Here is a 144,179-nt window from a genome sequence, read left to right as displayed (position 1 = left end):
CACATATTCAGTCACAGTTGACATGTGTGGAAAAGCAAAGGGCAGAATTCTATATCTTTTCACCTGAGTAAATCTACCTTTTTAGAATATGGAGAGTAATTACTGTAGCTCCTCTGATGGTTTACAATCATCTGATGATTACAACAATAACTTGAATTTTGTTCAATTCTACTCTTTCTGTTTGCCACCACTGAAGTGGGGGTCCTCTGCCTTACCTGTGGTAGAAATGAATAATGTCAGTGGCCACTATAGAAATGCTGAGTGGTAGATTTTTAAATGGCATAAATTAATACTAAGCTTCTATTTGTTAATCTGATTTAGAAAACTCTCAAATCCAGAAGTGCTGTTTTTCCCTATTGTTTTACAAGTCTGTACCCAGGTGTTTGGAAGAGATCATGATGACATCACTCAAGAGAACTGACTGGCACTGCCATCTGGCTGCTCCTGGATTAGTCATGTCTCACCAAGCAGGCCACAATTTCATTTGTTTTATAACTGAAATAAATGTCATTAACACTTGAGAAGAACATGTATATATGTATATATATTTCTGCATTTTATATATAAGTATATATACTTACATATATAAGTATATATCTTATATATTTTATATATATACATTTATAAATATAAGTGTATATACTTATAAATATAAGTATATAACATATACTTATATATAAGTATATAAGAATATATACTATATATAAATACTTATAAATATGTAGTTACATTTATAAGTATATATACTTATATATAAATACTTACAAATATATACGTATATAAGTATACTTATATATAAATATAAGTATACATATATAAGTACATATGTATATATACTTATATATTAAAATGCAGAAATATATGTACATAATGTCTATATATGTATATATACATAAACTGCAGAATATATAGGTATATATGTAGCCTGTAACATATCCATCAGAACCCAAGGAAAGCTTTCATTGAGAAAAAGATATGGAAGATACTTAATTAGTTACAATTGGACACACTTCAATTATTTCTCTTAGAAATATGTATTCCTTGTTATTTTTTAAATCTTACTTCCAATGTGTTTTACTCTCCTAAAAATCTAATTATCTAACATGTTTCACTTTCACAGAAAAAAAGCAAATATTCTGACCCCCCCATCTCAGGAAACAAGAGCAGGGGCTGGTGGTTTCAGGCTTTTTTACTCCCTTGAGTTTACAAGAAGGGATAATGAAGACATAATGCACGTAAGGCAGGCCTCAGGGAGGCTCTGCAATAACACCGAACTTGCCACTGAAATCTTTAAAAGTTTGTGGCCAGTATCAGATACTCAAGACGATATTAACAAAGAGTATTTTATTCCCTTCCATCCTGTAAAATTTATTAAGCATCTAGATCTAATATGTGCCAGGCACTCTGCCAGGCTCTGTCACATAAAATAGCTCATTTAATCTTCACAACATATTATGAGTGGTTGTTATTAACGTTACAAGGTGAGCAAAGTGATTCTTCAAGGTTAGGAGACTTGCCCAAAATCACACAGTAATGGTTCAGGCATTTACCTCAAGGCTACTCTTACGAAAGCCAGTGTTCTTTCCTTTCTTTTAGAATTGATCGCCGGGCGCGGTGGCTCAAGCCTGTAATCCCAGCACTTTGGGAGGCCGAGACGGGCGGATCACGAGGTCAGGAGATCGAGACCATCCTGGCTAACATGGTGAAACCCCGTCTCTACTAAAAAATACAAAAAAAACTAACCTGGCGAGGTGGCGGGCGCCTGTAGTCCCAGCTACTGGAAAGGCTGAGGTAGGAGAATGGCATAAACCCGGGAGGCGGAGCTAGCAGTGAGCTGAGATCCGGCCACTGCACTCCAGCCTGGGCGACAGAGCCAGACTCCGTCTCAAACAAACAAACAAACAAAAAGACTCTGTCTCAGAATTGATTGACCATAGAATAATCTAACAGCATCAGGGTTGATACAAAAAGAATGGCCTATCCATGGACTGGAAGAAGATATTTGCAATAAGCATATCTAGCAAAGAACTCATATGGAGAATATATAAAGAGTCTCTATAAATCAATTAACTCATATGGAGAATATATAAAGACCGTCTACAAATCAATAAGACAAAGATACACAAGAAAATAGAAGAATGGATAAAAGATTTGAACAAGTACTTCAAATGTTTAATAAGCATACATAAAAGCATTCATTCACTAGTCATCATAGAAATGCAAATGAAGACTATGATGAAATAATATACATACACCAGAGTAGCTAATATAAAGAAGACTAAGTGGGTGAGGGTACACAGCAGTAACTCACTGCTGGTAGAGTGTAAATTGGTATAACACCTATGGAAAACCATTTGGCAGTAGCTACTAAAAGTGAACATGTAAAAGGCCTATGACTTAGCAAATCTATGCCTAAGTATAAAACCAAATGTGTAGATATGTGTACCAAAAGATATGTTCAAGTGCATTCACAGCAGCACTATTTGTAATAGCCAAAAAATTAAAAACTATCTAAAAGCCCAGAACGTTTGGTCCATTGAATTAAGTGATGTGCTTTACTGAATATTACTTACACATACATTAACTAAAACATTTCTTTAGTTGATATATCCTGAATAATTAATCTGCCTACAATTTATTTTCAAATGATATAAAATTCACTTCCCTAAAACAGAGGTTTGTTGTGTCTAAGTTTTAATATTTGTGTGTATAATGCATACATGTATATGCATATATTCAATTACACACACTCATGTACACACATGTATTATACATACACATGTATATGTAAACATATATACATACATGCCCCACAAATATTACATTGAACATACACACATATATACACATATGTATTATACACAGAGACAGGTGTGTGTGTGCATGTGTGTATGTAATTGAACATAAGTATGTATATACACACAACTCAGGAAATAAGAAGAAAATATAATTTAATTTTGTGCAGCAAAATTTTGTGCAAGATTTTGTGCAAAAAAATTAATTCAAAAACTCACATTTTATATAATAAAGATCTAAAAAGAAATCACAGTGCTTATATTTTTAAACCAAGGGGGCTACTGACTTGATGTTTTTAAAATAAAGGAGCAGTTGTACCAGATTGGAATTTTCATAGTTAATATGTAGGCAGTTAATATGTAGGCTGAAAAAAAAATCTTTTTAGAAATCCCATTCCTGTTGATTCCACTAAGACAAAAGAAGAAACTGTTTTCTATCATTTCTTTTTGAAAAAAATGAAAAGAACAGTTTGATTATTTTCTTCTGTAATCTCTAGAGAAGGCTTGCATAGAACAGGCATTAATTAAACCATGATAGTGTGGTTCAAACCAAAATGCTTGCTATTTAATGGTAAGAGCTGTTTTCACAATTACATATGTGGACTAGTTTACCTATATCCTCATTACCTCACAGTTAGTTCATTTTAGCTTGATTGGAGTGTCAGGTAAGGTGGTTCACAGTTCTGAATACTAAAGAAGTACCAGAACACATTATTTTCCCATCATCACAGTGAGCATCAGACATTACAATTTTAATACTACTTTCAAGTAACCAAAAAGACTAAGATTTGTGAATAAATAATTCCTGATTGATCTGTCTAGTGTGGGTCTGTGGTATATCACACCAGAAAGAATATTGATCTAAAAGTCAGGTGGGGCGAGGTGACTCATGCCTGTAATCCCAGAACTTTGGGAGGCCAAGTTGGTCGACTCACCTGAGGTCAGGAGTTCGAGACCACGTGACCAACATGGCGGAACCCCCTAACTCTGCTAAAAATACAAAAACTAGCCACGTGTGGTGGTGCACGCCTGTAGTCCCAGCTACTCAGGGGGCTGAGGCAGGAGAATCACTCAGGAGGCAGAGGTTGAAGTGATCCCAGATGGCGCCACTGCACTCCAGCCTGGGTGAGAGTGGGACTTTGTCTTAAAAAAAAAAAAAAAAAAAAAGCAGAAACCTGATTTCAACACTGGCTGTAGCCAAGACAATTTATCTGAGTCTCCATTTCCTTACCTATCAATAAAGGACTTGGAAGACATTGGGTCTCTGGAAGCAACACAATTATGTTTAGATTTTCTGACCAGTTCAGCACTGGTCAAACAAGAATAAAGCCTTAGGTACCGTTAGGTACCCTTGATTTCTTTCATCTGCATAGATCTAGCAGCCCTGAGTCCTCTACTTATCTAGCTCAGTGGATTAAGCTTTTTATGTTGTCAAACACAGTGATGTCTGCAGCTGCTAAATGATTGCCCCTTGTAGGCTACTACACACCTGGAGACTTCCACTCATCCGGTGGGTTTACACTTACTTGTGTTTGTTCCCAAACTTAATTGGGAACAAACTATATGCAAGTTTTATATATAATTGTAATTATGTCATTGAATTAAATAGTATGTAAACAAATAATATGAGCATGTAAGGAAAATAATTGTTACTAGGACTAAGTTGAATGATCTGAGGGAAATTAGTAAAAGTGAGTCTCTAACTAAAATTGCTCTTTAATTAGATGTGGCAACACAAGTGTAAAATAGTGTTTAAAATCAGAAAACACTCTGCACTCAGCCTCACATTCTATCTTCAGGTTCTTAATCTATTTGAAGAAACTCAAGAATCTCAAGGTTTGAGAGGTTGTGCAGTACTCAATGGGCATACACATTCCAATTAATACAACTGTAGAATATATTTAATAATTGAACAATTGTATTAATAAAAATATTTTTCTTTCCATGTATGTGTATGATTTTTTTCTCAAGAAGGTACTCAGTTGCTAGAACATATATCTTTATTAAGTTTGGGAATCAAACTACCTAATCAACAGTGCTGTTAGCTATTTCTTTTGGCTTAGGAGCACTGTGAAAAAAAATACTAGGGGTGACAAGGATTCTGTGAACTGAGGAAGTTTGGGAACTTCTCCACTGCAGGATGGCAGAGGTACAAGACAGAAGGAACCCATCTAACACCTGTATTAGTGGTTTTGGAAATTTTTTGTTATAGCAGCTAATGTTATCTTAGCAGCTAATGTTGCCTACAGCAGCTAATGTTACCTGTAGCAGCTAATGTCACTAATATGATGATTTAAATTAATACAATAAATTGAATTTCTATTCGCAGGCAATCCTTGGGATGGTGCTGTGATTAAAGATGATCAATTAGGAATTATAATTTATTCACAAATCTTAGTCTTTTTGGTTACTTGAAAGTAGTATTAAAATTGTAATTTCTGATGCTTGCTAGGATATTTGGAAAATAATGTGTGACATAGTGCAGAACAAGAGGACGGGGAGCTCAGGATTAGGAAGCAGATGCTCCAAAGATGTGAGTTAGTCTCAAGCCTGTCTCTCACTAGCTCTAAAATCCATACAGATAATTTTGCACTACTGAGCACTGATTTACATACCTGCAAAAGAGGGCATTCATCTATTGCTAGAGTATCTTCCAGGCCTAACACTCTATGTATCTAAACATAAATTGAGCCTGCACACTGCTTCCCAAGGCTCTCACATGACTTCTTCCTAATCTAGCTCCCAATTTTTTCCCTCTCACTTCTTCACAAGAGTGAGCTTGCTTTTCTTTTCCTCACAACTGGTACAACTACTGTATTTCTTAAGTTTCTGTCCAACCAAAACTAGGTATAGAATGGGAAGCCACCCCTAGTACTCTACTTTTATGTGATCCAGGAAACTAAGTATACATTTTGAAAGATTTTGTACTAACATTATTGGAATTTAAATCAGGGATAACCAAAAGCAACAAAGAAAATTCACGTTTTCTTTTTTTTTTTTTTTTTTTTGAGACGGAGTCTTGCTCTGCCACCCAGGCTGGAGTGCAGTGGCCGGATCTCAGCTCACTGCAAGCTCCACCTCCCGGGTTTACGCCATTCTCCTGCCTCAGCCTCCCGAGTAGCTGGGAATACAGGCGTCCGCCTCGTCGCCCGGCTAGTTTTTTGTATTTTTTTTTTTAAGTAGAGACAGGGTTTCACCGTATTAGCCAGGATGGTCTCGATCTCCTGACCTCGTGATCCGCCCGTCTCGGCCTCCCAAAGTGCTGGGATTACAGGCCTGAGCCACCGCGCCCGGCCGAAAATTCACGTTTTCAAACACTATATTACAAATTGTAAAACAATATGTTTTTTGTTACTTTGGCATAAATCCCATTCCTTGCTGGTCATTCTTCACTATTACCTTGGAGAAGGGAACAGTGAGAAAAGTAGATGTCGCATCTGGAGAAAAGAAGACATAATGTGGAAAAGTTCTTGAGGAAAGTTATCTGAAGAAGAAAGTCCATACTTCTGGCCCCCAGAGAAGCATAGAGGGGAGGAGAAAAGTCAGAGGAAGGCAAAGGTGAGCAGATGTGTGTGTTTCAACCTTCCCTCTCTGGGCTAAGGACGGAGTGAAAGGAGAGAGCATACGGGATAGGGACAAAACAGAAATAGGAGGAGATTTTGCTCTACTTTACGGGGCTCTGAAAGGAGACTGCATTATGTATTGACATCAACCAGGGTGGCTGTAGCAGAGCACCGTGGGTGAAGTGGCAAGGGTGGACAAAGGCCGATCTTACAGCCTTCATTGGTGCTCAAGCATCCTGAAAGAGATGCAAAACATCCTACATATCTCTTGAACAATGTGGAAAGGAGTTGATAGGACTAGCTTTCCAGATGTTCTCCAGGTGAGAAGATGCTGTAACCCCAGGCTGATGGGAAGCATTAAAGCCAGGCCTCAGAGCTGACGTGGGCTTAGTTAGTGGTGGTGAAGCCTCGGCTCTGATGCCTAAAGAGCAACAAATGAGTTCACCAGTCACAGACGTGAACACCAGAAAAAGATTATCTCTACAGAGGCCAGAGAAGTCAGAGGACATTACAAAATAATAGCTCCTTTCCCTACTACCTGAAGTCTTACAAGCCGTTCGCTCCCAGTAAGATGTTCCCTTGGAAAAATGCAAAGGGAGGAGAAAATCCTTTTAAAATGAGGTTTTATTTAAAAAGTGACAGAAAGAGAAATATTTAACAAGATTATTTAAGTAAACAAATCAGATTCGATGTATTGGATTTGACCAATACTTTTTCTCCCTTACTCCGTTACTACCTCCATAAGTAACATTAGACCAGTTATGAAAAATAAAGATGGTGGTTTTTTTTGCACATCTGAATATAGCATACAATATTTTGGCTATTCTACACTGACACTAATCAACATGTATGCTGTGCCAGATACTATGCTAAGTACTTTGAGTATAGTCCTTTTCTTTTCTTTCTCTTTTTTTTTTTTTTTTTTTTGAGACAGAGTCTCACTCTGTCACCCAGGCTGCAGTCCAATGGTGCAATCTTGGCTCGCTGCAACCTCTGCCTCCCAGGTTCAAGCAATTCTTCTGCCTTAGCCTCCCAAGTAGCTGGGACTACAGGCGCATGCCACCACTCCCGGCTAATTTTTGTATTTTTACTAGAGACGGGGTTTCACCATATTGGCCAGGCAGGTCTCAAACTCCTGACCTCGTGATCCACCCACCTCAGTCTCCCAAAGTGCTGGGATTACAGGTGTGAGCCACCTCGCCCAGCCTATTAGGGTCCTTTTCTTAATCAATGGAAGTCCAATGGCCTTTAATCTCCTCTTCCTTGAAATCAAGCCTCCTCTCTCCCCATCTTCTGGTTCTGCACTATGTCATACAGGAACCTCTTCCATGGAGGTTCCATTCTCTAATACAATGTTTTCCCAACTTCACTGGTGATAAAAAGTCTTCTCTGACGCTTCTGAAAACTAGGACTTCTGAGACCACTCAGTGAGAAACTCTGGCTCAGAGTACTGGAATGGGGTCCAGGTATTTTTAACAAGTACCCCAAGTGACCCATCACCAGAGAAATTTAGAAAAACCTTGCTGTATCATCTCATCCATAAATTGCAATCTGCCCTTACAGTCACCTACATTTCAGTAAGATGGTGCCACCATTGATCCTGATGCATAGGCCAAAGTCTTAGAAATGCTGCATTATCCCTGGCTCCTGTATACAATGCACTACCCACACCTTTGATCCCATCATCAATTTATATCTCAAATAATCAATTTCTTTCCTTCTACTCTGTTAACACCATCATCTTCTAGCCAACATTTGTGTATGCTTCTACTCTTCCGCTCTTTCACTATATTCCATATTAAGTAGCCAGAGTCATCTTCTTAAAACATAAATCAAATTTTGTCAAGCTCATGTTACACTTCTGATTAAATCTTTTAAGGGATTATACTTAAGGTAGAACTCAAACTTCTTTCTCGTGTTTTGGCCTTGACTGCCTCACCAGTTTCCCTCAAGCCCTTTATCTTCCCCACTCATCATCCCATTCACACTGGTTTTCTTTGAGGTTTGCCAACACAACAGGCTCTTGCTTGACTCGTGGCTTTTTGTACAAACTCCTTTTTCCCCTACATATGGCATTGTTTGGATGACTAGCTCCTGCTCATCCTTTAGCTTTCATCTTTAATTTCACTTCCTGGGGGAAGACTGCCCTGCCACCCTATAAAAAGTAAACTGTTCTCTATCACCCTATAAATAGTAGAATTGTCTTCTCTTCTTAATCTCAGGGTATTGCTCTTGTTTTTCATAACTCTTATCACAATTTGTAAATATTTATGATTGTTTAGTCTTATGTGCATTCATTTATTCACTTTTTGCTTTCCAACTAAAATGGGAACTCCATGAGTATAAAGCATGCATCATTTGTGCTCAATATAGCACGTGGCTCTTAGCAAATATCTGATGAATGAATAAATAAATAAAACCTGGAATCATTAGATCTTTGAGCTGTCTTTCTGTTTGTGAGAAATGGAATCCCTTTCAAACTTCTGCCTGGAAAACACAATTTGTAGAATTTTCTCACAGACATGATAGAAAAAAATATGCATACACCAGTTTTCCAAAGTGAATAAAATCAGAATAAAGGGGAGGTAGGCAGAACAAAAGGAATCTAGGTAACTTTCTAGAGAAAGCATTATTCTGGCTTCTTAAAAGCTTGCAAGATAATCCACATTCTGTTCTCAAATTCTAATTACCACCATACATGAAGATTCTAATCCATAGAATTATGTCTATAGGTCTATTTCATAACAATTGAGTTAAAATACACAAACAACAATTAGCATGTAGACAGCCAATGCAGTAGCAAAAAAGTTGGTAGACTTTTACCACCATTTGCTATTCTTTTCCTCTGTTCTTTGAGAGACACACCATAAAAGGAATTGTTTTATGTTCATATCTATGTATCAATAATTTTATGGTAAGTTGCTTCATCTGGAATTTTGAAAAGTCATGTCTATTGCCCTCTTAGGTAAAGTGTCATAACTGAACATCACTCTCAGGAGTCTGTGACCATCCATGATCTTTATACTCAGACTTGATTTTTACTGTTTCTGAGCACATATCAAGGTTGGTCTTCTCAGTTCCAAAAGATTTTTTTTTTCTGCCACCATTTAAATTCACTACCATAAGGCTTTTTATTAATTTTTTGTGGCTTTGTCTTTTTCATGCTTCTTAAAATTAAATTGTTTAGTACCATGTTATATGCAACTTGAAAGCTCAAGTGAATTACTTTCAAAGAGTTCATGGACTTTTTGAAACACTTGGACTATACAAGGAACAATCCTATTTCACACATTTAAAGGATCATATTCAAGACACAGTAAATTACATCCTCTCTTAGTGTCAACAGATAATTGGAAAAATCTCTTCATTTCCATTTTTTGATCATGAATTTTCTCTTTCTCTGCCAATGAAGAATTCTGAAATGGTCCTATCACCACAATGGTTGGTTGATGGCTATTTCCAAATTCCTTATTTGACATTACTGAATGTGCCATAGTTCTTCAAAATGCTGTTATTTATAGTTTATCATGTGGTGTTAAATCCTTTCTAACCTGACACTTCTAGGGTATATATTATTCCTCCAGCTGTATTTACTTTCTAAAATGAGATTTGGGATGAGTTACTGATCTTCACAATCCAATGAAATGACTTCATCTACTGAAATTTTATTCACGCGAACTCACAAAGGAGTCAGGCTTTCACTGACTAAAGAGTGGTCTTTAAATGACACTAGTATCTAATGGCACTAGTGGTTTCTACTGACAATTGACATTCAAAAGAGAATCATTTCAATAGCCTATACAATTTACAAATTTGAGGATATGATTCATTTCATAAAATGTACACTTGAGAAAAATAAAACCTCATTAAGGAGTAAATACTGGTCAATTAGCCTTACTACCTAGATTTTTCCCCATACCTAGATTCAAAGACCTGCAAGTCAGGAAAAGTGGAAAATAGTCATTTTTGTATATTTATAGAAGCCAAAGTAAAATATTTAAATACATTTGGTGACTTTTTTGATAACAGGTATCAAAAATGATATATTTGTGCTTACTCTTCACACCAACAATTCCAAAGATGTCCAAGTGGACTTTTAAGAAAAGATTTCACTACGTGAATGTTTACTCCCACTTAAAATAGTGAAAAATCAGTAACCTCTTTGCTAAGCAAAAAACAGGAATTTAGCTAAATAAATCACAAGACATCCATGGGATGGAAAACTGTGAAGTCATCAAAAAGATGCAGTGGAATATGCAATGATACAGAAAGATCTTAACATAGTTATTCAGGAAGTATCTTATGTTCTAGACACTGTGCTTAGTATGGTCTAGACACTGTGCTGTGCTGGGTCCTAGATTCTCAATGATGATGAAGACAGAACTCCTGACCTGGAGAGAAAAAAAATACAAGAAATACAAGAAAAAGGCAACTGTTTAGTAAATTTTAATTTTTTATATCATTTTATATAAATACACACTGTTAACAATGGGAGGCCATTGTTTTGGACAGAGGTCCTACACTAGGCCCTTACAGATCAGACCAAACCAAAATGGAATACTCATGCTAAATGCCACATAATCAAACTGAAACTTTAAGAAAGCAGATAGATTCCCAAACAGCACAGGTTTTCTGGATAAACAGGAGATTCCAGTCTACCTGGGTCAGTGTAATAAGAAAGTCCTCTCTGCTTTAACCCTTATATATATAAAAAAAAAAGCAACTGAAGTAATCCAACATTAACCAATTACCTTTTTTTCTACTGCTGCTTCCTTGCTTCCACATTACAAAACCCACGGTTCTGCATTGCCCAGTCAGAACTCTCATTCAATTTTGTAGAATGAAGTTTGCTCCAATTCATGAATCACAAACAGAAGCTAATTAGATTTAAAACTAAATTTGTTGTAATTTTGTCTTCTGACAACACATAAAAACACATTACTCTTGATAATAGAACTGCAAAACTTTTTCTTCCTTTTGCTACATTTGCTAAAATAATGATGCTTGACATTTATTTATTTATTTATTTATTTACTTATTTATTTATTTATTCTGAAATGGAGTTTCATTCTTGTTGCCCAGGCTGGAGTGCAATGGCACGATCTTAGCTCACCGCAACCTCCACCTCCCAGATTCAAACGATTCTCCTGCCTCAGCCTCCCAAGTAGCTGGGATTACTGGCATGCCCCACCACACCCGGCTAATTTTGTATTTTCAGTAGAGACAGGGTTTATCCATGTTGGTCAGCCTGGTCTTGAACTCCCGACCTCAGATGATTCACCCACCATGGTCTCCCAAAGTGCTGGGGATTACAGGCGTGAGCCACCGTGCCTGGCCACTTTATTTTTATTAAAAAGACACAATTTTCAGCAAAATGTAACAAGTCTATATATCATGGTCATTGTATCACTTGAGAATGTTGAAACTATAAATGCTAAATAAGTAGATGCCAAGATATTCACAGCATCTAAGGTATAATGTGATTAAAAACACTAAGTGTTCACTTCTCTTCAGCCAGTCATCCACCTTCATTGAGTGCTTGTATGCAAAGCATCAAATAAAATACAATCGTTTACTTTCTAGCTTATTTTCCCTTTTATAAAATGCTTTGAATGTGAAGCAAAAATTGGGAGATGGTGCATGACCATAACTTAAGCTGAAGGGCATATACAAGCAGTAGTTTTAATTATTATCTTCTAATGATGAGTACACTTGCTCACACCCCATCAAAATATTTGACCACCAACCGATGTGACTTCAGAGTAAGTTAATGTTCACTTGACTCCCACATGGATTTTATTAAGATTCATTAAGGTATCTTGTTAACTACACCTTTTCATTTATTGTGAGATCTTTTTTTCCTTTCATAAATCTGACGTGAATTCAAATGAACAAAATAATGTAAATTAAAGAGCTTGGGTGTTTAGTAAAACCTAAGGGAGATTATATTTATTGTGTGGCATAACGCTGAGTAAAATGAAGACAAGACTTTCTCCCTAGTGTTCATTTTGTGTGTTAAATGCTTTAATCATTTTGAGCATAAGGGTTTTCCTTCATTATTATCGCAATGCAGGGAAGGTTTAAGGTTGCGTTTCTTATATAATCGATGATAAGAGCAACCAACATTTAGAAAATGATTTGTATTCAGATGTTTCCAAAGCTCTTTGTATGCAATTTTTGGTTGCTCTTGCCTGTTTATTATAAGCTTCTTCCTCCTGACAATTTAAATAAAGGTCACAGTTTTATGAACTTCACTGGCTGGCTGTATTAGATTTTTAAATATCAGGACTCAGTGTGTAGGTTGGGATGGGGCTGGGAGGTTGGGAAAAGTATGCTTAAGTTGTAGTTTAATGTTGCATTTTTTGTTTTTATTCTTTTGTGTTACAAGAAATATTTATGAAGTTTTTTACTTCAGTAAAGATTACTGTTTAAAACTTTTTAATTCTTCATTTATTTGTTTAAATCCACTCTAACTTTGGGGGCACAGTAGTTTTAAAAAGCCTGAAGGCAAACTGAGTTTGGTTTAAATCCTAACTCTCTGATCTTGAGCAAGTTATTTAATCTGGGTCTAGATCTTTCATGGCTAACAGAGGAACTGAATACCTACTTCATAGGCTTGTCATTTGGAACAAATGAGATGATGCATGAAAAGTGTCTGGTGTTTAATAAATGATAGTTATTGGAAGCATCACCCATTGCTTAGAGTGAAATCATGCTATTATAGAAATAAACAAAGACAATGGCAAACAGTATTAATCTATTTTCAATGATTATTTGATTACATCACTGAATCTGAATTTCACCCTAAAACTTAAAAAAATACATTCTCCAGAGAGAAATAATAAACTTAGTAATTCCAGCCTGTGCTTGCTTTGGGGACAACCAATAATGCAGGAGCAATCAAGTGATTCCTGGTGATTATTCCTTATGAAACTTCATGCCAACTGAAAATGATATGCTAGGCAAGGAAGTCTAGCCAGCCTGTACCATCTCACCCAGTGTGACTCCCACTCTGCCTAGGGATGGAGGATTAGAAAATACAAAACAGAATATTCTGAGATTTCTTCCAGTGATGAACATATATTGCTCTTGAAATAAGAAAACAATGGTTTTTAAAAACTAAGATAATCTTCCAAAACAAAAGTAGATAACTAGAGTCCCAGCTATGCAAGCTCTTTTCCAAGCAGAAAATTAACTATGAATCAAAATAGCAAAACAATAATAGCTGTCAATTTAATAGAACACTAACTGTGTGTCAGGTATGTTTGATGTGCTCAATTCCTGACCTAGATTATCTCAACTGACCTTCACTATAAGTGTGAGTTAGAGACCATACTTATACCCATGTTACAGATGGAAAAACAGAATTTGAGAAGTAAAGAAAGTACCCAAGTCTTCTTATTACAGAACCCCTGTCTCTTTCACATAGACCCTCAGCTGTCTTGGCAGAGCCAATGTGTTGAGGATAAAGCACTCAACTTGACAAATGCCCCAGTACCAGATCCCGAGGAGCACAGTGAAGCCCATGCTCTTCTTATCCCATCTGGAAGGATAGGGATTCTAATGTGAAGTCCTGTCTAGGACCATCTGCTGACCCATAACGAGTAGCACCTCCAGAAAAAGGAATTCAGTATTTATGACCTAGCTGAATATTCATTCTCTTAAGTAGTTTACTTGCCTTATGTCCTGTATTTCTCAAAACACATCTATAAAACATGAATTATTATTATTATCCTCACTGGAGGAAACTAAGATTTAGAAACATTAAGTAACTCGCCTAAGGTGACATAGCTAATGAGAGATACGATGGAGCTGGCTCTCAAATCCAACCCCTCATGCCAAAGCCAGTGCTTCAGAACAGCACATCCTGCAAATATCTGTATATTGGTGACACTTAAGTGCAAGACCTGTTTTGTTTTGTTTTGTTTTGTTTTGTTTTGAGATGGAGTCTCGCTCTGTTGCCAGGCTGGAGTGGAGTGGCGCGATCTCGGCTCACTGCCATCTCCGCCTCTCAGGTTCAAGCGATTCTCCTGCCTCAACCTCCCGAGTAGCTACAGGTGCGCACCACCAAGCCCAGTTAATTTTTGTATTTTTAGTAGAGACAGAGTTTCACCATGTTGGCCAGGATGGTCTCGATCTCTTGACCTCGTGATCCTTCAGCCTCCCAAGGGACCTGTGTTTTTAATGTTTGTATCCCTAGCTCCTATAACAGGGCCAGACATAGAGTCAGTATCAATAATAATTGTAGACACCTAAAAAGTGCTTACTTTGGGCCAGGCACTCAAAGCACTTCGTATATATGTAAAGTGTTGTCAACTTACTTAATCCAGGCAATAACCCTATAAGGAAGATATTGTTATTATCTCTCACTTTCAGATGAAAAAACCTGATACATGAGTGAGAAATGGAAGAAGTGAAGGGAGAAAGGGAAGGAGGGAGGGGAGAGAGAAGGAGGAAAGAAAGAATATTTCAGAATATGGAAGTTGGCCTCTCTGAAAAGATTCCTTTTATGACCCTTCTTGTCTGTGAAGCCCAAACATGTGCCATACAAAATAGATCCCACTGCTTCAGCTCTGCCTGGTGCAGAGACAATTAAATTAATGATTTTGTATGATTCAGAGTTTACATCCCACTTGCATCATTAGTCACTGTTCTGATTTAAAATGTCACCAAAACTCGATGGCTTCTCTGGGCATAGAGGCACAGCTGTGCCATTCGGTTTCTGTGATTTTTGAGGTTGTTTATGTGACATGCTGCACAATCACTCTGTAGGTAAAATTTCAACAAAGCTGTCTGAATGTCATCTCTAACAAAGACCAAAGTTGGCAGCTGTAATGACACAAGGGACAGCATCCTAGAGACAAGCAGGCAACAAGTATTGGAAGCAAAAGAGCAGAGACAACCAGGGAGCAGAATCCATCCAGGTGGAAGCTTGGGTTCCAGCAGGTCAGAGAACCTTGAAAAGGGATTAGAAAGGAAGGTTGAACTAAAAGTTTGCCAAGCAGGCTGTGGTTCCCCAGTCATAGAGCTGCTGTTGAGGGTTAGATCTGCAGTCTCTGGGAGTCAGGAAAAACTGGAAGGCAAAGTGAGAAGTTGGCCCCAAGTACAGGCAGGAACCCAGCTCCTCATTTTGGAGTACAAAATCAAGCCAAAATTGTCCATAATCTCCATTTGATCTTAGACACCTAAACTAATGAGCTAAGTGGGGCTCCTCAAATTCTTCTAACTGTGAGATTAGTCCCAGGAGGTAGTATAGGCTGGATTTTTTATGTGCATGCTTATTTTGGGTTCAGGTATCTCATTTATGTCTACTTGCTTTTCAGTTGATTCTCATGGCTTTTTCAGTTAGCATATGGCATCATTTGCAAATGGTAATCATGCTGTCTCCACTTTCCCAATTATTATAACTTCCTTTCCTCATCTTCTTTGCATTGAATAGGGCTTCAAAACAGACAGAGCCACATTCCCGCATTCAAAACTCTTGGGACCAGATATGTTTTTAGAATTTAGAATTTTAAAAATTTTAAATGTAGTAATACTATTCTCATATAAGGTATAAAGCAGGGCTCCTTAACCAAACATATTAACATTTCTTTAATAAAAATAAAATGAATATTCTAGGGATGAATAAACACTCTATACGACCTCATACTAATTTAGGGCAGGTTTTGCTGCCAAATCAGCTATTAAAAAAAAAAAAAAAACTTCTGGTTTTCAGACCACTGAGATTTCATAATTGCAGATAGGCAACTGTGAATACAACAAAGGAAGAAACAGAGGCTATATAATGGCCATCGTTTTTGAAAAGAGAAAAATAGATGACACTGGAGACTGTTTACACGTAGAGGAGGGAAACGCTAAAAGAGAATGAAATTGTATGGACAAGGGAGAAGGGAAGACTGAGGCAGCATTCCCCAAAAGGGTGAAAACACACAGACCCCCAGAGCCCACACATTCTGGACAAATGAAAGAGGAGTAATAGCTTTTTGTTTAAAAGACAAATTATAGGCATATATATGTATGAGGTACATGTTATGATTTTTTATTACAATCTTCAATGGTTAAATCAAGCTAATGAATATATTCTCCACCTCAAATACTTCACATTTGTATACCAACATTGAAATTATTCTTTTAGTGAAATTTAAATGTACAGTGCTTAATTGTTAACTATATTCATCATGCTGTGTGTTAATCTCAAAAAAGGAAAAATGTAAAACTCAAACTTATTTTGAACCTGAGGCTTTGTACACTTTCGCCATCATGCCCCCATTTTCCCCACCCCCAGCCTCTGGTAATAACCTTTCTATTCCCTGTTTTTGTGAATACCATTGTTTTAGATTCCACATATAAATGAGAACACAAGGTGTTTGTCATTGTGTGTTTGGCTTATTTCACTTCGTGTGATGTTTGCCAATTCCATCCATGTTGTCACACATGACAGAATTTCATCATTTTTAAAGATGGAATAGATTTCATTGTGTATATCTATATTTTCTTTATTCATTCATCCCTTTATGGATACTTACGTTACTTTTATATCTTGGCTATTGTGAATGGTGCTGCAATGAACATGGGCATGCAGACATCTGTTTGACATACTGATTTCAAACCTTTTGGGTAAATACTCAGAAGTAGGATTGCTGGGCCATATAGTAATTCTATTTTTAGTTTTCTGGGAAACCTCCATACTGTTTTCCATAATGACTGTACAAATTTACATTCCCACTATAGTCTTTTCTTACATCCAAGCCAACTTTTGTTTTCTTTTGTATTTTTGATAACTATTCTAAAATATATGAGGTGATCTCTCACAGTGGTTTTAATTTGCATCACCCTAATCATTAGTAGTGTTTAATATTTTTTTCACATTTGTATGTCTTCTTTTGAGAAATGTCTATTCAGGTTCCTTGCCCATTTCCTATTTTTGTATTTCTTTTATTTTAGATCCAAGAGGTATATTTTTAGTTTTGTTACATGGGTATATTGCATGACACTGAGGTTTGGGCTTCTAACGATCCCATAGGCCAAGTAGTGAAAATAGCACCCAATAGGTAGTTTTTCAACCCTTCCCCCCTCATTCTCCCCTTTTGGAGTCCCCAGTGTCTATTTTCCCCATATTTTTGTCTGTGTGTACTCATTGTTTAGCTCCCACTTATAACCGAGAACATGCAGTATTTGGTTTTCTATTTTGGTGTTAATTGACCTAGGATACTGTCTTGCCCATCTCTTAATCAGGTTGTTTTCTTTCTATAGAGTTGTTTGAGTTCTATATATGTTTGGATATTAGTCTCTTACATTAATTGGGAAGTATGAGTTGCAAACATTTTCTCCCAATTGGTAGGTTGTCTCTCCACTCCGTTAATTGTTTTTTTTTTTTTTTTTTTGATGTAGAGAAGCATTTTATTTTGATGTAATCTCATTTGTCTAGCTTTGCTTTTGTTGCTTACATTTTTGTGGCTGAAGCTAAAAAATCATTGCCCAAACCAATGTTGTGTAAGTTTTTCCTTGTTTTCTCCTAGTAGGTTTACAGTTTCAGGTGTTATGTTGAAGTTTTTTACTCATTTTGAACTGACGTTTATACGTGTAGTGTGAGATAAGAATGCACTTTCATTCTTTTGCATATGGATATTGAGTTGTCCCAACACCATTCATTCAAGAGACTGTCCTTTTTCCATTATATATTCTTTGCCCCTTTGATCAATTGACTGTAGACATTTGGGTTCTTTTCTGAGCTTTCTATTCTGTCCCACTGGTTGATGTGTCCATTTTTATGTCAGTACCATGCTGTTTTAATCAATTCTTCACAAACTATTCCAAAATATCTAAGAGAGTGAAACACTTCCAAACTTTTTATCAGGCCACAATTACCAAAGCCAGATAAGAACGTCACAAAAAAATAAAACTATGGACCAATATCCTTAATGAACATAGATGCAAACATTCTCAACAAAATACTAGTGAACGGAATTTAACAATACATTAAAAGGATCATTTACCATGGTCAAGTGGAATTTACCCCTAGGATACAAGGCTGGTTCAACATTTGTAAATCAATAAACATGATATTCTATATTAACACAATGAAGGACAAAAATTATATTATTATACTATTAGATGCAGAAAAATCATTTGACAGAATATTAAAAGTAGATGGCAAAAACAGCAATTACTTTTGCACCAACCTAATATAATACACTTTCATGATAAACACTCTCTCAACAAATTATAGAATAAATGTACCTCAAACAATAAAGGCTATTTATGACAAATCCACAGCCAACATCATACTCAACAGGGAAAAGTTGAAAGCTTTTCCCCTAAGATCTGGAACAAGACAACAATGCCCACTCTCACCACTCCTATTCAAGACTGCACTACAGGTCCTAGCCAGAGCATTAGGCAGGAGACAGAAACAAGAGTCATTCCAACAGAAAAGGTATAAGTTAAATGTCCCTGTTTGCTGATGACATGAGCTTATATATATAAAACCCTAAAGATTCCACCAAAAGACTGTTAGAACTGATAAATTCAGTAAAGTTGCAGGATACAAAATCAACACACAAAAATCAATCAATGTTTTTCTAAACTAACAATGAACTTTCTAAAAAGAAATCAAGAGAACAATTCCATTTGTAATAGCTACAAAAAAATACTTGGGAATAAATTTAACCAAGGAGGTGAAAGACCTGTACACTGAAAACTATAAAACATTTATGAAAGAAATTGAAGAAGGCACAAATAAATGAAATGATATTTTATGTTCATAGATTGGAAGAAGTAATATTATTAACATGTCCATTCTACCCAAAGAAATCTACAGATTCAATGCAATCCCTGTCAAAATTTCAATGTCATTTTTCACAGAGATCAGAAAAAAAATCATAAAATTCATATAGAACCTTAAAAAACTTGAATACCTAGGAAAATTAGCAAAAGGAACATGAGATGGAGGCATCACACTATCTGATTTCAACTATACTACAAAGAGCCCTGTCATTAGATGTATTTGTAAGCCTTTAATTCCTATGACCAGAGAACGCTGAGGTAAACCATACTGTAGTACTTATTACACCTATCTGATTTTCATCCTAGGCATAAACTCCACCAGGCCTATATTATAGCTTTATTATATTTACATCCATGAAAACCCCTAGCATATGATCTATATTTACACCTGTTTAATAAATCAACTTTCGTGGAATTTTTTTGCATATACAAAAGATATTGAGCAGAGAAAGGAGAAAATATTTTCCAGAAGGCAGCAACTTTGTTCATATCATATGCAGCATGGATCAACAATTTCTACGATAGCATTAGCTAACGGAGATATCTGAAGAGTCAAGGCAGCCTGGGAAGAGTCTATAAAAGATGGAGTGTGCCTCTGTTAATCAACCTAACTGCTGAAAGAGAATAAACACTCGATCTCACTGGTTTATAGGGCCGCCACAGAGAAGACTGCCCCTGAAGTAAGCGGGCTTTCCCGTAAAATAGCACCAACAACTGAATTCCGTGTTTAAACACCATTGTAAAATCACTCCTGGGTAACCTGCTCAACAGCAATCCCATAACAACACTTAGCCCTTTATTCTTCTCCAGGTTTCCCTCTCCAGCTTAACAATATGCTCACAATTATCCATTTCTTCTTCTCCTTTTATTTTACCAATCCTCACTCCTGCTCAGATTCCACTGCTAGTATCCTTGTATCTTCACAGGCAACTTCTCTCCTGCTGGATATACACATCTATACACAGCTTATGTCTAATTAATCCTCACGTTCAATGAGCCCCAAACCAAACTCACGGCATTATTCCAATCCCATTCCTCTTCCTGACTTCTAATGTTTATAGACTATATCACTATTTTTCCAGGGACAAACATAAAAATTATCATATTTTCAAACAAACTCAGATTATAAATACCTCTTCATTTCCATTTATGTTCTCCGAATCCTCTACCTAGACTATTTTAATAGTTTCTGCACGATTGCCTTTTCTCCAGTTCATCTATCACATCAATAACCATCTTAATCAGTTAGGAATTACAATCAGCTGTAAGTAATAAACCTCTGAAAAACTGTGGTTGAAATGAGATTGGTGTTTATTTTTCTCTCTCTTTGGCTCAGGTTCCTTCTAACTTTGTTCTCCACCATATTTATACAGGGGCTCATCTCCTTAAACTTTAAAGATGTCTTCTGGAATTCAAACCATTATGTTCATTTCTAGGAAGTAAGAAGGAAGATCTAAGGAAAACAGGGACAAAGAGCGCTCTTTTTAGGGAGCTTCCCTAGAAAACCCTAAAGTTACTTCTGTTTAGAATATAGTCTCATGACCCCTTCACCCACAAGGAAAACGAGAAAATATAGTTTTTAGCTATCATTTGCATTCCCCTACAATTAAGATTGAGGTAGTAAGAAAGGTGAGAAGAATGTTAAGTAGGCAATAGTAGATGACCAGTCCAGTATTTCTGAAATCAATTTGTGATGGAAACAAAATATTCAATACAGCCTCATTTCCTACCAAATTAACTTCAAATGTGTAGCAAAATGTTCAAATCTTTCTAGAATCTAACCCCAACTAAAATTACAAGCCCTTTCTACTACTGTTCCTCAGAGTAACAGTTCTCAGATTTTAACATGCATGTGAGTCCCTAGAGTAGCAAGGTTCTTGAGCAGTGGTTCTAAAATAGGGCCCATTTTGCCCCCCAGGATACATTTAATAATGTCTGGAGAATTTTTATCTATTATAACACGGGCAGTAGGGGAGCTGGAAGGGAGGTGCTTCTGGCATCTAGTGGGTAGAGGCCCACGATGCTACTTAATGTCCTACAATGTACAGAATAGCCTCCTACATCAAAGAAATATCCAATTCAAAATATCAGTATGACTGAGGTGGAGAAATCTTGTTCAAGAGGTAGCCTATGCTCCAGAAAAATTGGATTACATGTTATTCCAGTATGCCCTTCATTTTCCTATCTTTGCTATGGTACAATTAGTTCTGATCCTCCCTCTTTGGTCAGCTCTATCGACTGGCTTCTCAGTCATGTATCAACGCCCTGATAATGCACCAGCTGCCATGAATGCAGCCTAGATCCCCTTCCCATAGGCTCTATCCCTCCTCCAAATTGCCCTATATGCACTTCTCTTCCCATACACCCTGCCTCCATTTATATTCCAGAAATAGACTGTTAACTGACCAAGGTGGATACCATTACTTCATCACCTTAGTCATCTCCATGGTAGCTAACATAGTTCCTGCACACTATTGAATGGGCTCTCTTTTCTATTTCTATAGCATATATAGATATTTAAAATAACTATTGAAAACATATATATAATATGATAACATATATAATTCATACTGGGCCTTTTAAAAGTTGCCCTAGTGCAATTAACCGTGGCTCCCTCTTTCCTAGTCTCTTCCTTATACCAAACTCCAAAGCAGATGATAACACCTTCCAGTCCTCATTAAACCCAAATGTGATTTCCACAGACAGATTTTAAATGCAGAAAAAAAGAAAGCTTGAAACCTCTCATTTAGGGCCACTGTCTGGCTTTCATTAAGACTTCTCTCCTTATTTTCATAGCTGGGGTTCATGGACCAGTGCCGATCTACCTGGTTGGCTGAGATTAAAATGAGTAATAGATGCCCCTTGCCATCAGGACGGCTCCTAATGCATTTTTCATTAAATTGAACTCCCACTTGGGTCCTCTTTCTGAGGTTCAGACAGAGGTAAGAGAGGTATGTGCTTGCTTGTTTACTAGCATTTAAACAGGGTTGCTCTTTTCTCATAAACTACAACAATTTTGTGCTTAAGATGATTTCTGGGAAGGTAGAAACACTGTGTTTATTTGACCATCTGTTACAAGAGTACTGGTTCATTACAATAGACTCGCAACTGATTATTTCAGAACCGTAATAAAATATTTTAGGTAAAGGTCAGAAAGATAACTTTCCATAAAAAATACACATATACGTACATACCCATCGCCCATTCACATACATATATACATGCATATACTTACACATATGCATATTTATATACCAACACATACCCATAATGCAGAAACACATGCACGTATATACATGTATATATACACATCCATACCCCACACACACATGCATATACACATGCATATATATACACACATGCATATATACATACCCATGGCCCACACGCGTGCACATACACTCATCACACATATGCACATACACACCTACACTCGCACATTTACATACACTCACACATGCATACAAACACCTACCAATTACACATATACCCATACATACTCACCTATGTACACATCCATATGCCCACATACATACATATGCACATACACATAGACACCTACAGTGGGCTGATAAATGCACCCCGCCCCCAAAATATCAGGTCCTAACCCCTGGTACCTGTTACCTTACTTGGAAAAGGGGTCTTTGCTAACATTACTAATAATCTAATGATGGGGAAATTATCCTGGATTATCCAGATGGGCCCTAAATGGCATCACAAGCCAACTGTCTTCTGAAGAGAGAAACAGGAAGAGATTTCACACATACACACAGAAAAGACAAGGTCATGTGAAGACAGAGGCAGAAATAGGAGTGATGTGGCCACAACTCAAGGACTGCCCACAGTCCCTGGAAGCTGGAAGAGGCAAGGATTAGATTCTGCCCTGGAGCTTCTACATGGAGTGCTGCCCTGCCAACACCTTCATTGCAACCCAGTGACACTGATCTCAGGTTTCAGCCTCCAGCCATGTGAGAGAACAAATTTCTGCTGTTTTAAGCCACCAACTTTGTGGTAATTTGTTACAGCAGCCTCAGGAAACTTATACAACATCTATCAATATATACACACAGGTTCATACACTCACAGATTTACACACTCATCCAACAATGCACACACACACAGAGCCATCACTCATTTACACAATTATGAACATGCAGTCACACTTACACACACAAGACTCCATTTATGCACTAGCAGTTAAGTTGGTTATCACCAAAGTGTCTTTAAGGAAACAAAAATCTTGAATCACACCCTTCTCAAATAAATATATAAGAAAATAAGCTGTCAACATATTAATAATAATTGGAAGAGAAGAGTATAAGTGAATTTTCTCCCTATTTAGTTTCACACATAAATAATTATAACTAACATTAGATGAAAGTCTTTTTTGTGCCAACCCACTGTGCCAATTGTTTTCTAGGTATAATCACACCACTAGTATACACATGAGAAACTGAGGAGCAGTGAGGATGCATAACATGCCCAAGGTCAGAGTGATAAAGCTGAGATGTGAACTTGGGCATTGAGTGGGATTCTGGAGGCTATATTTTAATCAATAAGGAAGAAAGGCTTTTGGAAAAGCCTCACACCATTGGGACAAGCCTTAAAAGCCTTTTTAAAAGTCTTTTAAAATCACAACATTTTTCTTTAATAAAAACCTATGTATTTCATTATGCAACATTTCACCAGCGCCACTTCCTACTTTATTTCAGTCATAGCATCTGTGCACATGCTGGAATCAAGGCTAATTGGGTCATCTTCATCTAAAATCCACGCTCCATCTGGTAAGAGCCTTTTCTTTACCCTGTGGAGCTCCCCCTGCTCCCTGTGTGCCCCCCACACAGTATGAGGTCTTCCGCCTCTGGAGGCAAGACATGGCCATGTGCACTGTGCACACAAGGCGTGAGCCCACACCAACAGCATCGTGACTCGGCTTTCCAAGTGCCACATTGAGTCTTGAAGCTCTTTTTTGAGAGTGTGATTCTGGAAATACTATTATTATCTTTTATGCTCCATATATAGGTCACATATTCTGATGCACCAAATCAAAAACCATGCTAGATAAACATGTTTTCTTTTTTGGAACAGAATATTACAAATTGAGGCTTCCTGAAAATAAGAAATGGTCATTATACCTACATCCCATCTCACAATGTAGCCATGAATAGCAAACTATTTTCAGGCCAGATACTCTGATTATAGCACAAATTGTTTTGCCAGAGGCATGGAGAAAATATAGCATATTCTTATACAAAAATAGGCCATTCTAAGAGAGTAATTAAAATACTGCTTTATTCATCAGAGTCCTCACTTAGGGACTCCTTATTTTAGGTCACACTGGACAATCATCTGATTCAGTCTGTTTCTACAGTAGTTCTGTGAGTCCCCAAATCATCTCTTTTCAGCTATCAGTCCTGGCTGAGTGTCCACTCAATAATCTTGGCATTCACAATATAATTTGCCCAGATTCCCTCTCCCACCTTCTCCCAAGTTGAACTGCTTCCTTCCTTGCCTAGGGAACCCTGTGAGCTGTTTTTGTCCTGGTTTGTGTGTGTACACTCCATTCTGTAGGGGTACATGGATAACTATTTTAAGGCAGCCTTTTATACTCACCAAAATACCTGGATCCTGCCTTTTCCCCACTGTTGTTCTTACAATCATGTTTCTTCCTTGAGCCTGTGAGTTTATCCTCACCATGAAGACACTTGCTTGTAAGGCGCCTCTCTTCACACCCCACGCAGGAGGGCAGGAAGGTGGCTTCTTTCTCTAACTTCCCTGACAAGAGAAGAACTGGCCAGCATGGGCCAGGAGGCTTGCGACAGGTAGGGCACTGAAACAGATGGGACACCTGAGAGGAGGCAGAAGCCCATCACTTGAGGAGTCACAAGTGAGGTGAGAAAAGTCCAGCCTCGCTTGTGACTAAGAGGAAGGACTAGAGCAGCCTCAGGAGCAGTGAACCAATTTCCTCTGTCTTTTCTGGGCATCAAGAGACCAACAAAGACAACATCCATGCTCAGAGGCAGTAAGTAGCTCTGGCACAGGGCTTCAGAGCAGTTATATTAGCGGAGACAATCAAAGGTTTAATTTTTTTAAATATCATATAAATAAATGAGGAATCTGGCCTTCTCCTCCAACATCTTCCTCGGTGTCCCCCCTTACATGCTCTCATTTGTTCTGGGAAGGACATCAAGCACAGGTGATAACCCTTATCAGGGACAGGGTAGGAGTCATATCAGCAAATCGAAATGCCACATTTACCCAGACCTTAGAGGAGAAAATACAATTGCTGCCTCTCACAGGAGGAAAGTACCAGTTCCCTGAGACAGAAGCAAAAAGTCTTCCCTGTCTTAGAATCCCTATGAATCCTCCTGAATTTCTCCATTCCCAGAGGGCAATATAATGACAGTAAAATTAAAAGAAGAGAAAATGGAGAAGGGATTGGCTAAGGGGGTGATAGTGTCCTGTGTGGGGAGGAGATGTGGCTCTCATCTTCACAGATGCACATTAATATCCAGTGTCAGGCTTCCGTATATGGACAATTGGAAAATATTGACATTCTGTTGTGGCTATAATCATGGCATGTGCTTCTGTACGCTTTTCCCCTTTTCCTAAAGCAGAATGATGTATAGCACTTGGATGAAACTTCCCTGTAGATAAAATGACACCCAGTGGTCCTGTTGGAATGCTATCTGCTATCTCTCAGATTTAAAGCAGGGTTCTCTGCTCTCTATGCTTTTTGCTTCCCTTGATTTAAAATAGTTACAGTGCTGGGCTGCAGGTGTTTGATCTCATGATATTTTGACTCTGTAAACACTTCTTGAATTTGAAGGGAAAAAATCTGCACAATATCTACCTAATATTTAAAATGAGAAGTGAATAAAAATTAAAATAATTTGAGGTGGGAGCCCAGTAGAAAGCTTTCCTTTGTTTTATGTCTATTCTTTCTCCCTCCTTCCTTCCTTTGTTCCTTCCTTACTTTACTTCTTCCTTAATTGTTTATTAGCTGAACAACAACAATTTGTGGACTGGAGTTGTTCCTCCTGTTTTAGAAGAGTCCTCAAGACGAGCCTCTTGGCTCAAATGAAAGACAAATTATCACCCTTTGGACTCAGAGAAAACTAAACACAGGGGCCACAGACTGAGATACTAAGGTGAATCATTTTGTCTTTTGCCAGACTGTCCCCTAGAGGAAGCAGAAATGTTTTTTCTAAATGTGAATGTGGACTGTAATGCTGACAACAGTTAAAAAACGCTGAATAATTGATACTGTGGGATATTAACCACTTACCATTAGGATTGTCCTATCTGGATTATTGGGGTGAATCTTCACTGTATCCTTCCATTGCATTGTATTGCTTTATTTTTTACTTCTCTCTGCAGTTTCTGTCAAGAATCACTTCGTGTCAGCCTACAGAACTCCTGCTAATATTATTTGTACTGTAGACATGCTGGTGCAAAATTATTTAATATTTTATTTGCCTGAAAAAGTTTTTTTTTCCACCTTCAGTTTTGAAGGATATTTTCACAACATTTATAATTCCAGGTTGGCAGTTCTGTCCTCTCAGCTCTTTCAAGATGACAATTCATTGTCTTCTGGATTGTTGTTGTTGTTGTTGTTGTTGTTGTTTTTGAGACGGAGTCTCTCCCAGGCTGGAGTGCAATGTCGTAATCTTGGCTCACTGCAACCTCTGCCTCCCAGGTTCAAGCAATTCTCCTGCCTCAGCCTCCTGAGTAGCTAGGATTACAGGCCCCTGCCACCACACCCAGCTAATTATTGTATTTTTAGTAGAGACGGGGTTTCACCATGTTGGTCAGGCTGGTCTCGAACTCCTGACCTTGTGATCCGCCTGCCTCGGCCTCCCAAAGTGCTGGGATTATAGGCGTGAGCCACTGCACCTGGCCTGCCTTCTGGATTTTATAGTTTCTGTTGAAAAGCTGACCATCAGGTTTATTATTGCCGCTTTTTAGGAAATGTGTCTTTTTTTTTTCCTGCCTACTTTTAAGATTTGTCTTTGGTCTTCAGCAGTTTTACTAATTTTGCTTTTATAACAGCTCTTTAAACAGAGATGTTTAAAGCCTTTCTTATAAAGGTTTATATAATTGTAATACCTGTAATCCTCACTGTTCCCAAGAGCTAAAGAAATGGAAAATTGTAGACTTCAAACCCAGTTAATACCATTAACCTTTTTCAGCAAGAGAATTCTTAGCCATTAGAACAACAATCCTTAATCTCATCTTTAAAAGATGCTCTAAAAGCATTGCAACTTTCGAGAAATAATCACCTTGAGAAAATACTAGAGATTTCTAAATCCTGTCAGTTATCAATGTCATCTTGAAGTCTATCCTCAACTGATACCATACAAAAAATTTGCAATTCTTGGATTTTAATCAAATACAAAGGCAAGTATATATAGTTGGTCCTCGTTATTCACAGATTTTGTATTTGGGGATTTACCTACTTGCTAAAATTTATTTATAACCCAAAAAGCAACACTCGTGGCTCTTTCATGGTCATTAGTGGACATGCACAAATAGCCAAAAACTTGAGTTACCCAATGAGCAGCACATTTTCAGCTGAAGTCCAACAAAGTGAAACTTTGCCTTCTTGTTTTAGTTCTCATACTGTAAACAAGTATCATTTTTCACAACCTATTTACTGCTAGATAGTTTTCATTTTTGTGCATTTTCTTGTGATTTTACTGTTTTAAATGGCCCTCAAGTCTAATGCTAAGGTGCTGTCTAGTTCCCCTAAGCCCAAGAAGGCTATAATGTGCCTCATGGAAGAAATATGTGCATTAGACAAGCTTCATTCAGGCATGAGTTACAGTGCTACTGACAGTGAGGTCAATGCTAATGAATCACTATACATTAAATAAGGTGTCTTTAAACAGCAATGCACATAAAAGAAGGTTTCATGTTAATTGTTTGGCAAAAATATCATGCCCAGAGACCAACAGGAACCTAACCCTATTTTCCCCTTGGAGCAAAGCTTCAGTATTCACTAATTCAGTGTTGGTGACAACTTTATAGAACATAACTTCCAGAAATAATGAGAATTGACTATAAATGGATACGTATTAAAATCAAACATCAAGCAGAATACCGATATTTTCAGATTTAAAACTCTAGCTATGAAGTGGTAATTGTATTAAGTACAATGTAAATTAGATGGAAACCATCATTCTTAGCAAACTATCACAAGAACAGAAAACCAAACACCACATGTTCTCACTCATAGGTGGGAACTGAACAATGAGATCACTTGGACTCGGGAAGGGGAACATCACACACTGGGGCGTATCATGGGGAGGGGGGAGGAGGAAGGGATTGCATTGGGGAGTTATACATGATATAAATGATGAATTGATGGGTGCTGACAAGTTGATGGGTGCAGCACACCAACATGGCATAAGTATACATATGTAACAAACCTGCACGTTATGCACATGTACCCTAGAACTTAAAGTATAATAAAAAAAAATAAAAGAATAAAAAAATGCTTCTGCACAAAAAAAAAAAAAACAGCTTCAACTGTTTTTAAGACAGACAACTCTGAGTTGCTGAAACAGAACAGACAACTCTGAGTTTACTGAAAAAAGAAAAGCAAATTAAATCCCACTTTTAATTTGTTTTTGGTAAAAGAAGAACTTTCTTTACCTATTTAATATGTTTCTTAATTGAAACATATTTACTCTCAAAACAGCAGCAAGCTATCCAGGTTACTACTCTAGACTTGCTATTTCTATCTTTCAGTCGTTATTCCCATGTAATGAGGTTGCTCACAAGTAATATAAACATCTATGACAACAGGCCATGAAGTAGGGGTTACTTTCTACGAGATTAAGTTAGATGACATTTATTCTACATTGTCCTAGCTCTACTGAAATAGCATAATGAAGAAGTTCAGAACAGACACACTGGAGTCAAACCTCTGAGCTGCAGTGCAGCTCTGCCACTTACTAGTTGTAAGATGTTGAACACCTTATTTAAGTTCTCTGCTCCTGACATTGTCATTTTAAAATGATGATGAAAATAATACTATCTCAAAGAGTGAAGGAGCAAATCAATTAACATTGATAGAGTGTGTAGAAGAGTGTCCACCATTTTTATCATTTACGATGTGCAATCAGTCATTGTTTTTATTAGCAGCCCTATGTACAAGACAAAGATACACGAGGTGAGAGTGAGTGGATGATCATACTTTTATTAAGAAGGTTTAAGTGACTTGGAAGGGAGAGCTTGGTGGACCATGCAGGACTCTATCTTCCTCCTGTTCCTGCTCAACAAGTGTATATAATATGTCATAGATGTAAGACATTGATTGCTTATTGATCAAACCTATAAACAATATAAAAGTAGAATAAGTTCAGTCCAAAATTGTTATTTTTCCTTTGTAATATAGATATTTTACTGCTACCAAAGTTTATTTTCTAACAGATGCACCTGATTTTATAATTTCTTACTAAAACCTCTCATGATTCCCATCACATGTAAAATTTGAAACTCTTTATTATAGTTTGTCTCCAACCAGCGATTTCCTGATTCAATCTTCCCCATATCAAGAAACAACTTCAAAAACTATGAGAGTCACAAGTTCTACCATATTTCATACAAGGACACACTTAGAGTATTGGTTTTGGTTTTGGTTTTGGTTCTAGATCACTTATTACCAAAACGTCATCACCAATTTAAGTTTAACCAAAAGAAAGCAGAAGAAAGAATGCAACGCCATGTCCTTATGAACAATTCAAAGATCAGCCTTTAAAAAGATTGTTTAAATGGGAAAGGAGGGCTGAGGCAGTCATGCATCTGTGCCTGCTTTCAAGGAAGGAATAAAGAGAATTGTTCTAGATTGCCTCTGTGTGAAGATGGAAGAGACTGAGAACTACAAAGGGTGAATTTCTATTCAATAGAAAATAACTTTATCATGATTATGCCTGTCTTAAAATACAATAGGCTACCTCAACAGAAAGTCTGTAATTCTTAAAATGTTTTCACCTCTGAATAGTTCTGATGACTAACGTAGCAGCTGGGAGTATATGTGAAGTAGGGGCAATCGTTTAAAACCAAATTCTGAATAATATCCATTATGGATAATCAATAATATGCAGTGTTCATGGGCATAGTCTCCAAATGCTTTCTAGATAGTAAAAAGGAAATTGAAGTACATAAAGAATTTTATATATTTTATACACCTTACTTTCATAAACTAAAAACATTTCTTCTAAGCTTTCCAAGTAACACAAGTGAGTTGTTAACATCTAAATTTAAAACTCATGCGAACATAGTAATAGTCTTTCATCAAGAACTGAAGGTCAATTTTAACCCCATTCTTTACAAAAGACCAAATTTTTAAAATTCCAATAGATGGAATAGTATAGCCTTTATAATTCCATTTTTTCATGTAAACTTCCTGATTGATTTTTAGGCTGGTGCTTTTTAAGAGGCCAAGTGCAAACAGCTAATTATCAAAGTAAACCAGGAATTTGCAATAGGGCATCACTGCTGTAATTAAATAGTTCTGACTCCTTGGGGCTTGTGGCTAACAGCCATGGAGCAAGACAAAAATCCAACCTAGACCCCAAGTGAATATGTGCATATTAGAAACAGCATGTTCTCCCAGATATAAAGATGATTATTCAAGCACTTATGTTCCTTCATTGTGAGTTTGGATACAGCTACCTGCCAACTAGTGTTGTGGGAAGTCAGGGACCCTGAATGGATGGACCTGCTGGAGCCACAGCAAAGGAACATATATTGTGAAGATTTCATTTTAATGTGGACATATATCAGTTCCCAAATAATACTTTTATAATTTCTTACTCCTGTCTTTACTTCAATCTCTAAACATAAATTGTGAAGATTTCATTTTAATATGCACATTTATCAGTTCCCAAAACTAATACTTTTATAATTTCTTATGCCTGTCTTTAATCTCTTAATCCTGTTATCTTCATAAGCTGAGAATGTATGTCACCTCAGGACCACAATTGGGTTAACTGTACAAATTGATTGTAAAACTTGTGTGTTTGAACAATATGAAATCAGTGCAGCTTGAAAAAGAACATAATAACAGCAATTTTCAGGAAACAAGGGAAGACAACCATAAGGCCTGACTGCCTGTGGCATTGGGCAGAATACAGCCATATTTTTCTTCTTGCAGAGAGCCTATAAACAGATTTGCAAGTAGGGAAGATATCGCTAAATTCTTTTCCTAGCAAGGAATATTAACAATTAAGACCCTGGGAAAGGAATGCATTCCTGTGGGGAGGTCTATAAATGACCGCTCTGGGAGTGTCTGTCTTACACGGTTGAGATAAGGACTGAAATATGCCCTGGTCTCCTGCAGTACCCTCAGGCTTATTAGGGTGGGGAAAAAACCCTGCCCTGGTAAATTTGAGGTTAGACTGGTTCTCTGCTCTCAAACTCTGTTTTCTGCTGTTTAAGATGTTTATCAAGACAATATATGCACAGCTGAACATAGACCCTTAGCAGTAGTTCTGAATTTGCCCTTGTCCTGTTTCCTCAGAAGCATGTGATCTTTGTTCTTCTTTTTGCCCTTTGAAGCATGTGATCTTGTGACACACTCCCTGTTCTTGCACCCCCTTCCCTTTTGAAATCTTTAATAACACTTGCTGACTTTAAGGCTCAGGTGGGCATCACAGTCCTACTGATATGTGATGCCACTCCCGGAGGCCCAGCTGTAAAATTCCTCTCTTTGTACTCTTTCTATTTATTTCTCAGCTGGCCAACACTTATGGAAAATAGAAAAAACCTATGTTGAAATATTGGGGGCAGGTTCCCCCGACAAACTAGTAATTCATTATTGGGACCCACTTTCAATTGCAGGGCCCACCAGCAATGAAAATACCTGCCACTCTCTACCTGGGAGTTTTCTGCAACTGTGGGAATGTATTCTGCCTATGTGCAGGTAAAGCTGGAGATATTAGGGAGGTTACACCATGGGGAACAGCTTCCAAAGAATGTGGAAGTTGGTGGATAAATGTCTCAGCTTCCTCGTCCTTTGGGTGGAGCAATTCTGGGTGATTTGTAAACCAACTGCCAAATCTGTAGCAGAATTGAGCTCCAGCTGCCAAAAGCAGAAGTCAGATCAGTAATCACCCCATATTCCCTTCCTAGTCTCTTTTCTATACTTTCCTGTTGCTGTTTCCTGGGATCATCTCCAAAATAAACCACCTGTTCTCACATCCTAGTCTTAGGCATCAACTTTGGGAAAATCAACCTGAGATTATGTTTATCAAAATTATTATTATATACGTATCTGGATATTAACAGGGATTTTTAAACCTCTATTTTCCCAATTTTTGTTAATATGATAATTTTTCTTTTAAAATATAAAAATAATTGTACACATCTATGAACATACATGAACTACTATATTCAACAAGGATGAATTTCACAAACATAGTGATGAGCAAAAGAAGGCAAAACTAAAGAATATTCACTATATGACAAATTAATGTACATCTTCAAGAGCAGGCAAAACAAATCTACAATGTTATAGGTCAAAGCAGATGACACTTAAGGAAAAGTGACAACAAGGAGAACATCTGGGTGCTGTTTCTGTTCTTGTTCTGCATTGTGGTTATACAGGTGTATCCACTTTGTGCTAATTCTTCAAGCTCTACACTTAGTTTCTTGTCCTCTTTTAGGTTCCTATATTATTTTTCAACAAATTTGATTTTAAAAATCAGGGTTAACAGGATGATACAATCTTATGCCACTCAGAATGTCTGTTATTAAAAAGTCAAAAAACAACAGATGTTGGTGCAGATGTAGAGAAAAGGGAACATTTATACACTGTTGGTGGGAATGTAAATTAATACAACCTTTGCAGAAAACAGTATGGAGAGTTCTCAAAGAACTAAAAGTAGAACTACCGTTCTATCTGGCAATCTCACTACTGGGTATATGCTAGAAGGGAAAGAAATCATTGTACCAAAAAGACATCTGCACTCATATGTTTATTGCAGCACTATTCCCAATAGCAATTACATGGAATCAATCTAAGTGTGCCCATCAATGGAGGATTGAATAAAGAAAATGGTGTGTGTGTGTGTGTGTGTGTGTGTGTGCAGGCACACACTATGGAATACTACTCAGCCATAGAAAACAATGAAATCATGTCTGTTGCAGCAACATGAATGGAACTGGAGGCCATTATCCTAAGTGAAATAATTCAGACACAGAAAGTCAAATACTCAATGTTCTCACTTACACCCGGGAACTAAACAATGGGTACACAGGGACGGATGGAGAGGACTAATAGATATCCGAGACCACAAAAGGTGGGTAGGCAGGACGGTGGAAGGGAAGTGAGGGTTGAGAAATTTGCTATTGGGTACAGTGTTCACTATTTGGGTGATAGGTACACTAAAAGCCCAGATGTCACCACTATACAATGGGTCCAAGTAACACAATACACTTGTACCCCCTAAATATATATTTAAAAAAATTTAAGTAGGGTTATAGTTAGGTAGTTATAGGTACTTATCAACCCTCAAAGAATTGTTTTCTTATCAAGCTTGATTTTATCTCAGATAGCACAAAAAATGATACGAACTTATTTTTAACCCATTGCAATATGCTCTAATTTATTCTCTCCCCTGAAATTCTTAAATGGAATATGTCAGCCACAATTATTCCTGAATATATTGGCTTTAGTGCTCACAAACTGGTGATCCTTTAACATTTTAGAAAAGGCAAATCCTGACTGATGTTCAATTAAATCTCCAGACTCAAATGTGTTCAGTATTTACATATGGCCTTTGCAAGGATAACACACCAACTTTTGTATCTTCTAATCTGAGAAAAGCCTTAAGAAGGTAACAGCTGTATTGGGGACAAAAAGCACTACTCTCTCACAGTTTACAAAGGAATCTCTAAAAACAAAACAAAACAAACAAATAGAAAAAGAATCTTTTGCCCCACATTGCTGAGAAAATGTTTGCTACAGGAAGGGAGGGGAAAGAAGCTTTTAGATATCCTCTTATTAGCACCATTCACAAGTTTTCTTTAATTATACTATAACAAAATATATTAAAACCCCATCGCTGATATAATTTCATGTTTTCCGTACCCTTAGGTTTGAAAGAAGGCATTTTCTTAGCAAAAACATTCTCTCGTGCTTCTTCTCACAAAGATTCCTCTCAGTCACCTCTCATGAATGCATTTTCTTTGCAGAATTGCTTACATTAATATCCTGCAATCTCCATCTCTAGGGACTCTCTTTCATAGTTAGTGATGTATTGAAACAGGAATGAGCACATGCTACATCTTAAGTCAATATTGCTCAAACTTTGTATGTCTCACCATTGCATGGAGATCTTGTTAAAACACAGACTGCTGGGCCCCCTCCCAGAGCTTTTGATTCAGTAGGTCTGAGGAGGGGCCAGACAATTTGCATATTTAACAAATTCCTGGGCACTGATGAGCATGCTGGTCCGGGGACCACACTTTGAGAACCGAGGCCATATTAAAATTACACTTCTGTGTAATTTACCAAGCGCCTTAGAGCTTCGTCTCCCTTTGTACTCAAACCTTTAAGATAAGTATTTACTGCCAAGAGTCGTGTGCCTGTCTGAGCCTACGAGACAGGCTCTCCAGCCTCCATCCCACAGCAGATCCCAAGGGAGCCCAATCTCAGCTCTGGCCGCTCTCACTGCAATTGGGGAGCCATCCGCCTGTGCAGAGATCTGCTGGGAGGCACACCTGTCTGAACGACCAGGGCAGTCTTCTAGACTCACAACCTTGGTCAGTGTTGCCGTACAGCTCCAGTATCCTCTTTGCATCTTCCCCAGATCCACCTGAGCAGAAAGTCACATCAACCCCAGAGCCTTCTCAAGGCTCTCAGCAAGCCTGGGCAAGGGGTATCCTCTAGTGCTGTGATGACTGAAGTGATCTTGGCCTCAGGAAACACAGATCTGTCTGATTAGAATCCGTGGAGGCCCTCTGAACAAGGACAGGCATAAAGACAAACCATGAAGACTCAAATAAATTCCTAATCCTTCAATGTGTAGACATTGTCACATGTCCACAAGGCTCAAGAATATTCAGGGAAATGTGACCTCACCAAATGGGCAATAAGGCACTAAAGCTCTACCCTACAATAATGGAGATGTGTGAGCGCTCAAATAATTGAAGGCAACTATTTTAAGAAACTTCAGCAAACCTCAAGAAAACCATTTACTGTGGGGCCTTTTCCTGACTTTCTTAGAAAGAAAAGAGCCTAGTCACTGTGGTGTTGCTGCAAGATGCTCATTTTTCCATCCTATTCTCTTTCTCTGAAGTAACTCAGTTACCCATTTTGTTCAATACTACTTCTAAATAATTTCCCAAATTCTACTATCTATCTCTCTTTGTCTCCCTCTCTCTTTCTGTCTCATAGGATGACACATTTGGTTTTCTAAATAACATCTCGACTCTAATGTCTTGCCCATTTCTTTTGTTATCAGGTACAAAGGTATGGTCAGGACCCAGCCCAATGTCCCCATAAGCATCATGATTAGATCATAAACATAAAACTTCATTACATTGTTATTCTTCTTCATGGTCATGTACTATGTCACATACTTACATTTCTTTCTTTCTTTCTTTCTTTTTTTTTTTTTTTATGGGGTCTTGCTCTATTGCCAGCCTTGAGTTCAATGGCACGATCTTGGCTCACTGCAACCTCCGCCTCCCGGATTCAAGCGATTCTCCTCCCTCAGCTTCCTGAGTAGCTGGGATTACAGGGCACGCCACCACACACAGCTAATTTTTGTATTTTTAGTAGAGACAGGGTTTCACCATGTTGGCCAGGATGGTCTCGATCTCTTGACCTCTTGGTCCACTTGCCTCAGCCTCCCAAAGTGCTGGGATTACAGGTGTGAGCCACCATATCCAGCCTATTTCTTTTCCTTTTCAGTCTTATATACATAATTGCATTTCAAGACTCAAATTTTCTGCCTGTCAGTGTTTACTCATTTTCAGCACTTTTCTCTCAGCTAAGAAATGATCGAGAATTCCGTCTTTACCGATAATAACTGGCAACATCAAAACTGTCTACCAGCTTGCTCACTTTCATTGTGAGCTAACATACTTTTCTTTCTATCCTAAAGTCCTTTCCCTCCTTCAAAGTCAGGCCCTCTTTCTCTTGAATAAAGATGCAAGCACTTAACACGATTTAAAATTGACCTCTTCCATAGAGCCTTTCCTGATAAATTGCATCTCACTCAAGATCTCATAATAACTTCAACAATTGTTTGGTGGAGGACACAATCCCCAAATTATTGTGTGTACATTTTTCTGGTGATATGCTTATGTATATGTTCCTATTAGAAAAATATCTCCAGATAAGGAACTTCTTTATTTATTTTGCTATTGGTACCACACACAATGTTCTCTTTGATTTTATTTTTTGAGAAAGGGTCTCACTTTGTGGCCCAGGCTGGAGGGCAGTGGTGTAGTCATAACTTACTGCACCCAAGGCACACCTCCAGGGCACAAGCAATCCTCTTGCCTCAGCCTCCCAAGGAGCTGTGACTATAGCTATGCACCCACCATGCCCAATTTTTTAATTTTTTGTATAGATGAGGTCTTCCTATGTTGCCTGGTGTAGTCTTGAACTCCTGGGCTTAAGCAATCCTCCCACCTGAGCCTCCCAAATTTCTGGGATTACACTGCACCCAGCCCCCTAAAACTGCTAAAAGAAGATTAGCAGTATCCTCTTTTTACAGATGAAATAATGTGACACAAACACTTTGTGCAGGAGTAGCAAGTGGTTACTATGTTCTGTCCAACCTCCTCAGCCACTTTGGCCTATGTGATGCTGGTGCTCTATTCCTGTATTAATGGGAACACTATCTTAATGAGAAAGTACCATTTACCTGCATCTGTAGTACAAATTACCTTGGGTTGAGAATCATCAGAGTATACAATTATTAAGACAATTTATGTAAACTTGATAAAAATTCATGGTTTAAATAAACATGGATGTATAATCTATCATTTTTAGATGATAGATACATGACAGGAAGGAAAGTATGTGAGTATATACAGACAGAAAGATACACAGATAGATAGAGGGGCAGACAATCCTACTGAATTTTAAGAAAAAGAAAGTAAAATATAGACATATAAAATGACCCTAGAAAAAGGTATATTGCATTTCTGTCACCATCTAAGCCAAGGAAATATAAATTTAGTTTTCTAAGCTTAAGTGAAGAATGAATAAGTCTTCATCATACAATGTTTGTTGATTTTCTTAAGTACACATTTTGTGCCAGATACTACGTATGCTAAGAGACAGTCTTCCCTCTAAGGCACACACTGTCTAGCAGGGGATAAAATAAACTATAATACAATGTGTCAAGTACTTTAAGTCATAGAGTCAGAAACTTGAGTGCAGGAGGTTAATGGCTGATTGGGAAGAGACAAAGTGAGTCTAGACTATTTTTTTCAATGTGTTTGGTGAAGACTAAAAGGTGTCAAATGAAGTAGTAGAATAGAGAGAAAGGAATGTTATTTTTTTCTTGATTTTCAAGTGAGGTAAATGAGATGGTTTGTAGGCTGCCTGGGAGGAGGTAGTGAAAGAAGGGATGGAAAAGTTATAGGAGTGGGAAAATGGGTGGAGTGTGATACAGTTGTTGCAGAAAGGAACGAACAAAGGAATGAGCTAACTGAATGGAGAGGGGAAGGAAAATGCATCTAATCTGTATCTCTGAATATCAGCAAGAACAAAACACAAATCAACATTTCAAAACATTATTCTGCTTTACATGGAAGCAGAAGACCTCATTTCTTCTTGCTATTTGCTTCTTAATTCATATTCACAAAACACCAAACTGCTATAACTGCCAAGACACATCCTGCTACCTCTTGCTTTTGTGCCTTTCTCACCACTACTCTCCTTGCCTGAATATTCTCCCATCTACTCTTCAAGCATGCATGCACACTTCTCAGGTAATCTTCACAAAAGCAGAAGAAATGAGCATGGGTATCTAATCACCACACCGTCTCCAAGAGAACCAAACATATAAAATAAAGAAAAACTTCTATCAAGCCTTCAGACTACACTGTTTTAGTTGTAAGTAACAAAATTTTATCTCAAGAAATTACGTCAAGAAAATAAATGAACAAATGTGTAAGTAAAGTAAATAAATTAAAAATAAATGTTTATATTAAGCATTTTCATAGTGTTGGACTTTAATGACACCAGTAACTGAGACACTATTAACCTTACCTTACTTGTTCTACCTTCTACACAGGCGGCAAGTTCTCTCTCCTGCAGTATGACCCTTAGTTACCAGCTGGCGTCCTCTACTTACTCTTAGATTATGTTCCCTCTTTACTTAGTCTGTAAGGTACCACATCAAAAGTGATAGGGCTTTGATTCTTCTTTATGAATTTTTCAACCAACAATTGCAAGGCTATCTGGATTATTTACTTAGATTTTCTTAGTTCAGAATTGCAAAAGAGATAAATTGGCTCAACTCATTTTATTTTTCATGCCACCACATAGACTGGTATTCAGTCTGTAACTTTATAAGTTAGTTTCAGATACCTCTAGTCCAAACAGTTATGGCAATGGGACCAAAGTCATATGATAAAAAATACAATCACATGTAGATTGCTTAAAAAAAAAAAAATCAACGCTATTCCCATTGAGCTACCATTGAATTTCTTCACAGAACTAGAAAAAACTACTTTAAATTTCATATGGAACCAAAAAAGAGCCCATATAGCCAAGAAAATCCTAAGCAGAAAGAACAAAGCTAGATGCATCACACTACCTGACTTCATACTATAATACAAGGCTACAGGAACCAAAACAGCATGGTACTGGTACCAAAACAGATATATAGACCAATGGAACAGAACAGAGGCCTCAAAAATAACACTACACATCTGCAACCATCTGATCTTTGACAAACCTGACAAAAACAAGCAAGAATTCCCTATTTAACAAATGGTGCTGGGAAAACTGACTAGCCATATGCAGAAAACTGAAACTGGACTCCTTCTTTACACCTTATACAAAAATTAACTCAAGGTAGATTAAAGACTTAAACATAAAACCTAAAACCATAAAAACCCTAGAAGAAAACTTAGGAAATACCATTCAGAAAATAGGCATGGGGAAAACTTCATGACTAAAACACCAAAAGCAATTGCAACCAAAGCCAAAATTGACAAATGGGATCTAATTAAACTAAAGCACTTCTCCACAGCAAAAGAAACTATCATCAGAGTGAACAGGCAACCTACAGAATGGGAGAAAATTCTTTCAATCTATTCATCTGACAAAGGGCTAATATCCAGAATCTACAAGAAACTTAAACAAATTTATGAGAAAAAAACAACCCCATCAAAAAGTGGGCGAAGCATATGAACAGATATTTCTCAAAGGAAAACATTTATGTGGCCAACAAACATATGAAAAAAAGCTCATCATCACTGGTCATCAGAGAAATGCAAATCAAAACCACAACGGGATACCATCTCACACCAGTCAGAATGGCAATTGTTAAAAAGTCAGTAAGCAACAGATGCTGGAGAGGATGTGGAGAAATAGGAATACTTTTACACTATTGGTGGGAGTGTAATTAGTTCAACCATTGTGGAAGACAGTGTGGTCATTCCCAATGATCTAGAACCAGAAATAGCATTGACCCAGCAATCCCATTCCTGGGTCTACATCCAAAGGATTATAAATCATTCTACTATAAAGACACATGCACATGTATGTTTATTGCAGCACTGTTCACAATAGCAAAGACTTGGAACCAACCCAAATGCCCATCAATGACAGACTGGATAAAGATAATGTGGCACATATACACTATGGAGCACTATGCAGCCATAAAAAAGGATGAGTTCATGTCCTTTTCAGGGACATGGATGCAGCTGGAAACCATCATTCTCAGCAAACTAACACAGGAACAGAAAACCAAACACCTCATGTTCTCACAAATAAGTGGGAGTTGAACAATGACAATACATAGACACAGGGAAGGGAACATCATACACCAGGGCCTGTTGGGGGGTAGGGGGCAAGAGGAGGGAGAGCATTAGAACAAATACCTAATGCATGTGGGGTTTAAAACTTAGATGACAGGTTGATGGGTGCAGCAAACTACCATGGCACATGTATATCTATGTAACAAACCTGCACGTTCTGCACATGTATCCCAGAACTTAAAGTTTAATAATTTTTTTTTTTTTTGAGACGGAGTCTGGCTCTGTCGCCCAGGCTGGAGTGCAGTGGCCGGATCTCAGCTCACTGCAAGCTGCGCCTCCCGGGCTTACGCCATTCTCCTGCCTCAGCCTCCCGAGTAGCTGGGACTACAGGCGCCTGCCACCTCGCCCAGCTAGTTTTTTGTATTTTTTAGTAGAGACGGGGTTTCACCATGTTAGCCAGAACGGTTTCGATCTCCTGACCTCGTGATCCGCCCGTCTCGGCCTCCCAAAGTGCTGGGATTACAGGCTTGAGCCACCGCACCCGGCCAATAATTTTTTTAAAAAAAGAAAAACTTTTAAAGTATAAATTTTGAAACCCTATCAAAAATTTTAGAAAACAAAACCACACTGTACTAAATAATTCCTAGGGCAAAGAAGAAAACAAAACTAAAATTCCAAACAAGTTAGAAAAATAAGGATAATGGGTAACCTCTGGTTCCCAACAGGTAAAGAACTAGCTTGGACTGTTGAATTCCTAGGAAAATGTTATAATTATGAAGCAAATAGTAATGAAAGGAGAAACCTTGAATCCAAAGTACTAATCTATTAAAATCTCTTAAAGGAAAACAAAAGAGTAATCTTCTGGAAACTTCCACCTGTACAAAAAGAAAGAGTGTATCTCTGGGTTTTCTTTGCCTTAAACTCACCAAAAGATGCACAAGCTAGCACTTAGGTTCACCACGCCTCCTCATATATTACAGAAAGTATAGTTACAGCCTCAGGGGAAGCTCAGCTCATAGGCAAAAATAGCTAGACAATAAGGAATATGTGAACAATCGTGTTTTACAAAGATGCCCACACCTATATATTTATGCATTCCCACATGCTCATCTTACAATGTAATTGACATTCCTCCCACCAAGATATGTGGTCTATGTTCTTTCCTCTTGAATTGGGCAGAGACTCCTGCCTACATCAAACAATGGAGTAGAACAAAAGTGATGTTATGTAACTTCCAAGGCTAGGTCAAGAAAAGAATACAGGTACATGTCTATAGACTACAATCCCAGCTACTTGGGGGTAGGGGGGATATAATGGGAGGATCGGTTGAGGACAGTAGTTCCAGACCAGTCTGGGCAACATAGCATAGCAATAGCCTGCTTCTTTAAAAAAAAAAAATTAAAGAAAAAAAAAAAGAAAGAAATACAATTCTGCCAGGTTCTCTCTCTCTCTCTCTCTCTTTCTCTCTCTCTCTCTCCCCCTGCCCCCTACAAATCGCACCATATGCCCATCCATGGAGTTCAGCTATCATGTTGTGAGGAATCTCAAGCCACATAGAGAAGTCACATGTGGATTCTTGTAAATAGCCCCAGTTAGTCCTCCAGGTAACACCTGTGCCAACCACCAGAAATGCAAGTGAGTGTAATTCACATGATTTTAGTCCCCAAGCTTCAAGCCTTCCAGCTGGGGTCTCCAACAAGGTGGAGTAGAAACAAGTCATATCCCTGTACAGTGTCTGAATTCCTAACCCACAGAAATCATGAAAGGCAAAAAAAAAAAAAAAAAAAAAAAATTACTGTTTCTTAAACCCACTAAATTTTAAGATAATTTGTCATTAAGTTTTTTGTAGCAATGTATAACTAGTTCCAAGTGCATTTACTACAACGAAGAGCTTTATTACACAATGTAAGATTACGAATTACATTCTCAAACTAATAGGACAGGTTAGTGCTCGTATGAAACAGGAACTCAAAGCCAAAAAGAAAAGCCAAGTAGAAATACTGAATATTGAATATTCATCTCTTATCCCTTCTTAGACTCAATATGATAGTTGAAAACAGAATGTAATAAATGAATAAACTGCAGAATCTATAAACTCTAAGAAGGAATAAGAGATGAAAATTAAGAGATACGACGAACAGAATTTGATGCCAACATATACATAATGAAAGTCCCAGAAATGACAAAGAAATAGACGAGAGAAATACTTGAAGGTAATTATGACATATTTCCCTGAATTACAGAGTGATTAAAGATCTTAAATTCAAAAATCTATACAATTAAAAATGGAATAGTTAAGAAAAGAAAATTTACTCTATATATGTAATAGCAAAATTTAAGAATATCAAAACTATAAATAATGGATGACTTTTACTTCTCGTGTTCTTCACTGGTTTACTGCATTAGGTTTGTGATTAGAAAAAATATTTGGAAAGGTTAGGAGTCACCTTCCCCAGAATCCATCCTTACTCAGCTCCCTCTGAGGACACATGAAATGCCCCTACTTGGCTTTCCCTAATATCCTGTCCACATCTCAGAAATTGTTTTTACCATGCTGTGTCTGTCCCCACCTATTAGTGATGATGATTGGTGATTATTAACCAGAGTGACACATCAAAATCTCAGGGAAGCTGTTTCTATTATGAGTGATGTGTTTCTTACTCTACTTTCCCAGTTTGCACTGCAGGCTACTGAATCTGAATCCTAGAAGTATATACAATTTTTTAAACACACTCCATGATTTACCTTGGTTAAAACCAACAAAGTAGAGGGACGGTACTATGTATTCCTCTGTATCCCTAGGACTTAACACGGTGCTGGCCATATAGAACGTGATCAGAAAAATATTTGTTGAATGAAAGCATGGTATATAGATGCACAGTATTTCTAACACATACAAGCTAATAACATTTGTGTCTCCAAAAATCACAGCAATTTGTTTTGCAGTCTGATAATTCAACACCATTTATTAATCCTAACATAGACATCTGTGTGTTCTAACACTGTTATACATTATTCAGTTAAGAATCAAGCTTTATATTTTTAGTAGAAAATAGCTGGATGTGATGGCATGTGCCTGTAGTCCCAGCTACTTGGGAGGCTGAGGCAGGAGAGTCGCTTGAACCTGGGAGGCAGAGGTTGCAATGAGCCAAGATCGCACCACTGCACTCCAGCCTGGGTAACAGAGTGAGACTCTGTCTCAAAAAAAAAAAAAAAAAGAATCAAGCTTTATTCATTATTAACATACCATCTAGGAATTTGTTCTAAATTTTTACTTTCTAATGCTAGGTATTGGGCAATTGAAACTACAATGTCTCCTGTACATTTGTATTCAGAGTTAGCTAAAATTACAACTGTTTTAAATCTATGAACTAGATTTCTCACTTTTCCCAGTAATATGGTAGAAGTTTCTGGTTTAAAAGGTCACTAAAGTTGGGATCTCATAAAGTGAAAACAGATTAAAATTGCTTAATGTATCAATAAACTAATAACTTGTTTTGTAAAATTTCAAATGACAGTAGTGAATAATGTCATCATATGTGGAAGATTCCCTAAAACAACCACTTACTTTTGACTATGTTTTTTAAGAAGAATCTACTTATGAGTCTCCACCCACAGTGATGCTTTTACTTTTAAAATGGTTAGAGTTTCCAGAGAACTTTGCCATATATTATCTCATTGGGACATTACAGCAACCTCATGAGGTTTATACAGCAAGTATTATCATTTTTTCTAACTTACAGATAAAGAGCTTCAAATTCTAACCTGATAAGTGTTTGTCTCAGAGACTCCCTGATGAGCTGGGATGGAGAGCAGGTCATCTGACTCCCCAGATGGTGTTTTCTCCATCACGCCATAGTGTTTCCCAAGGATTCTGCTCAAAGTAGCAATGGAACATGGGCAGTTACATATCTCATTGTCCTATACTCTCAAGTTCACTACACACTCCTTTCAATTGAAATTTTTGGGAAGTCACTGATCATGTGAAATGGTGAAAGACAATAGACAAACAGTATAATATAATATTAAGAAAAGAGGCCGGGCGCAGTGGCTCAAGCCTGTAATCCCAGCACTTTGGGAGGCCGAGACGGGCGGATCATGAGGTCAGGAGATTGAGACCATCCTGGCTAACACGGTGAAACCCCGTCTCTACTAAAAAAAAAAAAAAAACTACAAAAAACTAGCCGGGCGAGGTGGCAGCGCCTGTAGTCCCAGCTACCCGGGAGGCTGAGGCAGGAGAATGGCGTGAACCCGGGAGGCGGAGCTTGCAGTGAGCTGAGATCCGGCCACAGCACTCCAGCCTGGGTGACAGAGCGAGACTCCGTCTCAAAAAAAAAAAAAAAAAAAGAAAAGAAAAGAGATGGCCAGGCACGGTGACTCACACTCGTAATCCCAGAGCACTTTGGGAGGCTGAGGCAGGTGGATCACAAGGTCAGGTGTTCCAGACCAACCTTGCCAATATGGTGAAACCCCATCTCTACTAAAAATACAAAAATTAGCCATGCGTGGTGGTGCACACCTGTAGTCCTAGCTACTCCGGAGGCTGAGGCAGAAGAATTGCTTGAACCCGGGAGTTGGAGGTTGCAGTGAGCCAAGATTGCACCACTGCACTCCAGCCTGGGCAACAGAGTGAGACTCCATCTCAAAAAAAAAAAAAAAAAGAGACTATTCATATTCTATTGCAATGTGCTTTCTATGTATTATATTCAAATGAAGAAATTTATTCTTTTCACATGAACTGGATATGTCCCTTCAAAATACACATATTGAAATCCAAATCTTCAATGTGATGGTAATTTGGAGGTGGGGACTTTAGTGGGTACACAGGTCATGAGGGTAGAACTCTCATGAATGGGACTAGTGCCCCTAGAAAAAGATACTTGAGAGCTTGCTCTAGCTCTCTACTCTCTACTCTGTAAGGATACAAGAAATCAGCCATCTGCACACCAGGATACCAGATTTTCTGGCACCTTGATCTTGGACTTCCCAGCCTTCAGAACCATGAAAAATAAATTTCTGTTGCTGAAACCATCCAGTCCATGGTATTGGGTTATAGCAGCCTGAACTAAGACATTATAATTTTAAAAATACTTAAAACTTTAAAACCCAATTAACATCTTTAGAAAGTACAGCCAGCTCTAGACCATTAGTATCGGGATTTCTGGTGAACATTCATATGAAACACTTAGCGTGTGCCAGGAACTTTGATGTTTTCTATAAATCCCACTTAATCTTCATATCAGTCTTATGATTATATGTCATTTACATTATTCCACCTTTTGCAAGAGGTAAATGCAGTGCACATGTCTAACCATCATGCTCTGTGCCGGCAACAATCATGCAAATATGTTAATCATGATCCCATGCCAAAACCAGTTTTTCATAAAAAGTGAACCGTCCCTGATTCAGGTAGAGAGATGAAGAGGGAGGTGGAGTGCACAGCTAATGGATACTTAGCTTCTACGCCCAGTGGGTGAATGTGGAAATTCACAGAGGAGTTCACCATAGGACTTTGTGTTGTACAAGTGGAAGGAAAACATTTTCCACTTACCTAACTCACAGGATGTAACAGAGATTAATGAGTGTCAATGAAACATTGAACTGTTTAGATGAGAACAATAGATCTCTTCAAAAAAGAACAACTGTAAATTAAAGATTCATCTATATTCCAAATTATTTCATAAAATCTATGTAACTAACTAGATATGCAAGAGGGACAGATTAACGATCCTTTAAAAGCTTTTCTATTTCTTGCTTTGAGTTTTTAAATTATATGCATTCAGGTTTAATTTCCATTTTTAAGATAAATTCCAATAAAGGAGGAATGAACAGCTGATTCATTCTGCTTCAGTGGGTTACTTTTCCATTAGATTTTATATTTTTCTGGCAGCCATTAGGAGTGTTCCAGGACTGTGATGTCAGATAACATATGCCACACAGATTCAATACCACATCAGTGGGCCAGCAATTCTTACTGTTCCCTATTCTCATACAGCTGAGCCCAAAATGTAGCTCCCATCAACCTCAAAACCTTCCACTGGCTCATTCTTGGATTTTCTCTATGAAACTACACAGTAGAACAAGAAATGCCTGGGGCTCAGAAATCTGCACACTCATTTCAAACCAACTCAAACACCCGGGTCTCCATAGACTCTAGGCCTATGCACAGAAGAGAAAAGCTCCTGTGAGAATCAGCAGAACTCCCACATTAAACTACTTTCCCCTCCTTATATATCCAAGATGAATCCAATAACAATATCAAGGGTTTCTGCCCTAGCCTGCTGCTTTGACTTCACTTAGAGCTCTTTGACAAATACACTAGGAAGATCCTGATTGAAAATGCTTCTCCCCACCCTAACCTCCAGAGCAGTGAGTCTCAGTGGAATTTATATGCAATTTCAATATTGGAAACAGAATTAAAGAAGTAAGGCACATTCACTGAATATTCATTTCTTGAGTACATACCATGGGCCAGGCACTTGGCTCATGTTAAGTGTTTTATAGATTTTCATCAATAACTTGAAGGTTAAATTGCTTCAACCGCAGGAGATACATTAAATCATGCATGTGTAGTTGAGGTGCAACAAGAGTGAGTCAGCATACTTAAAACATGGCCATTCTAGGCCACATGCAGTGACTTACGCCTGTAATACCAGCACTTTGGGAGGCCGAGGCAAGAGGATTGCTTAAGCTCAGGAGTCCAAGACTGGCCTGGGAAACATGATGAAACCCCATATCTACTACATATATATACACACACACAAAAAAAATTAGCCAGGCATGGTGGTGGCAGCCTGTAGTACCAGCTAGTAGGAAGGCTGAGGCGGGAGGATAACTTGAGCCTAGGAGTTCAAGGCTGCAGCGTGTCATGATCAAGCCACCACACTCCAACCTTAGTGACAGAGACTATGTCTCAAAAAAAAAAACCAAAAACATTGCCATTTTGAAAATGACCATCTAATTGTAAATGGTATGGCTGTTATATCATGAAATAGAGGGAAGAAAGCAAGAGGAAGCATGCTCTTTGCTGCCACTGTTAATTCATTCAAATTCTCTGTCATCAAAGGGTAATCATTCACAATTTGATATTTCAAACAAGTTAAAACTTTATAAAGTAATAGACAATCTCTAAATGCTGAGACATTAAATTCCTCATTCCAAGACTTACACAAACTTATTTTTTTCCCAACATGCTGCCAGATGGTAAATTAACAGAAGCCATGACTCCTAACCATGGAAAAGTTAAGGTAATATATTTTTGTTTGTTAAAACCGGGCTGACTTAAAAGAAGATAGGACTTCCACAGTTAAACCAAAAAAAGGATAAACTGGAAAATACAGTTATGAAAAAATATAGAGATTAAGAAGTGAGCAAGTCTAAGATCTTCATCTATCATACATCTTCCTCTAGCATGAGTGATTTCATTTGCTCCTTAAACAGATAAATACAAAAACAGCATTTCCCTTGGCAAGAAAGTAACTGTTTTGTATTATTTACCTACAATGCATCTGTGTTTCTAAAAAGAACAGTAAATACATTTCTGGAGCAAGACATGTTTCTGTGATAATGTGAGTAATGCTTCTTAAACACTTTGGAGATTATTAGAATGCTTTCCAGAAGCTGATATTGAACTCAGTCAGTTTAGCAAGAACACAAGATAAAGATAAAGAGACACTCTCGGCATTTTTCACTAAACTATTTGTAGAGTGCTGCAATTGGATGTCTTTCAGAACAGTAACCACCAGAAGGAGAAGGGCCAGGACTCGTTCCAATCCAGTCTGAAAGATATCCAGGCCAGACTGCTTTCTTCAGGAGGACCCTTTAAATAAACAACCCAGTTTGAGTGACATCTGCCACCCCAAATACTGGGTTAATTTTCAGACCGCCCTGAGAAATTCACAATATGGCTGTTGCAGCATCTTCTAATTGGTGTTTAAACCTTAACTGGGCAAGCACTTCACAACAATGACAGAAATAAAATAGCTAATGATTAGGTCTTGTACATACCTTCTTCTAAGCCAAGCCAGATCTGAGAGAATCATGGCTTAAAGCAACAGTCTTCTCAGGTCTCTCAGATCACCTAGAAGGAGACTATGTGGGGTGGTGGTAGCATATATGTATTTATCTTTCTAAATCATGATTCATTCATTCATTCATTCATTCAACAAATATTTGTTAAGCTACCATGGCATGCTTTCATGGAACTGATATTCTTATGTAGGGAGGTAAGGGAAACAGTCCGATAAGTGACAAATTAATTAACAATCAAATATAGTAATTTGGTTGATTTAATATAAGTGCTATAAATGTTATGAAGAGAATAAGAGAGTGGCGCTAATTTGAATGTGGTGGTCAGAGATCTTGCTAAACAAGCACCACCCAAGAGGAGACCTGCATAAACAGAAAGAATAACACATAGCAAAGAACAGTGGGGAGAAGAGAGAATGAGCTTGACATTTTCAAAAAGTAGAAAGCAGGTGGTATGTTAGCTTAGCATGCTATAACGAAATACCAGAAAATGGTATGGCTTAAATAACAGGAATTTATTCCTCACCATTCTGTAGGCTGGAAAGTCCAATATCAAGGTACCAGCCAGCCTTTTGGTTCCCCCTTGAGGGGGAACTTCTTGGCTTGCTCATGGTTGCCTTCTTGTTGTGTACCCACTGGACAGAGAGAAAGAGAGGAAGTAAGCTTTCTGGTGTCCCTTCTTATAAGGGCACTAATCCCATCATGAGCACCCCATCCTGGTAACTTCATCCAAGTCTAATCCTTCCCAATGGCCGCATCTCCAAGTACCATCATATTAAAGGTTAGGGCTTCTACATGTAAATTTTGAGGGTGACACAGTTGAGTTTATAGCAGTGAGTATGTCTAGAACCTGGGAATCCAGGGAGATAGTGGCAGGAGATGAAGCTAAGAAGTAGGGGGAAAACTGTATGTTCCCTGGAAAGAGTTTTGTTGAGCTTTGTTTTTTGTTTTTGTTTGTTTTGTTTTGAGACAGTCTTACTCTGTCACCCAGACTGCAATTCAGTGTGCTACAACCTCTACCTCCCAGATTCAAGCGATTCTCATGCCTCAGCTTCCCAAGTAGCGGGGACTACAGGCATGTCCCATCACCCCAGCTAATTTTTGTACTTTTAGTAGAGACAGGTATTTGCCATGTTGGCCAGGCAGGTCTCAACCTTCTGACTGTAATTGATCCACTAGCCTTGGCCTCCCAAAGTGTTGGGATTCCAGGTGTGAGCCACTGCACCCAGCAAAGTTTTGACTTTTTTTCTAAGTGCCATAGAAAGCTGTTATATTTTGAATTTTCTAGGAAGTAGATTCCAAGATAAAGTTCAATATATAAGAGGATTATTAGGGAATGTCCTTGGGATTAATACTGGTGGGAAGTAGGGAGGGAGGCAAAATTGGGCTAAGTGAGAAGTTGGACTGCAAGATCCAACATCTTCAGCCAACCCCACAGGGAGCTAACATGGCCAATAACAGTGGTCACATGCTGAACAGATATAGCTAGGCCTTTATACTCCTATCTCCATCGGTCAGTGGATGTGGGCCACTCTGAAAGGGGAATTATCTTGGCACATGGGGTCTCTTTGCAACTATGAAGTCCCCAGATGGATGGACAGCTGCAGACTGTCCTCTGAGCACTCCCACGAGCTGGGCAGCAAAGACTTCCTTTATAGAAGATCGAACTGGGAAATCACAGTGCTCAGCACATAATCAACTGGGGAGATGATTTGATTTGGCTGTGTCCCCACCAAAATCTCATCTTGAATTCCCATCTGTTGCGGGAGGGATCCAGTGAGAGATAATTGAATCATGGGGGCAGGTCTTTCCCATTCTGTTCTCATGATAGTAAATAAGTCTCATGAGATCTGATGGTTTTTAAAATGGGAGTTCCTCTTCACAAGTTCTCTCTCTCTTTGCCTGCTGCCATCCATGTAAGACGTGACTTGTTCCTCCTAGCCTTCTACCATGATTGTGAGGCCTCCCCAGCCACATGGAACTATAAGTCCATTAAACCTCTTTCTTTTGTAAATTGCCCAGTCTTAGGTATGTCTTTATCAGCAGCCTGAAAACAGACTAATAGAGTAAATTGGTAACAACAGAGTGAGGCACTGCTGAAAAGATATCCAAAAATGTGGAAGCAACTTTGGAACTGGGTATCAGGCCGAGGTTGGAACAGTTTGGAGGGCTCAGAAGAAGAAACGAAAATGTGGGAAAGTTTGGAACTCCCTAGAGACTTGTTGAATGGCTTCAACCAAAATGCTGGTAATGATATGGACAATTAAATCCAGTTTGATACGGTCTCAGATGGAGATGAAGAACTTGTTGAGAAATGGAGCAAAGGTAACTCTTGTTATGTTTTAGCAAACAGACTGGTGGCATTTTGCCCCTACTAGAGAGATTTGTGGAACTTTGACCTTGAGAGAGATGATTTAGGGTATATTGCAGAAGAAATTTCTAAGCAGCAAAGCATTCAAGAGGTGACTTGGGTGCTGTTAAAGGAATTAAGTTTTAAAAGGGAAATAGAGCATGTGTGGAAAATTTGCAGCTTGACAATGAAATAGAAAATAAAATCCCATTTTCTGAGGAGAAATTCAAGCTGGCTGCAAAAATTTGCATAAGTAATGAGAAGCCAAATGTTAATCACCAAGACAAGGATCAAAATGTCTTCAGGGCATGTCAGAGGTCTTCACAGCAGCCCCTCCCATTACAGGCCTGGAGGCCTAGGAGGAAAAGATGGTTTTGTGGGCCAGGCCCAGGGTCCCTCTGCTGTGTGCAGCCTAGGGACTTGGTACCCTTTGTCCCAGTCACTCCAGCCATGACTAAAAGGGGCCAAGGTATCGCCCAGGGTGCAGCTTCAGAGGGTGCAAGCCCCAAGCTTTGGCAGCTCCCACATGGTATTGAGCTTGCACATGCAGAGAAATCAAGAATTGAGGTTTGGGAACCTCCACCTAGGTTTCAGAGGATGTATGGAAATGCCTAGATGTCCAAGTAGAAGTTTACTGTAGGTGGGGGGCACTCATGGAGAACCTCTGCTAGGGCAGTGCAGAAGAGAAATGTGGGGTTGGAGCTGCCACACAGAGTCCCCACTGAGGTGCTACCTAGTGGAGCTGCAAGAGAAGAAGGCTGCCATCCCGCAGACCCCAGAATGGTAGATCCATGAACAGCTTGCACTGTGTGCCTGGAAAAGCTGAAGACACTCAATGCCAGCTTGTGAGAGCAGCTAGGAGTGGGGCTGTACCCTGCAAAGTCATGGGGGTGGAGCTGCCCAAGACCATAGGAATCCACTTTTTGCATCAGTGTGACCTGGATGTGACATGGAGTCAAAGGAGATTACTTTGGAGCTTTAACATTTGATTGCCCCGCTGGATTTTGGACTTGCATGGGACCTGCATCCCCTTTGTTTTGGACAATGTTTCCCCTTCGGAATGGCTATATTTACCCAATGCCTGTACCCTCATTGTATCTAGGAAGTAACTAACTTGTTTTTTATTTTACAGGCTCAAACATGGAAGGAATTTGCCTTGTCTCAGATGAGACTTTGGACTGTGCATTTGAATTAATGCCCAAATAATTTAAGACTTTGTTGGACTGTGGGAAGGCATGATTGGTTTTTAAATATGAGGACATGAGATTTGGGAGAGGACAGGGGCAGAATGATACGGTTTGGCTGTGTCACCACCAAAATCTCATCTTGAATTCCCAGGTGTTGTGGGAGGGACCAGTTGGGGGTAATTGAATCATGGGGACCGATCTTTCCCATGCTGTTCTCATGATAGTAAATAAGTCTCAAGAGATCTGATGGTTTTATAAGGAGGGGTTTCCCTGCACAAGCTCTCTCTTTGCCTGCTGTCATCCATGTACAATATTACTTGCTCCTCCTTGCCTTCCACCATGATTGTGAGGCATCTCCAGCCACATGGAACTGTAAGTCCATTAAACTCTTTCTTTTGTAAATTGCCCAGTCTTGAGTATCTCTTTATCAGCAGCATGAAAAAAGATTAATACAGGAAGTTTAAGCGCAAGAGTCATCCAAATAATTTACTTTGTTTCATCAATTCTGCAATGAACTCTTTTTTCTAAATTTTAATATTTCTAAAATTAGAATGTATCTTACAATTATTGGTATCATGTGAGGATCAAGCAGTCATCATTGCCTCTGTATGTGCAAATATTAATAGTGCATGAATTAAAACTTATAGAATAGGTTTCAGCAGTATAAAAGCAAAACCTGGGCACAATAAGAGCACCACTCCTTTTATACCCAAGAACCAAATGGATGTGGGAAGGAGTTAGAAGGTGGTGCATCAGACAAATTCAGCAGCATTCCAGAATTCCTAAAGGAAGAGTCCAAGGTACATTAACTACATATAGTAATTCCAAAGCCATGTTAAATGCCAGCACAATTTGGTTTTTGGTTCTATGACTTCCTTTAAGATACATTGCATCACCATGTTATTGATAACTGGAAGGACCAAACTGTTTGTATAAGAGACTGAATTGAAAAGTGATCGGGGACTTGGCCTTGAATATGAAGAAGGTGTAGAAATACCTTATTTTGCCTTTTTTAAAACAATAGATAATTGATATTACACAGATTATAAAATAATTTTCACAATCGAAGTCTCTTTTCAAATACCACTATACTGCTTCATGGGTAGTAAGAGTACCTTATAATAAAGTATTCCCAGTTCTCCCTCCCATCCCTTAGAACATTGGTGTCATTCATTTCACTTATCCATAAGCTATATATTGTTGTTATTGTTTTAAACAAATGTTATTGGTTAGATCAATTCTAAAAAATACAAGATTCTATTTCACTTTAATTTATTCCTTTTATAACACTCTTTCTTTATGCAGATAAAATATTCTGATCTGTGTTATTTTCCTTTCTCTAAAAAAACTAATATATCTTGTAAGGCACGTCTATTAGTAAAAATTTCCCCAATTTTGGTTTGATTGAGAAAATCTTTATTTTACCTTTACCTTTGCTGAAGTCAGAATTCTAGGTTGTCTTTTTTCCTTTCAACACTTTAAATATTTCACTCTACTCTCTTCTTGCTTAAATGGTTTCTGAAGAGAAGTCTGATAAAAGTTTTATCCTTGTTCCTCTCTAGGTAAAATGTTTTCTGCTTTTTATCAGATTTTCTTCAGTTTGAATACAATGTGTCTATTATCTTAGGTTTACTTCAGTTTGAATATGATATGCCTAATATCCTAGATTTTCTTCAGTTTGAATATTATATGCCTAAATATAGGGTTTTGTTTTTTTTTTTTTTTTGTATTTATGCTGCTTGATGTTCATGATTTGAGCTTCATGAGTTTAAATTTCATGGATCTGTGGTTTGCTGTCTGTCATTAAGTTTGGAAAATTCTCGGTCATTACTATTTCAAATATTTATTCTTCTTTCTCTTTCTTCCTTCTCCTCTGGTAATGCCATTACTCATATGTTACACCTCTTGTAGTTGTCTCACACTTATTGAATGTTCTCTTCCATCATTTTCCTTATTTTTTTCTCACTGCATTTCAGTTATGAAAATTTCTACGTACATATTTTCAAGTTCACTGGTTATTCTTCCATATAAATGTGAATTTCTACTCATGAGCCCATTAAAGGCATTCTTCATTTCTGCTAGTGTTGCTTATTGCTAGCATTTTCTTTCTATTATTTCTTAGAGTTTCCATTTTTCAGCTTATGTTACCCATCTGTTCCGACATGTTGTCCATATTTTCCATTTTGATTTCCCAGTATAATTCCAAAATCTCCACCATATCTAAATTGGGTTCTGTTGTTTGGTTTGTCTGTTTGGACTGTGTTTTGTTTGTTGTTGTTTTTGTTTTGCTTTGTTTTTGCCTTTTAGTATACCTTGTAATTATTTTTAACAGCTAGACATTTTATCAGATTGAAGGAACTGAGGCATACGGCCTTTTAGAGTGAGGTTTTATGTTTATCTGTATAGGAATTAGACTGTGTTTACTATTTGCTGTACCTATAGGTATCAGAGACTAACATTTCCTCTAGTGTCTTTGTTTCTCTCTTCCTTGTTGTCTTTGGGCTTCTCTAGAGACTCCTTCTTAAATAGAGTTTGTGCTCTGAAATTTCTCTCAGCTACAATCTCAGGTTATACAGGAGCCCTATTGATATGGTGGGGGTGGAGGGAAGGAAGTACTCTACAATCTTATTACCATGTCTTAGTCTTTTATTGAGACTATGCCCCTAGACTGTGATCTTTGCACATACTTTCTAGCTTTTTCTGCCTCACATGAGAAAGAAGACTAGAGGGTGCAGGAGTTGGGTATTTACTTTCCCTCATAGGTTTATTAAGCTCTGGTAAAACTCACATTGATTAGAAGCTGATAAAATAGTTTCCTTTGAGGGCACAGAACACTCTAGGTATATTTCAAAATAGTTACCCTTCTCTTCTTGGTATTAGAAGCATGAGGTAATTTTCCTCTGACCTTCACCCTGAGAGCTTGATGAAGCTCCTGGAGGTAAAACTCATAAAAGTATGGGTATTGCCCTCCAAAACCTGGGCTCCCAGGGTTTTTAATCTTTCAGCCTTCAGCAATTATTTAATCATCTTTTAAGTGTTTAAATTTAAGTCTCCAGACATGGCTTCTGTTCCCAGTAAGCTCTCTGATCTCTGTATCTGCCAATCTCTCTAGTTTTTAGAGTAGCAGTTTGACCTGTGTCAATAATTTCATGAGGGATTTAAAAACAGTTGTTGATTTTCAGTTTGTTGAGCTTTTTCTTTTTTTTCTTTTCTTTCTTTTTTTATTTTTCATTTTTTATTTTTTTGTTCAAGAAAGAGTCTCACTCTGTTGCCCAAGCTGGAGTGCAGTGGCACAATCTTGGCTCACTGCCAAGATTCCTCCACTTCCTGAGTTCAAGCGATTCTCTTGCCTTAGCCTCCCAAGTAGCTGGGATTACAGGCATGCACCACCATGCCTCACCAATTTTTTGTATTTAGTAGATATGGGGTTTCACCATGTTGGTCAAGCTGGTCTTGAACTCCTGACCTCAGGTGACCCACCCACCTTAGCATCCCAAAGTGCTGGGATTACAGGTATGAGCCACTGTGCCCAGCCTGTTCAAATTTTTCTTGTTAGAATATGACTAACAACTTCCAAACTGTTTACATGTCAGACCAGAAACCTTCCAAACTGTTTACATGTCAGACCAGAAACCAAACTTTAATCTTATGACTCTGTAGTGATATATGATGTAACCCTATGTCTCATTAAATTTAAAAGACATTTTCATAGAAAATAGAAATTTCAGTGCTAAAAATTGAGTCATTATTTTAATGGCTAAACTTCTTTCTTAGTAGTGAATAAAATAATTGTACCACCTAAAAATCAACCCTGTCTCTGATTTGTATAAATACAATAGGACAATTAAATCACTGTTATTAAAAATAATCTTGTCTACAGAGACAAGACTGGAAACAGGCAAACCAATCAGGTGCTTGCTTTGATATTTTAGAAATGAAAGGGTAATGAGTAGAGTCAGTGCAGTTAAGTTTAGGAGCCTTGATTCACAATTGAAATTAGTTGAATAAAGCTTTTCTCAGCCTGCCGACCATGTTCCTACAAGGAAAACATCTTGGATAAGATCTTAGAAGGTAAGACCTGCATGTTTGTGGCTAGAATGGTCAGCCTGTGGAGCCATCAAGAGGTCCAGAATGAGGCATCCTGAGACTCAAAAAGATACTTAAGAGAATTTAGAATTCATGACTGAAGAAAAGTTTATTAAGACTGAAAGTATAAGAATGCAAAGTTGATTCAACATACTCTAATCGATAAATCTGATTTATTACATAAACAGAACTAAAGACAAAAATCACATGATTATTTCAATAGGTGCAGAAAAACTTTTTAATAAAATTCAACATCCACTCATGTTAAAAATTCAATAAACTAGGTATTTAAGGAACATACCCCAAAATAATAAGAGCCACAAATGACAAACTCACAGCCAACATCATACTAAATAGGCAAAAGCTGGAAGCATTCCCCTTGAAAACTTACACAAAACAAGGATGCCCTCTTTCACCAGTCCTATTCAACATAGTATTGGAAGTTCTGGCCAGAGCAATTAAGAAAGAGAAACAAATAAAGCATAGCCAAATAAGAGAGGAAGTCGAACTATCCCTGTTTTCAGACTATACCATCCTGTATCTAGAAAACCCGATAGTCTCAGCCCAAAAGCTTCTTAAACTGATAAACAACTTCAGCAAAGTCTCAGGATACAAAATCAATGTGCAGTAATCATTAGCATTCCTATACACCAACGACTAGCAAGCAGAGAGCTAAATCATGAACAAACTCCCATTTGCAATTGCTACAAAAAAAGAATAAGATACTTAGGAATACAGCTAACAAGGGAAGTGAAGGACCTCTTCAAGGAGAACTACAAACCACTGCTCAAATAAATCAGAGATGACACAAACAAACGGAAAAACACTCCATGCTCATGGATAGGAGAATCAATATTGTTAAAATGGCCATACTGCTCAAAGCAATTTATAGATTCAATGCTGTTTCTAACATGCTATCATTGACCTTCTACTCAGAACTAGAGAGAACTATTTTAAAATTCACATGGAACCAAAAAGAGCCTGAATAGCCAAGGCAATCCTAAGCAAAATAACAATGCTGGCAGCATCATACTACCTGACTTCAAATTATACTACAGGACTACAGTAACCAAAACAGCATGGTACTGGTACAAAAACAGACACATAGACCAATGGAACAGAATAGAGAACCCAGAAGTAAGACCACACCCCTACAACAACCATCTGATCTTCAACAAACCTGACAAAGACAAGCAATGAGGAAAGAATTCTCTATTGAATAAATGGTGCTGGGATAACTGGCAAGCCATATGCAGAAGATTGAAATTAAAACACTTCCTTACACTATACACAAAAATTAACTCAAGATGGATTAAAGACTTAAATGTACAACCCCAAACTATAAAAACCCTAGAAAAAAATCTAGGCAATACCATTCAGGACATAGGCACAGTCAAAGATTTCGTGACAAAGATGCCAAAAGTAATTGCGACAAAAGCAAAAATTGACAAATGGGATCTAATTAAACTAAAGAGCTTCTGCACAGCAAAAGAAACCATCGACAGAGTAAACAGACAACCTACAGATGGGAGAAAATGTTTGCAAACTACACATCTGAAAAGCTCTAATATCCAGCATCTATATGAAACACTTAAAAATTTGCAAGAAAAAAGCAAACAACCCCATAAAAAAGTGGGCAAAGGACATGAACAGACAGTTTTCAAAAGAAGACATACATGCAGTCAACAATCATAGGAAAAAAACACTCAACATTGCTGATCACTGGAGAAATACAAATCAAAAACACAAGATACCATCTAACACTGGTCAAATGGCTATTAATAAAAAGTCAAAAATAGTACATACTGGCAAGTTTATGGAGAAAAAGAAATGCTTATACACTGTTGGTGGCAGTGTAAATTAGTTCAGCCATTGTGGAAAACAGTGTGGCAATTCCTCAAAGACCGAAAGACAGAAATATCACTCTGCCAGCAATCTCATTACAGGTTATATACCCAAACGAATATAAATCATTCTGTTATAAAGACACATGCACACATAAGCTTATTGCAGCACTATTCACAACAGAAAAGGCATGAAATCAACTTAAATACCAATCAATGATAGACTGGATAAAAAGAATGTGGTACATATATACCATGGAATACTATGCAGCCATGAAGAAAAATGAGATTATGTCCTTTGCAGGGACATGTTTGGAGCTGGAGGCCATTATCCTTAGCAAACTAATGCAGGAACAGAAAACTAAAAACTGCATGTTCTCACTTATAAGTGGGAGCTAACTGATGAGAACACATGGACTCATAGAGAGGAATAACACTCACTGGGTATTGGAGGGTGGAGGGTGGGAGGAGGGAGAGGATCAGGAAAAATAACTAACGGGTACTAGGCTTAATACATGAGTGATGAAATAATCTATACAATGACCCCTCATGACACAAGTTTCCCTATGTAACAAACCTGCACATGTACCCATGAACTTAAAAGTTAAAAAATTAAAAATAAATAAATAATCAAAAAAAGAGACAAAGATGCAAACATAAAATAAAAGATTTTAGGAGGAAAACCCTATAACATTAAATTTAAACTTAAAATGGAAATATCAACATAAATTCATAATTTTTAAGATTATATTTTCTAATTCATTAATAATAAGGCCTAGAAATACCTAGAGCTTAGATTTTAATTTCTAAATACTAATTTCCATTCAAGGAACCAAGACTCTTTGAAGAAAACTTTTTATTTATTTTATGTTTTTTAATAAATAAAAATCAGGGAGCCTACAGTGACATAAAAAAGAAAATTTTAAGAGAGGAAAACAAGAGGGTCCTTTTTATAGAAGAATGAATGTCAACTAAAAATGCAGAAGCAATAATTTTAAAATTTCATCATAGAAAAAAATTGATAGTGAGTATAATTGCAGTCAAGAACTGTGAAGTACCTGAGATATCATGCTGCTTGTAGGCTGTTAACCTGCCAATTTAGTGGGTACTGGAAAAGACACAACACTCCTAGGTCAGAGTAAAATGACTATTATTCAGCACAGCAGGAAACATTAGCTTACTGTTTGCATTTATTTTCCTTTGTTCCTTATGGTGTTCAGATTAATCCAGGTGCATGCTATACATACAGTGGGTTTGATTCTTGGGCTAGGAAAAAGGGACTCCTAGCAAACCTACTCAACTTTTGCCTTAGAAGGAGATTTTATCTTTATTATCTTGGACAGGAAATAAATCTGCCTTTTGTTCCAGAAGGGGATATTGTCACAATCTTCCAAGGCAGTTTGCTATACAAATATATTTGAAAAGACAGCCCAGAGTGAAAACAATCAATCCTCTGCTTGCATAAGGGGCAGAAAGAGAAGAGTCCTATGAAGAATAGTCTCCTAACATGTATCACTCCACAGATTGCTTAATGATTGCTGAAAGAAAATACCAGCTTTACAATGGAATGGCCTAATGCTTGGCCCCTTAACTGAGTGACAGAATTTCGCATCATGAATAGAGAGACAACTTGATACTATATCCCTCCAGATGTGTTATGCAATATGAAGTATTCTACATCAACTATGAAGTGTCATAATTTTTAACCTGAACCTCATCAATCTTCTAGACTCAGTGAGCTACCTTCCAGTTTGTTAGCAGTCAATATAGAGATAGAGGAACTAATTAAAGGACATCATGAAGAAAGCATCAGAAAAATTCTGAAAAATTCTACAAGTTTTAAATTACTCAAAAAAGATTAAGACCATTGAAACAACAAAGCAACTGAAAGAATTGCTCCAGACTGAAAGTTGTGAAAAAGCACAAAAAAATGTAATATATAAAATTAAATTGAGTCCTTGCTTTAGAAAAGAAAATATTCCTGGGACAAATGGGAAGATTTAGGTACAAACTGTGTATGAGATGACACTATGCATCTCAATTTTCTACTCTTATTCATACTCTTCTTCATACTCTTCCTAGGAAATCCCCTGCAAACATTTTTAAATTTCAAAACTCAATACTGCATGCTGCCCATACCCACCTCCAAATCTCTTCATTCACTCATTTGTCAAAAGAAAGGACTATGAAATAGAGGTTTTCAAATGTTTGGAATGTTAGCATTTGTGAGTTCCAGTAATTGACGTCTTCAAATAATTTTTTACAAGTCACCACATCATAAGAGATATATCTTAACTTTGACATTGCACACACTTAGGAATTTCATTCTTGTTTTTCTTCAGTTGTTGTTAAAAGAACTGTTAAAATGTTAAAAATGAGCCCTTCCACTCATTGAGCCCTTCCACAATCCCATCCAGATTGTCTACTGAAAGACTTTTCTAAGAACCTTTTTTTAGTCCACTTTACATGTCAATTTGACTGGGCTATGGAATATCTCAATATCTGATTAAACATTGTCTCTGGGTGTGTCTGCGAGGGTGTTTCTGGAAGATATTAGCACTTACATTGGTGGGCTGAGTAAAGCGGATGGCCCTCCTCAGCATGAAGGCCTGCATAAAACAAAACAGCAGAGGAAAGTTGGATTCCCTCTTCCTCTACCTGACTGCATACGCTGAACATCAATCTGCTACTGTGCTCACCATTCCTGGACCTCAGGCCTTAAGACTACAACTGCAGTCTACACCAACATTTCTCTCAGGCCTTCAAATTACACCACTGGCTTTCCTGGGTCTCCAGTTTGCAAATGGCACATCATGGGACTGAGCCTCCACAATCACTTGAGCCAATTCCTTATTTTATACACACACACACACACACACACACACACACACACACATATATATTTCCTATGGTGTTCTGTTTCTCTGGAGAGCAGTAATAGAAAACTCTATGTATATTTGACAAAATTTGCCTGCCTTGCTTTATTTTATTTAAATATTTTTTCTAAGGAAACCTTTATAGATTCTCTTTGACGCTGTTACCCGTTGGTTATTGGTAAATTTCCTCCATACCAAATACTCCTGCTTTATTTTACTATCTATTAAGGGTATCACCATTATCTCTTTTATTTAAATTTAGAACTTCAGTATCATCTTTGAGAAAATGGTTTTTTGCTTTGTTTGGTTTTTTTAAAGTTATCCCATTAAAAACACATTAATATTTACTTGTAAAGATTTATGCTTAGAGGAATGCTTTTAAGTAACATTCAAACATTAAAAGAATTTTCAGATCTCATCTATCAGTTGCATAGTTCTAACTAGATAAGCAAAATTATATTCAGCAAGTCAATTTTCAAAAGGTGGCTGAGCAAATTCAGCCTCCTATGACAAACACAGCTTACTCCTCTAAGACAGCAAACACAATTCTCTAGAATAAACATTCTAGAAAATGTAGTTGTTTGGGTTTCTTTTTTTAAAAATCCATCTTAAGTTTATAAAACATCAGTCCTTAAACCTAGTAAAACAAACCTTAGACTATTATAGGAAAGCCTTATATCCTTTTCAGTAAACAGATTAACAGGAAGTCAACATTAAGATGACAAGATACAAAACAATTAAATTTAGCTTAAAATTTGAGGTGCATATTTAGCTTCTAACATCATTTGGGTACATGTGGATATTAACTATTCAGTTATTAGTTAAAAAAAAACTGATTTTGATAATTTCACTACTTGTTCAAATGACTTAGTAGAAACTTGATCAAATTGCTACATTGACCATGGACCTTTCCGTCATAGATTTGCTGACTAATGAAAAAGCTGCATTCAAGCTAACTAAATTCAAGATGGAAACATAGATGCTTGAAAGTGTTTCTATTCCTTCCTTTTGCACCCAGGTGTCACTTCTCCCACCCACATCCACATGGCTATGATCTAAATGTTGTCCTCTCAAACAACGTAGGCGTCAATGGAGGATTTAAATGTCCTTTTGGTTTTTTTCCTTTCAACTTAACTTGTTTTTTAACCACCCAGGAAATTTCCCAATTCTCTTTGACACACACACACACACACATTTCCAGTAAAAACTAATTTCAGAGAAGTTACATGTTAAATCTTTCTCTTGGAGATTGTTAAGGGAGTTCTCAACCTGGAAATGAAAGAATGATACCTAATACCAAAAAAGGAACAGACCCGCTAAAGGAACTACACAATAGAAACTACAAAGCAACCTCACAATAGGATCAACAAGTAACCTCACAATAGGATCAACACATCACATATCAATATTGACCTTGAATGTAAACTGCCTCAGTGCACCCCTGTAAAAGGCACAAATGGCAAGTTGGATAAAAAGATAGGAGCCATCTGTCTGCTGTCTTTAAGAGACCCATGTCACATGTAATTACTCAGAGAATATTATAAACAACTCTATGCAATCAAACTGGAAAATCTAGAATAAATGTAAAATTTCTGGAAACAATCTCCCAAGATTGAATCAGGAAGAAATTGAAATCCTGAACAGAACAATATCAAATTCCAAAATTCAATCAGTAATCAAAAACCTACCAACCACAAAAAGTCCCAGACCTCATGGATTCACAGCCAAATTCTACAAGATATATGAATAAGAGCTTATATTAGTTCTGAAACTATTCCAAAAAAATTGAGAAGGAGGGATTCCTCCCCAATTTATTCTACAGCCAGCATTGCCCTCACACAAAAACCTGGCAAAGACACAATGAAAAAAGAAAATTACAGACAAATATCCCTGATGAACACAGGCATAAGCGTCTTCCAAAAAAGAAATACTAGCAAACTGAATCCAGCAGCACATGAGAAAGTTAATTCACCATGATCAAGTAGGCTTCATTCCTGACATGCAAGTTTGGTTCAACACAGGCAAATCAATGAATGTGATTTACCACATAAACAGAATGAAAAACAAAAACCATATCATTATATCAATACAGGAAGAAAAATATTACTGTAAAATCCAATATTCTTTCATGATAAAAACCCTCAACAAACTAGGCATTGAAGCAACATGCCTCAAAATAATAAGAGACATCTATGACAAACCTACAGCCAGCATCATTCTGAACAGGCAAAAGCTAGAACCATTCCCTCTGAGAACTGAAACAAGACATGAATGCCCACTTTCACCACTCTTATTCAACATAATACTGGAATTCTTAGTGATATGGTTTGGATCTGTGTCCCCACCCAAATTTCATGTCAAATTCTAAGCCCCAGTGAGATTCTGCACAGCAAAAGATACTATCAACAGAGTAAACAGACAATCTACAGAACGGGAGAACATATTCACAAACTATGCATCTAACAAAGGTCTAATGTTCAGAATCTACAGGGAACTTAAACAATTCAACAAGCAAAAAACAAATAACCCCATCAAAAACTGTGCAAAAGACATGAACAGAGACTTCTCAAAAGAAGGCATTTAATGGTTAACATGCATATGAACATCCCTAATTATCACAGAAATCTAAATCAAAACCACAATGAGACACCATCTCACACCAGTCAGAATGGCTATTATTTAAAAAAAAAACACACACACACACACAGAAAGACAGATGCTGCTGAGGCTGCAGGGAAAAGGGAATACTTATACACTCTTGGTGGGAATGTAAATTAGTGCAGCTGCTGTGGAAAGAAGTTTGGAGATTCCCCAAAGAACTTAAAAGAGAACTACCATTTGAAAAAGCAATCCCATTACTGGGTATATATCCAAAAGAAAATAAATTGTTCTGCCAAAAAAACACATGTACTCATATGTTCATCACAGCACTATTCACAATAGCAAAGTCATAGAATCAACCCAGACCCATCAACGGTGACTGGATACAGAAAATGTGGCACATATACACCATGGAATACTATGCAGTGATTTAAAAAAAGAACAAAATGATGTCCTTTGCAGCAACATAGATGCAGCTGGAGGCCATTATCCTAAGTAAATTACTGCAGGAACAGAAAACCAAATACCAAATATTCTCACTTATGAGTGTGAGCTAAACATTGGGTATTCATGGACATAAAGATAGCAACAATAGAAACTAGGGGCTACTAGAGAGGGGAAGGCTTTAGTAGCCCCTAGTTTCTACTGCTGCTATCTTTATGTCCGTGAATACCCAATGTTTAGCTCACAGTTATTAGTGAGAATATTGTTATTTGGTTTTCTCTTCCTGCAGCAATAGTAATGGAGGGGGACAGGTGTTGAAAAACTCACTGTTGAGTACTGTGCTCACTACCTGGGTGACAGGATCAATTGTACCCCAAACCTCATCATCACACAATATACACAAACCTGCACATGTACCTCCTGAATCCAAAATAAAAGTTGAAATTATTTTTTAAAATTTTCCTCTTGAATGCAAACAATGCTCATTAGCATACTAAGAGTTTGAAAGGTACATTTTGAAGGAAATCTGTTTAATGTCACTTCAACTCCTTAGACAATAGAATTTTTAATTCATTATAACATCTTTAAGATATATTTTTAAAAAGTAAGTCCTATGGAAACCTTTTGGCAAATCCTTTCATCAGTGGCAGAATTCTTTTACTTTCTTACTCTTTCTTCCTAGACTCTCTCCCCTCATATCTTTCTACCAGGGCCCATCACTCTACCTTTGCCCAGAAATACATCTCTTATTTAGTTTCACTTATTAAGATGTTTGCCATCTTTCCACAACAGCTAATGTTTCAGGCAAAGTTAAGAAAAGAGAATTAAGAAAAACATGGTGCCCTAATATCAATGGCATGAGATTCCTAGAAAACCAAAGATATCAAGGCATCTTTCATGCAATGTACCTCACAGGGTATAATACTTACATAATTTTGATGGCAGTATTATATTCATACTACAAATTTAAGTGTTTAATGCTTTCAGGTTCTAAAATGTGTATTTAATGAGTGATAAGAATATTAAATGTTGATTTTTTCCTGATTAGCTAGTATGCAAAATAAGTTACAAACATTGCTCTTGCCCTTTAAAAGTTTATAATCTGTTAAACACAGAAAAACATAGACTCTACAGAAAAATATAGCATCCAGTGATCAATTCAACTTATATGTTATTTAAGTTGAATTGATACATATACTTTGCACCAAACAGTGCAGGCATGCTAAGGCACAAATAGGCTATCATTGAATCTAGGTAGCTAAAACATCTAATAAACAGAAAATCATGTTATTAAAAGATAAGAGAGACATAAAAGTACTGAACAGAAGAAGAAAATATAGAGTGCGGCAGACTGATTCTAAGGAGGTCCCCATGATTCTTAATGTGTTGACACCCTTGTGTAATTTCTTCTCCTTGAGTGTTGGTAAGATCTGTGACCTGCTTCTAACCAATGAAACATGGCAGAGGGGATTGATTACATATACAGTATTACATGAGAGTATACAGCCCATCATACTGAAGTCTCTCCTGCTCTACTGCTGGCTTTGAAGAAGTGAGCTGCCATGAATCTTACAACTTTAAGAAAATGAATTTTGCCAACAACCTGAAGAAGCTTGGAAGTAGATCCATTCTCTGTTAAGCCTTCAGATGAGAACCCAACTCATCCTGACTGATACCTTAATTTCAGACTTATGAAACCCTAATCAGAGGACCCAGTTAAGCTGTACCTGAACTCCTGGCCTACATAAACCATAAGATAATATATGTGTGTTATTTCAAGCCACTACATTTGACGTATTTGTTATGCAAAAGATAATTTATGCAGAGAGTTTCAAAGGAAAGAATATCTAATAATGAGCAATAGGACAGTTTTTATTTCAGAGGTTGCCTAGTTACAGATGTTATGGATTTTTAAGGAATGGTTATGATTTGAACCCTAAGTTATTAAGGCAACAACTATCTCTTAATTTTGGGAGATGTAAATTCAAATTTAAAACTTTGAAATTACTAAAATAAAGACATGTGAATAAGAAACATTTATATAGCTTGAGACATCACATTGCTGACTTCAAATTATACTACAAGGCTATATTAACCAAAACAGTATAATACTGGCATGAAAATAGACACATAGATTAATGGAATAGAATAGAGAACACAGAAATAAAGCAACATACGTGTAGCCAATGGATCTTTGACAAAGTTGACAAAAACAAACACTTGGAAAGGAATAACGTATTCATTAAAAGGTGCTGGGAAAATTGAATTGCTATACGCAGAAAAATGAAAATGTGCCACTACCTTTTTCCATATAAAAATATTAACTCAGGACATATTAGAGACTTAACTGTAAGTCCTGAAACTATGAAAATACTAGAAGAAAACCTAGAAAAAATTTTTCTGGACGTTAGCCTGCATAAAAAATCCATAACTAAGACCACAAAACCAAATGCAGCAAAATCAAAAATAGACAATTGGGACTTGATTAAACCATAAATCTTCTACCCAGCAAGAGATAATCAACAGAGTAAACAGACAACTTTTAGAATGGGAGAAAATATTTGCAAATTCTGCATCTGGCAAAGAACTAATATCCAGAATTTACAAAGAGCTCAAACAAGTCAACCAGAACAAAACAAATAGCCCCATTAAAAAGTAGGCAAAGGACATAAACATATTTTTCAAAAGAAGACATCAAATGGTTAACAAGCATATGAAAACAATGTTTAACGTCACTAATCATGAGAGAAATCCAAATTAAAACCACAATGGGATACCATCTTACAATATTCAGAATGGCTATTGTTAAAAATTTTTTAAATTACGAATGTTGGTGAGGATGCGGAGAAAAGGAAACACTGCCACACTGTTGTTAGGCATGGAAATTAGCACAACCTCTATCAAAAACGGTATGGAGACTTCTCAAAGAACTAAAGATAAAACTGCCATTCAATCCAGCAATCCCACTACTGGGCATCTACCCAGAGGAAAAGAATCCACTGTATAAAAAAGAAACCTGCACTCATATGTTTATCACAGCACTGTTCACAACTGCAAAGATATGGAATCAACCTAAGTGTCCAGCAGAAGATGACTGGAGAAAGAATATGTGGTATGTGTGTGTGTATATATAAAATGGAGTACTACTCAGCCATAAAAAAAAAAAGCCATTTATTTTGCATTAACATGGATGTAACTGGAGGCCATTATCTTATGGTAAAAAAACTGAAACAGAAAGTCAAATATTGCATATTCTCACTTACAGGTGGGAGCTAAATAACATGTACACAGGAACATAGAGTGTGGAATAATAGACTTTGAAGACTTGGAAGTGTGGGAGAGTGGGAGGGGGATGAGGAATGAGAAAGCACTTAATGGATACAATGTACACTATTCAGGTGATGGTTACACTAAAAGCCCAGACTTCACCACTATGCGATATATCCATGTAACATAACTGCACTTATACCTACCCCTTAAATATCTATCAGTAAAAGAGGAGACAGCTATAGCTCAGGCTGCCTAGAGCATAGGGTGTAACCAGGAAGAAGTAACCAATCTGGCTACATTTTGCAGGATAACCCTAATTATTACACAGAGGAGTTTGTACTTTATTTGGGTATCAACTAAAAGTAACTTAAGTTTGGCAGTGATGTGATGGAAGAAGTGTTCAGAGATTAGTCTGGTAAGGCAAGGCCTATGCATTGTGTTGGAGAAAGGAGAAAGACCACAGGAATCAAGAGCAACTGAGGTAAGAAGAGACTAGATTAGGGGATCGAGGGGGGAGAATTGAAGTGTGTGATGATTCATTCTATGTGTCAACCTGACTGGGTAAAGGAATGCTCAGATAGCTGGTAAAACATTATTTCTGGGTATATCTGTGAGGGTGTCTTCAAGTGATATTAAAATTTGAGTTCTTACACTTACTGAAGAAGATAACCCTCAACAATGCAAGTAGGCATCACCCAATCCTTTGAGGGCCTGAATAATACAAAAAGACAGAGTGTATTAGTGTGTTCTCACGCTGCTGTAAAGAAAAGAGGTTTAATTGGCTCACAGTTCCACAGGCTTAACAGGAAGCATGGCTGAGGAGGCCTCAGGAAACTTACCATCATGGCAGAAGGCAAAGGGGAAGCAGGCTTGTCTTACATTGCTGGAGCATAAAGAAGTTGGGGAGGGAGGTGCCACACACTTTTAAACAACCAGATCTCATGAGAACTCTATCATTTGAATAGCACCAGAGGGATGGTGCTAAGCCATTCATGAGAACTCCACCCCCATGATCCAATCACCTGCCACCAGGCCCCACTACCAACACTGGGAATTACAATTTTACATGAGATTTAAGAAGGGCACAGATCCAAACCATATTTCAGAGGAAGCACAAGTTTTCTCTCCCTTCTTAAGCTGAGACATCCATTTTCTCCTGCTGTCTGACACTGGAGCTCTTGATTTTCAGGCTTTTGGACTCTGGGACTTAAATCAACTGTCCTCCACAATCCATACACCAACCCTGGGTTTCAGCTTCAGAACTCACCTTCCACTTCAGACTGAATTACATCACCAGCCTTCCTGGTTCTTAAACTTGCAGATGGCATATTGTGGGACTTTGCAGCCTCCATAACTATGCAGGCCAATTCCCGTAATAAATCTCTTCTTATTTACGTGTGTGTGTGTGTGTGTGTGTGTGTGTGTGTGTATGGTGTATGTGCATATACCCATATAAACACATATTTATATCCTATATATTCATCATATTGGTTCTATTTCTCTGGAGAAGGTTGACTAATACATAGTGGGAGCAATTTCCAGAGGCATGTGCCAGTGGAAGGAAAAGGGCTTAGTAACTGGTCAGCATAGAAGGGCAGGGTTGACTCAAAGGTTTCAAACCTAAGCTTCCTGTCATAAACAGATAAAAGAGATCCATGTATGGTAAAAGGAAAGGAGGTAAAGGAGCTATTAAATTATAAGATGGGGCTACTGCCAAGCATTTTTGTCAATGTGTCTTGATGTAACAGTCTTATCCAAATTCCTAAGTACTTCACTGAAAGTGTCTCAAAACAAAGCAAGATAGCTCTATGCGGCAGTATTAGAAAAAAGAGTGAGTCAAATCCTGCTATCAGCTGTATCCATGCAATGTCCTTTAAACTTTTATATGCATGACTGTGGACAAACTACGAGCAGAGTTAATAATTTTGTTATCATTAAACTACCTTTCTCAAATATATGCATAATGTGATTTTTTAAAATACAATGAGATACCAGACACCTTTATTCAGTGAAAAGTGAAAAAAAAAATGAGGATTTAATATCCTCAAGAAGCTAATTATAGGTCATCAGATTACAGGTAATTCAGAGAAGCTACAAAATCTAGCATCTCTATTTCCACTGGCACATACATTGAAACCACTCTGACAATGCTGTCATTCTCCTTTGTGAGACCAAGGCAGGATGGCAGGCTCTAAATAATGCATAAGCCACCAGCATTCCTGTTCATATCCCTTTTCAAAAAATGGTGAAGAGTCTCTTTTATAGTCCATAAAGAATTGAAGTCATATGGTGAATCCTGATAATTGCTTTCAGAAGGAGCTTTTGGCACAAGCTCTAGGGTCTTCAGTTCACTCATGTCGGGAACACAGACTGCCACTGCATATAGATGAGTACAGCGCCCAGAGAGCCACCCAGCTGCAGAGTTTTCCCAAGGTTGGAAGGATCCATGCCAGCTTGAAATCTTATCTCTACTCCTTCCTCACCAATTAGCATTTTTGTCACCCACATCATTCCTTTCTTATGAAGTCAAGTTAATATTTTACACAAGTCAACAGTGCTCTCAGAGAAGTGTGAAACTCTTTAACTCTGAATACAGATTTCAGTTAAGCAGACTGAAAAAAGAATAGAAAAAATAACCCACACGTACATTAGCACTAGCCCTCCATTTCTGGGCCACACAGATGCACACTGCCATTTCAATGTTTCACTGAGAGTAGGGCCAGAGAAGAACTACAGAGGGAGATGAAGTGGTGGGAAGAAACACACTTTGTCTAAGCGTAACATGTCTTCCTTCTTTTCTCTCCTCTCCCTTTCTCTGGGTTCTACTTAGGTTATAAACTCTCAGGATGAATTCTTCTGAGATCAGGCTAACCAAATCATTTCCCTCTGGTCCCTGAATTCACAGCAATTGTAATAGCAACATCCTCTTCCATGAGATTTCTTATATTGTTGCTTTGTTTCACCATTTATTATGTGATTTACATGCACTCCAGGTAAAAGCCATAAAGTAGAGAATGTATGCTGTCCAATGGTTATCATCTATATTCTTTCTAGTGCATAGTACTAAGAACATAGGTTTTTAATAAATATTTATAAAATGAATAAACATTAACTTTAGAAGCCAGTTTCTTAGGAGTAGTGGGATTAGTGGCATGCACAGGATTTAGCTGAGAGTAACTATGTTAATGAAATCTTGTATAAAGAGAAGAAAACATAATTCCTGCTAGAGGAAAGGGGAGCAAGCTGGGAATTAGGAGCTGAAAATTCCACCTGTCCACGGTGCATTCACCACAAGAGCCAAATGTTTCAACTCAGTCTAGGACCATGGAAAGCTCTTAATGCTATTCAGTAGAGATTTACATGGTAGGGATTATAAAGAGAAGTCAAATCAATTTATCAAAGCATATTATTTTATCATCTGCATGACTTCTTTTGGAAATAATATTTTCTAGTCACCTAGCATAGCTTAGTATTTTGTCTCATAGCCCTGGGTGGTAGTGGGTTGGTTGGCTTGTCATATACATACATACATACACACACACACACACACACACACACACAGTGATAAATGATCCTCAAGCCTACTTTACACATATGAAAGCAGGCACAAAGGGGCAAAATGCTTTGACCACAGCTTCATAACATAACATCAGAAGTCATGACGTGGGCCTTGTTCTTCTGTGACACAAGCCTGCATTTAGTCTTCAGTGAATGCACACTACAAAGAGGCAGTGTGATAAGGTAATGAAGTAGGTTACAGATCTACTTTTGAGATCCTAGGCACTGCCCAACTTTGGGCAAATTACTTACCTCTCTCAGCCTTAGTTTTGACATCTGAAAAGGTGATTCCTAACAGCAGACATACTGTGATTGGAGATAAGCGTAAAACAGTGGTTCTCAGTTTCTAAGAATCCCCAGCAGGGCTTATTAAAGACCACTTGCTGGACCCCATCCTTGGACTTTCTGATTCAGTAGTTCTGGAGTGGAGGCCAAGAATTTGCATTGCCAGCAAGTTCTCAGATGATGCTGATGTGAGGGTCTAGGGACCACACTTTGAGAACCTGTGATCTAATGCAACTATCACAGAATGGCCATTCAATAAGTACTGGCTATTATTATTTCTAAAGCAGAGAAGGCAAGAAATGCCAGATGATGGGGATGGCATTTAATAACCACAGGAGACATAACCAAGAGCACAAGTCCTGAAAACTCAACACAGGTGGATGGTCATCTCAGCCAAAGCAAATTTGCAAGCCTTAAGAAGGAAGTGCTGCTCTTTAGTATTTATGTTTAAAAAAGAAACCCTTCATTTTATAAATGTCTTTTGTAAAAATTTTTAATGGCTCATACAATGGATTGTATGGAAATGATTTACTTGCCTGTCTACTTCCTCTTCATATGTGACCTCTTCTCTGAATGTGGTGAAACTTTAATATCCTAGGAGTTGGATGATTAACATTAATGGGAGTTGCCTGTGTTAATCCCTTGTGCATAACTGGATTTTTATCTGTTAAACTTTTCCAGATTTAGCCCTTACATATGTAATACAATTTGGGTCAGAAAAATTCTGTAAATGTATTTTATTTAAAAGTGAACATTTGGAAGTTAGAATGTTGGCTCATCCATAGGAGACACAGAAATACTACTGAATATCTAATAGTTATAATTTTTAAGCAATTAATGCCCGTATGTAGTGGCAATTTGAGAAAAAGAAGTGCCTGGGGACATGGAAAATCTCTTTTGTAACTGTATAGTAAAAAAGCAATTATTGAGCCAGATTAAGTTTGAGATTTGGGGCCATACCTGTGTTCCCTATTTCTATTAATTTTCTCTGTCATCAAAACTTAGGAAAAGCAAAGATAGCACAATGTTCTTATCTATCCACCCTTTATATCTGAGACTGATTCTGTTCTCAACTTTCGTCTTAACTGTTTCCTCATTTTTATTTCCATTTCCTCAGTTCAGAGCCTCACATATTTTCAGTTGGATTATTTCAATAACTACTTAATTCCTCATTGCCCCATTCCAGGACATCTTACACCTAATGTCATATAATTTTTCTTGTCATGCCAACCCTCTCTTCATAAGGCAATGATTTGTATTGCCTAATGAAGAAATGACCAAATTTGGCCCGAAAATCAAGACCTCCATCATCTGGCCCAACCTCATTTTACTAGTTTATTTTTACATTCGCATCAACTCAGCCATATGGAACAACCAGTGACTTCTGGCAAATCTTGAGCTTTCTTCCCTGTATGTCATAGACTGCACTATCTCTCTGTCTCTTTAAATAACCCATAAAAATTTTAGTGCTTTATTATTTATAAAACAATTTTGTAAGAATTGTGTCAATAGGCCCTCAAAGAGGATATAAATAGAGGTATACACTAGGCATTTTCCTTTCCATTAAACAGAAGAGTAAATAGAGACTTACAGATATTACTTGTTGATAGGAACAGCCTAGCAGAGATATAGCTACATACAATAACTATAAAACAAAATTAAACCAAACACACATACACACGAAAATCATTCCAGTTTAACACAATCTCATCTTATAAATCATAATAAGGAAAGAAGTTACAAGATCTCTACATCAAAATGTATCTGAAAATGTGTCTTGATAGAAGATGAGTCAATTCAGTGATAATTACATTTAAGGCAGGCTTATGTAGAATGAATCCCAATAGCCTGAATATGAATCCTCTATGGAGCTACCAAATACTGCTACTGAAAAGTTTATGACTAATGGATTGTATATTAATTTCACACCGAGAGAGTTTTCCACCCCCATTGAATAGACTCTCCCCTCATTTTCCTTTCCTAATGAGTTTATATTCCCTGGTTTTACATACTCTTATCACGCAAAAAGAAATCCACAAGTTTGTGATAATGCTAGCTTTCTTCTTATTAACATTGTTGTCAATAAAACATAAACATTTTATCACAATAGAATAGGTAAATAGTAGGTTTTGAAATATAGAATCTAAAGGATGTAGAATTTCATTACAGGACCAACTATGTCAAAATTATCTGGTACTTTGTTAAATATGGAGATATAAATCAGAATCTTCAGATATGGAACCTAGAAAGCTATTTTTCAAGGACTTCAAATGATTCTCATGTCCTCTGACCTTTAAGAAAAAATAGAGATCTTTCACTTATATCAATAATGGAGTAGTTTGCATGAAACCAAACTTTCTGCCATGGACAATCATAGAACATACATAAAATACAGAAGACTAAACAGCTATTTAAAGGAATCAGACAACAACCAAGGTAGCCTGGACTTGAGGGATTAATTCCCAGGAGAGAAGGGATATACATTTAGGTAAGCCCCACATTTACTACCATTTATTTTCTTTGATACATTTGCCAATTTCCAGGATGGTACATAAAAAACAAACAATTTGAATCTTAAAATTCAAAGTTTCAAAATTATACTCAGAAAACTTTGGATTCAGAACTCTCAAGCCAACCAGAAACTGAGGAACCAAAATCAAGGGGAAAACAAAATCATGTTCAGCTTGGATTTTACCCATTAGGAATTGGCTGAATGGAGCAAGAAGTAGAAAAAGTCAGCATAGAGCAGCTGCCAAGATCTGTAAAAGCTAAGCAGAACTTTACATTCTCACAGAGCTTGGCAGTCAAAATGAGTTTAGAGACTTTAAAAGTACAGGGGTATGGTAAACTATTCAGGCTTCAGGTAAGACCCTGGAAAGACAACAGACTAGTGATAAGAACAAACCAGAAAGAGATCAATCTGCAAAGCAGTCTCAGTTCACCTCATCACTGATTGGATCAAGATGATTAGCCTTTATTCTAGCTGCCTTCTGAAAAAAAAATCGCAGGAGAAAGATATTATCAAGATCTTTTACATACACTATCAAGCATGCAATCCAAAATTACCAAGCATGACTAGAAATAGGCTCAAACTACAAACAGAAAAAGAAAAAAGAGATAATACTAACAGCTACAGTGATGCAAGTACAGACAGTTATTCTGTCCCCTTACGATAGAACAGCATAAAATACAGAAAATCAAGTAGAGACGTGAACCTATGTCTAAAAATAATACATGAGCAATCTAGAAATGAAGCTGAGAAACTAAGGGATGGGTTTAACAACCAATGAGACAAAGCAAAAAGGATTATTAGTGAACTGGAAGAAAGATTAGTATAAAATATCCAGTTGAAAGCACAGAGAGAAAAAATATCCAAATGAAAACACAGAGAGATAAATAGAAATAAAAGTATGCAGGGAATATACAGGACAAGGTAAAAATGTCTAACATAAGTAGAGAAAAATGTAATAAATGTTTAAAGAGATAATGGCCTGAAGAAAGATAGATTCAGCAGGAAAAAAAGGACACATTTATTTCATAAGAGCATCCATAAGGCCTAAAGTTAACTTTTTATTACAAATGAGGGAAGCCATGAGACAATAGAAAGAAATATTTAAAAGCAAAGACAGCACAAGTGTTCTTATCTATTCACCCTTCATATCTGAGACTGATTGATTCTGTTCTCAACCTTCATCTCAACTGTTCCCTCATTTGCATTTCCATTTATTCAGTTCAGAGCCTCATTTCTTTTCAGTTGGATTATTTCAACAACCACTTAATTCCTCATTGCCCCATTCCATGACTGGAATATCGATGAAAGGCAATAACTACCAACCCGGAATTCTATGCTCACTAAAAATATTCTTAAAGAAAGAAGACTAAAGAGAGATATTATTAAGTAAGCAAACCAAAAAGAAATCAGTGCCTACAGATGTGCTTTAAAATATATCCTAAATGAAGTTGTTCAGGCAAAAGAAAATGATAATAGAAACATGGTAAATAAAAACAAAGAATAAAATCTCTGAAAACAGTTAAAATGTTGATAAATCTAAATAAATATTGACTGTTTCAAACAGCAATAATAGTTTCTCCTGGGGCTTAAAAATATATGTAAGTTTAACGTAAATGACAACAATGGCACAAAAGTTGTCAGAAGTAAAAGTAATTAACTTATAACATACATAATAATTCAAGTATACAAGTTTAATTCTCTAGGATAACAACTAGTTCAGTAGTCAATAAATGTACAACTAACAAATTAGTATAGCATGGAAAATGGAATAACAGCAAAAGAAGATTAAAAAAAGAGGGAAAAAGGCAACCATAAACATATGGGCAAATAGAAAAAACAAAAGTACCTATACTTACATCATATAAAAGAGACTTTAAGTCGAAAATGATAAAAAAGACAAGGCCATGTAATGATAAAGGGATCAATTCAGCAAGAAAAAATAGCAATTCTAAATGCGTATGCACTCAACACTAAAGCACCTAGATATATAAAGCAAACATTAATAGATCTAAAGTGAGAGACAGACTTTAATACAACAGTAGTGGGAGACTTCAATACCCCATTCTCAACATTAGGTGGATCATCTATACAGAAAATCAACAAGGAAACACTAAATTTAAACTGGACTTCAGACTAAATCGACCTAACAGACATTTACAGAACATTTCATTCAACCGCTGCAGAATATACATTTTTCTCATCAGGACGAGGAACATGCTCCAGAATAGACCATGTTATGTCACACAGAAGTCTCAACAAGTTTTTTAAAATTCTAAATAATGGGCCAGGCACAGTAGCTCATGCCTGTTATCCCAGCACCCAAGGCGGGCAGATCACTTGAGGTCAGGAGTTCAAGACCAGCCTGGCCAACAGAGTGAAACCCCACCTCTACTAAAAATACAGAAATTAGCCAGGCATGGTGGCACATACCTTTAATCCCAGCTACTTAGGAGGTTGAGGCAGGAGAATCGCTTGAACCCAGGAGGTGGAGGTTGCAGTGAACCCAGATCATGCCACAGCACTCTAGCCTGGACGACAGAGCAAGACTTTGTCTATATATAGAGAGAGAGAGAGGGAGAGAGAGAGACAGATATATATATATATATAAAATAGCTGGGCATAGTGGCTCATGCCCATAATCCCAGCATTTTGGGAGGCTGAGGTGGGTGGATAACCTGACATCAGGATAACAACCTGATGATGTCAGGTTATCCAGACTGGCCTGGTCAACATGGTGAAACTCCATCACTACTAAAAATACAAAAATTTGCCAGATGTGGTGGTGCATGCCTGTGGGTGGTCTCAGCTACTTGGGAAGCTGAGGCATGAGAATTGCTTGAGCCTGGGAGGAGCAGGTTGCAGTGAGCCAAGATCATGCCACTACACTCTAGCCTGGATAACAGAGCAAGACTCCATCTCAAAAAAAAATATATATATATATATATATATAAATCATATAAAGCATCTTCTGAGACAATAATGGAATAAAAGTAGAATCAATACCAAGAGCAGGTTTGAAAACTATATAAAAACATGGAAATTAAACAACATGCTTCTAAATAACCATTAGGTAAATGAAGAAATTAAGACAGAAATTTTTTTAAATCTTAAAGCAAATGGAAATGGAAACACAGCATATCAAAACCTATGGGATACAAGAAAAGTAATGCTGAGAGGGAATTTTATAGCAATGAAGACCTACATCAAAAAGGTAGAAAGAATTCAAATAAACCATCTAATGATTCACCTCAAGGAACCAGAAAAGCAAGAACAAACTAAACCCAAAATTAGTACAAGGAAAGAAAGAAAGATCAGAGCAGAACTAAATGAAACAGAGACTAACAAAACAATACCAAAGATCAATGAAAACAAAAAGTTGCTTTTTTTGAAAAGATAAATAAAATTAATAAATCACTAGCTAGACTAACAAAGAAAAAAGAAAGAACTAAATAAATAAAATCAGAAACCAAAAAGGAGACATTACAACTGATAAAACAGAAATACAAAAGATCATCAGAGACTACTATGAACAACTATATGCTAACAAACTAGAAAGCCCAGAGGAAAAGGATAAATTCCTGGACAACCTACAAAGATTGAATCAAGAAGAAATAGAAAATCTGACCAATCAATAATAACAAGATTGAATCAGTAATAAAAAGTTTCCCAACAAAGAAAACTCCAGGTCCAGTGGCTCCATTGCTGAATTCCACCAAACTTATAAAGAACTAATACCAATTCCCCTCAAACTATAACAAAAAATTTAATAGGAGGGAATTCTCCTTAACTCATTCTATGAGGCCAGCATAACATTTCCAAAAGGTAAATACACACAAAAGAAAACTACAGGCTAATATCACTGACAAAAATTGATGCAAAAATTCTCAACAAAATTTTAGCAAAACAAATCCCACAGCATGTCAGAAAGATAATACACCATGATGAAGTGTAATTTATCCCAGGGATGTAAGAATGATTCACTACATGAAAATCAATGAACGTTCTATGTCACATCAATGGAATGAAGGAGAAAAATAATATAATCTTCTCAATAGACACAGAAAAAATTGATAAAATTCAACAACTCTTCATGATAAAAACTCTCAACAAACTGAGCACAGAAGCAACACACCTCCACATTAAAAAATGCCATATATGATGAATTTACAGCTAACGTCATATTGAATAGGGAAAAAGCTGAAAATCTTTCCTGTATGATCTGGAACAAGACAAAGATGCCCATTTTCACCACTTCTAGTCAACATAATACTGGAAGTCCTAGCCTGAACAATCAGTAAAGACAAAGAAATAAAAGGCATTCAAATTGGAAAACAGAAAATCACATTGTTCCACTTTGCAGACAATATGATCTTATATCTAAAAAACATTTAAGACTTCACTAAAAAACTCCATCTGATAAATAAATTCAGTAAAGTTGCAGGACACAAAATCAATATGCAAAAATCAGTAATGTTTCTGTATACTAATAAAGAACTAGCTAAGGATAAATCAAGAAAACAATCCATTAACAATGGCTACAAAAAATCAAAATATCAGGCCGGGGGAGGTGGCTCACACCTGTCATCTTAGCACTTTGAGATGCTGAGGTGGGTGGATCACTTGAGGTCTGGAGTTTGAGACCAGCCTGGCCAACATGGTGAAACCCTGTCTCTACTACAAATACAAGAATTAGCCAGGCATGGTAGCCAGTGCCTGTAGTCCCAGCCACTTGGGAGGTTGAGTCAGGAGAATCACTAGGAGGTGGAGGTTGCAGTGAGCTAAGATCGCACCACTGCACTCCAGCCTCAGCAACAGAGTAAGACACTGTCTCAAAAAATATGTAAATAAAATAAAATACCTAGAAATAAATTTAACCAAGAGAATAAAAGACCTCTACAAGTAAAACTATAAAACACTGATGAAATAAATTGAAGAAGACATAAACAAATGGAAAGACATCCATGCTTATGGATCAGAAAAATTAATATTAACAAAATGACCACATTGCCTAAAGCAATCTATATATTTAATGCAATTCTTATCAAAATATCAATGTCATCTCAGAGAAAGAGAGAAAAAAAAAAAAAAAAAACTTAAAATTTGTATGGAATCAACAAAGAACCCAAACAGCCAAAGCAATCCTTGGCAAAAAGAACAAAGTTGGAAGCAACACATTATCTGACCTAAAATATATTACAAGCTTATAGTAACCAAAAGAGCATGATATTGACATAGAAACAGACACATAAACCAATGCAACAGGATAAAGAACCCAGAAATAAATCCACATAGTTACAGCCAATTTATTTTAAACAATGGTGCCAGGAATATACAGTGGGGAAAGGACACCCTCATCAATAAATTTTGCTGGGAAAACTGAATATTCATATGTGGCAGAATGAGGCTGAACCCCTGTCTTTCACCACATACAAAAATCGAGTCAAGATATATTAAAGACTTAAACGTAAGATCCAAAACTATAAAACTGCTAGAAGAAAACACAGGGGAAACACTTCAATACATTATTCTAGAAAAAGATTTTATGGCCAAGACCTCAAAAGCATAGGCAACAAAACCAAAAATAGACAAATGGGACTATATTAAACTAAAAAGCTCCTGTACAGCATAGGAAACAATCAACAGAGTGAAGAAGCAACTTGTTGAATAGGATAAAATATTTACAAACTATTCATTAGACGAGAGACTAATATGCAGAATATACAAGGAACTCAGACAATTCAACAGTAAATATATGTAATGGGATAGGTAGATATACATATATAGATATATATTATAGAAAGCTATATAGATATATATCCCATTAAAATGTGGGCAAAGGACCTGAATAGACATTTCTCAAAATAAGATATACAAATAACTAACAGGTATATGAAAAAAGTGATCAATATCACCAATCACCAGATAAATGTAAGTCAAAATCACAATGAGATATCAATTTACCCCAGTTAGACTAGCTATTACTATAATACAGAAAGAAAAATAACAGATGCTAGTGAAGATGCAGAGAAAAGGGAACACTTCTACACTGTTGGTAGAAATGTAAATGACTATAGCCACTATAAAAATAGTAGAAACATTTCTCAAAATATTAAAAATAGAACTACAGTATGATCCAGCAATGCCACTACTGGATATTTATCAATAGGAAAATAAATTAATACATCAATGAGATACCTGCCCCCCACTCTGTGTTCATTGCAGCACTATTTACAATAGCAAAGATACAGAATCAACCTAACTGCCTATCAATGGACAAATGGTATAAGCAATGGGATACTATTTGGCCATAAAAAATAATGATATCATGTCATTTACAGCAACATATATGAAACTGGAGGCTATTATGTCAATTGAAATTAGCCGGTAACAGAAATAAAAGTATCGTATGTTCTCACCCATACGGGGGAGCTAAAAAAGTGGATTTCATAGACGCAGAGAGTACAATGATAGATACCAGAGGCTGGAAATGGTGCATGAGTTGTGTGGTGGGGGTGGGAAAGAGAGGTTGATTAATGAGTTAAAACATACAGTTAGATAGAGTAGGGTGACCCTGCCATGGAACATGAGCAGATATAACAAGATGGTGTATATTTCAAAAAAGGCTAGAAGGACTCAAAATGTTCCCACACATAGAAATGATAAATGCTCAGGGTAATGTATACTCTATATATTCTGTCTTAATCATTATTAGTAGACATTCTATGTATGTAATGAAACATCACATGAAAAAAGCATGTGGTTTTAAACCCAGTAACTACATACAATGAAAATAAAGTAAATACTACAATTAAAAGACAAAGATCATTAGACTGAGCAAAATAAAATCCAAATACACATTGCTTATTAAAAACACTTTAAATTGAAAATAAAGTGATGGAAAAATATATGCCACACAAATGCTAACCAAAAGAAGGCCAGTATTGCTATTATCATATTAGACAAAATAGACTTTAAGATAATGGAGAACCAGTGTCAATATCAATAAAATATCAATAAATGTATCAATTCAACAGGAAAATATAAATTTTTTTATTGTGTGTCTAGTAACATGTTTTCAAAATATATAAAACTGAAACTGATGGATTTAAAGGAGAAATAAAGAAATCCACAGTCATTGTTGGAGAATTTCAACCTACATCTCTCAGTAACCAAAAAAGAAAGCAGTCAAAAATTTGTAGCAATAAACAAACTATGACGATATGATTAACAAATTTGAATATATATCCTAATATACAATATTACACTTGACAAGAGAGGAATACACATTCTTTTTAAATACAGAAAGAACATTTACCAAAACTGACCATGCACTGAGTCACGCAGCAATTTTAAACAAATTTGAAAGGACTGAATTCATAGAGAACATGCTTTTTAACCACAGTAGTATTAAACTAGAAATCAGTATTTTTAAAAAATACATCATTAGAATGTCCATAGTTAGAAAATAAGTGATAGACTGCTAATTAACACATATGTAGAAAAAGAAATCACAAGGAAAATTGTTAATTGCTTTGAACTGAATAAAAGTAAAGCTGTGATATAAAAAAGTGTAGCATACAGCTAAACCTATAGTTAGAGGAACATTAATAGCCTTAAATGAACATATTGAAAAGGAAGAAAAGTCTAAAATTAATTGTCTAAGTGTTCATCTCTAGATGCTAGAAAAGAACGGTATGCTAAATGCGAGGAAAGTAGGGGGAAATTAATAAGGAACAGAATTTAATGAAATGGAGATTAAATGTATAATAAGGATAATTCTTACAAATTTGCTTCTTTGAAAAAATAAATAAAATTAATGACCTTTACCAAGCATGATAAAGAAAGAAGGAGGAGGAGGAGGAGGAAGGAAAGAAGAAAGAAAGGAAGGAAAGATCCAGGCACAGTGGCTCACGCCTGTAATCCCAGCACTTTGGGAGGCCAAGGTGGATGGATCACCTGAGGTCAGGAGTTCAAGACCAGCCTGACCAACATGGTGAAACTCCCATCTCTACTAAAAATACAAAGTTAGCCGGTCATGGTGGTTCATGCCTGTAGTCCCAGCTCTTTGGGAGGCTGAGGCAGGAGAATGGCTTGAACCCGGGAGGTGCAGGTGGAGGTTGCAGTGAACCGAGATCACGCCATTGCACTCCAGCCTGGGCAACAAGAGTGAAACTTTGTCTCAAAAAAATAATAATAAAAATAAAATAAAATAAAGTGAGGAAAGAAAGGAAAAAGGGAAGAAGAGAGGAAGGGAAGTAAGGAAAGGAGGAAGGAAGGGTAGAACATTTGAGAGGAGAGAAAAAGAAAACACAAATTACCACTGTCAGATGTCAAAAAAAAAAAATGGATTATAGTCTATATGCTAAAGACATGAAAAAGGTATAGAGGATAAACAACTTTAAGACAATAAACTTGAACATTCAAATGCCCAAATTCCTTTGAAAGAACAACAAAACTAGAACAGGAAAAATAGAAAATCTAAATAATTATCTACTTATTTAAAAGTTAAATCTGTAACTAAAATTTCTTAACAAGGAAAACGTCAGGACCAGATGGCTTTACCACTATCTTCTTCCCAACATTAAAAGAAAAAAATATTTTACACAAATCCAATCAGTGAAATTTACTCTATTAACAGAATAAAGGAGCAAAGTTATATGGTCATATTAGTAGGTGCAAAAAAAAAAAAAAAGAAAAAAAAGGCTTTAATAAAGCCCAATCCTTTGGATGTTAAATACTCTTCACAAATTAGGCACATAAATGATCTTCCTTAATATGATAAAAGGTATTTATTTTAAAGCTATAGAAATTATATTAATGACAAATATTAGAGTTCTTCCTGCAATCATGAATGAGACAAAGATGTTCATTAATATTACTCCTTTTCTCATTGTATAGGAGTCCATGCCATTGAAATAATGTAAGAAAAGAGACAAAAATTATAAGGAGTAGAAAGCAACAAATAGAAATATTGTTATCTCAGTTAAGACTGTGACATGAAAATTCCAAAACAATCTATTTAAAAATTATGCTGGGAGGCCAAGGAGGGTAGATTGAGACCATCCTAGCTAACACAGTGAAACCCCATCTCTACTAAAAATACAAAAAATTAGCTGGGAGTGGTGGCAGGCGCCTGTAGTCCCAGCTACTCGGGAGGCTGAGGCAGGAGAATGGCATGAACCCTGTAGGCGGAGCTTGCAGTGAGCTGAGATTGAGCCACTGCACTCCAGCCTGGGTGACAGAGCAAGACTCTTGTCTCAAAAAAAAAAAAAGAAAAAAATTATGAAAATTAAGAAATGAATTTGCATAGAGGCATTTATAGTATTCTCTTATGGTTGTTTGTATTTCTGTGGGGTCAGTGGTGATATCCCCTTTATCATTTTTTATTGCATCTATTTGATTCCTCTCTCTTTTCTTCTTTATTAGTCTTGCTAGCGGTCTGTCAATTTTGTTGATCTTTTCAAAAAACCAACTCTTGGATTCATTGATTTTTTGGAGGGTTTTTTGTATCTCTATCTCCTTCAGTTCTGCTCTGATCTTAGTTATTTCTTGCCTTCTGCTAGCTTTTGAATGTGTTTGCTCTTGCCTCTCTAGTTCTTTTAATTGTGATGTTAGAGTGTCAATTTTAGATCTTTCCTGCTTTCTCTTGTGGGCATTTAGTGCTATAAATTTCCCTCTACACACTGCTTTAAATGTGTTCCAGAGATTCTGGTATGTTGTATCTTTGTTCTCATTGGTTTCAAAGAACATCTTTATTTCTGCCTTCATTTCGTTATGTACCCAGTAGTCATTCAGGAGCAAGTTGTTTAGTTTCCATGTAGTTGAGCGGTTTTGATTGAGTTTCTTAGTCCTGAGTTCCAGTTTCATTGCACTGTGGTCTGAGAGACAGTTTGTTATAATTTCTGTTCTTGTACATTTGCTGAGGAGTGCTTTACTTCCAATTATGTGGTCAATTTTGGAATAAGTGCGATGTGGTGCTGAGAAGAATATATATTCTGTTGATTTGGGGTGGAGAGTTCTATAGATGTCTATTAGGTCCGCTTGGTGCAGAGATGAGTTCAATTCCTGGATATCCTTGTTAACTTTCTGTCTCGTTGATCTGTCTAATGTTGACAGTGGAGTGTTGAAGTCTCCCATTATTATTGTATGGGAGTCTAAGTCTCTTTGTAGGTCTCTAAGGACTTGCTTTATGAATCTGGGTGCTCCTGTATTGGGTGCATATATATTTAGGAGAGTTAGCTCTTCCTGTTGAATTGATCCCTTTACCATTATGTAATGGCCTTCTTTGTCTCTTTTGATCTTTGATGGTTTAAAGTCTGTTTTATCAGAGACTAGGATTGCAACCCCTGCTTTTTTTTGTTCTCCATTTGCTTGGTAGATCTTCCTCCATCCCTTTATTTTGAGCCTATGTATGTCTCTGCATGTGAGATGGGTCTCCTGAATACAGCAGACTGATGGGTCTTGACTCTTTATCCAGTTTGCCAGTCTGTGTCTTTTAATTGGAGCATTTAGACCATTTACATTTAAGGTTAATATTGTTATGTGTGAACTTGATCCTGTCATTATGATATTAACTGGTTATTTTGCTCGTTAGTTGATGCAGTTTCTTCCTAGCCTCGATGGTCTTTACATTTTGGCATGTTTTTGCAATGGCTGGTAGCGGTTGTTCCTTTCCATGTTTAGGGCTTCCTTCAGGGTCTCTTGTAAGGCAGGCCTGGTGGTGACAAAATCTCTAAGCATCAAACAACCATAATAGAATACTATAAATGCCTCTACGCAAATCAACTAGAAAATCTAGAAGAAATGGATAATTTCCTGGACACTTACACTCTTCCAAGACTAAACCAGGAAGAAGTTGAATCCCTGAATAGACCAATAGCAGGCTCTGAAATTGAGGCAACAATTAATAGCCTACCCACCAAAAAAAGTCCAGGACCAGATGGATTCACAGCTGAATTCTACCAGAGGTACAAGGAGGAGCTGGTACCATTCCTTCTGAAACTATTCCAATCAATAGAAAAAGAGGGAATCCTCCCTAACTCATTTTATGAGGCCAACATCATCCTGATATCAAAGCCTGGCAGAGACACAACAAAAAACAGAATTTTAGACCAATATCCCTGATGAACATCGATGCAAAAATTCTCAATAAAATACTGGCAACCGGATTCAGCAGCACATCAAAAAGCTTATCCACCATGATCAAGTGGGCTTCATCCCTGGGATGCAAGGCTGGTTCAACATTCGCAAATCAATAAACGTAATCCAGCATATAAACAGAACAAAGACAAGAACCACATGATTATCTCAATAGATGCAGAAAAGGCTTTTGACAAAATTCAACAGCCCTTCATGCTAAAAACGCTCAATAAATTAGTATTGATGGAACGTACCTCAAAATAATAAGAGCTATTTATGACAAACTCACAGCTAATATCATACTGAATGGGCAAAAACTGGAAAAATTCCCTTTGAAAACTGGCACAAGACAGGGATGCCCTCTCTCACCACTCCTATTCAACATAGTGTTGGAAGTTCTGGCTAGGGCAATCAGGCAAGAGAAAGAAATCAAGGGTATCCAGTTAGGAAAAGAAGAAGTCAAATTGTCCCTGTTTGCAGATGACATGATTGTATATTTAGAAAACCCCATTGTCTCAGCCCAAAATCTCCTTAAGCTGATAAGCAACTTCAGCAAAGTCTCAGGATACAAAATTAATGTGCAAAAATCACAAGCATTCTTATACACCAGTAACAGACAAGCAGAGAGCCAAATCAGGAATCAACTTCCATTCACAATTGCTTCAAAGAGAATCAAATACCTAGGAATCCAGCTTACAAGGGATGTAAAGGACCTCTTCAAGGAGAACTACAAACCACTGCTCAGTGAAATCAAAGAGGACACAAACAAATGGAAGAACATACCATGCTCATGGATAGGAAGAATCAATATCGTGAAAATGGCCATACTGCCCAAGGTTAATTATAGATTCAATGCCATCCCCATCAAGCTACCAATGACTTTCTTCACAGAATTGGAAAAAACTGCTTTAAAGTTCATATGGAACCAAAAAAGAGCCCGCATTGCCAAGACAATCCTAAGTCAAAAGGACAAAGCTGGAGGTGTCACGCTACCTGACTTCAAACTATACTACAAGGCTACAGTAACCAAAACAGCATGGTACTGGTACCACAACAGAGATATAGACCAATGGAACAGAACAGAGTCCTCAGAAATAATACCACACATCTACAGCCATCTGATCTTTGACAAACCTGAGAGAAACAAGAAATGGGGAAAGGATTCCCTATTTAATAAATGGTGCTGGGAAAATTGGCTAGCCATAAGTAGAAAGCTGAAACTGGATCCTTTCCTTACTCCTTATACGAAGATTAATTCAAGGTGGATTAGAGACTTAAATGTTAGACCTAATACCATAAAAACCCTAGAAGAAAATCTAGGTAGTACCATTCAGGACATAGGCATGGGCAAGGACTTCATGTCTAAAACACCAAAAGCAACGGCAGCAAAAGCCAAAATCGACAAATGGGATCTAATTAAACTAAAGAGCTTTTGCATAGCAAAAGAAACTACCATCAGAGTGAACAGGCAACCTACAGAATGGGAGAAAATTTTTGCAATCTACTCATCTGACAAAGGGCTAATATCCAGAATCTACAAAGAACTCAAACAAATATACAAGAAAAAAACAAACAACCCATCAAAAAGTGGGGAAAGGATATGAACAGACATTTCTCAAAGAAGACATTCATACAGCCAACAGACACATGAAAAAATGCTCATCATCACTCGCCATCAGAGAAATGCAAATCAAAACCACAATGAGATACCATCTCACACCAGTTAGAATGGCAATCATTAAGAAGTCAGGAAACAACAGGTGTTGGAGAGGATGTGGAGAAATAGGAACACTTTTACACTGTTGGTGGGATTGTAAACTAGTTCAACCATTATGGAAAACAGTATGGCGATTCCTCAAGGATCTAGAACTAGATGTACCATATGACCCAGCCATCCCACTACTGGGTATATACCCAAAGGATTATAAATTATTCTACTACAAAGACACATGCACACGTATGTTTATTGCGGCACTATTCACAATAGCAAAGACTTGGAATCAACCCAAATGTCCATCTGTGACAGACTGGATTAAGAAAATGTGTCACATATACACCATGGAATACTATGCAGCTGTAAAAAAGGATGAGTTTGCGTCCTTTGTAGGGACATGGATGCAGCTGGAAGCCATCATTCTTAGCAAACTATCACAAGAAGAGAAAACCAAACACCACATGTTCTCACTCTTAGGTGGGAACTGAACAATGAGATCACTTGGACTCGGGAAGGGGAACATCACACACTGGGACCTATCATGGGGAGGGGGGAGGAGGGAGGGATTGCATTGGGGAGTTATACATGATATAAATGATGAATTGATGGGTGCTGACGAGTTGATGGGTGCAGCACACCAACATGGCATAAGTATACATATGTAACAAACCTGCACGTTATGCACATGTACCCTAGAACTTAAAGTATAATAAAAAATAAAAAATAATAAAATAACTACAGAAATTGCTTATAAAAAAATAAATAAATAAAATAAAATAAAATAAAAATAAATAAATAAATAAATAAAAGAAATGAATTTAACAATGTGAGATGCACAGTTAATATAGTACAAAACAGTTATATTTCTATATAACAATTTATAATATCAAAATATAAAGTACTCAGGAATAAATGTGCAATTAAATTTCTCTCATTCACTACACACATACACACACACACAACTTCGTGGTGAAACACTAAAGAAATGAATGGGGCCGGGCGCGGTGGCTCAAGCCTGTAATCCCAGCCCTTTGGGAGGCCAAGACGGGCAGATCACGAGGTCAGGAGATCGAGACCATCCTGGCTAACACGGTGAAACCCTGTCACTACTAAAAAAAATACAAAAAATTAGCCGGGCGAGGTGGCAGGCACCTGTGGTCCCAGCTACTCAGGAGGCTGAGGCGGGAGAATGGTGTGAACCCGGGAGGCGGAGGTTGCAGTGCGCTGAGATCAGGGCACTGCACTCCAGCCTGGGCGACAGAGCAAGACTCCATCTCAAAAAAAAAAAAAAGAAAGAAAAAAAGCAATGAATGGAAGTATATATCGTACTAATGACTGGAAAATTCAATATGTAAAGATATCAACTCTCTTCCAAACTGATCTATTGATTTAAAACAATACCAATCAAAATCTTGGCAGAATTAGTGCATCTGCCTTCTATAACAACTTCTAGTACTAACTGTGATAATTAAGTGTCTACTCCATTTATGCTGCCATAACAAAATACCACAGATTGGATTATTTATAAACAATAGAAATTTATTTCTCATAGTTAAGAAGGCTGGGAAGTCCAAGAACAAGGCATTGGCACAATTGGTGTCTGGTAAGGTCTACAATCTCTGCTTCCAAGATGGCATCTTGTTGCCAAGTCCTCCAGAGGGAACCAACTTATCCTCACATGATGGAAGGCAGAAGGGCATTGCCTTCAACCTCAAGCCCTTTTATAAGAGTTCTAATTCCATTTACAAGAGCAGAGTCCTCATCACTTCATCACCTCCCACAGGCTACACTTACTGTTGCATTGGGGATTAAGTTTCCACCTGAATTTTAGAGGATACTATCATTCAAACCATAGTAGTAGGGTTTCCTGGAAAAAAGAAGCTTAAACTCTGACATTTGTATGCAGGCAACTTATTAGGGACTACTCTCAAGAACAACTCTGAGGAAGGGCCACAGTATTGGGCAGAAGGGGAATTGTAACTGCAATGCAATTGTACCATATATTCAGCTAATCCTAAAGGGAGGTCTGGAGCTGGGATGGCCCTTGAAAATTGCCCTAATTGTAGAAAGAGAGCTAGGCCCATTATCCCTAAAAGGACTAGTCATTGGATACAGGCAGCTCCTGGGGGGATGATGTATCCTTGGGTTAGGCCTTTTGTCCAGAACGATTTCTGAAGACGGCCTCATCTGTGAGCCCTCAGCAGTCAACATTCAGGCAGCTGAAAAAATTAGTGCCTTGCACAGAAAGAGGGATTTGGGGTCATACCATAGCACCCACTACAGTAGTTCATATACATTATTTCACTGATTCTTACAACAACCCTATAAGGAATATACTGCTATTATCAAATGACAAAGTCAACAGTGGTTAAACAATTTGTCCAGCATCATATCATCTTGCTAGCAACAACACCTGTACTGTTTACCACTCATGCCTACATTCTTTCAATCAAGCTTACTAAACAGAACAAAATTTTGTTTTCATACTCAGATAGTTCAATTTACCTAGAAAAAATAGTTATTTACCGAAGGCTGAAAATACTTCTATATTCTACTACTTTCAATGTTTTCTATCTTATATTTTAAGATTATGTTATACTTTTAGTAGAGTTTTCCCCATCAGTAGATTTTTTTTTTAATACTTTAAGTTCTGGGGTACATGTGCAGAACACGCAGGTTTGTTACACAGGTATACATGCACTATGATGGTTTGCTGCACCCGTCAACCCATCATCTACATTAGGTATTTCTCGTAATGCTCTCCCTCTCCACACCCCCCAACCCCCCGACAGGCCCTGGTGTGTGATGTTTCCCTCCCTGTGTCCACGTGTTCTCATTGTTCAACTCCCACTTATGAGTGAGAACATACGATGTCTGGTTTTCTGTCCCTGTGTTAGTTTGCTGAGAATGATGGTTTCCAGCTTCATCCATGTCCCTGCAAAGGACATGAATTCATCCTTTTTTATGGCTGCATAATGTTCCATGGTGTATATGTGCCACATTTTCTTTATCCAGTCTATCACTGATGGGCATTTGGGTTGGTTCCAAGTCTTTGCTATTGTGAATAGTGCTGCAATAAACATACGTGTGCATGTGTCTTTACAGTAAAATGATTTATAATCCTTTGGGCATATACCCAGTAATGGAATTGCTAATGGTATTTATAATTCTAGATCCTCGAGGAATCACCACACTGTCTTCCACAATGGTTGAACTGATTTATACTCCCAGATGTTTTAATAAGCAACTAAGATATTGTTCAGGCCCTTAAATTATACATGAAGTCAAAACATTTATCAAACATCCACTATCATCAAAGCACTGTTGTTCTAGGCATAAAGAGATGGCAGATGGGCATGGGAATTAAAAACCAAACCAAACCAAACCAAAAAAATATCTCCTGCCCCTTAAGACTGTTTATTCTCCTGAGCCAAGTAAGAAATAAAGCTGAAATGGCAACAGTTCTCATAGCATGTAAGTCCTTCTGAAGCATGAGAACATTTGTTTAAAATATGACATTGAAATTCAACTTAAATTTCATTATTACAGGTATTCTGATGAATGTTAGTTATTCTAAAACAATGCAGATCAAATTACTTGCTCTCAATCGAATTATAATCAATCACCATATTTAGTCCAGAGGTATCACAGCTGTATTATTTTCAAATAGTTTTATTGATATATAATTTATATAGAGTTAACTATAAATGTTTGCAGTATGTAATTTGATACATTTGCATATATATGTGTGTATATATATACACACACATAAATATACACACACACACGTAAAACTATCATAAAAAGCTAGATAATAGACATATTCATAATCCACAAACGTTTGCTTGTGGATTAAGAATATAATTCAGGCCGGGCGCGGTGGCTCAAGCCTGTAATCCCAGCACTTTGGGAGGCCGAGACGGGCGGATCACGAGGTCAGGAGATTGAGACCATCCTGGCTAATACGGTGAAACCCCGTCTCTACTAAAAAATACAAAAGAACTAGCCGGGCGAGGTGGCGGGCACCTGTGGTCCCAGCTACTCGGGAGGCTGAGGCAGGAGAATGGCGTAAACCCGGGAGGCGGAGCTTGCAGTGAGCTGAGATCCGGCCACTGCACTCCAGCCTGGGCGACAGAGCGAGACTCCGTCTCAAAAAAAAGAATATAATTCATTTTGGTGGGTGTATCATTCCTTTTCTTGTTGAGTAGTATTTTAAGGACATACCACAATTCGTCTATCCATTATTTGTTGATAGATATTTGGGCTGTTTGCAATTCGAGATTGTTACAAATCAAGCTGCCTTGTATACCTTGTCCAAGTCTTTATTGGGCATAGACTTTCAGTTCTCTATGGTAAATATCTAGGAACAGAATGATAGTTGCATGTTTTGCTATTTAACATTGACAAACTTTTTCCAAAGCAGTTGTGCTATTTTATATCTCACTAGTAATACAGTTAGATCTTCAGTATTTACTTCCATCCTACTTAGATAGGCAGGCAGCACTGGAGATATTCACTATGGAAAGAGTCTCATCTCTCCATCAAGCTTCCTGCCTGGTGATAAGACTGCCTCAAGCTGATAGGGCTTGTCTGTGTGATTCTCCACTTAGCATTGCCTCCTTCAGGGAGGAACCTCTCTAAGTCTCCCACCCACAAGTTATGTACCTTCTACCCATTTCTGAAAAGAAGAAAAGTGTGCTTTGCTGGCCCATTAGGACCGTAACCAATAGTATTCTCTCTTCCACCAGCTCTACCTGATTTTCACGGCATTTGATAGCTCTTTGATGGTGTTTGATGTGGTCAGTGTTTCAGATGTTTTCTGGTTTTGTCGGAGGTAGAACTGTATGTCATCCTCCTTGTGTTTTTTATTGAATAATTTCTGAGTGAAGAAAGGGAAATACAGCTTTGCTCTGCCACACTCAAAATGGATGCCCATTCTTCCTTTTAGTACTCAAATAGCAAGAGATCAAGTTCCAGTGATTTAAGACCACTTGAAGCACAGTTTTTAATGAAAATTATTCCTTGTGATTTCTGGATATTTCTGGGACTTTTGGGGAATTACTACTTGTTCCACAAATTTATCCTCTTTGATGTATGTCATCTTGGGCAATTGTCTCACTTTAGATTGCTTCTTCCCTTCCTATAGCTTACCTTTTGCCAACTCATAACTAACCTCTTCAGGTTACTGCTACTTTCCACATATATCTTTTTTAATTCTCAAAGACCTGCTGAGCTCAAGTTATAGTTTCAGCTAGGTATTACAGAAGGCCTGAGGATAACAGACAGCAACACAGAGAACTAACAACTTCCAATAAATGTGTATGGGCCTTAGTGCCCACCAGGTCAACCCATACCTAAGTCCCTGGAAACTTCCTACAAATAATTCATAGGTCCAGGTGAACCCAAACAAATGAAGTAGAAGTCTTCACACAGAACGGTTCTAGCACAAACTCTCTTCACCCCCAGAAGAATAGAGAACCTTTCCTTCCTCCAGCCCAAGGCATGCCTTTATTTTTTTTCAAGATTGTTGACAGAGGGACCATTCATTCCATTCAGGGGAAACTCCATTCCAGTCCATAAGGATGTGAACTGAGCTGCATAATCAGGACAAGAATATCACAATAGTCCAGGATTATGTATCTTCAGTAACATGAGAACATACAGAGACAGGCCAGGTGGTACTTAACTGACTAAGCCCAGTTCAAGTTCAAGTCACAGCCTGTCTTCCAAATTAACATAGCCTTTCTAGTCTAGCCTTAACTCCCAATCCCTAGTAAACAAAGTCTTACTTAGGTAAGAACATACATATGCACCTACACATATATCACACATATATCTCCCCCCTCAAGAAAATAATTTTCAAGCATACAGCAGTCAAACTTCAGGTTTGAGTTCAGATTGGGAGAAAATTACCTAATTCTTTAATGCCAGGGTTCTTCTACTATATCCAAGTGCACATTCCTAAACGATACCCTGAAGATCTCAGTCTAAAATATCTTCATTTGAATTAATTCACCAATTTAGAGCTTCCCAAACTAAAATTAGATCATATGTGACTAAAAATGGTTTTCAAAATATTTCCTCCTAGAACAAAGGAATTATATAGCCCATCCCCATCTCTTCTAAAAAAGGCAGAAATTTTTTACAAACTCCCCAAATGACAGCTTTCAACAATTCAAAAAAATTAAATATCTTTTCCACTAAACACATATTTATAAAGTATGTACGTCAGTTCTAGGAATAAACATCTTGGATTTTTATGTCTTTCTCAAACCAATGGGTATTTGTCTTACATGGCAAAATACTTAATAAGGCATGATACCTAACACTGAATACAGCCCACCAGGGCACTCTGGTCCATGCCAAACCCAATGTGATCACAACTGCCCTTGCCTTGGATATTGTGCTCTGTTAATACGGCCAAAGATATCCTCAGCATTCTTAGTAACCACCTCTCATCACTGGCTGACTGTAAACAGTTTGGTCAGTGACACAGATTTTTTTCACATGAATTATTGTCAGGCAAAGCCCCCCCATACATCTAGGGTACTTTTTAAATTTGAGTGTACAACTTGACATTTAGCCCTACTAAATTTTATCTTTCTGATTTTTGTTCACTACTTGTCCCTCAAAACCATTTTGAACCTTGTCTTCTAAAAGTTTAACTGTTTCTCATCAGTGCTTATTGCTCACAAATATGATAAACATGCCTTCCATCTCATCAACATTGTAGACAATATTTTGAACAAAACAGTCACAGTTGGGACCCTACAGCATGTCACTGAAAACATTAGTCCAGGTTGATCTCAACCAGTTATTTAACATCCTAAGCCATGGAGGAATTGGTAGACTGCAAGCTGCAGGCAAAATGTGACCTGCCATTTGTTTTTGTAAAGCAGGTTTTATTGGAAACCCAGGCATGCTCATTCATTTATGTCTATCTGTGGCTGCTTTTCTGCTACAGTGGTAGAGTTGAATAGTTGCATCAGTGACCATGGGCCATAAAACCAACACTATTTGCTTTCTGGAAATGTATAGCAAAAGTTTGCTGTCTGTTGCTCTAAGTGACAGGTGGGTCAGTCAGGTCTAAATGTCACCTGATGGAACTATCATTCCTTTGTCAGTCGTAAGAAGAAATTTCAAATGTCATTCTGATGAAATGAAAAAATCTAAACCCACAGCATTCTCTTGGTCTGTAGAATTTCAAAGCATCTCCAAAAAGGAAATGAAATTAATTTTGTTTAGATTTTCCTGTATTTTTCTCATTCCAAAATAAGGCTATGAATCATCAATCTATAGCTTTTAAAATGTTTTACCCGCGTTTTGGAAGTTGCGTCTACCCTATTTTTCTGGAATATCTATCATTTTCTATAACATACGGCAATTCCTCAAATAGGAAAGCTGCTTCATTTAGTGATTGTAACACCAGAGCAAAGTAACTGCCATGGTATTTCTATCTCTAATATTAAGATACCTATAGTAACACTGGTGTTTTATCTTTTAAAAATTTAAATTATTTAATATTATGAGTTCTGGACAAGCAACTAAACAAAATACTGCATTTTTTTGCAAGTAAAATATTTCTAAATGTTACAATACAAAAAAGTAAATTACTAAAATTTAAATGTTAAACATTCATTATCATTTTATATCTATGCATATACATACATATGTATATGTATATGTAATTAGTTGCTCCTGGCTCTCATGCTTCCCTCTACTTAGCACCCTCTAAATCAGGAGCTGTTGGCGTTGTTGCCTCTTAATGTAGACCCGAATGAGCTTCAGAACCTTTCACCTGAGTTGACTTCCTGCATAGATTTGTCAGGACTGCTGCCTCCCAACTGTAACTCTGCTCTGCAAAGTGGAGCCATATTGCCAAAACTACGATTCAATGTTCCACCAACCCATGGGGCCTGGCCTTGGTTTAGTCTACATTTTTCCCAACAGAAATATCCACCCATTTCAGAGTATCTCTCCCACCAGCTCCATGCTTATCCTTCCCCCTATTTTGGAGTCAGGGACTGGGCTGGGGAAGAGGTGAGGGCCTAGAGTTGTTGCAGGAGCTGAGAGGAGGACTGTGGGCCAGGGAGAGGACAGCAGAGGAAGACTGGACAAAGAAGTCGACGAATGAAGGAAGCTGCTGCCCAGTGATCTAAAAAAGAATTCTTTTATTTGAGTATGTACTTAGAAATAACAAGTGACAGTACATAGGAACTTTAGGCAATTTAAATAGAAAGTTATATGGGACCTTAAAGAAAAAAAAACAGTGTTGAAGAGGCTAAAGATATTATTCTCTGGCCTTTCTCTTCATTGCTTTCCTTCTTTCAGGCCTTCCTCTCTCACCTAGACAAATGCAGAGACCTAAGTCACCTGCTTCTGCTGTTCCGCCCCATCAGGCACAGGTAGAATTCCAAACTCCTAACATCTGCTCTCGGTGTCACCTTCTACCACTTCTCCTCGTGGAGCCAACACTGCAGCCATAACATCCTGTGTATCCTTGAGCACAGGATGCTTCTGTGTCTTTGTATGTATTTCTTCTTTCTGGAAGGACCTTCCCCCTCTTTTCCATTAGAATAACTGCTACTGATTCTTCAAGAAAATGATCATTTTAACTCACGAGTGAAGTGTTTCCTAAACTGCTCTTCAAGGCTGCATTAAATGTTCCTATTCTGTTCTCCAACAATGCTCTGTACAAGGCTCATTAATAGGACTTTTCATGCTGTATCATAACTACTTGTGTCCATATGTTTTGCTCCTAGAAACTGAACTCTTTGAGGAAAGGGCCATTCTTTATTCAGTTCTGTATGGCTCACTGCTATCATGGTGCCTCCCATTTGGCTGGGGCTGAGTAGTACTTAATGAACAGGAAATGGATGAGTGAACTCATTCAAAACAGCCTGGTCCTTTCTTAGAATCACTATATCCGTTTTAAACTCCAATTATCTTTTAGTCATATTTATTTGATCCTTTCTCTAGTTGGATGCGGTCAGATCATCTGTAATTTCTATACCTGCAATTTGCAGCTTCTTTAATTTCATAATTTGAAATCCATTTTAAATGGATCTTTTCTTCTAGTTTACCTCAAGTCAAATAAATGGGAAATTAAGCCAAAGGATGGCTCTGCTTGCTTTCACATCCATCAATGCCTGCCTTCCCACTGGGGCTATTTCTGCTTCACAGCCATTCCCCTGCACACATGACTGAATCCGCCCCAAGGGTCCCTTCTTGATTAGCCATGTGCCCATCATTACATTTGTGACTGTCACTGCCAACTCACCCTTTTATTCTGTCCTGTTTGCTCTTCCTCCTCCTTGTGTTTCTTTGTCTGCCTCACAAGACACTTCTCTCAGCCCTGCACAGCAACATAAGGAAAATTGGAAATCAGAAAACCTAGTGTGTAGCTCCAACTCCAACAGTAACTAACCGAGCAACTTAGAGTGACAAATAGGCCCATGACTGCTGTTGAAGCAGCTAAAGATATTATAGTAGATGCTTCCTTTGTACTCTGATTTAATTGTCAAAACATTCTACAAGGTATGTGCTAAAATATCCATTCAAAAGATAAAGAGGCTAAAGTGAATTTCTTACAGTCACATGGCATGTTAGCTACAAACTCCAGCAAAGCAGAATGGAGTAAACCAGGCAGACTAGGGTTCCAATCCTGACTCCATCACCCATTAGCTGGCCCACCTCCAGTGAATTAATCATTTTGAGTAACAGTTTTGTATTTATTAAAAAGTGGATAATACTGTCAACACTGCCGCTCTGTGTATGATAGATAAGTGAGAGCAGCTGTCAAGCAAACAGCATGGTGCCTGATACATTTTAAGTGCTCAAGAAATGGTAACTCTTAATGTGAAGCAGAGATGCCAGGCTTCAAACCTGGCTATAAAGCCTGTGCTCCCAGGATCATTTTGTCCTGCCTCTTACGCAAATTCATTTCTCCATTAAGTGAGGGGTTGAATAAGAAAGTTTTGAGAACTGCAAAGACTTGGCTTGTCCTTCTGTTTTAGCCACTTCCTCAAATAGGTTTGTCACTAAACCTCTAAACCTCAGTTTATTCATCTGTAAAATGGGGGGTGGGTCTTCCTTTCCTTGGAGCTTTTGAGGGTCTGATTAAATAAAGTGGAATATCTTGAGAAATGCTATATTTAAAGGAATTTCTCTATAGGGTTAACCTATTAGGACTCCCTCACCACCACCACCTACCTCATTTTTTGTTTTTTCTAATTCCAGTGTTTGAGGTACTAGACAGCAGATAAGTCAGAGAAGACAGTTTACTGCTTGGCGAGGCACTCAAATAACACCATGTAATTTATGTTTCGTTTCCAATTCATGAAGCCAGCCCTAACAGAGCATCTGTTCTTATGTTTTGAAAATTAGTGAATTCTTTTCCTTGCCTGAACAGTAGATTTCAATTAAGTAAGGAAAAACTGTCCCCTACAAAAAAATTTAACTGTAGCATGCCAAGAATGTAGTCCAACATTAATTGTATGTAGCGAGTGCTGACTACAGGGTGAATGCACTTGGACAGAATTCTGTGCTTCTGAGCAACCGCACACACCAGGAATATTATGGGATGGCTGAATGATTAAAATTCTTATTTGATGTGATTGGTGTTCTAATTAAGGGATCCACTGCAGAAAGTTTGCTCAGAGAGTGGGTCAGGGGTGGGGGCTAAGGCACACCTAAGGCCCTGCATGGCCGGTGTTTCATACTATGTCCTGTTTTGTCCATGCTGGGCTCCTACACATAAACATAGCTGACCTGATGCACAAGTCGTATTTCTACATTACTCTAGCAACTTCCTATAGTCAGGGAAGCCACAGCTACTTATAAAGAAGTCCTGGCTGGAACTATTGATTCTGGCCAAAGACTGGGAGCAAACTCAGGATCCTACAGGGCTGCATTGGAATTATTACAATAATCTAGTTATTTGATTTGGCTGCTTACCCCTACAGAAATATAGGGAGATGCGGTGCAAAGCAGTAAAAACAAGAAATCAATTTAGAATCACATCATCATTTAAGACCTCCCTCCAGCTCTGTCTTGGTGCATTCTCCCTCCCTACCAAGCCCAACTCTTTCACCTGGCTTTAGAGCCCATCCCCTCCCACAGACTTGCCTGCATCCGTGATCTTTTATCTCTCATAGATCAATTCTTCTGTCTTTATTTTTCCTCCCTCTTCATTTGTTAGATTCTCAGCTGTTGTTGACAACTTGAGTCAGTCTCCCATTTCCTTCTTTAAAGGCTATTAATCCTCAAGAGCAGCTGGTTCTTTACTGGTTCTACCTCCTCATCACACATTCACTGAAGCCTCCTGTACTGTCATTTCTATTTCCAATATTTGACTGAAGATGCTCTCCCAAAATATCAACAATGGCCTCCTAAAGGTTAGCTCTTACTGTCTCTTCTCAGCCCTCAAACTACTGAAGTTTGGCACTGTTGCCTACCCCTACCTTTTAGAAATATTTCTCTGCTTAGGAACCTGATTTCTGTTGAGTCTCTACTACCCATGATCATTCATATTTTAGTCTTCTATTTCTCTGCCTATCCTTTAAGTAACAATTTTGACTAGGATTCTTTTGCCGGTCTTCTTTTATTATTCATCCTTGGCTATAATGATGAATACAGTTAAACTTTGTTGCAACAATTAAGATAATTGTACAATGCCTGGCATTTACTAAGCATTCAATACATAGCAGTAGTTATAAAAAATCTTTTCATCTTCATTTCCTACCACATGGAGTCATAAAACTTATGTTCCAATACACAGATTTGATGCTTTCCTACAACAACTTGGTATTTCCTCAGACAGTATCTTCATCATGGAATGTCTCGTTCCCTACCCCAAGGAGGACTTTACACAGCTTTCAAAGACCCATTAAAATATTACCTTCTTTTTAAAGCTTTCTCAATGTCTCATTAGAATTTTACTCTGGTCCCCAAAATACCTTACCACCTCCATTGAAACTAATTGCTTTATCTCTTTAAAATAATAATGTAGCCTGTCTAAAAGCTGAGGCGCCACATGACTCACTCCACACACAAAGTGTGTTCAAAGGACAGACCAGCAATCCAAATATTTAAAATATAATTTTAATTTGTATTCACATCTTGACTTTGTAAGCGCTTTGCAGTTTATAACCCACAAGAACACGTCTCAAAAAGTTCTTTTATCTTTTCCTAATTCTTTCTTATATCTTCAAGCTGCTCTAAAATAATTCACATGCTAAAGCTTCCTACATTCTTTCATTTACCCAGTACCCATGGCATTTCTTGCTTTACTTTTTTTAGCTTGAAGTAACCTCTTATTTATCTGGGTTTTGCTCCAGACTTCAGATACTCCTGATTCTGCATCTTCCAAAATTTAGAATTTCCTTGGAAAAGATATCTCTTTTTGGATGACACAGGAATTGAACACCACTAGTGTAGGGCAGGGAGAAAATAAATAACACTCACACATGAAGAAATTACAACCATCACCATTTTAACTGTATATGTCTTCTTCTTCTTCGTTTAGAATGGTACTTGAAGATTCTACATCATTTGTTTTCTTTAGCACCAAAGCACCCATAATTTATAAACTTATTTGTAGAACACATAGTATATATTAGACAGAAATCGCTGTCAGAAGGAGGAGGAAAAGTTGGAGAAGGAAAAGGTGACAGAATCAACAAGGATACTGCTCTCAGAGACTTTATGATGAGTGATCAAGATCAAAGTGCCTTAGAACATTAGAGATGCTCAAGAATTATTTGCCAAATTGATTGCAATTCCTACTCCCCCCAGCTACGTATGTATATATATAGAAACTACTCTGTATTACACAGCAAACTGGCAAACAAAATTTCAGAAGTAACTTATCATGGTTGCCTTTGATCTAGGTGTTTTAGCTAGTTGTGAGAGTTCTGAAAAGTGATCTATGATAACAGTTATGAAAGATTTTATATTTTAAAAATAAAGTGGCCAGGCACGGTGGATCATGCCTGTAATCCCAGCACTTTGGGAGGCTGAGGCGGGTGGATCAATTGAGGTCAAGACCAGCCTGGCCAACATGGTGAAACCCCATCTCTACTAAAATACAAAAATTAGCTGTGCATGGTGGTGCACGCCTTAATCCCAGCTACTACGGAGGCTGAGGCAGGAGAATGGCTTGAACCTGGGAGGTGGAGGTTGCAATGAGCTGAGATTGCGTCACTGCACTCCAGCCTGGATGACAGAGCGAGACTCCATCTCAAAAAAAAAAAAAAAAGAAAAAGAAAATAAATAAATAAATAAATAAAGTAGTTATTTCTGGAACAAGATCACTTTTACCTATTTGCTTACAATGTATACATTCTTAGCTGAAAAAGAAAGGAATAAAATTAAAATTAGTGTGCTACAAATGACACACAAACCTGGGTATACCCATGAGAGTGTGCCTTCCATGTGACATCTATTCCCAAACACATTCACAATGGAAAAAGAGGTAAGAACAAATAGTTGAATAAAGGCCCCACATGTATTGGTTTTCATACAAACTAGCAAAACAGCAATCTCAAAGCGACTAAGACAGTTTCTGACATTGTCATCCTTTTGTTCATGTTCTTCCTCACCTTTCCTCCTCCCCCGATACCATTTTCCTTCCTTTCACAAACTCTATTGTTTTCATAAATAATATTTTTATTCAAATCTCTCGTTCTCATTTTGAGTTACTTTGTTATTTTAAATTTTCCTCTTCCACTCTTTACATTTTCCTCTTTGGGACACACTTTCTCAGGCCCACCTCACTCTCCAGCTCCTGCTTTGGAAACAGAGGCAGCTAAATCAGCAGCTGTGGCTGAGGAAGCAGAGCTGGAAGGGACAGAGTGAAAGGAAGCTGATTATCTATGTGATATGTCATTCAGGAGAATTCATGAGCTTTAACATCCAACCACACACATGTTATTCACAGAGATAACAAGAAAGAGATTTAACCCAAGGGGAGATTAAGAACATAGGCCCAATTGGATCTTGTTTTCCTAGGAAAGACACTTCTGAATGTTAACAATTAAAACTCATGGTTCTCTTTATCCAATTCTCAGTCCATTTCTCCTATGCAGTAATCAGACTGCCCTCTTCACCCTACCTTCTCAAAAACTCCTTTTTCCACCATCCTTTAAAAATCTTCTGAAACCACATTTCCTTAAGATATTCTTCCTCAAATTTGAAGGAGTAGAGGCCATTTGTCCTACTATTCAACATCAATACATCATTCCCCATCTAAATATGCAAATAGCTTGTCTTTACAGATAATATAATTACATAAATAAAAATTAAATTGCTTTTCACTTAAATCTCAAGAGACTACCAAAGCAAGTTATTGGTTAACTGAAAATTTATATCTCAACTTCTTTTTTTGTAAGTTCTCAAAATCCATTTTATCTCACTAAAACTTTTCTTCAACCTTATGGATACTATTAGTCTCTTGAACACACCATTTTCCTGACTTTGCCTCCTTCCCTACCCAAGCATACCTACTTGGGCCACTCTTTTTCTAACTCTCCTAACAGGGTCCTTTTATCCAAATTAACTCTAACTTCCTCACCCCTGATCCTAACTAGCAATCGCTGTTCTCCACTCTCACACCCAAACTACTGAGCACTACTATTCTCTCTTAAATACCCGATAGTGAATTCAGGGATAGTGGGCATAATCTTGTGTATATTGAGTGATAATGAATTCATATTGGCTCAAACATCATTTGGTTTTTCAACACCACTTGCATTTTATACATGTCCGTGCGAATTGCCAATCCCCCAAGCAGCTATTTCAAATCCTCATCATTCCCTTCAAAAACCAATCAGTTCACTTCACAGTGAATAACTTTGTTTTATTTTTATTCTAGAGGTTTACCAGGAAAAAAAAAAAAAGTCCTCAGTTCCTTATCTGTCTTCATAGAAATCTATTTACATTCATTCTCATCCCTTTAGCTGAAGGGATGAGAATCTCAAAGAAGCATCTTTTCAAACCTCTCCAGCCTTATTCTCTAAAATGTTCTTACTATATATTTTTCCCTCAGTCTACACACATTCAAAACCTTTTCTGAAAATAAATATTGGGCCAATAAAGTCACCCAATCATTAGTAAACATTTGCCTCACCCTTCTGCTTTATTACCCCACTCTTCCAGTCAACTATTTTGAAAAACTAGCTTACTATTTTTTTTGAAAAACAGACTACACTTCTTACTCTCATTCAGTTTCCAGCTCCTTACCATAAAGCTTCATACTAAACACATCACCAAAACTGGGCTGAATGTGGTCAGTTTTTACTAGATAAAAGTAAATATCATTATGAGATATCTTATACACACACACATACACACACACACACACACACACACACACAATCTCCTGTAACCTTCATCTTCTTCAGGAGCAACTATGTTCAAATTTTACTTGTGGAATTGACTTCAAAATTTCTCAGTAATAGGTGTATTCTGCTATCACTACATCAATTTCAGGCAATATTTGTTAAATTGCTATTACGGGAATTTACACCCTTCTCTAGATCCCATCTTGTTACACTGTTATATCACAAATTTTGGTTATTTTCATTTCCATGTTTGTATTACTATGAGTATGCAAGCTATTACTTAAGATTGAGCCAAGTAACAAACTACAACTAGATTCCCTTTCTTTAACACCCTTTTTTTTTTCTAGGTGTAAAACATATCCCTAATATTTTCATTTGCTTGATTTCTCTGTATCTTAGGCTATATCCCCTCATACTTTTACCATCTGTGTAAAAAGCCTCCTCATGAAAATTTTCAGGCTAGGCACAGTGGCCCATGCCTGTCATCCCAGCACTTTGGGAGGCTGAAGCAGGCAGATCACCTGAGGTCAGGAGCTTGAGATAATTCTGGCCAACATGGTGAAACCCCATCTCTACCAAAAATAAAAAAATTAGCTGGGTGTGGTGTCGCATGCCTGTAGTCCCAGCTACTTGGGAAGCTGATGCAGAAGAATTGCTTGAACCTACAAGGCAGAGGTTGTAGTGAGCCAAGATTTTGCCATTGCACCCCGGCCTGGGCAATGGAGCAAAATTCTGGCTCAAAAAAAAAAAAAAATCCTCATCATAAAACTCTGTATTTTTCATAAGTTTTCATTTTTTCTGAGACTTTCCTCTGAGAGTCTCAGTGATCTTTCTCCAGTAAATCTGGGGGGCCAGGGGCAGAATACTATTGTTTGAATATATACTCCAAAAAGCATGCATTGAAAACTTTACTTCCAATGCAACAGTTTTCAGAGGTAGGACCTTTAAGAAGTAACTAGGACATGAGGGCTCCACCTTCATAAATGGATTAATGGCATGATTGTGGGAGTGGATTTTTTTATAAAAGGACAACTTCAGCCCTTTTTTGCCTCTCTCTCTTTTTTGACCTTTTGTCATGGGATACACAGCAAGAAGGTCCTTGCTAGATGCTGGTCCTTTGATCTTGAACTTTCCAGCCTCCAGAACTGTAAGTCACTAAAATTTTGTTCATTCTAAATTACCCAATCTGTGGTATTCTGTTATAGCAGAACAAAACTAAGAAAACCACATTCAGAGAACTGTTACTTTTTTCCACATCTGGAAAGTCCCTGGAAAACCCATTCTCAGGGTTTGTTGTTATTTGATCTGATTTCAGACCTTGGTCAGTGCCAGTAGCCTTTTCCATGGAACCTTTGCCCAATGCAGTCAGCAGCAATTGTTTAACCTTGAAACTGCCTAAAACAGTAACACCAGTAAATAAGAGCCTAGCCAAAAATTTCTAAAAGAAAAAGCTGGGGTATGCGATGTATGTACAAGCTTTGCATATCTTTAGAAAACTCCACTGTATTACAGGAAATTGAGAAGTCCATGGAAATGTATAGGGCTGAACACATACCCAAGCTTGTGAATACACATAGTAAAAAACTGAGACGGTCCCAAGCTGACGTTTAGGCACCGTAAAGGCAGGAAGAATGAAGACAAATGCAGAGATGTACGCTTCCTGACTGAAGGCATTGAAGGCATGTCCTGAAACATACACAGAAGCTCTTGCAAAGATTGGATGTCACATCCTTTCAAAGCATTTAAGGAAATCTCTATTCAGCCATTAGCTGACTACAGAGTTAGCTTAAGAGGGGCACTAAATAAAGAAACAGCAACACAACAATATAGAGCAACAGTGAACCTTAGCAGAGATGAAAAATCTGAGTTACAAAGTTGTCAATTTACATTATGATTGTATTTATGTATTTATTTATTGAGACAAGGTCTTACTCTGTCACCCGGGCTGAAGTGCAGTTGTATCAACACAGCTCACTGCAGCCAGGACCCCCTGGGCTCAAGCAATCCTCCTTCCTCAGCCTCATGAGTTCCTGGGAATACAGGTATATACCACTGTGCCTAGCTAATTTTTTTTACTTTTTGGACAAATAAAGGTCTCACTATGTTGCCCAGGCTGGTCTCAAACTCCTAGCCTCAAGTGATCCTCCCATCTTGGCCTCCCTAAGTGCTGGGATTCCAGGCATAAGCCACTGTTTCCAACCCAAAATTATATTATTTTAAATGTTCAGTGTTCAACAACTAAAAAATTGAGACATGTAAATAATCAAGAAAGTATGGCCTATATAGAGAAAAAAAAGTATCAATAGAAGCTGCCCCTTAAGAATTTGCTGATGACTGGCTTATGAGACAAAGAGTTTAAATAAGTTATTTCAAATATGTTCCCAAAAAATCACATCTAAAAATATTACAGGAAAGTATGAGAACACTACCCAGTAAAATACAGGATACAAACAAACACATGGATATTATCTTTTAAAGAACCAATAGAAATTATGGAGTAAAAAGGTACAATAAATTTGCTAGAGAGAACTCAACAGCAGATATGTGTCAACAAAAGGACAAATTGACTGACTTGAATTAAGGTTGTCCAGTTTCAGAACAGAAAGAAAGAAAAATGAAAAAAGTTAACAGATCCTCAGAGACCTTTGAAATACCATTAAGCATATCAAATATGCATCATAGAAGTCCCAGAAGAATAAGAAAGAAGGAGGCAGAAAGAATATTTGAGAAAATAATTGTCAAAAATGTTCTGAATTTGATGAAGGGCATTAATGTACACATTCAAGAAGCTCAACAAACTCCAAATAGAATAAACTTAAAGAGATCAACTCGCCGGGCGCGGTGGCTCAAGCCTGTAACCCCAGCACTTTGGGAGGCCGAGACGGGCGGATCACGAGGTCAGGAGATCAAGACCATCCTGGCTAATACGGTGAAACCCCGTCTCCACTAAAAAAAAATACAAAAAACTAGCCGGGCGAGGTGGCGGGCGCCTGTAGTCCCAGCTACTCAGGAGGCTGAGGCAGGAGAATGGCGGGAACCCGGGAGGCGGAGCTTGCAGTGAGCTGAGATCTGGCCACTGCACTCCAGCCTGGGAGACAGAGCGAGACTCTGTCTGAAAAAAAAAAAAAAAAAAAAGAGATCAACTCCTAAAAACATTATAATCAAACTATCAAATCTAAAGACAAAAGAGAATCTTGAAAGTAGTAACAGAGCAGCAATTTACCACATACAATTTATCCTCAAAACAATTAGCACCTGATTTCTCTTCTGGTCATGGAGGCCAGATGGCAGTGAGATGACACATTTAAAGTGATAAAATAAAAATATTATTGACCAACATACTGTAGCCAGTAAAACAATCCTTCAAATATGAAAGAGAAATTAAGATATATTTTCAGATAAACAAAGCCAAAATAAATCATCACAAGCAGACCTGTCCTACAAGAAATACTAAAGAGATTTCTTCAAATAGAAATGAAAGGACACTAGGCAATTGCTTGAATTCATATGAATAAATAAATAGCACAGGTAAAGGTAACTAGATAGGTAAATTTGAATGACAAAAAAAATTGTCTGTAAGGCTTTTGTACTCCTACCTGATTTAAAAATAACCTGAAAACAACAACAACTATAAATCTGTATTGATGACCACATGAAGTATAAAAATGTAATCTGTATGACAATAATAATACAAAAGATGGAGGACATAACAGAGCTAAGTAGAACGAAAAGTTTTATATACTGTTAACATAAAGTTGGGAATAATCAGAACAGGGTTGTTATAAGGTATTAATAAGGTGCCAATATTATCCCCAGGGCAACCATTAAAAAAGAAACTCAACAAAATATAGTAAAAAATGATTAAGAATTTAAAAATATGATCCATCTCTGTACTGTCTACAAAAGACACAGTTTACATCCAAAGATACAAATAGAAAGTAAGATGAAGAGAAAACTATCTTGTGCAAATAACAATCCTCAGAACGCTGGAGTGACCATAATATTAAAAATGTTATCCCATCTCTACTCAAAACAAAACAATTAGCCAGACATGGTAGTATGCACCTGTGCTCCCAGCTACTAGGAAGATGAAATGAGAGGATCACGTGAGCCCAGGAGGTCAAAGCTGCCATGAACCAAGCTCACGCCTCTGCACTCCAGCCTGGATGACAGAGTGAGACCCTGAAAACAGGAAAGAACGAAAGAAAGAAAGAGAGAGGGAGAAGGAGGGAGGGAGGGAGAGAGAGAGAAAGAGAGAGAGAGAGAGAGAGAGAGAGAGAGAGAGAGAGAGAGAGAGAGAGAAACATTTTGTAATGATAAAAGGACTTACCTTTCAGAAAAATGTAATTATAAATGTATATGCACCTAACAATTAGAGTCCAAAAATATACGAAGCAAAAACTGACAGAATTGAAGGAAGGAACAGACAATTCAACAATAATAGCTGAAAACTTCAATATCGCACTTTCAATAATGAATAGAACAACCAGACAGAAGACGACAAGAAAACAGAGGACTTGAACATTATAATCAGCTAGACCCAATAGACACATGTAGAACACTGCATCAAAAAATAAAATGCACATTATTCTCAAGTGCACCTAGAATATTCTGCAGAGGAAAAACCATGTATTAGACCCTAAAACAAATCTTAATGGATTTTAAAGTATTGGAACCATATAAAATATCTTCTCTGACCACATTAGAATGACATTAGAAATCAGTAACAGAAGGAAATTTAGGGAATCCACAAAGGTGTGGAAATAAAACAGCACACTCCAAAATAACTAATGGGTCAAAGAAAAATTACAAGAAAAATTACAAAATGCTTTGATATGGATGAAAACCAAAAAAACACTATATTCAATAATTGAAAGCATGAGAAAAATTAGTGCTTTGAGGAAAAATTATAGCTGCAAACATCTATATTTTAAAAAGTGATCTCAAATCAATAACCTAAGCTTCCATCATAAGACACTAGAGAAAAAAGAGCAAACAAAGAAGAAAGAAGGAAATAATAAAGATTAACATGGAAATAAATGAAACAAAGAACAAAACAACAACAGTGAACATCAATGAAACCAAAAGTTTAGTTTTGGAAAGAATGACAAACCTTAAGCTAGATCAATGAAGCAATGAAGAGAGAAGACTCAAATAACTAAAATTAGAAATGAAAAAGAGAAAATTACAACCAATTTTATATAAATAAAAATTATGATAACAGAATATTACAAACGATTGTACTCCAACAAATTGGGCAATCTAGAATAAATATATAAATTCTTGGACATACATAACCTATCAAAACTGAATCATGAAGAAATAGAAATTCTGAATAGACCTACAGCCAGCAAGGAAATTAAACTAGTAATTAAAAATCTTTCTGCAAATAAAAGACCAAGACCATATAGGTTCACTGATGAAATCTACCAAATATCTAAAGAAGAATTAACACCGACCCTTTACAAACTCTTTCCCCAAAAAAATAGAAGAGGAGGGAATAATACTTAATTCATTCTTTGAGGCCAGTATTACTCTGATACCAAATCCAGACACGGATATCACAAGGAATGAGTATCACAAATCAATTTGTCTTGTGAACAAAGACTCAAAATTCTCAATAAAATATAAGCAAGCCAAACTCAGAAACACATAAAAAGGAGTTATACATCATGTCCATGACCTGAAGTTTATTCCAAGAATGCAGAGTTTATTTACATTCATAATAACATAATAGCAATAAAAGAAATCTACAAAAAAACACTGAAAGCATCATATTTAATGAATCCCATGTCATGAAAACTGACAGCCTTTCTCCTAAAATCAGTAATGAACAAGGTATCTGCTCTTGCCACTTGTATTCAACAAATCTGCAGTTTGTATGTAGGACAATTAGGCAAGGAAAATAAATCAGCAGCATCCAGACTGGAAATGAAGAAGTAAAACTCTCTTTTTGCAGATGACCTGATTTTGTATGTAGAAAATCCTGAGAAAAGTACACATGCACATGCACACACAACCTACTGGAGGTAATAAACTAACCAAGTATGGTTGCAGGATAAAAAAATCAACATGCCAAGTTTCATTGTATCTGTATGTACTAGCAATGAACAATCAAAAATAAAATCAAGGAGTAAATTACATTTATAATAGCATCAAACAGAGCAAAATATGAGGCAATAAATTTAACAAAAGAAGTACAAAACTTGAACTCTTAAAAATATTAAATACTCTTGAAAGAAATTAAAGATCTAAATAAATATAAAGATATCCCATGTTCATGGATATAAAGACTTAATACTGTTAAGATGACAATACTCCCCCAGATTGATCTACAGATTCAACAGAATCTCCATCAAAATCTGAGTTGGCATCTTTGCAGAAATCTACAAGCTAATTCTAAAATTAATATGGAGGTGCAAAAGACACAGAATAACCAAAACAATCTTGAAAACAAATAGAGTTGGAGGCCTCACACTTTCTGATTTCAGAACTTACTACAAGTTCCGATAATCAAGACAATGTGATACTGGAACAAGGATACAAATATAGATCAACAGAATATGATAGAAATCCAGGAAAAAAAACTCTACTTTTATGATCAGTTGATTTACACCAGGGTGCCAAGACACTTCAATGGGGAAAAAATAGACTTTTCAACAAATGCCACTAGGACAACTAGATTTCCACACACAAAAACTGAAGCTAGACCTCCTACCTCTCACCATACACAAAATTAACTTAAAATGAATCAAATTCTTAATATAAGAGCCAAAACTATAAAAATCTTAGAATAAAACATAGCATAAATCTTTGTGATGCTGGGTTGGGTAAGGGTTTCATAGCTGTGAAACTAAAAGCATGAGAACAAAGAAAAATAGATAAATTAGAGTTTATTCAAACTTAAAACTTCTGTGTTTCAAAAAACACAATCAAGGAAATCAGGCTGCACAGTAGTGTATGCCTGTAATCTCAACACTTTGGGAGGTCAAGGCAGGAGGACTCCCTGAGACCAGAAGTTCAAGAACAGCCTGGACAACAAAGCGAGTCCCCATTTCTAAAATAATTAATTAATTAATTAAAAATAAAAATAAAAAGACAACCTACAGAATGGAAGAAAATGATTTTACATCATGTATCTGATAAGGGACTAATATCAAGAATATGTAAAGAACTCTTACAACTCAACAATAAAAAGACATAAACAATGAGCAAAGAGTTTAAATAAACATTTCTCCAAAGAAGACCTACAGTACCCCTACATTACTGGTGAGATTGTAAATTGGTGCAGTCACTTTTAAAACAATGTCAGATCCTCAAAAATCAAACACAGAGTTACCATATGACCCAGTATATCTACTCCCAAGTATACACCGAAGACAATTAAAACGTATTTCTACAGAAAATGTTGTTCATGAATGTCCATTACAACATTTTTCATAATAGCCGGAAGACAGAAACAATCCAAATGTCCATCAACTAATGACTGAATAAACAAAGTGATTTATCCATATAATACAGTGTTGTGCTATAAAACATCATGGATTTCTGATACATACATGGATGAACCTTAAAAAAATGCCAAGTAAAAGAAGCCAGGCACAACAAGCCACTATTATATGATTCCATTTATATAAAATGTCCAGAATAGACAAATTCATAGAGACATAAACGTGGTTAGTGTTGCCAGGAGTGGGAGGAGTGGGGAAATAGAGGGTGACTGCTATGTATACAGTTTCTTCTACAAGTGATTAAAATGTTCTGAAATTAGATAATAGCAATCATTGTACAACTCTGTAAATATACTAAAAACCACTGAATTGTACAGTTTAAAAAGATGACTTTTATCATATATTGAACTATACCTTAATTTTGGAAGTTGTTGTCCTTTTTCTCATCATATAAATTTTCAGAATGCTGTGATAAAATGAGGGTCTTTTTTCACCCATATTTCTCAGCAGAACAATTTTTACCCACCACTCATGTTTCTTCAATGTGGAAAATTTCTTTAGTGTAACTCTTGGATTTTCTTGGCCACTTACGCATTCTGCCCTAAAGGAGGTAAAATGACAATCCTAGTTCAAATTCCTTTTTTTTATTGAGAGCTATATGACTATAATAGCATACTTACACTATTTCCCAATAACTCTCTCTCCCTTCTCTGCCCTCAGATGCTATGTTTCTGTACTGTAATGGCTTATAACCTTGCTTCAGTGTGTTCCACCTGCTTGAAAGTATAGTACTCAGCTCTAATGTCTACAATATTCAGTCAAGAGGATTATTTCTTTGTGTTTTCCCATAATCTTCCATCCCCCTCATAAATGGTAGTTCAGAGTCAAGAGGCCTTCTAGGGTTTTTGTTTTGTTTTGTTTTTTGTCAATACTAGAGTCTAAGTTTTCAGTTTTCTGTTGTTTGGGGTGAATTTGGAAAGCAGAACCATCATCTTAACTGCCCTTAAATGGAAGTTCCCCAATAACAATTTAATTACTCTTCCTGACTTTGCTTCAGTTTCTCCAATGCATCCTCCATATTGCTGCTGAAGTGAACTACCTACACATCTGACCGTTCCTCTCACCCGCTCAAAATCTCTTAAGGGACTACAAAGTATGATTTAAATTACTTTGCATAGCATATGAAGCTCTTTGACATGTGGTCTCTGTTTATTTAACATCTCTTCTCTTTGGCCCTAATCCCTTCCTGCATATATCCCAGGCAGACTAATTCACAGAAAGCTGGAGAATTGCAAATATTTTCTCAACTACCATGCTTTTGCACATGGATTTCTCTGTAAAATATTCTTATCTCCTTGTGCCTGTCTGGAAAACAAGTTTACTTTCAGGTCCATTTCAGATAAGATGTCCTGTCTCATGTGAAGGGAGTTAATCACTCCCTCTTCTCTGCTGTCTCTACCTGATACCTGAAGTCATCACATGCAGTGGTAATTATTTGTTTAGGTGAAATTCTCACCCCTTTAAAATTGTTTACCATTTGTTTGTTAGATAGTCTTTAAGCCCATTCATTCTTTAAAATACTTACTGAGCAACAACTCTGCTCCAAATATGAAATACAAAGAAAGATAAAAACACTCCAAGCCTCTAAGGACACAAAGCCATTATTGTTACCTACCTTCCTGTGATTTTATGCCATGTGTCTGTACATATATGCTAACTACTTGGAGAGGTGAAAGATGTCAGAATCAAAATGGAGCCACTCGTGTTTTAAAAAAAAAAAAAAAAAGGCCGGGCGCGGTGGCTCAAGCCTGTAATCCCAGCACTTTGGGAGGCCGAGACGGGCGGATCACGAGGTCAGGAGATCAAGACCATCCTGGCTAATACGGTGAAACCCCGTCTCTACTAAAAAAATACAAAAAACTAGCCGGGCGAGGTGGCGGCGCCTGTAGTCCCAGCTACTCAGGAGGCTGAGGCAGGAGAATGGCGGGAACCCGGGAGGCGGAGCTTGCAGTGAGCTGAGATCCGGCCACTGCACTCCACCCTGTGCGACAGAGGGAGACTCCGTCTCAAATAAAAATAAAAATAAAAATAAAAAATAAATAAAAAATAAATAAATAAATAAATAAAATAAATAAAAATAAAAAACTGGAGTCTGAGAAGGCACGAAGGGAACATTCTCATGCATAAATGACTGATAACAAGAATTGTCACAAAAGACTACAAAAACCACAACCTTGCACAAAGGTCATCACAACCTTACAAAACAATACTTCTGAGAGGACAATCGCCTGTCCAAATTTGGACTGTTGTTGTTGATCCTGGTTACCAAGGAGAATTATCCCAAAACAATCATGTAATCTTCCTCATTTTTCCTTCAAAAACCCTTGTCTTCCTTTACCTGCCTGAATGTACACATATGAAATAGTTTACTATGGCATATTTATACCCATTGCAATGCTCTATTCCCAAATAAATATGATTTTCTTTTAGAAAGTCTCTCTCAGTTATTTAGGTTGATGGAGGCAAGAACCATGTCATATATATTGTTCTAGAATTTTCAGTGCTTAACAGAATTTTGTATTTTGTAGACACTTGATATTTCCAGAGCCTACAAACTGTTCTTCAGTCTTCAGTTTTGTTCTGATATCGGCCACAAAATGTTCTTCACAGGAAACTCAAAATTATGTTTCTAAAATACAAGGCTACACAAAGCATTCTCTGCTGTAAGACATTTAATGACTGTTCTTTCCCTTTACGACAAGGTCTGTCTTCCCCATCAGACTATAATCTTAGCAACAAAAGGGTCTTCATATTCTTGTAAACCTTGTGGTCAGCAAAGAAATACAAATATGTGACAAAAGATGTATTGGTTTGATTTGTTTGAGTATTGGTTGAAATTAGTGGGTAATTCCTGGGATTTAAATATATATTTGATTCAAATATATTTTAATTTATCTGAGATTAGAGCAATTAGACATGATTATATTTTATGTTGTTCATTCATTTATGTGTGTCAAATATCCTGGCACATTATTCTCACTTTTTCTGATGAAAAGGAGCCATATCTTAGTTACAGTATATAGAATCCAACACAGTAACATGTTCAAATACATAGCAACAGCTTACAACTGTGTTGCATTTAGTTTTTTTCTTAAAAAAATCATAGACAATAACAAAACTGTAGAATTTCCAATGCTATATTTTTTGTGTAAGTACTTTCTCAGTTTTACAGTTCCTAGGACTGATAATTTCACAAATAACTGAGGACATACATTTTTCTCTAAAGAGCTTAGAAGTAACTGTCACTCTTTTTTATCAAAGGAAGGTAATGAGACAGAGAGAATGAGTGATATAACCAAGGTCACCAATATAGTCATGAGGTGCAGATGATGGTGGCATAAACAGAATCAGATAACAATTTGCAGAACACAGTGAGGAAGGCCAGGAATACTAAGCAGGGAATATTGATGGGGCTGTTGGACAGATAATTCTATAAACTAACATGCCTCATCCTAAACAATAAAATCCCTGACCACAGAAGGCAGAGAACAAACCAGGAGTAAGAGAAGCAAAATCTGAAACCTCATGTAAAGTAACTCTCCTCCTGCTGAGGTTATAAAATAAGAAGAGTCCATCCTATAAACAAAAATCAAAGATCATGCTCCCAACAGAGTTTTTCCCAACAGACAATGCTCATCAGAAATGGGCACTTCTGTTTTCTCAAGGCAATCAATGTCTCTCACATGGGTCTAAAATAGTCCATTTAGCCCTATCTTTTACCCAGACGCTTCCTCATTTTTGCTTCTGAATACTGACCTATTTTTTTCTGCTGAACATATGGCCTGGTTGTCAATCTCATCATTCACTAAACAGAAAATTACAAATGTAAAATGGTTTTTAAAAGGGCATGATCTCACACTTTTGACTATTTGCATTCCTTTCTTTCCGTATTCTATTACAATCGTGCTCATATGAGGCACTTCTTCTCCTGCAATGGATTTAGGTTTCTGAGTCTCCCTAACCTCTGCTCCTCAAGGACTTAACCAGCTGCATTGCCTGGTGGTTGAAGTCACAGCCTTGAGAGCCCTGGCCTTAAGGGGAGTTGCTCCTTTCCAGGCAAATATACTGTTAAGGGTTTTGTGTTGAATTTATGAGAAAGACAAAGCAGTGCTAAAGATCACTGAATTTTTAAAAGAACTTCTTTCTGGACTGGATACTAATAAAATTATCTTTAAACTACTTCTTATAAAACCACAGAGAGTAAATACAAAGAAGTGAGCTCTACAGACAAAGTCCAAGCAAACACAAAGGCAATGGATGTTTCTGCTTTAGCTCTATAAATTCTTCCTTCTAAAGGATGATGTGTAGGCAGAAATTGATGAATTCTCTCTTTCTTCCTAGCCCTTACATGTCAGCAATGTCAATAGTCAGTACACAGTGCACAAGCCACTGTAAATACGTGTATCTGTGAATAGTCCTTGGGAACTGAGTAGTCAGGAAGAGAAAAGATCACATATTTCATATTGTGACTAACAGAGAGATTCTAGTAACAAGACTCATGCTACTGTGAGCTATCCCAGCATGTGTAAATTCTTTGACCTGAGCTAAGTGAATCTTATTCTTAAGGGTTCTTACTTTTAGCCCCTCTTATCTCAGCAAAGCAATCCCCGCTGATCTACTTTTGAAAGTATTTCTCCATTCAATAACTGGCTCTTTCTGTTTCATTAGATCTACATAGATCAACCAGCACAGCACTTGATTTGAATTTAATTGTTCAGTCACATGTGCATTCTAACAAGCTCTAAAATGCCCCCATGTACCTCCAAGGTGTGCCCAGTAACCTTTTAAAACAGTCAGGCCAGCCAGTCTTCAGACCCTCTTGTTCTGACTTCAGAGCAGGAAGTGTTCAGGCTTTTGAAAGGGCCTTTGAATGAGGAGGGGGCAGATCAGGAAGAGGCCAACCCTCTAACAGAACAGACCATGGCTAATACATTTTACTTTTTTTTTCTTCCACTCCTTTGAAGGTTCAGATACATTTTGCTCTGAGGAAGCTCACCACAATATCTCTCCTTCTCTACCTACCTAAAATCCCCTGCACATTGTAACACAGCTTGATAGTCTCTAAGCTAGATTTATGTGGGTAACATTTGCTTTTAAGATGCCAACACTTTCAGGAGGCTCGCTTGACCACTTTATTTCTAAATTCAAACTGAGATCAACCTGCATAGACAAAACATGAATTTTGATGTGGGAAGATGAGGGTGAATTTTCCAACAAGTAAGACCTCATCATAGCATATGATAAGAGTTTCAGACAGCAACAGGTCAGCAACAGGGCAGTGCAAGCAGCAGCTGGAGAAGTACAAGACAGACTGATTACATTATGTACCGGTATTCACTCATTTAATCCCAAATCAGCACTTCAAGGAGTTATTTTATTAGGTATCTTTTTTTCACAAATAAAAAGCAAAAGGGGCTTAGCGAGGTTGCCACTTTTCCATAATCTCCTACTGATAAATGTTTCATCAGGAATTAGGATTCAAGAGTGTCTAGATCCAGAAACTGCCTTTACCCATAAGTCTGCACTTGGAACTGGCCAGTGGGAAGGGCAGGCATGGCTCTGGAGCCAGAGTAGGAGCAGGGGCCACGGAGACTGGGCTCTTTCTCTAATTTCCCCCTATTGCCATGAATAGCTAAACCATAATCTCAACTGTATTCTCTTCCTTTGCTTTCTAGAACTCCAGAGAATAGAGAACTTGCAAAAATGCCACTTTTTCTTTTTATAATCTTACTCTGACAGAGTATATTTAGCATAAGGGAAGTAACACAACTTCGGAGATTGTGGGCTCCACTTTATTTTGGTCCCTCACTCATAAAGGTTAAGAGCATAGGCCAGGCATGGTGGCTCATGCCTGTAATTCCAGCACTTTGGGAGGCCAAGGGGCTGGGGGCGGATCACGAGGTCAGGGGTTCGAGACCAGCCTGGCCAACATAGTGAAACCTCTTCTCTACTAAAAATACAAAAATTAGCCCCACGTGTGGTGGCATGCGCCTGTAGTCCCAGCTACTCAGCAGGCTGAGGTGGGAGAACTGCTTGAACCTGGGAGGTGGAGGTTGCAACTCCATCTCAAAAAAAAAAAGAAAGAAACATAGACCATAGAATCAGATTACTGAGTTCAAATTCCTATTCCACCATATACCAGCTATGTGAACTGGGGCAAACTCTTCAGCCTCTCCAGGCCTCAATTTCCTCATCTGAAAGATGAGGATGATAAAAATGTCTGCTCCTTAGGATGAAGGTGATGACTGATTCAATGAGATAACACATGTGAGGCACATAAAGTGAGCACTTGGTAAAGGTCAGGTATAGATGCTTTACTGAAAAACTATTTTTTTTCTTGGGGTATTTTTAGGGTCTAAAAATTTAGAAGTGTGACAGGCACAGTGGCTCATGCCTATGATCCCAGCACTTTGGGAGGCCAAGGTGGGTGAAATACTTAAGTCCAGGAGTTCCAGACAAGCCTGGGTAATATAGAGAGACCTTGTCTCTACAAAAAGCAAAAATATAAAAATTAGCTAGGCATGGTAGTTCATACCTACAGTCCCAGCTACTTGCAAAGCTGAGGCAGAAGGATTGCTTGAGCCTCGGAGTTTGAGGCTGGTATAGTTTGGCTGTGTCACCACCCAAATCTCTTCTTGAACTGGAGTCCCCATAATCCCCATGTGTCACGGGAGGTACCCAGCCAGAAGTGATTGTATCTTGGGGGATTTTTCCCCCATGCTGTTTTCATGATAGTGAGTGAGTTATCATGAGATCTGATGGTTTTATAAGTGTCTGGCATTTTCCCTGCGGGCTCTCATTCTCTCTCTTACTGCCCTGTGAAGAGGTAGCTTCCGCCATGATTGTAAGTTTCCTGAGGCCTCCCCAGCTATGCAGAACTGGGAGTCAATCAAACCTCTTTTCTTTATAAATTACCCAGTCTCAAGTATTTCTTCATAGAAGCATGAGAATGGACTAATACAGAGTCTACAATCATGTCACTCTGCCTGAGTGGCAGAGATAGTACCTTTCTCTAAAATAAATAAATAAATAAATATTTAGAATTGTGTGCCTTCATACACAAATATTGAACATATTTTTTTCAGTTTCTCAAAACTGGTGCATTTAATATAATATTAATAATAATACATAAGCCAGAAGTCTACAGATAAAAGGAAGTTTTATCTTTTAGCAAAGATTTTTTTAATAAGCAGAATAAGAATTAAATAATATAAGCTGAAATACTTTAGTGTAGGTACTTTTTCAAATATTGAAATACTCTTAGGATTACCAGGGCCTGTGGTCTAAGAGACTAACTGTTTCAGTTTGGCTTAGGTTGTCCAAGTTCAGTATATTTAGACTTTGAAGAGTGCTATATAAATCAATCTTGATTGACCTACGAAGTTATTTCTGCAACTTGTGTCTTCTTGAAATCAATTCCATTCTTTAACATCATTTCATTATGCTTTAGTATATAGTCTAATGCTTTGCTTCCAAATGTAAAATATAAGCTATGAAATAACATGATTAAAGCAGCATTTTTGATCTGACATTCTTCAATTTTATAGTCAAGAATGTGTTCAACAAGCCAGAGATGTACAATTCCCTAAGCAGGTGAAAAAATGTGATCGTGCAGGCTGAAATGACAGTTTTCATACCATTTTCAATGCATGTTGTGTGCATCTGTTCCACATCTGGAAATATGTTTGTACATTTTTTTCCTGAAGAAAACTTACAAAGTGTTTCTATAGTTTGGTTTCTTAGTTATCATAAAATATATAAATGAGAATATGGAAATAAAAGGCCATAGAGATATTTATCTGAGAGAAAGGCACTAGGATTCCAAAGCTGGTTATGATCTAGCCTAACCTTTATCATTCTTACAAGTGTCTCTTCAAAAACATGGGCTAGGAAGAGGACCCTACATTTAAAGTGAATATGACCATCTATTTACAGCTGCCAGATAAATTTTTGCAAGACTCTGAAGTCTCCTTTTAAATAAAGGCAGCCAAAAATTAAAAGACCATTTAGCTGGCACTGTAAGTTTTGCCTAGAATTTAACTGGATTCCAGTTAAAACTCCAAGCTGGTTAAAGATAGGATACCCATTATAGTCTCTTACTTTTAAACTCTTTAGCAACACAATTATATATATAAGGAAACAGAGTTATAGTTGATCGATTATAATCCAAGCCCTTTTAACAGACAGTTCGCAGTTGGATTGACTATCAGTGTGTTTGTTTATTAGAATAGAAATTCATTTGTGATTCTTTGGAATTATAAATAGTAAGTGCAACAGAATAAAAACGCCCCTGCTAAACTCTGCTAGCAAAGAGCTCAGTTGGATGTGCTGGCTTGTACTTGTAGTCCCAGCTACTCAGGATGTGGGATGTCAAGGTGGGAGCATCCTTTGAGCCTAGGAGTTCAAGGCTCCAGTGAGCTATGGTGACGCCACTGCTCTGCAGCCTGGGCAACAGACTGAGACCCATCCCCTCCTAAAGAGAACGAAAAAGAAAGAAAGAAAAAGAAAGAAAGAAAGAAAGAAAGAAAGAAAGAAAGAAAGAAAGAAAGAAAGAAAGAAAGAAAGAAAGAAAAGACTTCAGGAGGGTGAAATTTAACTAGAAAACAGCCCATATTTTTAATGATGTTCATTCAAAAGTGTTTATCGTTTTAATTCCTCAGCTTGCTCTTCTTCCTCTCTTTCCCTCCATTTCCTTCCTTTTCCTTTCTGAGCAATTCAGTCCAAAAGTCACTCGACGGGGCAAGGCAAGGTACATGTCCATGCAGGGAAAGGGGTGGCATGCATGGAGTGACAGAGCCCAGGCAGGGTGATGAGGGTGTTTACTGAGGGGCAGGAAGGGGAAGTCAGAAGCCAAACAGGGCAGGGAGGGCATCCACGCTGGAGTGTGGGCTGGTATAGGGTGTTGGAGCACAGGCTGGGAGAAGAGAGGGTGACTATGCAGAGGGAGGCCCAGGGTGGACGATCAGGCACTGAGCAGTGTGAGGAGGGCACCTGCCGGGGGGCTGCCCAGCACAGGGTGGCAGGGCCTAGGCTATGTGAGGAAGACAGCACATGGGGTGGGAGGTGGCCAGGCATTGGGAGCCAGCACCGGAGCAGGATGGAGAACAACCTGATAGAAGGAGTCAGAGCCCAGGTGGAATGAGAAAGGCATGTGGGCAGGGGAGAGAAGTGGTGTATCCACACAGGGGAAGGGAATGTGTCACATACGGGGGAAGTAATCACATAAATGCATTAAAGATAATGAAAACCAAGTTTGTTGTTTGGTTCTTTTTCAGCATAAGAATTACAAATACAAAATGTGAGAAAACTGTAACAAAGCTGTTGAGTTGAATTAACGCTGGTAGGTTCAGTATGAGTTTATGATTTTCTGTAGCTAGTTAATAAGCTAGCTTGAGAGACAGAGGCACAGCAAAAAATATAAATGCAAGTGTGCGGGTATGTGTGTGTTTGCCTATGTGTGTGTGTCCACTGTGAAGGCCTGGAGCAGTGATACCCCAATAGCAATGAGCATCCTGAGTGCCCTGATCTTAGCTTCTAAATGCTATTCTCCACTAAAAGGAACCAGAAATCCATGGATACAGCTGATAGTTAGGTTGGACAGGGAAAGTAAAATGAGTCTAGAACATTTTGTCCAGAAAACAGGGAAGTGCTCAAAGAAAGGTGGTGTATTAGTCTGCTCTCATGCTGCTAATAAAGATGTACCTGAGACTTGGTAATTTATAAAGAAAAAACGGTTTAATGGACTCACAGTTTCACATGGCTGGGGAGGCCTCACAATCGTGGCAGAAGGCAAAGAAGGAACAAAGATGCATCTTACATGGAAACAGGCAAGAGAGCTTGTGCAGGGGAACTCCCATTTATAAAACCATCAGATCTGGTGATACTGATTCATTACTACAAGAACAGTATGGGGGAAACCACCCCCAATGACTCAATTATCTCCACCTGGCCCCATACTTGACTCACGGGGATTATTACAATTCAAGGTGACATTTGGGTGGGGAGACAGTCAAACCATATTACATGGGGACAGAATAACACAGGAGCCACTGAAAAGTCTGGGATTATTTTAGCATTGAAGTAAATGATGGTGATGGATTATAAATCATTCAATAAAATAGGAATCCATGAATATGTAGAGATATATATAAGGGGAAAAAGTTTAATGACAAATGGGATATTTACATAGCGTCAAAGTGCTTCTTCACGAAATGCTTATTAGTTACAAAGGTGAAGGAAAGTAAGTTCTGAAAAAAGAGGCCTGGCAGATACCACCTCAATCAAGTGATCAGAGAGAACAAATTTTGCACCACCTGGTGACTGTGTGGATCACAGAATCACCTCCGTGACACTGCTGTCAAAGGTACATAACTGGAATCAGACTATAATGAAATGTGTAAGAATCCCAAAAGTGAATGAAAATTTAGAAAATAACCGGTCTACAACCTTATAAAATGTCAAGATCCCAAAATGAAAAGAAAAGAAAGAGAAAGAAACTGTTTCTGACAAAAACAGACTAAAGATACACAACTAAAGAAACTAAAAAGAAACTCAATGTGTGATTCTTAACTGAATTCTTCTTCTGTAAAGGACATTATTGACACAACTGGCAAAAATTGAATGGGGTCTGAGCATTAGATAGTTATTGCTCAGTTAGTTAATGTACCCATCTTAACTTCTTTATTTTTATAATTATAAGTGTGGTTGTATAGAACAGTATTTTTGTTTATAGGAAATACATAATAAAACATTGAGAGAGTAGTGATCTATCTAATAGTGAGAGGGATATTGTTTCTCTCACTACTCTAACTCCCTCCATTACTAAATTCTAAATTTTACTTTACACCACATTCCTCTTGCATATTGAATCTTCTCAGTGTCCAGAAAAGTCATATTGCAGATTTATCCCGGAAAAAAAATTCTTTCTGGATGACATATTTGTCAGCATTTGTTGGTCATCAAGTTAATAGTTTTCTTCCTTCATGGTCTCTTTCCTGAGGAAACTTTGCTCGTTATGGGGAAAAAGTAAAACTAATATACAATATAAGTTAATTTTTTTAACATTTAGATGAGGACTTTCTTTGGTTTGTTCCCTATATGCATGATCAGCTTTCTTCAAAATTATTGTCATTATTGATCACACAAAGCAGCTCTATTAGTGGTCTTCTATTAAGCCACGAGTTAACCTGCAGCACTGCTTCTATGCATTCAGCTGAATATGACTGAGGAGGCTTGAGTTGAAAAAGCCTGCGCCTTTTGAGTTTGGCATGCCTTTATTTGAACTCTGGCTCTGCCGTGTATTACTGGTTTAAATGCCTAATAACCCTCAATCTCCATTTTCTCCTTTAGAAAAATGAACAAAATGACTGACAGCTCAAAGTGTTGTGACTATAGTTAAATGAAATAATGTGCCTGTGGGAAAAAAACAGGTACACAGAAAGTTTTCACTTAAAATAATTGCCATTACTATTGTTATTTTCTCCCAGGTGCATAAAAAGTTTCTATTTATATAGTTGCACTACTGTTATTATTCCCTTCCCACTTTTTTTCTAATAGACCTGCCTGCTCTGAGTAATCTCTTCTCCAGCTACATACTTATGAATACTCTCTTTGTGAAAATAGACCATATTAATACCCGTATGAATTCAACTCTGCAGCTTTCCTTAATTCTTCACACTGATAACGCAGGACAAACTTGCTCATTATGACACACCCAGTTGGACTCCTGCCACTCTAGAGAAGATGGCATGGGCAAAATGAGGGGCTTTGCTGGGGGTCATTGGGAAGAGGCATGGCCAACTCTTGGCTTCTGAAAGATGACCTCAAGCAACTGATATGTGGACTGTTTGCACTCATAGCTATTAAAATGTGATGCTATGTCCACATATGTCATTGGGATAGATTCTCGTTAGTAACGAACTTCTTCAAATACATTGAAAATGAATGACTTTAACAAAGTCTTTAAAAAGCATGAAGAGCAAATGTGAATGTGGACACTTCAAAAGAGTACTAGATAGACAGAATTTAGATTCCTTTTAATTCTTATGGCCAGTACTCTTTGTCACAGCAAGCATACTAACACACTAGTCTTGGCACATGTTCCAACAGTTTTGGACAACTCTCTCAATACAGAAAAGGGGCAATTTTGTCACTGAGGAAGCAAACTTAGCCTAGTGATTAAAAGTGTGGGTGTTGTCTTGACATAGCCTAGATTCAAATTTCATCTGTTTTTTACTGTCTGTATGATTGAGTTACCTGAGTCCTGATTCCTTCATCACTAAAATAAAGATAATGAGAACTACCTCAGGGAGTTTTTATGAGGGTTAAATGAGAGAATGTGCTACTAGTGTACTTAGCACACTCTCTGACTCAGAGTCATCATTGAATACACTGTAGTAGTTGTTCCAGTTGCTCTGGTAATTGTTCACAGAAGACAGTACAATGAGTAGGAAAACAGCCACATGGTCAATGCTGTAATCCAGAATAACATCTTATGGTAATTTTTCCATTAGAAAATATTGAAATATCAGATACATCATAAAGGTGTCATAAAATTTAATCCTTGTGGTATTAACACACCCATAGGTGTGCACAGAGAAGAGCACCTAAGTTCCTAAATTACATTGACACTGTTGTTCTAAGAATTCAATATTATAAGAACACTTAAAAATAATCATTATTATTACTAAAGATAATAATTTATTATTTATTTTCTTTGCTTCTAAGATAACAGTTTAAAAAATGGAAATACCCACAGCTATTTTTTTTTTTTTGACTGAACATATTCTCAGGATTTTGAATGTACACATTTGGTACAATTTCTTCTGTATTGAAACCCTAATTCAATTAATAATTGGTTAATTTGGCAACCAGAAAACTGAAATTATTTCATATATTCCAAGTCAGACTTTCAGCCCATGTCCATTAATAACAGTAAATGGCATATCAGGCCCTAAAACCTGAATACAAGCCATAAACTGAAATGTCAGACAACTTAAGCAAGCAATGATGTGATCAACAGCCCTAACCCTAAGTAAATTTCTATATCCTTAATATTTTGAGCCTGTTGCAAAAAACAACCAAAAAAAAAAAAAACAGCAAAAATTCTGTCACGGGGCATTCCAGGTCAGGTTCTGCTGAAAGGGTGATGATTAATGCACATCTATCAGTCAAAGGAGGCAAGTGCTCTATTTTGGCAGTGCTTCTGAAATACAGTTGACCCTTAACAGCATGGGTTTGAATTGCAAGGATCCATTTATACATGGTTTTTGTTATGCCTCTGCCACACTTGAAGATCTTTATGATGATTCACTTCTACTTAAGGCATAGTAAACATAAATTTTCTTCCTTACAATTTTCTTAATAACATTTTCTTTTCTCTAGCTTACTTTATTGTAGAAATGCACTCTATAATACATTTAACATACAAAATATATGCGTTAACCAACTGTTAATGTTTTCAGTAAGGCCTCTGGCCAATAGTAAGCTATTAGTAGTTAAGTATTAAGTAGTTAAGAGCAGTCAAAATTTATGCCGGGATTTTCAACTACACAGAGGTCAGTTGACCCTAACCCTTACATTTTTCAAGATTCAGCTGTACATGGTAAGAGGCTCAAAAGAAATATGGAAATACTACATGGAATCTGAAAGGATTTTGAATTTCTTCCTGGAATAAGGGACAAATGATGTTGTTCACCATATTTCAAGCCAGAGAAACTTTTCACAGAATAAAGGTAGTGTGTTAGTCCATTTGCATTGCTATAAAGAAACACCTGAAACCAGGTAATTTATAAAGAAAATAGAGAGGTGTTTCTGGCTCACAATTCCACAGGCTGTAGAGAAATTCTGGTGCCAGCATCTGCTTCTGGTGAGGCCTCAGGGAGCTTGCAATCATGGCAGGAGCTAAAGGGAGAGCCAGCATATCCCACAGTGAGAGAGGAAGCGAGACGGAGAGGAGGGGGTTCCAGGCTCCTTTAAACAACCAGCTTTCATGTGAACTCAGAGCAAGAACTCACCTTTTACCTCGAGTTGGGCACCAGGCTATTCAACAGGGATCTGCCCCCATGACCCAGCCACCTCCCACCAGGCCCCACTTCCAACACTGATGATTACATTTCAACATGAGCTTTGGAGGGGACAAACATTCAAACCATATCAGGCAGTCATTATGTATTCTAGTCCATGTCTGAGCCAAACCACCAGACAATGCAATAATATTCTTGCTAAAATCTAAGTAGCTAAGGACAGGTGTCCTCCTTAACACCATGGAAGTCAAAAGCCTGAGGCTTAGAAATAACTGAAACAAGTGTCTTCTGAGTTATCTATAAGATGTGGCACCAACAGGGAATTTCTGCATCATCCAGCTATGTAAAGAGGGGACAGGCACTACACTGACTTCTCTAATCAACCTAATTTTAAAAATAATTCAACATAGAACAGGATTGAATGATGAACAATCTAACTTACCCTGTTGGTTTTTATTCTTATTTAATTGTTCTTTTTTATATTTTATTTTTAAATAATTCTTTATTATTCTATTTAATAAATGCTTACATAGCATTTCCTTTGCAAGGCATGCTTTTAAGCATTTTACAAATCTTAGTTCATCTCCTCATCATCATAACTTCATGAAATAGTTACCACTATTAACCCCATTTTACAGATGAGCATATTGGCAGTGGTGTGCCTACAGTTTCTAAAAGAGTTCCTAAAATTAGTGAAATAAAGATACTCAAGCAAACGCAAGACTTCTTTTAAGATGACGTTTTAAAACACAAGCTAACAGTACTCTTATTAACGTCAAACAGGCCCAAGAAGCTAGATGTAAGAGTACAAAATTCCTCCCTCCCTCCGAAAAAGCACCTATAAAGCTAAATCCGGCTTACATTAAGGGTAGATATTTCAACTACAATATAGGCAAGGTAAATTCAAATGCCAACTGCCTTTAATATTCACTCCCCGGTTCTGGCTTTCTTGCTCTCACTCTCTGCCTGTCTTTATTTTCTTCCTTCCATGTCTCACTTCTCTCTGCCTCCCTCAAAGAAGTAATTATTGGAGGCCTCTTCTTCCTCTGATAAACTGCAGGGGCTAAGAAAGAGACTGGTGAGAAGAGAGCTCCATATGAAAGAACTGACTTCAAAGGCACAGCACATCAAAGTGACTTGCCAGGCAGCCTGAGATCTTGCTGAGCTGGGCTGGCCTGGCCCGCTTCTCCCCTCATGGTCTGGCTCAAACCACCACTCAGGGACTACTCAGGGATGGAAGAGATTTCAGAGCTCAAGCTGGCTGCATCCATCTGCACCAGCTGGGGAAAGTGCTAGATACATACCAGGTGTTACATCTTTTGTTTTGATTAGATAAATGCTCTCAATAGATAGCGCTGAATAATATTATCACCTAATTCTCCTGGGGTTTCTTTCTCCTTCTTGAAGTATTTGACAGTAGTTTTCCAATTAGGTAGCAAAAATGAAATGAGGATTTGTGCCAGTGTAGCCTAGTGTGTTGAGTGAATAAGACCTAAGGATGAATCATCATCTGTGATGTCATCAAAAGGGTATTATTGGAGCTGCAGCAACACATGCTACAAGAAAGGAAACAAATGACCTTCAAAGAATCTATCATGCTACAAAACCAAATGACCCTCAAAATTGGGCAGTGTTGACAATACAACAGATATCCAGATGGAAACTGAGAGGTTCTGATTGTCACACTGAGTGGTTGAAACAGATGGGTTTGTGTTATCGTATAAATGAACATTTGAATGCCTTGCTTTGTCGCTTTTCATCTATGTCCTAGCTGTACAGTAACTACAATCTTCCTCCTTTGAGTGTTATTTGAGTGTCTCTTCCTCCTTAATATCAGGGACAGTTTCACATATGTCCCTTTGCATTTTCTCCATTTCCCAGCACAAAGCCTGCCCAGAAGAGGAACCAGTCACTATTGCCTGAATGAGTGATGATGAATACCATAGCGAAAGTATACATGAAGTCCTGTTTGTGTAACTTTTCATGGCTTGAAGTTGATATGGAAGACACCACTTTGGTATGCACCAGAAACAAACTTAAAAAGTCCACTGTATCAGGCTCTAGACAATTTTCACTCACACTTTGCATCTTCCTAAAAAATTGAATTATAGGTGGTTAATAACAATGAAAATATATACTACTTTCTACTCAGTCTACCAACTATATGATGCCACAGTACAATCAGAGTCATAGAAAAGAACATGGGGACAAAATATCTTTTCCATCTCTTTAAAGACTGAAACATATGATTGACCCATGGCCAATGTCATGTTTAAGAAACTTAGAAAAATTCAACATTAGACTTATAGTGCTGTCATCATTCTTTCACCTGCTGCTAAAACCCATATTTTCCTAAACCTCCTACGGTTTTGGACTTGCAGGGCTATCTACAATAGAGATTTACTTTCTAACTTGTTCAGAAACTGTAATAAACCTTTGCTATTGTCACCTGCAAAGCCCAGCAGTTAGTGCAGGCTGTGTCTTCTCCATTGCCTCCTGCAGGAAGTGCCTGTGCTTCAGGGTTGGTGCAGGATGCAGGATGGGTAGAACTTGTGTGTGTTCTACACGGTCAGCCACTTCAATCAATGGCAGGTTATAGACAGCATTTCTCCCCTGGGAGGAGAATGTTACCTTTAGTGAAACTATTCACCTGGTTGGAGTTAATCAACTTACTCAGAGCACCGGGCTTGAACCTAAAGAAAATCATGCTGTGATCAGTAGAAAAAAAAGGTTTTTATGTCTCATTCACCACCAAAGTATAGTAGAAAATTATGGATCCCCAAATTCTTGCCTTTTACTTACAATATTTGAATCTGTGTGTGTGTGCACACACCTCTGTGTGCTTTCTGTCATTCTGCTGTCACTGCCTCCTCCATGATTTTCTCATTGCTAGTCTACCACAGGAAAAGTTCCAAGACAGTAAAAGTTTTAGAGAGTGAAACATTAAAACACTTCCCTTTCCATTGTATTTAAAGAGGATCAAGACTAAGTGAATTAATATATTTACAAAATGTCTGCTATGTCCTTAGATACATATTAATAGTCATTTGACTCTGATAGCTGGAAACACTGATCCACATCCTTTCCTGCATGTTGGAATCACCCGGGGAGGTTTATAATATATAGATGATTGAGTCTCAACTCCAGTGTTTCTGATTTAATTGGTCTAGATCACCACAGGCTTGCAGTTTGGCCATAAGCCTTTAAATGAAAGGCTCTTAGGTCTTTAGCCCAGAACTTCTCTTCCCTCTTCCTCTGCCTTTTAGGAAAAATACAGAAACAGAAACCCACATAAGTTAAGCATGTATAGTCTGCTACTAATGAATCAAGTGCAAAAATTAGAAAAACACATAGTTTCTGAAAACATGCTGAATAAAGAGAGATAAATGGGATATCCTCTCAGAAGAAACTCAAAAAATTTACCATTTGATTTTTTCTTCTTTTTTTTTTTTTTTTTTAAGATGGAGTCTCGCTCTCTCGCCCAGGCTGAAAGGCTGGAGTGCAGTGGTACAATCTCTGCTCACTACAACCTCTGCCTCTGGGGTTCAAGTGATTCTCAGCCTCTCAAGTAGCTGGGACCACAGGCATGCCCCACTCACCTGACTAATTATTGTGTTTTTAGTAGAGACAGGGTTACAACATGTTGACCAGGCTGCTCTCGAATTCCTGACCTCAAGTGATCTGCCCACCTCGGCCTCCCAAAGTGCTGGTATTACAGATGTGAGCCACGGTGCCTGACCCCATTTGGTTTCTAGAGTTAAAATAGACACTTGCTAGTTTATCCTGTGGATATTTCCAGTGCCTGTCCACTTAGTCACAAACTGAGGATTCCTTTGAACTTTAAACCACACCCAACTCTTCTGAGGAGGCCTGAATTTTGAACAGATTAAATAGACTTTTACGGCCGGGCGTGGTGGCTCAAGCCTGTAATCCCAGCACTTTGGGAGGCCGAGACGGGCGGATCACGAGGTCAGGAGATCGAGACCATCCTGGCTAACACAGTGAAACCCCGTCTCTACTAAAAAATACAAAAAACTAGCCGGGCGAGGTGGCGGGCGCCTGTAGTCCCAGCTACTCGGGAGGCTGAGGCAGAAGAATGGCGTAAACCCGGGAGGCGGAGCTTGCAGTGAGCTGAGATCCAGCCACTGCACTCCAGCCTGGGCGACAGAGCCAGACTCTGTCTCAAAAAAAAAAAAAAAAAAAATAGACTTTTACCTATGTAGGATGATTTGAAGGAAATGCAGCAAAACAAGCCTTTTTTGCAAATATCTCCTTTACCTGAATTTAAACATAAACAATTTATATTTCATGTTGCGTATGTACTTTTGGAATCGAAGAATCTGTGTACTAAAATGGAAGTATTTCTGGTGGAGGAGAGAATAAAGGAAGCTCACTTAAGTCCGAGTTGGTAAATAATTTCCAGTTTACTTGGTGATTCCAATTGATTGGTAATGATGGTTAAGGGTACTGCATTGATAGATAATATATCATGACCAAGTTAGATGAATTTCAAGAAGGAAAAGTTGGTTTACATTGGCAAAAAATCTATACATATGATCTACCAGATTAAAGAAACAAGTTATTATGTCACAATGTGTAGAAACTATTTGGTAAACTTAACACCCGTGTGTGTGTGTGTGTGTGTGTGTGTGTGTGTGTTTAAACTCAGAATAAAAATCAAAGAAAGCTTTCTTAATCTGACAAAATTTGTCTACCAAAAATTTACAGTAAATATAAATTTTAATGGTAAAGTAAGTTAAAATCAGGAACAAGAAAAGAATGTCTATTATCATCACTTCTGTTTAACGTAATAGTGTAATGACAAAGAGACAAAAAATGCAAAGGACTGCAAAGGTAGCAACAAAACCCCTTTTATTCATATATAATATGATTTCCACATTGAAGACCCAAAATAATCTGCCAAAAATTAGAGCTAGTTAGTGTCTTGTAAAGTGCTTGAATGTGAGATTAATACATAGAAATTAATTAGTTATATATCAATGACAAACAAATATTATGCAAAAAGATACTATTTTAAAAAGCTACTTTTAAAAAACCCTTTAAGGTACCAAGCTACCATGAAATAAGTCAAACAAAATAAGCACAAGACATTTATGGAGAAACTTTTTAACATTATGAGAGATATTTAAAAATCTCTAAATAAATGGGAATATTATTTTCATGGAAAGTATCAGAACTCAATATCAAAAAGATGTCAATCTCCATAAATTGTTTACAGATTAAAAATCCGATAGGCTTTTCAAGAAACATGGTAGCCAATTCTAAAACTTATATGGAAAATGAATATAACAAACTAGGGGAGAAACTTCTGATGAAGAGTACAGTGTAGAGATTCGCCCAACATAATCTCAAGGCTTACAGAACTAACATAATTAGAGCTATACAATATTAACCCAGAGCAGAGAGATCAGTCAGTGCAACAGAACAAAACAGACCCAATCATATGAGAGATATGGCAAAAGGATATATATTCAATGAAAGAGCTGATACAATCAACAATCCTTATAAAAAATTAACTTGTACACCTTCTCACACTATGGGCAAAATCAATTCCCAATGGAATAAATATATAAATGTAAAAGGTAAAACTTCAAAACTTTTAGAAAACCAAATAGAATATCCTTATGATCTCAAAATAGAAAAGGATCTTTTAATACAAAAAAATGCTAATCAAATTAGTCATATCATCTGACATAGCAAAAGCATTTCACATAATCCAACACCATTCATGTTAGAAACTGTCAGCAAGTGAGGAAAAGAGAGACAGGTGCTAACTTCACCTTGATAAAAAGCATCTACATCTGCAGCTAACATCATGTTTAATAGTGAAAGACTGAATGCTTTCCCTATGACATTGAAAAAAATGTAAAAATGTCCAATATCTGCTCTCACAATTCTTAGAAACTACAGCACTTGAAATCCTAGACCCTGCAATAAGGCAAAAAAATAAAGGCATACGGATTGGAAAGGAAAAAAAAAGACTGTCTGTATTTGTAGATGACATAATTATCGACATAGAGTATCCCAAGAAATCTACAAAAATGATCCTAGAATGAACAAATGAGTTCAGCAAGGTCAAAGGATTCAGATCAATACAGAAAAATCAGTCACACCTCTACATACTAAAAATAAATATGCAGCAACCAAAATCAGAATCACCATTCCATTTATAATTGTTCCAAAGAAAATGAAATGCTTAGATGTATTTGAAATACAACATGTACAGGATCTACGTACTAAAAATTACAAAATACTGAGGAAATCAGTCTATGCTCTAAATAAATGGAGACATACTATGTTCATGGATTGGAAGCCTCAACATAGTAAAGATGTAGGTTTAATGCAATGCCTATCAAAATCCTATTGAGGTTTAAAGTGGAAGAAATCACTTTAACCAATATTGATGTTTATTCTATAGCTACAACAATCAAGAGCATGATATCAGTGGAGGGACAGACACATAGATCAATGGAAGAGTATAAAGAACCCCAAAATAAACTAACACAAATACACTCAGCTGATTCTCTTTTTTTTTTTTTTTTTTTTTTTGAGGCGGAGTCTTGCTCTGTCGCCCAGGCTGGAGTGCAGTGGCGGGATCTCAGCTCACTGCAAGCTCCGCCTCCCGGGTTCCCGCCATTCTCCTGCCTCAGCCTCCCAAGTAGCTGGGACTACAGGTGCCCGCCACCTCGCCCGGCTAGTTTTTTGTATTTTTAGTAGAGACGGGGTTTCACTGTGTTTGCCAGGATGGTCTGGATCTCCTGACCTTGTGATCCGCCCGTCTCGGCCTCCCAAAGTGCTGGGATTACAGGCTTGAGCCACCGCGCCCGGCCCAGCTGATTCTTTAAAAAGGTACAGAAGTAATTCAGTGGAGGAAGGAGAGTCTTTTGTCAAATGGTGCTGAAGCAATTGGAAAAATACAGGCAAAATGTAAACCTGAACCTAAACTTCACAGCTAAAAAAACTTAACTCAAAATGCATCACACAGTTAATTGTACAAAAATTTAGGATATACGGCTAGGCAAATATTTCTAAGACTTGACACCAAAAGCACAATCCATAAAAGGAAAAAATTAATAAATTGAACCTCATCAAAATTAAAAATACTGACCATACAATAAAAGATTGATAATTTCCACAACACAGAAATTAAGAATAATAATACATTTCAAAACATTGAAAAGAAAGTAAAAAGGCAAATCAACACTAGGAGAAGATATTTTAAACACACGTGACAGAGATTAATATCTAACATATCTTAAGAATTCATTCAAATTAATTTTTGTAAAGTCTAACAACCCAACAGAAAATAGCCAAAAACTAAGAAGAGGTCGTTTTATGGAAAAGAAAACACTAACTGCTAATAAACTGAGAAAAAAACTATCTGATGTTCAACAAACATGACAAAAACAAACAATTGGAAAAGGATTCCCTATTCAATAAATGGTGCTGGAATAACTGGCTGGCCATATGCAGAAGAAACTAGATTCCTTCCTTACACCATATACAAAAATTAACTTAAGACAGACTAAAGGATTAAAGACTTAAATGCAAAACCCAAAACAATAAAAACCCTGGAGGACAACCTAGGCAATACCATTCAGAACATAGGCACGGTTAAAGATTTCATGATGAAGATGCCAAAAGCAATTGAACAAACGCAAAAATTCACAAATGCAATCAAATTAAATTAAAGAGCTTCTGCACAGCAAAAGAAACTATCAATAGAGTAAGCAGCCAACCTACAGAATGAGAGAACATTTTTACAAGCTATGCACCCGACAAAGGTCTAATATCCAACATCTATAAGGAACTTTAAACAATTTACAATAAATAAAAAATATAAATAAGTGGGCAAAGGACATGAACACACTTTTCAAAAGAAGACATACATGTGGCCAACAATCATAAGAAAAAAGGTCAACATCACTGGTCATTAGAGAAATGCAAATCAAACCACAATGAGATACCATCAAATAACAGTCAGAATGGCTATTATTAAAAAGTTAAAAACTAACAGTTGCTGGCAAGGTTGTGGAGAAAAAAGAATGCTTATACATTAGTTCAGCCATTGTGGAATACAGTGTAATGATTCCCCAAAGACCTAAAGACAAAAATATCATTTGACCAAGCAATTGCATTACTAGATATATACACAAAGGAATATAAATCATTCTGCTATAAAGAAACATGCACACATATGTTTATTGCAGCACTGTTCACCATAGCAAAGACATGGAATCAACCTAAATGCCCATCAGTGATAGACTGGATAAAGAAAATGTGGTATATATACACCATGGAATACTATGCAGCCATAAAGAATGAGATCATGTTCTTCATAGGAACATGGATGGAACAGGAGGCCATTATCCTTAGCAAACTAACACAGGAACAGAAAACCAAATACTGCATGTTCTCACTTATAAGTGGAGCTAAATGATGAGAACACATGGACACATGGTGAGGAGGGTAACAATACACACTGGGGCCTTTCAGAGGGTGGAGGTGGGAGGAGGGAGAGGATTAGGAAAAATAACTTATGAGTACTAGGCTTAATACCTGGGTGATGAAGTAATCTGTACAACAAACCCCCATGATACACACTTACCTATGTAACAAACTTGCACTTGTTCCCCTGAACTTAAAATAACAGTATTTTTAAACTGAGAAAGAAGTTCACCCTCATTAATAATTAGGAAAATGAACCTGACACCACAATAAGCCAATATTTAATGCTCATTCGATTGAGAAAATTTTTATAAGTACATTACTTCCAAGTCTTAGGGACAACATTAAGCAAAGGGTATTCAACATTGTGTATTACAGTTATAATTTTTTTTAAAAATTAATCCATGTCCATCTAAAAAACAATGGACAAATAAAATTTGAAAAACGTATGTAGTAGATGATGTCGTGATAAAAATGAATATAACCATAAGCAATAACATGAAAGTATCTGAGAGACATTATGTTAAGTCAAAACATTAAACACAGAAGACTGAAGATGGCATGAAACAATTTTGAAAATGCTAAAAAACAAAGTTAAGCATTGTTTAGAGATATTTACATATGTAAATAAACTTTTTTACAAACAAGGAAACAACGAAGAGAAAGAATCTGGGAGGAACAGGCAAGAAGTTTTAAAAGCTCAGAGATGTGCGCTTGCTTCGGCAGCACGTATACTAAAATTGGAACAATACAGAGAAGATTAGCATGACCCACGCACAAGGATGACATGCAAATTTGTCAAGTGTTCCATATTTTTATGAGCTAAAGGAGAATGTTCTAACCCAATGCAAAGAAGCTAAGAACCTTGATAAAATGTTATGGAACTGCTATGTAGAATAAGCAGTTTAGAGAGGAATATAAATGACCTGATGGAGCTGAAACACATAGCACTAGAACTTTGTGAAACGTACACAAGTATCGACAGCTGAATAGAACAAGTGGAAGAAAGGATATCAGAGTCTGAAGACCACCTTACTGAAATAAGATGTGCAGACAAGAATGGAGAAAAAAAAAAAAGAATGAAAAGGCATGAACAAAGCCTACAAGAATATGCGACTTCATAAAAAGACCGATTGATGGGAGTACCAGAAGGAGAGGAGGAGAATGGAAACAAGCTGGAAAACACACTTCAGGATATTATTCAGGAGAACTTCCCCAACCTAAAAAGACAGGCCAACATGCAAATTCAGGAAATGCAGACAATAACATTAAGATACTCCATGAGAAGATAAACCCAAGACACATAATCACCAGATTCTCCAGGGTCAAAATGAAGGAAAAATTGTTAAAGGTAGCCAGAGAGAAAGTCCAAGTCATCTATAAAAGGATGCCCATCAGACTAACAGTGGACCTCTCAGCAAAAACTCTATAAGCCAGAAGAGACTGGGGGCTAATATTCAACATCCTTAAAGAAAAGAATTTTCAACCCAGAATTTCATATCCAGCCGAACTAAGCTGCATAAGCAAAGGATAAATAAAATATTTTCCAGAGAAGCAAATGCTGAGGGATTTCTTTTCCACCAGGTCTGCCCTTCAAGAGCTCCTGAAAGAAGCACTAAATATGGAAAGGAAAAACCAGTACCAGCCACTGTGAAAACAAACAAAAATATAAAGACCAATGACACTATGAAGAAACTGCAACAACTAGTGAGCAAAATAACCAAAGAGCTAACTATTCTGAATATATATGCACCCAATACAGGAGCACTCAGATTCATAAAACAAGTTCTTAGAGACCTACAAAGAGACTTAGACTCCCACCCAATAATAGTGGGAGACTTTAACACCCCACTGTCAATATTAGACAGATCAACAAGACAAAAAATTAACAAGGATATTCAGGACTTGAACTCAGCTCTGGATTAAGTGGACCTAGTAGGCATCTACAGAACTCTATACCCCAAATTAACAGAATATACATTATTCTCAGTGCCACATGGCACTTATTCTAAAATTGACCACATAATTGGAAGTAAAACACTTCTCAGCAAATGCAAAAGAACTGAAATCATAACAGTTTCTCAGACCACAGTGCAATGAAAATAGAACTCAGGATTAAGAAACTCACCTAAAACCACACAATTTCATGGAAATGAACAATCTGCTTCTGAATGACTCCTGAATAAATAATGAAATTAAGGCAGAAATCAAGAAGTTCTTTGAAACCAATTAGAACAAAGAGACAATGTACCAGAATCTCTGGGACACAGCTAAAGCATTACTAAGAGGGAAATTTATAGCACTAAACACCCACATCAGAAAGGTAGAAAGATCTCAAATCAACACCCTAACATCACAATTAAAAGAGCTAAAGAGGCAAGAGCAAAGTAATCCAAAAGCTAGCAGAAGACAAGAAATAACTAAGATCAGAAAATAACTGAACGAGATAGAGACATGAAAAACCCTTCAAAAAAATCAACAAATCCAGGAGCTGGCTTTTTGAAAAAATTAGCAAAATAGAAAGACTGCTAGCTAGACTAATAAAGAAGAAAAGGTAGAAGAATCAAATAGACACAATAAAAAATGATAAAGGGGATATCACCACTAACCCCACAGAAATACAAACTACCATCAGAGAATACTGTAAACACCACTACACAAATAAACTAGAAAATCTAGAAGAAATGGATAAATTCCTGGACACATATACCCTCCCAAGACCAAACCAGAAAGAAGACGAATCCCTGAATTGACCAATAACAAGCTCTGAAATTGAGGTAGTAATTAATAGTCTACCAACCAGAAAAAAAAAAAAAAAAAAAAAAGCCCAGGAATAGACAGATTCACAGCTGAATTCTACCAGAAATACAAAGAGGAGCTGCTACCAGCTTCTGAGTAGTGTTCTTCTGAGACTATTCCGAACAATTGAAAAGGAGAGACTCCTACCTAACTCATTTTATGAAGCCAGCATCATCCTCTTACCAAAACCTGGAAAAGACACCACAAAAAAAGAAAATTTCGGACCAATATCCCTGATGAACATCAATGCAAAAATCCTCAATATAATACTGGCAAACTGAATCCAGCAGCACATCAAAAAGTTTATCCACCATGATCAAATTGACTTCATCCCTGGGATGCAAGGCTGGTTCAACATACACAAATCAATAAATGTAATCCATCTCATAAACAGAATGGAAGAAAAAAACTACATGATTATCTCAATAGATACAGAAAAGGCCTTCGATAAAATTCAACATCCCTTCATGTTAAAAACTCTCAATAAACTAGGTATTGATGGAACATACCTCAAAATAATAAGGGCTATTTATAACAAACCCACAGCCAATATCATATTGAATGGGAAAAAACTGGAATCATTCCCTTTGAAAACAGGTACAAGACAAGGATGTCCTTTCTCACCACTCCTATTCAACATAGAATTGGAAGTTCTGGCCAGGACAATCAGGCAAGAGAAAAAAATAAAGCGTTTTCAACTTGGAAGAAAGGAAGTCAAGTTGTCTCTGTTTGCAGACAACCCCATCATCTCAGCCCAAAAATTTCTTGGACTGATAAGCTACTTAAGCAAAGTTTCAGGATACAAAATCAATGTGTGAAAATCACAAGCATTCCTTTACACCAACAATAGGCAAGCAGAGAGCCAATTCATGAATGAGCTCCCATTCACAATTGCTACAAAGAGGATAAAATATCTAGGAATACAGCTAACAAAGGATGCGAAGGACTTCTTCAAGGAGAACACAAACCACTGCTCAAGGAAATAAAAGAGGACACAAACAAATGGAAATCATGGATAGGAAGAATCAATATCATGAAAATGGCCATACTGCCCAAAGTAATTTACAGTTTCAATGCTATTCCCATCAACCATTGACATTCTTCACAGAATTAGAAAAAAAAAAACTATTTTAAATTTCATATAGAATCAAAGAAGACCCCACATAGCCAAGACAATCCAAAGCAAAAAGAACAAAACTGGAGGCATCGAGCTACCTGACTTCAAACTATATTACAAGGCTACAGTAACCCAAATAGCACGATACTAGTACCAAAACAGACATATGGACAAATGGAGCAGAACAGAGACCTCAGAAATAACACTAAACATCTACAACCATCTGATCTTCGACAAACCTGACAAAAACAAGCAACGGAGAAAGGATCTCCTATGCGGTAAATGGTGCTGGGAAAACTGGCTAACCATATGCAAAAAACTGAAACTGAACCCCTTCTTTACACCTTACACAAAAATTAACTCAAGATGGATTAAAGACTTAAATGTAAAATCCAAAACCATAAAAAACCTAGAAGAAAACGTAGGCAATACCATTCAGGACATAGGCATGGGCAAAGACTTCATGACTAAAACACCAAAAGCAATTGCAACAAAAACAATTGCAACAAAAGCCAACATTAACCAATGGGATCTAATTAAACTAAAGAGCTTCTGCACAGCAAAAGAAACTATCATCAGAGTGAACAGGCAATGTACAGAATGGGAGAAGTTTTGCAATCTACCCATCTGACAAAGGTCAAATGTCCAGAATCTATGAGGAACTTAAAGAAATTTACAAGAAAAAAAAAACCCATCCAAAGTGGGTGAAGGATATGAACAGACACTTCTCAAAAGAAGACATTTATGCCAACAAACACGAAGAAAAGATCAACATTACCGATTATCAGAGAAATGCAAGTCAATGCCACAATGAGATACCATCTCACACCAGACAGAATGGCGATTATTAAAAAATCAGGAAACAAAAGATGGAAAAATAGGAATGCTTTTACACTGTTGGTGGGAATGTGAATTAGTTCAACCATTCTGGAAGACAGTATGGCAATTCCTCAAGGATCTAGAACCAGAAATACCATTTGAAGCAGCAATTCCATTACTGGGTATATACACAGAGGAATATAAATCACTCTACTATAAAAACACATGCACACATATATTTATTGCAGCACTGTTTACAATAGCAAAGACATGGAACCAACCCAAATGCCCAATCAGTGATAGACTGAATAAAGAAAATGCAGCACATATATACCATGGATAACTATGCAGCCATAAAAAGGAATGAGATCATGTCATTCGCAGGGACATGGATGAAGCTGGAAGCCATGATTCTCAGCAAACTAACACAGGAACAGAAAACCAAACACTGCATCTTCTCACTCATAAGTGGGAGTTGAACACTGAGCACATATGGACCCAGAGAGAGGAACAACACACACCAGGGGTTGAAGACAGAACTTAGAGGATGGGTGAATAGGTACAACACACCACCATGGCACACGTATACCTATGTAACAAGTCTGCATGCTCTGCACATGTATCCCTTTATTTTTTTTAGAAGAAATAAAGAAACAAAATCTTTAAAATGCAAAAGAGAAAAGTTCAGAGATGTCTTAGCCAGGGATGGATTCACAAATGTTTTTGTTATCTTGCTTCATAACCATGTATGATGCATATGACTTTCCTACACGAGTCAAATATTACAAAATCAAATTTTAAAAAATTAAAAGCTTAGAAAAAAGTGAGAATAAGGTAAATAACAAAATGCAGCCTTGTAATCTCAGTTGTCCACTAATATCTTAGTAAAATAGTCTGTAATGCAAGTACATGTTTGAGTGGCAAGAACACTAATTTTATAGTTTAATAATATCTGGATATGAATGTTGTCCCTGGTTAAGCCCAGGTGTGCACTCAGTGATCTGGGGCATGTTATACACATTCTATTTCTCCTCTGTAAGTAGGGAATGATTGCACCTACCTTGCAAGCACATTGTAAGCTTGAATTAGGAGCTATATATAAGAATAGCTAGCACAGAACTGCTCAGGAAGGATGCAATGGCTTCAGTGCATGTTATCTATAATTTTATTGATAATCTTTCACAAACTGACTAATACTTTTTAGAACCAAGCAGTCACCAGTCTCCTGCTTGTGAGGAGCATCTTATTTTCACCACCAGGAAGATATGAAAAAGCAAAGGAAGGTGGAAACCATCATTCAGCATCTTTCATTTGCTAGGCACTGTTTAGTATTAAATATTTTAGATACTAAAATATTTAGCCCTCAAAAAATGCAATGAGGAATACATTATCAACTTCATTTTTCAGATAAACGATGGTCATTTACTTTGCTCAAGATCATTTAACTTGTCACTGATCTTACCAGAATGAGAATCCACTTAAGTGGGCTTTCTTGTCCATATTCCTTTCACTACTTCAGATCAATCTCTAGAACAATTACAAATACCCTGTCTCCTGATTTAACATAAGTTACTCCCTTTACTCCCTATTATCTCTTCCTCCAGCTTCTATTTTAGTTTCAGGGGCCTTTATAGTTCACAGCCCATTTTAAGAAAACTAAAAGTTGATGCATTTGTGCTCTAATAAATCCTTAATGACTTCCTTGGATATGATCCAAGATTCTTTCATGGGCTTTCATGGGTTGTGAAATTTGAATTCACTTCTGGGAGCTTTAGAGAGAGGGACTGAAAACTTCCAGCTAACTTTTATATATATAAACGGTTATGCTTCGTGTATACAGCTTAAGAATAATATACAGAATATAAAGAAAGGAATATTACGATGGTATAAACCTTCAATATTATCACCAAAACTTAGCAAAGGCCTTTGAATTCTAGGGGACATCTCCCTGAGGGAGGAAGGAAGGAAGAAAGGAAGGAAGGAAGGAAGGAGGAAGGAAGGAAGGAAGGAAGGAAGGAAGGAAGGAAGGAAGAAAGGAAGGAAGGAGGGAGGGAGGGAGGGAGGGAGGGAGGGAGGGAGGGAGGAGGGAGGGAAGGAGGGAGACAGATAGACATAGGGAAAGGATGAAGGGAAAACTTGAGAAGATTCCAAGTTGAAATTGAGCCTACTTAACAGTACTGCCCAGAGTGGCTTATTCCATGTGATCCATCACCATTGTTATCAAAGCCCCATTCTGTGTTCTCATCTGCTTACATGCTAGCCCTTGACTTTCTAAATGAATACACGGTTTACATTTTTTTTCTTTTTTTTTTTTTTTTGAGACGGACTCTCACTCTATCGCCCAGGCTGGAGTGCAGTGGCGCAGTCTCGGTTCACTGCAAGCTCTGCCTCCCAGGTTCACGCCATTCTCCTGCCTCAGCCTCCCGAGTAGCTGGGACTACAGGTGCCCATCACCTCGCCCGGCTAATTTTTTTGTATTTTTAGTAGAGACAGAGTTTCACCGTGTTAGCCAGGATGGTCTCGATCTCCTGACCTCGTGATCTGCCCGCCTCGGCCTCCCAAACGGTTTACATTTTTAATGTTTCCTTTATGTTTGTCAGTTTTCAAGTTCTTCCCTCTGGAATGGTTGGTGGCTAGTTAATAAATCATACTGATGAAGAATATAGGCTCTGGCCCAGGTGCTGTGGCTCACACCTGCAATCCCAGCACTTTGGGAAGCCAAGGTGGGTGGATCACCTGAGGACAGGAGTTCCAGACCAGCCTGGCCAACATGGTGAAACCCTGTCTCTACTAAAAATACAAAAAACAAAAAAAATTGCTGGGCATAGCAGCACATGCCTGTAGTCCCAGCTACTGGGGAGTCTGAGACAGGAAAATCGCTTCAACCCAGGAGGTGGAGGTTGCAGTGAGCCCAGATTGTGCCACTGCACTCCAGCCTGAGCAAAATGGCAAGACTCCATCTCAAAAAAAAAAAGAATATAGGCTCTGAAAGCAGAACTAAGCTCCTATCCCCATTCTATTTCTTATTTGGTCAAGTTATTAAACTACTCTGAGCCTCAGATTCTCATCTATTAAACGAATGCTAATAATAGCATCTACCTCGTTGAATTGTTATGATAATTAAATGAGATCATGTAACATGTGTAAATGGCAAAGCCCAGAACCCTGGTACACTGGTCCTAATATGACCTAATTAGGTAAGGACCTAATATTTATCACTACCATTGGCATCCACATCAAACTGTGATTTCAAAAATGCATCAATTTTAACCTATTTTATACAGAATAGCAGAATAGCACCTTAAGTGATGGTTGATGGCATTAATGGTACAAAATGATGGTGATACAAGAGCCACCTAAATGACAAAAATGCCCCAAGAGAATTTTTTTTATATCATTGGAAATATGCTTGCAATAGTCCTTGGTGTATAATGAGACCTGTAGGCAAAGCCTGGCCTCTATGTTTTTAATTTCTTTTTATGTATACTTCTCTTTTTAATATACTTTTTATTTTTCCTTTCTTGCCTCAACTTATAAAATAATTCATCCCACCATAGGAAGGATTCCAAATTAACTCACAGAAAATAAGAATAAAGGGAAAGAGATAAGAAAAGGTGACATGATAGCACATTCAATTTTGTTTTTTTACCTTGGTAACTTTGTCTTCTCCAAATACAATGTAACTGTAGCCATTAGCAAAGAGAAGGTGAATTCAGGCACTACATGAGCATGGGAAAAAAACTCTCATGTTCATTTATGGCAGTTTCTTTTATATCCATATGGGAAAGTTCATTTGGCTTGAACTTTTTTTCCAGACCCCAATGAGGCTGCTAGTGATTTAGTACTCTACTACAACACAAACCCACAAAACTCATAACATGAGAAAAGCTAATTATGATAATAAGAATCAAGCATGCATAATTCCATTAAAAACAGTTAGTCACCGCTCTTCCTATATCATAACACTGTTTTTTTACAACTCTTCTGTTCATTAGGAGAAAATTACCTTTTAGTGTTAAGCAGACTATAAATGCACTGTTTATGTTGAAAGTGGAAAAAACTAACGTTACATTTCATGTCAAAATGATAATTGCCTTTGGTGTTGCCTTACTGTATTATTTCAAATGGGTGTGTAAATGAAAGCAAAGCTTTGCACATGCTGTGTCATTGTCTGAGCTTCCATGGAAGAAGAGCAACTCACTTGCTGGGTTTATGGGTGGACATTAGTCCAGGCTCAAGTAAGTTACCAAAAGTTATCTTACTGGTTCTTACTTCCTATAAAGGGAGTAGTGTTTCCAAACTACACTCAACTATATGGACACATATTAATATTTTAATTCATCCAGGGAACAAACAAGGCACTAAAGCGTAAAATGTTTCATATGAAAATTCAAAGGGATCTTAGAGCTTCAGAAGTAGAATTGACAGCTGAAATGATTTATTACAAACCACTAGCAACTGGAGGAATCTCCAAAGATAGATGCTTCCAGCAAGAAGTTTGCTGCCTCAGAAAATAACCTATTCTACTTCTGAATAATTCTAACTATTAGAAAGTGCTTTGTTGGTCTGACCAACTCTGTCACTCTTAATATGTTGGAAGAAGTTCTTCTAACCATAGATTAGAGCAGATAGACACAGACAAACAATAGGAAAGCAATGAAAAAGTTAAACAAATTGAATGCCACAAGAGAAGTCAGAAATATTTAGGTGCCATAAAAATATGAAAATTGACTATACTATTATGAAAGACACACAAATTAATATAATACATGAATTAATATACTAATAAGTACATAATAAATTAATTAAATTAATATCTTTATCAGGCTGACAAATGCTTTTGGAAAGTAATAAACCTCAGAAGGTTGGATGAGGAGTAGGGAATAGAATGCCTTAATTCACATAATGCTGGTGGATAGTAAACTGTTACAAATTTTCTAAATAGTAAATTGTTACAAATTTTCTAATGTGCATTTCTGCAACAAGTACCAACAGCTTCAAAAATATGTATACATTTTGACCTCAAAGTTCCATTTCTATGAGTTTACTCTAGGGAAAAAATAATGGACATGGATGTTGATTAAAGCAATATTTAAATGTAAAATTAGAAATTGGCCTGGCACAATGGATCATGCCTGTAATCCCAACACTTTGGGAGGCCGAGGTGGGTGATCACCTGAGGTCAGGAGTTCAAGACAAGCCTGGCCAACATGGCAACATCCTGTCTCTACTAAAAATACAAACATTTACTGGGTGTGGTGGTGCACACCTATAATCCCAGCTACTCAGGAGACTGAGGCAGGAGAATTGCTTGAACCCAGGAGGCAGAGGTTGCAGTGAGCCGAGATTGTGCCACTAGTGGCACTCAAGACTGGGAGACGCAGCAAGACTCCATCTTAAAAATATATATATAAATCATATAAATATTAATATTTTCTGGAATCTTAATTCAAAGGAGTTAAAGAGTTTAAGAAAGGTGACCTTGTTTTATTTGAGGGAGTTCATGGGGTTCTCAGGGTCAATGTTGGCTCATACTCAGTGCCTGACGCTCTCCTATTGGCTTCTCCAAAAATTGCTTGGCATTAGCCAAAGCAAGTTCAGAAATCCATAGAAGAAGGAAGTAATAATCTTGCATGACCATTCTGGACCACCCCTCTTTCAAATTGGAATGTTCATGAAATTCTCAGTATTCCAAAAGCAACATCCCTAAAGCAAACTTTTCTTCTTCTGCACCAGACCTAACATCAGTTAAGCCTTTTCATGAACACTTCTAAAATTAGTATCCAATAGAACATACAGTGAAGACATCTTGCATATCGTTGTTGCCTAAGTAGTTGAAATCCCTTTAACATTTTAATGTGAGACCTACACTGAAATTTTAACAGGGGCATATTACTAAAAATAATGTTATTTTAAATTGTGTTAGAATCTCTAATTGCTTATACTATGCATTTTACTTTTTCTTTGTTTATAACTTAATTTTTCCAAAAATGATTTAAGAAAAAGTTTGTGGTACTGTGTGACTTCTTTTCAATCTGCTAAGCAAAACGTGGGTGCTTATTGAATAGAAAATGAGGCCAGGATGTGTGGGAACATAGAGTTGCGTACTATTGAACTTAGGTTAACTAAATTGACAGTCCACAGATCCTCTTTATTTTGGTAGTTCATGATAAATGCTAGTAATCATAATGTAAGTCATGCGATAATAAAATCTCTTACAGGAAGCACTTACTACTTAAATTTAAAATACCATACTACTGAATTAAAATAAGGGTTTCAAATGAGAAAAAAATGCTAGCTGAGTACAGTAGTGCCCCTTTATTCACAACTTCACTTTCCATGGTTTTAGTTACCTGCAGTAGAGTAAGATATTTTGAGAGAAGGAGGGACTACATTCACATAACTTTCCTTATAGTATATTATTGTTGTTGTTTTATTTTATTATTAGTTATTGTCATTCTCTTACTCTGCCTAATTTATAAATTACACTTTATCATACGTATGTATGTATAGGGCAAAACATAATATGTAGAGAGTTTGGTACTGTCTATGGTTTTAGGATCCACCGAGGGTCTGAGAACATATCCCCTTTGGAAAAAGGGGTACTACTACTGTATGTACAAAGAGCACAGTGTTCTTTTATCAAGTCACCTGTATGAATGAAAATGCCCACATACTACTTTAAAAGCAATGTAAATAAAATAGAGCTAAAAATCAATATAAGCAAAACTGAAGTGACTAGAAAATTGTGCTTCTGTAATAGTGACTAGATTTGTAATAACCTAGGGGAGAAAAAAATAGGCATTTCTTTATAGGAGGCATGGAAGAAATATGACATGAAAGCCAGAGGCTCTGCTGAGCCAGTGAAATTGTCCATTATTTAAACTGCAGGTGGTGACACTCACATAAACTGGTATAGCAAGATGCAGCCAAAGCGAGTGATGTGAGTGGATTTAGTGTGAAATTCACTGTGGGATTCTGTACTTTAAAGGCAGGCAGAGGGGTGCTCTGCCTTCAGAACATGTGGCACTGCAAATCCTAGTCTTGAACAAAGACATATTAAAGGCTAAGTATGTTGGATCTGCAATCTCAACCCTTTTTACAGGTTATTAACAACATAGCAGAAATGTCGGGCAATTAAGAGTCTTAACTAGAAAGAGAAGAAAAAGATGGCAGGGGAAAGGAAAATAAAAAGAAGACAAGAATGTAAGGAGGAAAGCAGACGCCATGGAAGGAGGAGATGAAGAAGGAAAAAGGAAGAAGCAGGAAAAAGTAAAGGCTATGGGAGGAGGAAATATCTAGATGAGTAAAAGAGGTAAGAACCAGTGCTGCCAAAATATTGGAGCTACATTAAAAGAAATTTCTAAACAAGTCTTTCTGTCTTGAGACAAAATTGGAAATTGGTAATGTTGATTTTCATCGTGCTACTGTAAGCCAGCACTTCTGAGGTTATAAATATTTTCTGTAAAGAGCCTGATAGTAAATGATTCCTGTTTTTGCAACTACTCAGCTCTGCTCTGTGGCATGAAAGCAGCCATAGGCAATGTGCAAGCAAACAGATATGGCTGTGTTCCAATAAAACCTTATTTACACAAACAGGCAGGAGGCCAGATTTGGACAACCATCCATAGTATTCCACTCTTACTACATTGTATTTCTCTCTAACATTTCCCATTAACCATTGCCCCATTACCCAATGCACCATTGTCATCACTATTCAGTGTCCCAATAATTTCATGATTTTTGTAATTATGCTCCCCATCTTCAAAACTAACCTCACAATTTCTTCTCACTTTAAAGTTAGGCTTTTTGTATCTTTCAGGTAGCAACTACCTACCATAATAAAATGTCCCTGTGTAGAAGCTCATGAAAGAAAGAGAACTACAGTCCAGAAGTCACTGCATGTCTCTTCTATTACTACCAGATACATCCTAAGTGAACCGTACCCTACTCCTATCCAACAACTACATCATTCTCCATTCAATACTTCAGAAACTGGTATATATTATGAACTTCGACCTATAAACAAAGAGAATTTTAAAAAAATAATTTTTGACCTCAGCTGACTCAAATGTTGTATGAGTAGAGATTATGTAC

General features: G+C 37.3%; 1 long non-coding RNA gene and 1 other non-coding gene across 2 annotated transcripts; one reads left to right on the top strand and one right to left on the bottom strand.

The window, feature by feature from the left end:
- Positions 1 to 29,417: 29,417 nt before the first annotated feature.
- LOC117063422 lies at positions 29,418 to 124,329 on the bottom strand. The gene is made up of 4 exons (XR_004428918.1): positions 124,183 to 124,329; positions 109,209 to 109,395; positions 48,663 to 48,771; positions 29,418 to 29,485 (listed from the first exon to the last, which is right to left on the bottom strand). It is a non-coding gene; the product is annotated as an uncharacterized LOC117063422 (long non-coding RNA).
- Positions 124,330 to 132,057: 7,728 nt separating this feature from the next.
- LOC117063789 lies at positions 132,058 to 132,164 on the top strand. The gene has a single exon (XR_004429075.1). It is a non-coding gene; the product is annotated as a U6 spliceosomal RNA (small nuclear RNA).
- The last annotated feature ends 12,015 nt before the right edge of the window (positions 132,165 to 144,179 follow it).

Source organism: Trachypithecus francoisi, unplaced genomic scaffold (genome assembly GCF_009764315.1).
Source record: "Trachypithecus francoisi isolate TF-2019V2 unplaced genomic scaffold, Tfra_2.0 Lachesis_group18, whole genome shotgun sequence".
Taxonomy (NCBI): domain Eukaryota; kingdom Metazoa; phylum Chordata; class Mammalia; order Primates; family Cercopithecidae; genus Trachypithecus; species Trachypithecus francoisi.
Note: the sequence above shows the minus strand (reverse complement) of the source record. Positions and strands in the feature narration are given on the sequence as shown.